The sequence below is a fragment of the Scleropages formosus genome, chromosome 3, assembly GCF_900964775.1.
Source record: "Scleropages formosus chromosome 3, fSclFor1.1, whole genome shotgun sequence".
Lineage (NCBI taxonomy): Eukaryota > Metazoa > Chordata > Actinopteri > Osteoglossiformes > Osteoglossidae > Scleropages > Scleropages formosus.
In genome coordinates this window covers 7,445,225-7,587,606 of record NC_041808.1, presented here as the reverse complement: position 1 = coordinate 7,587,606, position 142,382 = coordinate 7,445,225, and the positions used below count along the sequence as shown (strand labels likewise).

At 40.1% G+C, this 142,382-nt stretch overlaps 7 protein-coding genes across 17 annotated transcripts in view; 4 read left to right on the top strand and 3 right to left on the bottom strand.

Moving 5' to 3' along the window:
- nubpl (nucleotide binding protein-like) overlaps positions 1 to 13,752 on the bottom strand; it is an 18,245-nt gene extending 4,493 nt beyond the window's left edge. Inside the window, exons 1-8 of one of the 3 annotated variants that reach the window (XM_029250585.1) lie at positions 13,518 to 13,752; positions 11,731 to 11,914; positions 9,708 to 9,742; positions 9,348 to 9,438; positions 9,043 to 9,082; positions 8,874 to 8,964; positions 7,666 to 7,759; positions 4,245 to 4,330 (exon numbers count right to left, since the gene is read on the bottom strand). In XM_029250585.1, coding sequence (XP_029106418.1) covers positions 4,245 to 4,330; positions 7,666 to 7,759; positions 8,874 to 8,964; positions 9,043 to 9,082; positions 9,348 to 9,438; positions 9,708 to 9,742; positions 11,731 to 11,914; positions 13,518 to 13,610 — 714 coding nt within the window. In that variant the 5' untranslated portion in view covers positions 13,611 to 13,752. Of the gene's footprint in view, positions 1 to 4,244; positions 4,331 to 7,665; positions 7,760 to 8,873; positions 8,965 to 9,042; positions 9,083 to 9,347; positions 9,439 to 9,707; positions 9,743 to 11,730; positions 11,915 to 13,517 lie in introns of those variants that run through there. The other 2 variants (XM_029250586.1, XM_018734847.2) reach the window with 2 other exon arrangements.
- A 35-nt stretch (positions 13,753 to 13,787) lies between these two features.
- On the top strand, positions 13,788 to 16,904 carry dtd2 (D-aminoacyl-tRNA deacylase 2). The gene is made up of 3 exons (XM_018734848.2): positions 13,788 to 14,048; positions 14,141 to 14,210; positions 15,701 to 16,904. The coding sequence occupies exons 1-3, from the start codon at positions 13,941 to 13,943 to the stop codon at positions 16,024 to 16,026; spliced, it is 504 nt and encodes a 167-aa protein (XP_018590364.1). The 5' UTR covers positions 13,788 to 13,940; the 3' UTR covers positions 16,027 to 16,904.
- Positions 16,905 to 23,546: 6,642 nt separating this feature from the next.
- On the top strand, positions 23,547 to 56,140 carry heatr5a (HEAT repeat containing 5a). The gene is made up of 35 exons (XM_029250677.1): positions 23,547 to 23,750; positions 24,224 to 24,435; positions 25,396 to 25,504; positions 25,983 to 26,132; positions 26,850 to 27,024; positions 27,898 to 28,055; positions 29,370 to 29,619; positions 30,729 to 30,884; positions 31,914 to 32,164; positions 32,272 to 32,383; positions 32,969 to 33,121; positions 33,999 to 34,098; positions 35,448 to 35,557; positions 36,126 to 36,289; positions 37,157 to 37,323; positions 37,777 to 37,882; positions 38,678 to 38,868; positions 40,124 to 40,283; positions 41,360 to 41,549; positions 42,534 to 42,703; positions 44,264 to 44,408; positions 45,584 to 45,763; positions 45,899 to 46,159; positions 46,338 to 46,516; positions 46,870 to 46,938; positions 47,398 to 47,577; positions 48,453 to 48,687; positions 48,778 to 49,017; positions 49,254 to 49,381; positions 49,583 to 49,730; positions 49,955 to 50,227; positions 51,441 to 51,665; positions 52,097 to 52,248; positions 53,345 to 53,558; positions 55,024 to 56,140. The coding sequence occupies exons 1-35, from the start codon at positions 23,625 to 23,627 to the stop codon at positions 55,323 to 55,325; spliced, it is 6,141 nt and encodes a 2,046-aa protein (XP_029106510.1). The 5' UTR covers positions 23,547 to 23,624; the 3' UTR covers positions 55,326 to 56,140.
- Positions 56,141 to 59,493: 3,353 nt separating this feature from the next.
- hectd1 (HECT domain containing 1) lies at positions 59,494 to 94,525 on the top strand. Of its 8 annotated transcripts, none has more exons than XM_029250272.1 (42): positions 59,494 to 59,728; positions 64,221 to 64,516; positions 65,739 to 65,973; positions 66,648 to 66,875; positions 67,106 to 67,390; positions 68,097 to 68,367; positions 69,078 to 69,154; positions 69,875 to 69,973; positions 70,079 to 70,193; positions 70,315 to 70,489; positions 70,583 to 70,721; positions 70,902 to 71,072; positions 71,707 to 71,929; positions 72,165 to 72,428; positions 72,542 to 72,618; positions 73,511 to 73,645; positions 74,477 to 74,623; positions 74,708 to 74,802; positions 74,894 to 74,999; positions 76,224 to 76,358; positions 76,459 to 76,598; positions 76,920 to 77,243; positions 78,435 to 78,601; positions 78,856 to 79,032; positions 81,604 to 82,443; positions 83,141 to 83,335; positions 83,651 to 83,784; positions 84,580 to 84,736; positions 85,111 to 85,333; positions 85,452 to 85,506; positions 85,759 to 85,941; positions 86,298 to 86,511; positions 87,274 to 87,356; positions 87,533 to 87,660; positions 88,434 to 88,635; positions 89,137 to 89,274; positions 89,519 to 90,126; positions 92,165 to 92,243; positions 92,337 to 92,430; positions 92,608 to 92,758; positions 93,249 to 93,393; positions 93,752 to 94,525. In XM_029250272.1, exons 2-42 carry the CDS (start codon positions 64,377 to 64,379, stop codon positions 93,887 to 93,889), a joined length of 7,692 nt encoding a protein of 2,563 aa, XP_029106105.1. In that variant the 5' UTR covers positions 59,494 to 59,728; positions 64,221 to 64,376; the 3' UTR covers positions 93,890 to 94,525. The 8 variants fall into 8 exon arrangements, with proteins under 8 accessions (XP_029106105.1, XP_029106103.1, XP_029106106.1 ...); XM_029250270.1 differs by having other exon boundaries at positions 83,141 to 83,362; XM_029250273.1 differs by having other exon boundaries at positions 72,165 to 72,440; positions 81,745 to 82,443; positions 83,141 to 83,362.
- Positions 94,526 to 94,665: 140 nt separating this feature from the next.
- On the bottom strand, positions 94,666 to 104,998 carry ap4s1 (adaptor related protein complex 4 subunit sigma 1). Of its 2 annotated transcripts, none has more exons than XM_018734774.2 (6): positions 102,135 to 104,998; positions 98,169 to 98,323; positions 97,531 to 97,617; positions 96,365 to 96,433; positions 96,249 to 96,260; positions 94,666 to 94,993 (listed from the first exon to the last, which is right to left on the bottom strand). In XM_018734774.2, exons 2-6 carry the CDS (start codon positions 98,310 to 98,312, stop codon positions 94,865 to 94,867), a joined length of 441 nt encoding a protein of 146 aa, XP_018590290.1. In that variant the 5' UTR covers positions 98,313 to 98,323; positions 102,135 to 104,998; the 3' UTR covers positions 94,666 to 94,864. The 2 variants fall into 2 exon arrangements, with proteins under 2 accessions (XP_018590290.1, XP_018590291.1); XM_018734775.1 differs by lacking the exon at positions 102,135 to 104,998 and adding an exon at positions 101,628 to 101,698.
- Positions 101,356 to 123,346, top strand: strn3 (striatin, calmodulin binding protein 3). Its single transcript, XM_018734773.2, has 16 exons — positions 101,356 to 101,947; positions 112,837 to 112,940; positions 113,071 to 113,144; positions 113,237 to 113,318; positions 114,163 to 114,339; positions 114,564 to 114,705; positions 115,389 to 115,530; positions 116,863 to 116,999; positions 117,171 to 117,346; positions 117,489 to 117,536; positions 117,687 to 117,808; positions 117,996 to 118,163; positions 119,713 to 119,853; positions 120,317 to 120,424; positions 121,640 to 121,726; positions 121,832 to 123,346. Exons 1-16 carry the CDS (start codon positions 101,699 to 101,701, stop codon positions 121,999 to 122,001), a joined length of 2,127 nt encoding a protein of 708 aa, XP_018590289.1. The 5' UTR covers positions 101,356 to 101,698; the 3' UTR covers positions 122,002 to 123,346.
- A 1,000-nt stretch (positions 123,347 to 124,346) lies between these two features.
- On the bottom strand, positions 124,347 to 138,766 carry coch (coagulation factor C homolog, cochlin (Limulus polyphemus)). The gene is made up of 12 exons (XM_018734707.2): positions 138,647 to 138,766; positions 138,149 to 138,197; positions 137,935 to 137,970; positions 137,409 to 137,565; positions 133,737 to 133,870; positions 131,836 to 131,898; positions 131,488 to 131,541; positions 131,010 to 131,157; positions 128,206 to 128,309; positions 127,820 to 128,046; positions 125,825 to 126,335; positions 124,347 to 125,533 (listed from the first exon to the last, which is right to left on the bottom strand). Exons 2-12 carry the CDS (start codon positions 138,180 to 138,182, stop codon positions 125,361 to 125,363), a joined length of 1,641 nt encoding a protein of 546 aa, XP_018590223.2. The 5' UTR covers positions 138,183 to 138,197; positions 138,647 to 138,766; the 3' UTR covers positions 124,347 to 125,360.
- Between the last annotated feature and the right edge of the window lie 3,616 nt (positions 138,767 to 142,382).

Below are 142,382 nucleotides of genomic sequence, written 5' to 3'. Positions count from 1 at the left end.
AATGATGATTTCATTTATTAAGGGAAAAAAGCTGTCCAAACCTACCTGGCCCCATGTGAAAAAGTAATCCCCCCCCCCCCCCGTTAAATTATAAATGAACTGTGATTAACCACATTTTTTGGAAAGCCGAGTTACATTTCACTTGCCACACCCAGGCCCGATTACTGCCAGACCTGTTGAATCAAGAAATCACTTAAACAGCACCTGTCTGACAAAGTGAAGCATGCTAAAAGATCTCAAAAAGCAACACATCATACCGCGATCCAAAGAAATTCAAGAACAGATGAGAAACAAAGTAATTGACATGTATCATCTGGAAAGGGTTACAAAGCCATTTCTAAGGCTTTGGCACTCCAGCGAACCACGGCGAGAGCCATTATCCACAAATGGAGAAAACCTGGAACAGTGGTGAACCTTCCCAGGAGTGGCCGGCCTACCAAAATTACTCCAAGAGCGCAACGCAGGGCGCAAGGCTGGAGGGGGAAGGGACGCACCCAGGACGGGATGCCAGTCCATCGCAAGGCACCCCAAGCAGGACTCGAACCCCAGACCCGCCACAGAGCGGGACCCGGCCAAGCCCGCCGCGGCCCCATGTCAGATAAATGTAATGTTTATGTCTAAGTAAGTAAGGGGAGAATATATTCCCCTCACAATTCAAAAAGTTTGTCACAAGATTAAAATGTTCTGCGTTTTATTAAGTTTGAGAACATTTGGAACTTCAAGCGGAAAAAAGAAAATCCCAAATTCTTTTGTCAAAATGTTGTAATTTACTGCATAAGAAACTTCGTAGCTTTCAAAACACGGCTGATTTAGTGACGGGGCGCAGACTTTCACACGACTATAAGAAGCGTCTCCAGTTAACCTGTTTCTACGCGGCACTCTCTGCTGCAATCCGAGTCCTTCCTCCGTCTGACCCTGCACTCAAAGAATTCCAATATCCAAATTCGGTTACTAAATCAGCCTTAAAAACTCATTTTCTTTTCCCAAAAGCACCTGTGATGTGAAGAGGCTCTGAGCTGAAGTGTAAACTCTTCTCCGTGAAGGAAATCATTGCAGCTCTGTTGAACTGCCTCTATGTTGGACACGCAGGAGGAGAACCTTTGTGAAATCTGTCCAGCTCCTTTTCCACATCCTTCTTCCCATGTCTTGTGTTTTATTATTTCTTTTATGTTTCCACCATATTTGTTTCAAGTTTTCTTCATACTTGTGTCTGTTGGGGAGATATACTATACACATAGACCCAAACTCCAGTTTATGAGAGCCCGATTTACAAGAATGTGCTTTCACAAGCACGTGAAATTTGTACCTTAAATCTGATTTAGCACCCACTGCCTGCAGTTAGAAAAATACTTCATGGGCAAAAAAATCTCTCACTCCAGTATCACACTGCTTCATGATGGGAGGAAACAAAGACTGAGAGCAACATTACAGCCACATCAGCACACTCCTGCAGGACAGAGCAGAAGAAGCAAACAGTATCTGAAATATCATGTAGTCACCACTCTTTTGGCCATTTGCAAATACATGTTTTCTTTTATTATAGCATAGATACTGTTTGCCATTTTCAGGCTGCAAGTACATCGAGATGAGTGATCTTAAATATTTTTTTTTAGAGAGGGACGAACCATCCAGGCATATTCTTGTTTTGAGTCACCCCTCGTCAATTTTTTATTGGAGCTGTTTCCCCAAGAACACTTAGTCAATACTGTATTAATGAGTAACAAAGCAACCTTTTCCATCTTTCAGACAACTCAAGCACTTCAAGTGACGAAATCCTATCACGTATTTTACGGTGGGTAGCTAGAAAAAGAAAATGATGTAAATACATGGTGACCATTATATTGCTTTACCTTAATTATTAATCATCTATGTTTACCAGTACGAAAGAAAGGACATTTCTGGAAAACAAATACACCTCCACTGTAATGGCTAATACTTATGTTAAAAAAAAAAAAAACACTTATTAACTTAGCAGACACTCCAAAGCGATGAATACAATGAATATTGACATTTATTCATTATCTAAATGTAAATTATATAATATTATGTGACACCTTTTGTCCAAGAGCAAGATACACTACAGTACATTACTTGACCTCACAGACAGTTGTACTGCCAGAAATGTTTAGTAAACTAGGGATCCGTAGACAAAATCAGCATGCTAGAGGAGCACATCATGACCCGAACGGTATTAAAACGGGCACAAACTTTTCTAGACTCAAAGTGTTTGGAGGATCTGGCTGTTCTCTTAGCCTTCAACAGCACATCACTCTATGCTGAAAAGGTGCTCATAACTGGCAACTGCACGTGAGGAATGTTAGAACCATTTACGCTCAGCTGTGGGAGAGCAAAATCCCTCCAGAAAACTAGTGCCGGCTAATGACTCTCCTACGTATAGTAACTCTGGAGTGATCGAGGGCCCCAACAATGGGGTGAAATCTAATAGAGAGTCCCAAACCCAGTATAAACACCACTGCTAAAAGTACAAAATCAACTTTCGAAGGACGTTAACGTGTCACTGTGGTCACAAACATGAAATCTCAAAATTCAAATGAACAAAACCAGAGAATCCATAGACCCAGAATTGCTTGTAAATCTTCCTCTAGGGGTCCCTGCGGTTCTAATGTAATATTAAGACACAGAAAACTTCAGTCTGCAAATGCGTTATCAGATGCAAGTGATCAACATTTGCTCGACAGCTAGTAAATCTGTTCAGGCCAACGATATTATTCTCAACTCCAAACCTAAGATTCTCACTGACAGAAACGTTGATATCACTTTACCCTCCGCTGAAGTCTCTCCAATAGCTACGGGGTGGAGGCTGTAGCCAAGTCCTTGTCACTAATTTCAAGATAACGTACATATTTGCGAGGAAATCAACTTTCTTCTTTTGAGTTACGAGTTTTTTTTCTTGTTTTTCATGTATTTACATTCAGGATAACATTCTATGTTTTTGGCAGAGTTTTGCAGCTTTCCTTCTTGGTGACTTCATCATTCACAAAGATGTAGCATGAGATCCATGTGGTAAATCCCTTTTATCGCTCTTGGAATCTAGGGCTCGCTCAGCATGTAGCCGGTCCAACTCATTCTCATTATCACACACTGCATCTTGTTATTTCCCAGGGCATAACTATATAACATCTTTTCATTACTTGTCTGAATCGATCAATATCAGACCACCATCTAATCAGTGCTGATCTCTGCCTGCCACCCACTGACGCCACTCAACGTAAAGTTAGGAAGACGTAAACAAGTTGGCTGCAGTCCAGTTTACGGAGGTGCTCCAAGTCTCAGCGTTCACACTCGAGCAAGCTGTAACGCGGACAAAGTTACCAACAATTGCAATGCTGCTTTAAATGACACCATAAATATGAACAAGATTAATTCATTTAAAATTCCACAAACTAGAGCGCAAGAGGAGATCTAAAAAATAACATGTTTACCAATGTGTGTGGACTAAGCGTGGTTTATTATGATGATAACTATTTCCTGCCCACTCTGGTAATTTTTCTGAATTAAATCATGACAGCACACTTAGAAAAAAATTAGTGTATCCTGCCAAGCCTTGGCTTACTGGGACCCGCTAGGGGAGGCAGACCTGGGGGTGGGTTTTCATCGGTCATCGTGTAGATGTAGTTCCCCTTTCTGTCAGCACACACCAGGACACTGTTTCCACTATCAGCTCATGCAGGAATCTCCTGTTATTTTTCCCCGAGTGTCACAATCTACCAAGCATCTAGTTCAGGCTGTGGTGATTTCCAGTTTAGAATATAGCAAACACTCTCCAGGGTGGTCTTCTGGCCTCAACCACCATACCTTTCCAGTTATACTCCCAATTTCTCTCTCCTGACTTCTCCTTGCTGCCCATATCAAGTTCAGTTTAACAGCCGACACACTGGTCAGGGGAACAGCACCACGTTTCCTCCAAGATGTGACCCTACCCTATACTATAGATTCCTACAGTTTTCCCCATCTATGATTATGTAACTGATCCTTACAAGGGGTCCAAAGTCATAAACATATCTGTCTTCAGCACTGGAGTAATGAACGGACTAAATAGGTTTTAAACTGCTTCCCCTCCCCTCTGCTCCCAACAGAGTCAATGTTTCACATAAAACAAAACCACTTATTTAGTTTACTCATTGCTATGCAAGGAATTAAGGTACATGATCTCTGTCTGAGGACTGAAAGCTGGGGGGGGGGGGGGGGGCAATTAACAATTCATTCCTTTTTTAAGTTCTTACCGGCACATTGACCTTGCGGAACATCTCTGCCCCTCTGCGAGCATCCAGCAGAGCAATATCTTGGGGAGTGGACACTATGACAGCTCCTGGAAAATGAAAAGGAGACAGTTTATGAGGGCTTTTTGGCTCTCTTCCCCCCCCCAAAGTGGTCCCAAACAGACTCACAGAACTGGGAATAGAGAATCGTACTCAGAGACCAAAGAAAATATGTCCTAATGATACTAACATCCTCATCATGCATTAAAATAACACCGTTACCATATCTGGCACATAATATTGATGCCGACATACATCCAAAGCCATATATGACAATTCCTATTAACTACTGTTTTGCTCATTCCTGTTTTTTGTTTGCTTTGATGACCAAGATGCTCAGTGACTATTACACAGCAGGAACAGAAATATGTCATTTTTAAAGTAATTCATAGGAATCCCCATGTACCTTTTTAACTTTTAAAAAGTCTACTACTGTGGTTTTACTTAAAAGGGCTTAACACTAGGATACTGTGGAAATCAGTATGAAAAGTGAATAAAATAATTTATTTAAAAAAATTGCATCATATAAGGAGCCCGAAAACACTAACATTCAATGTATTATCATTACATCTCACTGCTAAAGCAGGTGGCATAGTGGTTAGAGCCATCACCCTACAGTCAAAGGACCCAGGTTCAAATCCAACCTCCTGCTGTAGTACCCTTGCATAAGGTATTTACTCTGAATTAATGCAGTAAAAAAAAAAATAATACCCTGCTGTATTACATGGGGAAATTGCTGTAAGTAGGAGTTGGAGAAACAAATAACAAATCATCAGGCAAATAATAAAAATGAGCAAAATTAACCATGTAAACACCTTTGCAGTTCTTCATAGTTTTGTTATTGAAATAAGATGGTACTTAAATAGCATAAACTTAATAGAAGAACTAACACTAGATTTGCTGCATATCTTCTGTCAGTCTCTGCTATACAAATGTGTAAAACAAAGTGATATTTGAATTACAACATCTCAACATGAAAGTAATACAGAATTCACACTGAAGTCAACACCAAAGCACAATAGTGGGGATGAAGGCTTTGTGGCAAAAACACATCAGTGGTTGCAACATCTCCATCTCAATAATAATTATGTCAACAAGAACACAAACACACTGGCTGAAACCGCTTGTCCCAGCCAGGATCCAGGCGAACCAGAGCCTAACCTGGCAACACAGGGCGCAAGGCTGGAGGTGAAACACCCACGATGGGACACTAGTCCGCCGCAAGGCACTGCAAGCAGGACTCGAACCCCACACCCACCAGAGAGTAGGCACAGTCCAAACCCGCTACGTCACCGCGCCACCAAAAAGAACAAAAAAGCTTAAATAAAGATGCATTATCCTCAGTAAGCAAAGTAAGTACAAACTGATGTCAGCCTCACACATAACATGTCAAATGTATATTATTATGCCATTCCCATGTATCGCCCCTCTCCATTGGCCTCCTGTAGCTGCCTATATCAAGTTCAACGCTAGTTATGGTCTAGAAAATGGCCAAAGGATCTGCACCCCAATATCCGGAGGACCTGATCAATTGTTACACCATGACAAGAGCTTGGTCCTCCCCCACCTCTAGCTGCTGGGTGATCCCACTGCACCTCCCTCGGTTAAAAGATAAATAATCACAAATAAAAGCAGTTTAAAGATTTAATGCCCAGTGAACGTGATGTCATAAAGGCCATCTGAGTGATCGTCTGTTGTTGCTTAATTCAGTTCAAGAAAGTGTGATTGTACTAAACTAATATAACAAATATATTTCATAATTTTAGTTTTTTCCCCCCACAAACATGGCTTTTTTAAAAAAAATAATTCTGATATGTCAAATATATTTGCACTTGAGTGAATTTTTGCAGCGGGGGTGCGGTGGCGCAGTGGGTTGGACCGCAGTCCTGCTCTCCCGTGGGTCTGGGGTTCGAGTCCCGCTTGGGGTGCCTTGCGACGGACTGGCGTCCTGTCCTGGGTGTGTCCCCTCCCCCTCTGGTCTTACGCCCTGTGTTACCGGGTAGGCTCCGGTTCCCCGTGACCCCGTATGGGACAAGCGGTTCTGAAAATTGTGTGTGTGTGTGTGTGTGTGTGTGTGTGTGTGTGTGTGAATTTTTGCAATTTGTAACATAGGTAATTAGTATCGCAATAAAGGGCTTAAACTATCCAAGTGTAAAAAATGTTTATGGAGAAGCCGACTTTACCGCCTCCATTTACTCTTTTAGCTGACACTTTCGTCCAATTTACAATGTTAAGTTACTTACAATTATTTACCAGTTTATACAGCTGGAAAATTTACTGGAGCAATTCAAGGTAAGCACATTACTCAAGGTTACTACAGTTGGAGGAGGGATTCGAACCTGTACCTTTGGGTCCAAAGGCACCAGCTATCAACATCTAGCCATTTAAAGATTAAAATAATAAAAAAAAAAAACCCTTCAGTTAAAGGGAAATTGACTAAAAATTGAATGGCGGTGGGAAGAAGCATTAGAATAGTTACTGAGAAGCTTCTCATGGGATTGGCATTGCACTCAAATCCTTGATATAATCTTCCTTGGGCCAAATGACAAAGCACTGGGGCTCTGGCAAGGATAACCCACTTTACTTCACTTTCTCTGCTCTGCAAAGCCATGTTTTCACATGCAGATCTAAGGCAGGACAACCTGCTCACAGACAAGAGAACATTCTGGGCAGAACCAACAGCCTATTTAAATTACAATAACAGCAAACCTTTTTGTCATTATCATCGTGTCTTTAGCAGAAGCTTCTGTCTGCTGCTAGATGTACGTTATTAACTACCAATCGCTTACCTATTCACAAAGCAACGTAAAATGCTCACTCACACACAGCCACAAACTAAGTATAATTTTTAGTTTTTCACCTGAGGTGTAAACCAGAGCACCTGGAAGAAATCCACGCAGAGATGGGGAAATCTGCAAAGTCAGCATCGACCCGGATTCAAACTTCGCCCATCTGTACCCTGCATGCTGCTATGACCCTAGCCTGATATTAAGTCTTACCAGCCAAATTTCTTGCTGGAAATTTGGTACTGATGGGAAACAGTAACAACTCTAGTGTAACTGTTGTTAATTGTCATAAATAAACAGAAGCAATTAGCTGAAGAAACACAAAAAGAGCAGAGAGACTATTTCGTGTTTGACTGCTGAAAACTTAGACTCAGATAGACATAAATAAGAGAAAAACAATACGAGTTTTATAAAACAAGTCGCAAAAAAACCTGGTGGTGTCCAGTAATAATGAGTTACTCTACTAGGTGGTACCGCGCCAAAGACTCTGGCAACAGGATCCAAGTTTTCTGATGGAAACAGTTATGAAAAGATTCATAAAGGTGCAAAGAATGACGACGAACAGGAAGGTAAAGAATTAACGTGCTGGAATCCCTTACCTGCAATGGGAATGTTCTGAGTGATGGACAGCTGAACATCTCCAGTTCCAGGTGGCATGTCAATGACCAAATAATCCAGGCTACCCCAGTCTACCTGTGAAATGTAGAAAAATTGCATCAAATTATCAGTAATTTGGTCCTCTGCATTGTTTAGTCAAAAAGTTGAGGTAGTCACCAATCCACTAGTATTTTAACAAAAATCAGATTAATTCTTTCTTTAAAATACACCTTTGTAGCTAGATTATCGTAAAACAAAACTGTCGCTCATTCCACAAACTACACCTATCTCAGCTGTGAGTGCAGGGTGAAGATATTGGGAAAGGACACCATCTCACTTTTTTGTTTACAAGAACGGCTGTGTTGTGTTCTCGTACACATCCTTATTTTTGGCACTTTTATTTATTTATTTATTTAGGTTCTGTAACGGACAATAAGGAAAATGCTTAGGAAACTACCAGCAAAATTTAAAAATGCAAACAGAGCTGATCGTAAGTAGCGGGTATGTACTGTATGCATGTTGTTTAGAGAACAAAGGACACATTTTAAGTCACCTTGGACAAAGACATTAGGTAAATGACGAGTAATAACTGCAGCGAAATTTGAAAGCACTGGAGATTTTTGGGCACAGTGAGAAAAACAAAGTTGCGATGGTAGCTACTAGCTGCCATACCGAGTCCTGCAGAACCTGCTCCCCTCCTTATTTTTTATATCACAATTTAGATCATAGCCAAATTCTTCACTCCGTCCCTTGATAAACTGTCAAATATTTCTTCTATTGTGTTTCTATTTCCACTCAGACTTTCCATTTCAATAATGCCTTTATTTTCCTACACTCTTCAAACAGCCTTTAAAAAGCTGCTGGCCTTGTGCCACTGTTGAAACTTGCATGATATTATCAGAATATCTAACACACCAACTAGTCACAACAAAGCGACTTATGAAACTTCATCAATAAGGTCAACTAGTTTAATAACGAGGAAATTTTTAATCGCTTAACATTAATACCTGTGTAAGATTTCAGTCATGAGTGAAGTCATATCTGCGAATGGATTAAAATTTTTACATGGTGAAATAATGGCAATAGCTTCTTTGACATCAGGACATTCCCTTTACAGATGGATATATGAGAAGTAATTGGGTTCAGGTAAAAGTAGATGGCTGTAATTTCACGAGGTTACACGCAACACAACTGATAAAAAAATTCCCACCTGCCTGAGCAGCTTCTCTATGGCAGACATAACCATCAAGCCTCTCCAGACAATAGGCGCTGTCTCCTCCACCAGAAAGCCCATTGACATGCTAGGATAACACAGACAAGAGCAGAAATTAGAACCATCCTTTATCAGTCCACTAACACAACAGATCCCGAATACTTACCATGGTATCCCAAAATTCACTAGTGGTCTCATCAGATTTTCTGAAAAATTAAACATTATGAAAAAAAAATAAGTGACTCATCCATGTCATGATGGTGTGAGCTTTTTTTATTATAATTTGTAAGCAACAGACAAGGTTTTAGGAACAGATCTAGGAGAGCAGTAACACACTTTGCTCGTGACAGTGATTTCTGCAACAAACCAAGGTACCACTGGTGAAGAAAGTCTCGTAATTATTAATTCTATTTTGAAAGCAGGGGGGAGAAAAGAGGGAAGAAAAAAAAAAAAAAAAAAAAACCCACATACTTTCTGTTAATTCAGGGTTCCCCGTTAAATTCATAAGCTTGGGAACTGAGGGTCCATAGACATCAGCATCCAGGAGCCCCACTGCTTTACTCTGTTTTACACACAATGTGGCAGAAAATTACAGTGAAATGCAGTCCATAACAAATTACATGGGAAACATCCAAGTATTTTACTGAAAACAAGAACAAAAATTGTAGCTACTAACGGTTTAAGAAAAGCATTTGAAGTGGTTTGGGATAACCACTTGTCAAAGAAAATTGGATAAATGCTTGGAAAATCTTACATTTTATTAAAACTTACAGCCTTCACAGTTGGTACAGATCATGTACCGAAACATTCCCCAAATAGACATTTTCGTACCGAATCATTAGCTGCAAGTCCAAGCGCCAGGTTTACTGTTGAAAATCAAACAAAAATGTAAACAATTAGAAATATGCAGTAATAAATAAATTTACTAAATAAATATAAACAAACACAAAGTGACCTTTATGGCAGATATACCGAATCACTTGGCCGCAGAAAACCTAATATCGTGCGTCACGTTTATATGTTGATGCCATCAGCCAAATATTCATAAATTTTTCGAAAGATTTATAGACGTTTAGAAGAGCTACGGAACTGCCTGAGAAAAACAAAAATGTCCGGGTCACATCCCGTCACTTCACAAAGTTAGCCAACGATGCAGCGTCGGCAAAATGAAGCCAAGAGTAATTAAAAAAATAAATGGAAATAAAACTGTTCACAACAATTAATTGAACTTGAACGGTTAATACAAGAACACAAATAATGGTTGAGACAAAGTTTGTTGCCAGTTCCGGAACAAAAGTGACAGCGTATGAGTATCTGTGAGCCATTCTGGTTGTCACAGCAGGGCTGCTTCAGTTGGCAGCAACTGTGAAACTTCTCACAAAAGTGGAAATTTATGAAGGAAAGAGCAGGTAGTAAATCTTGAGTAAATCCTTAAAAGTGAGGCATAAAAAAAAAAAAAAAAAAAAAAATTAGAAGGAAATGACTGAAAAGTATAATAGATCAGTTATGATCACCAAATGGCCCAAATTTTACTCTAATCCAGCAAAAAAAAAAAAAAAAAAGAAAAAAAAAATCTGCTGCAAAACTTGCTGCCACCATTCTTTTGTCAAGAATATAAAAAAATACAAATAAATAACTGAAGGGTGCAAAGCTGGTGGACCACTGTCTATTAAAAGAATGACTACATTTTTCTTGATACTCAATATTTAAGTCTCATTGAAATATCACAAGTGTCATATACCATAAAGCAGATATAGCACATAAAATAAATTTGCTTTATTACCATCAGTAGCTTGAAACATTGTTCAAGGTTTTCCTACAAAAGAATTTTTAAAGTACAGTGAAACCCTGGGATAATTCAGATATAATGCAATTGGCTCCTATCCTCTACCTGCAAAAATTTCCTTAGTGCTATAAACATTAGGGGACTGCTGCTAGTGAAATGGTTAGAGCTGCTGCCTTTGGACCCAAAGGTCACAGGTTCAATTCCCATCTCTGGCTGTAGCACCCCTGAGCAAGGTACTTATCCTAAATTGTTCCAGCAAAATTACCCAGCTGTATAAATGGATGGATGGATGGATGGATATAAATAGGTAAATAACTGTACCCAAGTAAATAAGTACCTTAAGATTGTAAGTTGCTTTGGAGAAAAGTTTCAGCAAAATAAAGGTAAATATTATTTTATTAGTTTTATGTTTGTCCTGTACACCTTTTTTTTTGGATTGACTGGTCTATTACCTACACATGTAATAAATAAAAACAAAAAAGAAAAATCCTGTTTTTCCACATGGCAACTGGAAGATTGAAAAATATTTTCTCATTAACCTCGCAACAACGTGACCCTGTATTTTACACAACTGAATTTTTCTGGACCCTACTTATCGCGCTACCGTGAGGCTTCACTGCAACTTCACCGTCCTTTTGTTCTTCAGTACAAAAGTTCACAAATTACTGTTGCATGATTCATTTTCATAAATATTCATCTATAAGCCATCCATATTTATCGAAACTGTAAAAAGGGAAAATGTTGTATGTGCACTATGAGTCAAGGACATTTACATTAATTAATTTAACTGACGCTTTCCTCCAAAGCGACTTACAGTGTTAAACTACTTACAATTATTTACCTATTTATACAGCTGGGTAATTTTAGGATAAGTACCTTGCTCAAGGGTACTGCATCTGGAGATGGGATTTGAACCTATGACCTTTGGATCCAGAGGCAATAACCACTTCTTTGTACTCTGGTGTTCAACTCTGGCTTTAACCCCAAGGCCTTTCTGCGATGTGTCAGAAGATGGTGTGAAAATGCTGAGAAAGCAAGCGGTTCCGCTCTGGCTCGTCCGGGGAATACCTGCCGTGGTGGATTTGCCCACACCGCCCTTCCCCGAGGCGACCACGATGACCTGCTTGACCCCGGCGATGGCCTTCTGCTTGGGCAACCCTCGGGCCATGTGCTGCCGCTGCCTCTCCTTGAGGGACGCATCGCCGTGGCCTGATGACTGCTCGACACAACAGCAGGGGCACAACAAAAAAGTCTGTTTTTGACAAGGAGAGGATGTTATTCACCTGCTTGTGGAGAAAGTTACATTACGTTTACATTCATTCATTTCTCTGACGCGTTTCTTTAAACAACTTAGTGTTAATCTACCTATAATTACTTACCCATTTGTACAGCTGGGTGATTTTTACTGGAGCAATTTAGGGTAAGTACCTTGCTCAAGGGTACTACAGCTGAAAGTGGGAATCGAACCTGCGACCTTTGGGTCCAACATCAGCAGCTCTAACCACTACCTTATCTGCTGTCGCTGTTAATGTTATTGTCAGTAGCGTCATCACCCCAGACGGCCTGATATATTCAACCACCGGGTTTAAGAGAACTTGAGGTTACGAACGGCTACATTTAAAACCCAGTTTAACATGCTTCGGTGTATGGATATTTCTTCACAAGCGCCGAGCCAAAGTTTGGGTTCCGTATGCCTCCCGCCACACGAATGAAGCGAGACCGGAGCCACCAAGCGGTCTTAACTCTCCGTTACGGTTCGGCTCGTGCCGCATTAACTTGTGAGCCTCCATTAGTCCTTGTGTTCTAGTTCCTCCTGCTCAAATTTCAATGATCGTGGTCCCGCTTCGACTGTCCAAACCACAGCTACTCGTTCAGTGAGTGTCAATTCATTTCCATTGTTTTCTTTTATTTCTTGTCTTTACTGTTTCTCTTTTTTTTGCATTAAATAATATAGAAATAATGAGTATCGTATCATATACATACAACACTGTGCAAAAGTTTTAGGCACTTGTGGGGGAAAAAAGCTGGAAAGTGAGAATGCTTCCAACAATAATGCTCTTAATAAACTTCCCACAAAGCTTAGTAACCATCCATCATCAACAACCGCTTGACCTGAGCGGGGTCGCGACGGGCTAGGCGGGGTCCCGCTCTCTGGCAGGTCTGGGGTTCGAGTCCTGCTTGGAGTGCCTTGCGATGGACTGGCATCCCGTCCTGGGTGTGTCCCCTCCCCTCCAGCCTTGCACCCTTTTGCTGGGTTAGGCTCCGGTTCACCACGACCCCGCTTGGAACAAGCAGTTTGAAAGTTTCAGACTCTGTGTGTGTACAAGTTTATTTATTTAATGACATTCAAAACCCTTACTGTACTGTCACTTTTTTTTGCAAAAGGAATGCTTGGAAATCTAAAACATGCTGTTTCCCATTGACAATAAATGCAGAAGACATTAAATAACTGTCTAAAATATTTTTTGGAAACATCTAACAAAATGCCTGAGACTTCTGCAGCAGTACTGTTTCATACTCGTTTTTGAGTGTACAAACAGACAGTACGAAAAACAATTTACTACTAGGCAGGTGCGGTGGGCAGTCAGTCATCGTGTTAAATAGTAATTAATGAAGGTAAACTGCCTTGTTATGCCGCTTTATGACAACTACGTATTGAAATAACTCAACTGTGTCCATTTCGAAATGGATGTGGCGACATTTTTTTTTTTTTTTTTTTAGCACAAACGCCTCTCACTTTGGGGCTTGTTAACAACCGGAAATACGTTTCCTCCTATTTTTCCGCAAGATATTCCGTGAGGTTGAGTACGCGCACCATACGTGAGCGCGCCGTGTCTCCGCAGCGGCTGACTCACCTTGAGACGGGGACGCAACCGGACGCACGGGGACAGGGGCAGCGCGCGCCCACACAGCGCGCTCCGCAGGGGGCCCAGCGCGAGTGCCGCCATGGTGTCCCACCGCCTCTCAGAACGGGCGCGTGCGATTCACTCCGCAGACACCACCACAACAACAACAACAACAACAAGAAACGGCTACACCTAAAGTTTAAATAACTCAGATGCACCTTGTCCACTTTTGATGACGTTGCACTCCGGCAGCGCGCGCTGTGACGCAGCACGCCGGTGCACCACAGCCGAGCTTCCGCCTCTCATTGATGACTGCGCGTTACGCGGTGTAATACACCGTGTCATATATTTGAAAATTGGCAAAAGTGGCAAAGTGAGCGACTTGATGCAAAGTTCGCCTTTATGAAACGGAAGGCGTGAGCAGTTACTGAGATGGCGGAGAAGAGCGAGTGTCTCGCCAGAACGGTAGTCCAGCAGTGTGTGCGCGCGCGACTGCAAGTGAAGCCGCCTGACGAGGAGTGCGAAGCGCAGTGGGTGGAGGTACTCGCCCTGCCCCAGCTACCACCTCCCTCTACAGCCTTTCCTCTCCTTCCCGCTTCAACTCTCACCCCCTCCTTGTGTTTTGTGTGCAGATTGAAAGGGGAATGGTGATACATGTCTGTTTTTTCAAAGGAGCTCAGCCGGACGTTGTCCCAAAACTGGGTAAGTCCCCCCCGCTCAGCCTTAGGGCACAACCGGAAGTACTCCCCCCCCCAAATAACTTTTCTTATAATGCAGTGTTATGTCACGCCACGTGGCTCTATATAACAAATTATTATGTTAAAATTTGTTGAGGAAAAAAATGGAAGAAACGTGTTTCCGGTAACATTATTTAATGTATTGATTTTGTGGGGAAAAATAGGAAGGAACTTATTTCCGGTTGCTCACTATAACAAATTATCATAATGGGATTTATTGCTGAAAAATAGGAAGAGACGTATTTCCGGTTGCTCAGTATAACCTATTGTGTCAGTGAGGACTTGTCTGGTATTGGGGGATTAAGAGAATATTAGTACAGAATATCACTCAAAGATGTAATAGAAATTGGTATGAATGCTGCATTTCTTGTGTTCCTGAGCTCCAAAATTGATATCCAGTGATTTGGGTAGAATATCTCTATCTAAACCCATTAAAATCCATTCTTTCATTATTTCTGATGCTGTATGGTTGTCTAGTTGCACTCATTCATCTCTTTCATACTGATTACATACTCTACACTGAACCAAAAAAAAAAAAAAAATGTGGTATCCAGTAGTCACATAATTAATCCTTTAATACAAGAAAGAGTAATTAGAAGAAATCAGTGAAAACAGTACAAAAGAACTCACACTCACTGGACACATTCATGTGGTTTGGGCAGTCCAAGCAGGAGCCACGATTACTGAGATCGTGGCATGTGGAACTAGCTAACGGAGGCTGAGAATGGACCAGGAGCCAAAATATAAGTGTGAAAAGGACCATGTTGATTGCAATCTTGTGCCACTCAGCTGTCATCAACTAAACACTTATATCTTGGGGAAAGGGGCTGGCTCTAATATATCTACTCATCTAGCTGATGCTTTTCTCCAAAGCAACTTCAAATGTTATAAGCGATTTAGAATTATTTACCAATACAGCTGGGTAATTTTTACTTGTGCAGTTTAGGAGAAATCATATCTCACCTTTTGCTGTTGTACCCTTGAACATGCAACCTTACATTTACATTTATTCATTTAGCAGATGCTTTTCTCGAAAAAGAAAGCGAAGTGCATTTCTGTAGTTGCAGACATGCGATTCTTAAGTAAACTTAGTTTCTTTCCACTTTATTTACCGATGTTCATCGCACGAGTATGTGCATAAAACTCGGAATAGACTAATAAGTCTAAGGTTAGTCAGCTTCAGGTCCAACATTAGCAGCTGTAACCACTGTGCTACCAGCTGCCCCCTAGTACTCAATGGAAGAAGAGACAGGTGTTAACATGTTCAATACATTTACCACGTCATTCACATGGGAATTTTAAAAAGAAAAAAAAAGTTCACATTGAGTTGTTGAGCTTTCAAAATCAAATGCTGTACTGATAAATTTCAGTTCTGTGCCGTTTGGCTTTAATATGTAAACTTTAAATTCAGATCAGGGTAAAGTAAGAGCTGCTTATCTTTCTCCATCCCTACAGTGAACTCCCTCCTCAATGTTAAGCTCTGTGAGGCTGACTCGGGAAAGAGAGTGTCGGTGCTTGAGCTGCCTGGAAGCATACTCATCGTACCCCAGGCCACGCTGGGAGGGAAACTGAAGGGTCGCAGCATGCAATACCATAGTAACATCGGGAAGGAGGATGGACTTCAGCTGTACAGCAACTTTGTGTCACAGTGTGAGAAAGAGCTGACTGCGTCTTCCAAGTGCTCTGAGGCCGGTGTGGTGGTCAAGTGTGGGACCTACGGAAACAGACAAGTGCTGAGCCTTGATACCAATGGACCCTATACGCATATAATAGAGTTTTAACTCTAGAAGATGTTCATGCTGACCACATTTGACATTGTGTACACAGGAAAGTGTTTACACGTTGAATGACCAAAATAATCCCTAATTAGAAAACCACGTATCTTCAACAATGAATGACATAGAAGAGCTTGATAAGATTAGCTATGATTTACTTCTAGCATATCAAGTCTTTTGCAGATTATTTCTAAATGTTTTGGGGGTATTTAATTTAAAATTGAAAGAAAAAAATGGTAAACTTTTGAAAAACGGAGGGCGCTCAATGAATTTTTGGTGATAAGTCAAACGTACACAGGATGTGGTATTAAAAACAAAGGTTTGACTGAAACATCTTGTGGATTTGCCTTGGTACACAAGCACTGCTCCTCAGCTGCAGTGTCTTCACTGAAATCTTTAGGGTGAAACTCTTGAATTGCATCCTTTTGTCCATAAGCCTAGTTCCCATTGGAGTATTCTTACTTCTTTACAAATTTGTTGTTATTCACTCTTTATTATACAGGATTGTGCACAGATTTGTGATCTCTTATCTGAAACCCTTGATTTTAGAAAGGTAATGTGGTGCATATACTGTATATGACATAACACCCCCCAGTGGGGTCTGGGGCAACACCATGTAATCAAACACATTAATATTTCTTCAGCAAAACATGTGAATATTTACTGTAAGTTTGATAAGCACTATTACATTTCATTTATTTTATATAGTAATAGGTGAATGAAATACTGGAATAAATACAAAGTGCAAATATTTATTTGTAAGGAAGATGTTCAAAAACTTCAAACGTGTAGGTTCAAACAAAGCCAGAAATGTTCTTTATGTTTTGTTACTTGAGGATCTTGAAAAAGAGCGTTACCACCGTTTTGGCAACTTATTAAAAAAAAAAAAAAAAAACTTTGCAATCGTGAACCTTTGTTGTCATGATTTACTTGCAATTAACTACTCTTTGTGATATTTTTCACTGTATGGTATTCAATTATACCTTGTTTTACTCCATTATATCCTTTTCCCCTTTTATGTTCTTTGACACCTGGCACAGCCTGCTCTCATTTTCTGCACCGCAAGCACCTCATAGAAGACCTGGGGTGGTCTGAGTTATGGGTAGAAATAAATGAGAGATGGCAAGTATAAAAAGACAGTAAAGAGATGTAAAGGCACAGCTGTCTATGATGAATAATACCAGGTGAAATTCTGCAGAACTATAATAAACCATTTTTAAGATGCTGTGCCTCATTATTGAGACTTCACGGAACCTGGAATTGTCAGGAAAAGATCAATTCCGGCATTCCTGGCTTTCTATTATCTGTGTGTTCTTTCTGAGAGGAGCAAGTGTCCACCGTGTGAGTCCCATAGCTGTGGAATGAGCATTCTCTCTACATCAGATGTGTTCCCACTCACCCTACCTTCTGGGTTCAACTCCTTCCACAAGGACCGTTCAGCCTGTGCTGTCACTCAGCACCCTTCACCCAGCATGTCCTAAGGTGCCCTGCCTAATTAACTTTGACAAAATTTCATTCACATATATAGATTTATACTATAGATATTTATATATTTTGCCTTTTTGCCATATTTGCATATATAGATTATATATACATTTTTACATTTTACTACTTGTTTTATTTTTTTTTAAACTTTTATGTCGGACCGTTGTATAAAAAGCATTTCACTGCACGTCGTACTGTGTATGGTTGTGTATGTGACAAATAAAATTTTAATTTGAAACATATGTTTTGAGCTTATGTTTGTTTTGGTTAATAGGATGATAATATCTCCTGTGAACTGTAGTCCTGGACTTCATTTGATCATGTAACCGCTGTGTTACCTGAGAACTTCCGCAGATGACATGACTCATTGACTCGCTTCACCTCACCGCAACGCTAATAGTCGCGTAACCAAGCAACAGGTAAACAATCACGGAGCACGAGTAAATCGGAATGTGGCGCCACCTAGCGACCCGTCCTGACAGGCTGAGGCACAGAGCTTACTGTTAACGTGCAATTTTCGATTTGACAGTGTGCGAGGACAGTTCGGAACCCTCACATTTCCCAGTATCACCGCAAAATACCAGTTGTTTATGAGATATTGAATGCCTTCAAGTTACTTGGGACAGTTTATTATTGGCTCATCAAAGCTCCAGTGGAACATCTGTGTCGCTTGGGGATGCTTGAAACGTTGTATTTTCGTTCCTCTGTATACGTTAAAAACAAAAAAGTCTAATTTTACAACTCAGTGCAGCGCCACGGAGTGTCGAGTGTTCTATCGATCGATCGATCGATTGGCTCCCCTCACAGCGCACCGCGTTCGATGTCTCTGAGCTCTGCGCTCCGCCCTGTCCTGCCAGGTCCAGTCTGTGCAAACGAAGTTCTGGTCAGTTCCTGTCCGTCAGGCGTTCAGCGCCAGCTGCGCGCTGCTTTGTTGTTTCAGCACTTAAAAAGCATTCACAGTTTTTCCTGCTCAGCTATACAGATCCTCAGACACAGGTAAGAAAGAGAACCTCTGCGGTTGGAAATAGTGATTATAAATGTGAAGGTTCGGCTTATTGGCAAGTCAGAGGGGTCGGTGTGTCAGAGTGTGGGCAGTCGGGCTAGCTGTTAGCCGCGTTAGCTAGGCAGTTTGGTTGCAGCTACCCGTCCGTCGCAGAGTTCGCTGTTACAGAAATAAATGGTTGTGAAGGAGAGACACAAAACCCTTTGATTTTTGATGCCAAGAAGAGTTCATTTTCTGTGTCTGGCTGGTGACCGAGTGTGTCCGTGTGTGTGTGCAGTTCAGCTGCGGTCTCACACACACGGTGTGATACGACGACGTCCCTTCTTGAATCCTTCCTCTTACTTATTATTATTTTATTTAAATTTTATTCTTAGTTTACTCTCTCGAGTCAACATCACTCGAGTCACATTATCTTTTCTTCTTAAATAATAGGTTTTTATGCATTAAGTGCACACACTATATAAAAACTAAGTGTGTCCAGCTGAGGTAATTAATAGTGAATTTGCTCAGCAGGGTTACATTACTGGTTGAGTACCATAATACCACTTACTTTCCTGTGGAAGGAATTATTCTGCAGAACCTGGGTGGTTGTTGTGCTTGGAGTATTTATTATTTTTTATCTGAAGAATGCTTGGAATAATTGTGCTGTGGTTCTCTCTGGTGTCACTGATTTTCTCCAGAGCGGAGGAGTCTTAGACTCAGTTCTTAGTCTCAGTTCAATAGAACTGCTCCCAGCTATTTACAGGTCTTGATCAACCGCTACATCCCAGCTAGACCCCTTCGCTCATCTACTTCTTGCTTGGTGGTCCCGCGCACGGAAGGGAAAGCACGGAGGTTCTTGGTTCTGGCTCCATTGTGGTGGAACGACCTTCCCCTCTCACTCAGAACTGCTGAATCTCTGTCTACGTTCAAGAAGGGTCTGAAAAGTCACTTTTTCCAGACCCATTTTGCCCAAGATCACTCCAGCTCATGTACGGTGTAAATGTTCATGCGCCGTAACTTCATGAGCATCGCCAGATAAAGCCTTATCAGCCACTTCTTCGGCATTGCTCCATATTTGCTTGCTTGTGTATCTTATCATATTTAAAAACAAAAAAAAAAAAAAACAAAAAGAATTGGTAGGAGGGCATCGAGATTTGTCTCTCCTGTGTTTTATGCACCTCCTTGAACGATGAACCTTGATGCAGCAAGTGGAAGGCAACAAACTGGGTTTACTTGAGTCACATGTCTGCAGCTGTGTCTCTTTCTTTTAATGTAATGCATAAATTTTACTTTTGCTGAGATGTACGTCGCTTTGGACAAAAGCGTCTGCGAAATGAATAAATGTAAATGTCTTTAAATGAGGATGTTGTACAGAACACTCTTCTGCTGTGCGTCAGTGTGTGAGGGGCACCATGTATTATCCCAGTAAGACAGATTCTCGGGATCCACTGGCCCGTGATCATCAGCAACCAAGAGCTATGGCAGAGATCAGGACAACAACCAGTAGAAGATGATATCCTGCAAAGACACTGGCGATGGATCGGCCATACTTTGCGAAAGCCAGCTTCAAACACTACAAGAAGAGCCCTCACATGGAACCCCCGAGGCAAGAGGAAGCGAGGCCGGCCAAAAAACACATGGCGACGCCGCCTGGATGCAGAAACCAAGAGGATGGGCCACACCTGGGGAAAACTGGAAAAACTGGCTCAGGACAGAGATGCCTGGAGAGCCCTTGTTGACGGCCTATGCCCCAAGAGGGGTAGTAGGCATTAGTAGTAGTAGTAAACATGGTACTGGTAATGGAACCACACTGTTTTCATGAAACAACAATTTGAGGTCCATCCGGCCGTCAGTCCGTCCATCCGCGGTCCTGGTAATGGAACCACACTGTTCTCATGAAACAGCAGTTTGAGGTATCATTGTTAAAAAAAAAAAAAAAAATTTTTAGTTTTGAAATGGATTTTCTTTTTCAAAAAATCTCAGGTGTGAAGTTGAAAATAACGAGACTTCCGGTCAATAAAAATACATGCACTTCCGTTCGACCTCAGCTTGTAATGCTCTTGTCTGTTGTCTTTATTTTTAGATTCTCCCAATTCTGCTGGCTCATGCTGGATGAAATTACCTTTTATTAGTTATTGAATGTCTGCGCAGGATGAGTAAGCCAGGCATTTTTTTAGTCAATATTCATACATTTTAAATGGATGCCACCCAGAAAGAAATGTGCTTATGTCTCATGCCTCATACCGAAAATTAATTTCCCATATTACATCAGATACTTCATTTTTTTTAATTTTCCTTTTTAACTTTTTTGACATAATTTATTTCTATTTTTTTTTAACTTCATTATATTCACCGGTGTCTGGACAGCACTGGTGTTCACCTCGTTCATCTTCACACCAAGATTTTCCTGCTGCTTGTGATTATTCAGTGTCACTCACATACAGATGATGTCATGCAGGCTGTTGTCCCTGATGATGTTTGGTGTTTTATGGGGTAGAATTGCAATCAGTACCTTGAACCCTAGGTCATGAATCTCTTAAAACACTTCCTTCCATTGTCTAACTTGGGAAGAACCTGCCTCTTTTCCTGACTATAGGCCTGTGGATTGCCTGCTCACTCAATATCAGAAACCGATAAAAAGAAACCTATGGTTTTGACTCAGAAGAGAACTGTTTCTGCAGAACTTTTAGATCTCAAAATTTGCAGCAGCAGCTTCAAAACTGTACATCAAGATGTTGTTGACTAAGGTGTTGATGTAAGGGAATATTTCAGGTGCACTTGCCATGAAATGTTTCTCTGTAGAGCTGCTTGCATTTGGCTCTGTGGGGATGGTTCGGTAGGAAATTCGTCCCTTTCGAGTTTTCTCATCGTTGTCATGCGATCTGAATCGTGACCCAGACCAAGTTGGAGGTATCAGTTACCCCATTAGCATTGTCTGCTCATAGCTGTAGAGCAGCTGATGTTTGTGACTGTGGAAGCAAAGTATTAAATGCCCTATAAGTAGACTGCTGCAGTCTCCGCTAGGATAACTTCAAAATAGATTTGCACCGTGTTAGTGGCACTTGAGCACTGCAGGTCAGGAAATGTCTTCTCAGTTAGTGGTGTTGATTCCTTTGCCTTTAGCACATGCAGTGTTAAAGACTGTTCTTACTCTTACTTATTGTCAGTGTCTAACTAGGCTGTGTCTTTTACGGAAGTTGGCGGTTTTATACAACCTTCAGTCAAAAAGAATCTGTCTTAAAGGGAGGCGGACTTCATATTTAGTTGACGATCAGATGTTCCTTAGTAATAAGAAATAATTTTGGAAAAATAACATTCTTCCTGATATTGACTTCTGTAAATACTCAAAACTGTGATGTTTTACATCCGTGGTCCAAATCAAAATGTCTCCGTCCAAGGTGTTACTGTGTGACGCTTTTTGGGGTCTTTTTTGACCTCACCGGTGCTCGCACAGTTTAACGGGTAATGTAGTGCAAGTTCATGGAGTGGATAGGTGATCGGTGAAGTGGGTTCAAAGGAGATGTGTTTTGAGGCGTGTCTGAATTTTGAGAGGGGCTCAGCAGTTGTGAGGGACAGAGGGAGGTTTGTTTTTCTGACCCACTAACAAATATGCAAAATTTTACAAGGAAGCTTTCCTTGCAGCTGGGATCAGCCCTAACCTGCTAGGAGAACTCCTGATAAACCCCTACAGCAAAGCAGGAGGCTGCAGTGGTTCTTTAGAGGGATCATTCACAGCTCTTGCTTGAGATCATTTTACACTGCTGTACAAAGACTTGAGAGGAGGATGAGATACTTTGGGATATATTTTAATGTGCATATGAAGAGGTAAATTTGTTCCCCATTCATTGGGCACATTTTTTTTTTTAAGTGCAGATTTAAAGCTGACATCTGGCAAACCCATTTTGTGGGGAATGTAAAGGTATTTGGTGGGTGCGGTGGCGCAGCAGGTTTGGACAGGTCCTGCTCTCTGGCAGGTCTGGGGTTCGAGTCCCACTTGGGGTGCCTTGTGACAGACTGGTGTCCCATCCTGGGTGTGTCCCCTCCCCCTCCAGCCTTACGCCCTGTGTTGCCAGGTTAGGCTCTGGTTTGCTGCGACCCTGCTCGGGACAAGCGGTTTCTGTGTGTGTGTGTGTGTGTGTGTGTGTGTGTGTGTGTGTGTGTGTGTGTGTAAAGGTACCTGACGAAATAATGTTGAAAAGTTGCTTCACATGCAGCTGGAGTCACACCACAACAGTGCACCTTGACAGAAATTCCCCAAGTATGTAAAAGTGTATTTGCACTTGAATTCTTTCATGAGAATCATATGGTGTTCAGCGATACGGTGTTTTCTGAGGGTGGTGGAAAACGCCAACACACACACTACAGTGTCTTCCAATAGCTCACCTGGGTTGTGGCCAGAGCCGCCGGAGTCGTTCACTACAAGTCATGTTTGCTTGTTAATGTCCTTTAGTATTTGTCACACATGTACTTGGAACAAGGAGGAGGAGGACCCATCTGACCGCGTATTACTGCACTGCTCACCCACAAAAGCGCATTTTGACGTTAGTCAAGGGCTCTATGCACAGCAGACAAACCATGTTATTCCACCCTACACAGGTCTCCAAAGACTTTGTGCAACTTCCTGCTCTTGCCTTAGATGATTTAAGGGCGAGTGATCCAGAGTTGTTTTTCTGTTTTCACCCAGTTTGCCCCTAGCTGCAGGTGTCTTTTCCTGTGACTTCCACACTGCTGTCACCTTAGGTATTGTTTTAAGTGAAATGTCAGCAATCAGTTGAGCTTCTTTGTCATTGAGGCTTCTGGCAAATGTTCCCCAGCAATCACGCAGTCAAACTCGGTGAGATGTCATCTTTGAAACATGGCAGCCTTTCCTTTGCATTTACTAGATCCAAATTCGCATTTTGACAGCTGAGCCGCATGAGGAGACCCGTAATGCGGTCGTCCGCGGTTATGGTTTGGCTCGTGCCGCACTCTCCAGTTCTCAACGTATTATTTCCTAGTTTCTGTTGAGCTAGTTATTATCTCTGTAATGATGCCCATGTCGATTTGTTCCAGCAGAGGGTGAGGCCATGGCCTCACAGCAGGGGGTCGCACTCTGACAGGCAGCAGCTGACAGACACTGTGCGCACGAGCAGAGATGGAGAAAGCCCACAGCCTGCTCCTGAATGAGGAAGTGTGTGGCCAACTGGGGGAACACCAGAAGGCGCAGTTCATCTTCGAATGGCTGAGTTTTCTGAAGAAGCTGCTGCCAGCGGCTGACCGGGTGAGCACGGGACAGATTTGGGTGGAAGGCTGGGTAGCTATACGAGAGCTGGACGCGAATGAACTCTTCTGAGATAGCGTCTGGAATTCTGAGCAGAGAGCAACAGATGAACAACGACTTTTCCGCCCTCCTCGTACGGATGGGCTGCTTGGGCTTGGCTACAGCTTTGCAGCAGCTGGCCCTTTGGAGCGGTGGGAACCGTGTTGGTCTCAGTAGGTTGTCAATACAGACAAACTGCCAGCGGCGCTCTGCATCTTCCCGCTGCTCTCTGTGGACTTAGTTCCCTGAGCTGGCCAACTTTCAGAACACTAGATCTTTGGGTTTCGCATTGAGGAAGAGTTGGCAAAGCTGCACAGGGAAAAGCTGTTTCTGTTTGAGTTGTTTTTTTTTTTTTTTTCCCCCCCCTCCTTACCCAAATATGTTGCTTTTCTAAATTTAACTTAGAATTTTGAATCTCACATTTTTGCTCTTAGGCGGATATAAAACATAACCAAAAGAGGCTGGTGGAGCAGCTGATGGTGGTTCTCATAGGCTCTCCAGGACCACCAACGCGCCAACTACTTGCCCAGTGCCTCTCCCTACTTTACAGACTGGGAGATCCGTTTTCGGCCAGCCTCGCGGTCGACAAGTGTAATGACATCATCCTCAGCAAGGACGACTCGCCCAGCTTCCTTCCCACCCGGCTGTAAGCATTGTATCCTGTTCTCTCATCACAATACATGTCCCGTCAGCACACAAAACACACCATATCCCAAACGTGCAGTTTACTTTTGAATGTTAATATCTATTGACAGTCTTCAGCTTTGTAGCATTTTAAAAATTCTCAAAATATTTTTAAAATTCATATACTTCTAATTTCTCCCTACTTGAGTAGTGTGAATTATTCTTGGACTTCTTTTTCTCTCTGTATCTGTCACTGCCAGGCACACGGTACCTCCATGAAAGCACAACATCGAAGCCAGTTTGATAGTGGTGAAGACAGGCACACACCTCCTGAAACTGCCATCCTTTAAGCCACCCACTTCTCTTGCCTCTAGAGCAGGGATTCTTAACCTTTTTAACCTTACACCTCACCTCAACTTAATGTTTATACCTCGCATCCTTCCCCAAGTTAGTCAGTGAAGCAATTAAGGCATAAAGTGATATTTTATTTCTCACACACACAAGAAATATAGAAGTAGATAAGTTCTTCAGTACCACCTCACTGAGATAACTGATGCTGCTTTAGAATTTTAACCAATTTTATCCATTGCACTAATTTTTCTGCGGCCACCTGACACATCCCCTATATCCCCATGTCTCCTTGGTACAATATTACCTGCTAGAACTAGAGTGACATTTACCCACCCACAAGCCCGTAGGTGCTCAAAAGAGTTCAACTATGAAAGGTAGCCAAAGGAGGACACTGTACCACAGCGGGGTAGTGTGGGGCACACATGCTACTGGAGTCGTGCGTTAGTGCATTTCGGAATAACAAATATACTGTATCTTTTTTTTTTTTTTTTGGGTCAGGTTTTAAGTTCCGTTGCCAACCTGCAACAGATAGCTAGTGTGGTATGGTGGGAAACAGGCAATTGTCACATTGAGAGTGTGTTTGAATATCGTGATTTCATTGCTGATGGATACATGATTCCATGTTCTGTAGGGCAGCTATTACCTGCCTAGGTGCCATTTATGAGCAACTGGGCCGGTTGCTTGGCAACACCTTTACAGTAGCTGTGGGAAACCTACTAAAAATGATGAAGAATGCTGAGGTGAGTCTCCCTTAAACAATTTAGGAAAAGCACTATGTATATGATGAATTTTTAAAATTGATTTAAATTTAATCACGAATTGCTGTTGCGTCTTCCTGTCCTGCTTCTGAGCCTTTTACTGATTCATTTTGTGCAGAGGGTGTGCACCCATTTTTGTTTTTTTGAAATAAGTTTAAAAGACATCATTAAAGCACAAACTAATTGGAAAAATTCTTTACAGGCAATAAACAAAGCTTATTAAATCACTGCATGCAGTTAAAAATGTTTAAGACAGTTATTGTAAGATTAAACCATACAAGTATGTTTTTAGTGTTTGAAAGTGATTTTTAAGATGTGATGCATCAGTTAAACATTTCATCTGCAAGTGTTTGGATGGGACAGTATGCTATTAGATGAAGAGATGAATGTTCAAAGTAACATTCGGGTTACAACAAATATGGCATTGACTATTTTTATGTTCTTTGATTGTTGTACGCAGTCACAAGGGCGTTATGAGATCATGCTGAGCATTGAGAAGATCCTGCGAGGCCTGGGAGTCAGTGCGGTGCCCTGTCACAGGGACATCTACAAGGCAGCGCGTTTCTGCCTCACAGACCGCTCTATGTCTGTGCGTTGTGCTGCTGCCAGGGTGTGTGGTTTTTTTCATCTCTCTCTTTAGCTAGCCTTCAAGTGTCATTTGCTGTAAATGAATTATACATTGTTACACAAAGTCACACGTAACGATAATGCCTTTCAAAGGTAAGGTATTTCTTTTGCCTTTTTTCAGCATATTTAAGCGTTTGCTTTTTTTTTTTCTAACCCATTAAGGCTGATTTTTATGATTGCGTTTACATTGTGAGTCACATGACTTGTGAGAGACGATTGCGAGCGCAGTCACTGAAGGGAACAGTTCATGCTACGTGAGGGGAGAGAGACGCTTAGTGTCATCAAGGCTCATTTTGAAATTAAATGTCTTTTTGTATGTGTGATTTGATGTCCTATTTTGAAATTTTTAGGGTTCAATTACATGTGTTTATAAGTATTTTATATGGGAGGGAAGCCTGTACTCCACTTCTAACATTTTATTTCCTCTTTGCAAAGACGAGTAAACTGTTGCGGAAGCTTTTTTTGTTTTATAAAGCAGTGACAAAAACATCCAAGGGATTATTAGTGATTTTGGTGTGTATTGCATGTCACTGTTGAACCCTTGCCTAGCCATATAAATGACTCAAATACTGTAGGTGGCCTAAAAGGACATCTTAGCAACGTAATAATAATAAAAATAAGGGTGGTAAACAATGATACGCTGTGTCTTACAATAAGAATGAGTTTGCTGATGTAAGACTGGGTGATGTTTTGCACACAGTGCCTGTTGGAGCTTCAGAGAGAGGCTGTGTTCCTGTGGACCTCAGAGTTGGAGAATGTGGCCACATTGTGCTTCCGTGCTTTTGAAGGCTCCAATTACAACGTGCGCGTGATGGTGTCCAAGTTCCTGGGCACCGTGCTGGCTGCAGCGATCGTGCCCAGACAGGCCACAGGTGGTATGGCAGAACAGTTTAAATTTTATAAATCCGCTGAAATTGTTTAAAAATAACATCAGTCGTCTTAACAGCTTCTGACATTGGGATCTAGGAATACATGCGTATATATTGCATTACTTCATCTTGTGGTAATTGCAGTAAAACAGCTAGTAGTGTAGTGGTTAGAGCTGCTGACTTTGGACCCAAAGGTCGCAGGTCGGAATCTCACCTCCGGCTGTACTACCCTTGAGCAAGGTATTTACCTTAACTTGCTCTGGTAACATTACCCAGCTGTATAAATGGCTAAATAATTGTAAAGTAGCTTAACACTATAAGTGGCTTTGGAGAAAAGCGTCGACTAAATGAATCAATGTAAATGTAAAAGTGTATGCACGTGATTGAACCTGTTTTTAATTAGTTGCCTGCAAAATATAACATGGTACAGACATTCGGTTGTTTTTAACGGAGTTGTTCCTGATTTTTCAGTCTCTGTTTATTTTTAATAGTTTATTCCTGTCATGGGGATGTTCTGTATTAATATTCATCAATATCTTTTTATGTTGACTGTTCATTAGAGCAAAAAGTGTGGTTGTGTGGACATGAATATCAACGTAGTTCTTTCCCATGGTTCTGGAACTGGTCTTTTAGTCACGCATGTCCGAGGAGGGAAGGGCAGCTGCATTTCCTTCTGGTCTGCTCTGAGTGATCAGTCTGAATGAACATCTTTACTAAGTGTTGACCATCACGTGGGCAGCCGTCCCGTCTTCAGCTGTGCGCGTGCTGCAACGGAGCCTCTGCTGTTACTATTGTCTAGTTACTAACTCGATAGGTCACGGGATGGCCTGCGTTACATGGTGTAGGATTGTGTGTGATATGCGTTTTCCTTACCTTCAGCACCCAAGGAGAGCGTCAAGAGAACTTCTTTTGCTGAAGCGATGGAACTGTTGTCAGGGGGCTTCCTGAGAGGGGGGGCCAGCTTCCTGCGGGCCAGCGGGGACATGCTGAAAGGGACGAGTTCTGTCAGCAAAGACATCCGCGTGGGCATCTCACAGGTAGGTGCCCATCACCATTTTAGTCCCTGTTAACTTCTGATGAAGCTTTTATGTAAGAAAAGAAATGTCTATGTATGTGTATGTGATGTATTTTTATTATTATGACTCTTATGCTTGAGGTTTTAGAATGACAAACTGAAACTGCTAAACAACTAGAATTCAGCACATGCAGTGATCTAGGATGTATCAAAGTCTGTAGTTTGGTTTTACAGGAAGTCTGACAGTTGTGCTGTTTACATTGTATTGGCAGTTTTGGTGGTGCTTGTATTCAAAGCAGCTTGAGTAATTTTGATTTACCTTTTAATGGTATGTGCAGTTATACTTTTTTACCATAGGATTTTAATATAAGTGCTTTTCTTCCCTGCTACCACTTCAACCTGTGCCCTCTTTGTGAAAAGGACAAGTTCTTAATCACAATTTCCTGTTTTCATTCTGGTATCTTTGTACAGCTGAGCTGGATCAGGAGCACTTTCAGCTGATTACCTCGGAGTTATATGTAGCTTTAGAGAAAAGCATCTGTGAAACGAGAAAATGTTAATTTCAAGCTAAGATTACGGTCCTCCTTTGGTTTGTTTTATATATTTAGTTAAGTACAACTGGTTAAATGATGATTTTAAAGAAAATTATTGTGAACAGTTGACTCTAAGAAAAGAGATGGACTGTTTCTGTTGAACCTTACTAAAAACACACCGTACTGAAATAGGGCACCTGAATCAAGCTTTGAATGATAGATTTAATAGTCTTGTTCCTTAGGGATAAATGTTACAGGATTAAAATGCTGTCTCTGAATAATGTGCCAAATTTATTTCTCAACTCTTCCCTTGAGATGCGTTGGGATACTTAATATAAATGCAGAACTTGGCTGCACCTACATTTACATTTATTCATTTAGCTGATGCTTTTCTCCAAAGCCACTTGCAATGTTAAGGTTACAGTTATTACAAGCTTACAATTACTTACCCATTTATACAGCTGGGTAATGTTAGTAGAGCAATACTACTAGTACTGCAGCTGAAGGTGGGGATCAAACCTGTGACCTTTGGATCCAAAGGGAGCAACTCTAACCACTACATGACCAGATGTCCTAGCTGTCACCTGATCAGTATCTAAAAACCTCAGAAACTGGAATCCAATTATCTTGGTTTTCACATTTGCTTGGGAGACCTGAGAGTAAAATTAATTAGGATAATAGCAGCAATGTTGAGTAATGGACCTTCAATGAAATCTAGTGTACGTGCACAGGTGAGCACACTGGCATGTGAGGATGTGATGGAACAGCGCTAAAGCCATGTTGTGTCTCATTTTGATTCCTAGGCCTGCGTGGTGCTCGTTTCCTGCCTTGGTAGCGAGTGGCTGGAGGCAAACTTTCCGGCACTTGTGGCGCAGGTCCTGGAGCTGGCGTCGCACCCACGGACCACCCAGACCGCGTCCGACTCGGCTTGCAGTCGCCGCTGCGTGTCTTTCATCCTGCGGGCCACCCTGGGGACAATGCTCGGGCCGAAAGCCCAGGTTGCTGCTGCCAAGGAGCTCTGTTCACTAGTGGGCAAACAGAAAAAGGCCCTGGGTGAGGATCTGGGTTAATGAACCCTTTAGCTACTTAGAAAAATTAGCTACATGATTAGTGTAAAAACCATTTCAGTCACGACTACTGTATTAATCATTGTAAGGCAGACCATTAAAACATTTTGAGTATTACACTAATTTCATTTAAGTAGTATGTATTAATATATTTTTTTAATCCTTCCTCCTTTGTTATTTTTTAATAGCTTTTCTGTCTTTATTAAGGATATTCCTTAATATATTCTTATATCTTTATCAAACTAGTCTTGAATGTTTCATAAGACACTGTTTGTGGAAGTTTGACGTGAGTGAAGTGGAAGTGTTGTGATAGCAAGAATGGTGCAAGATTTCTGATCATTTTCACGCTTACCATAGAAACAGTAGAATAAGACTGATTTTTAATAGCTTATTTGTTGGCTGTTCGAAGAATGTATGTATCTATTAGGCATAATTTAATAGGAAGAGGAAAACAAGAGGTTTATAGTTAATGAACTTTTTGGACAACTTGGGCAGGATGTTCTGCAGTAGCCTGTTATGACAATTTATTCTCACAACACTATTTGCTTTAGTGCTTCCAAATTTACACTCAAATTTTTCTTCTCTAGCTGACAGATTTGTCCAAGGTTTCTTACATTGTTAGTTTTGTAGACTGTGACACACTTTTTTTTTTTTTAAAAAAAAAAAACCCATATATACAGCAGGGTATGCTTACTGCATCAATTCAGAGTAAGTACTTTGCTCAAGAATACAGCATCAGGAGCAGGATTTCAACCATGAACCTTCAGATTGCAAGGTGGCAGCCCAAACCTGGGCTCTGCTCATTCGTTCCGAGTAATTCTCTCGTTAGTTTTTACCCCCCTTCAGTTTTACCTTGTCTCGGATATGTCTTGTAAATTTGAACTGAGGGAGTGTACATAGTGGTTTACTTGGATCAGTACTGAAAACCACTGCTGTAAAACATTGAGTGTTTTCTAGCATCAAACAGTCAGTAGTTCTGTCTTGGCTGAAGACTCTTAACTTGTTGGCTCTCTGTTATACAGTTTAAACTGGTCATACGACCAGTTGTTATACCGTTGCAATGTTAGACTTTGTCGTTTATTCTTTTGCTGTCAGATGCACCTGTGAGTGACTGCAGCATGGAGACGAGGCTGAACGTCGCCGATGTAGCGGCTAGCCAACACACACTGGTGTGTGTCTTGCAGGAGCTCGGCAGCCTGGTGCAGGGCCTTGGCTCTTCTGCAGACTCCCTGCTGCAGGAGCCTAGTGCAGGTGAGCATGGAGGTGAGTCCCACACGTCTGCTCTCTTCAGGTGTGTTTTACGGCCGGTAAACACCTGGAGGTGGAAACACAGGTGATCAATCCACAACACATTTTTCAATAATTATACAAAATAAGCATCTTTGAAAAGTCATAACATTTTTCTAGTTTATTAATTAATAACATTGAACATTTTTCTTTAAATAGTAATGATGTAGATTAATGAATACTGGACGTGTTGTCTCAGGAACGCTGGGTGGTACGGTGGCACAGCGAATAGCGCTGTTGTCTCACAGAGCCTGGGTGGTGTGAGAGAACATGGGTTTGATCCCTACTCAGTCTGTGTGGAGTTTGCATGTTCTCCCCGTGTCTGCGTGGGTTTCCTCTGGGTTCTCCGGTTTCCTCCCACAGTCTAAAGACATGCTGTTCAGGTCCCCCCATAGTGTATGAGAGACAGAGAGAGAGTGTGTTCCACTGACAGATGGATGAATGACCCAGTGTAAGTAGTGTATCTAGCAGTGTAAATCACTGCGGTGAATAAGGTGTGTGGGCTGATCACACTACATAGAGTTCATTGGAAGTCGCTTAGGAGAAAAGCATCTGCTAAATAAATAAATGTAATGATAAACTATTTAATACTTGTATTTTAGAAATTGTTTTGCCTTTTATGTGACATTTGTTTCAAGATACCACTAGTTAAAACATTCAATAATTGGGTCCACTGACCTACGGAGTGGCAGTAAATGCAGAATTAAAGCCAACAGGAAGGAATTTTTATTGGTGAGTCCATAGTGTGTTTTTTACTTACTGAAGACCATGTGGAAGGTGAAAGATCCAGTACTGTAGGCTATGCTGTACTGGTTCACCTGTAAACGCAGTAAGTCACAATGTGTCTGTTCTCGACATCCATTTCAACTGCAAGTAGCTTAGCAAACCGAACACTGTAGTTCACTTTGGAGAAGAGCATCGGCTGTGTGAATGAATAACTAGATGCACTAGATGGTGATGCACCTGATTGCTTCGTGGGACGTGTTGTCTCAGGAGCGCTGGACACGGTGACCTCTGTGCTGCTGCATCCCAGTGCGTCTGTGCGGCTGGCTGCAGCGTGGTGTCTCCGTTGCTTCGCCGTGGCACTACCAGCACACCTGTCCATGTTGGTGGACCGCTGTGGCGAGCGGCTCAACGCACTCAGAGGCAGCTCTGAGGCGGTAGCTGGGTACAGCGCTGCTATCGCCGCCCTGCTGGGTGCTGTGCAGCACTGCCCTCTGGGAGTACCACATGCAAAAGGCAAGGTACGTATGTTTTTGGGATGTAGCGTCATTCGCTAGATGTCCTGCAAGTTCATTTCAGCGTAATAGCACTTCTTTCTTGAAATGTTGAATTTCCCTCTGTCTTCTAGGTTGTCCTTAGCCTTGCAGAGGAGCTGCTCCGCTCAGCCACCCAGAACAGCCGCCTCTCCATCCATCGCACCCAGGGAGGGTGGCTTCTACTCTCTGCGCTCATGACCCTGGGTACATTTCTCAAGCTCCATCTAAAGCCATCTCTCCAGTCAGCGTCTGACTGTTAGGTCCGAGCCGCTTTACTACACTGCTGGTCACACTGCAGCTGTGTAAGGTAGCGGGTATGAGGTCAGTCAGGACTTTGAATTCAAACGATGCCCTAAATACCGTATGTCAAAATTAATTTTAATGACTAAATCCATTCAGGTCCTTTTAAATTATTATTGCAAACAGACTTTAAATGAAGGCTTGAGCATTGATCAAGTACTATAGTCATTAATTTTCCTGGATTTTTTTTTTTTTTCTGTCTGAAATATTCAGCTTGAAGTGGTTATTAACTGAGTAAAACAAAGCCTTAGTCTTTACCATATAAGTCCAAATGTAGATTCATCCAGTAATCACATATTAGGTCAGTAAAATTCGTGTCCGACACATCACAGTGACTGCTCTGGAAAGTGACCAAGCACGAAGCAGTGATGGGCAGACTTGTGCTTCTTTTGTGTGTTTTTTGCCCATATTTGTAAAAAGAACAGACAGTGAAATCAGAGAACGCTGCTGAGAAATGTCTTCTGTGTCTGTGCAAAATGGTGCTCGCAGGTGGGGCTGTGGTAGTACACCATCTGCCCAGGGTATTGCTGCTGTGGAAGTGTGCCTTTCCACTCTCGGTCCAGGAGCTTCACACCGAGCGCAGCCGTGGGGACGCCTTCACTTGGCACGTGGCGCTGGAGGCTAGAGCTGGAGCGCTCTGCGGTCAGTTCTCCTCCTGGCCTTTCTGAACGTGTCTTACACCCTTTGTCTTTACATTTAAAGGGTACAGGACACGTTCCTACTTCTTCCACTCTCTTCCAGTGATCGTAACTGTAAAACAAATGTAGTCATTTCTAATAGTAATTTTATTTTTTAAACATTTTTACCAGTACTAATGGACAGACATTAGAAATGAGATTTTCATAGTTTCATATTTAACCCACCCACATGGTGTAGTTTAAATGAAGTTAATAGAAATATTTTTCCTTCCCCAAGTCATTGATTATTTTTACTTTAAATTTTAATGCAGCTGGAGCGACTTGCAGTGATCGGTCTGCAGAATGAATAAGTGCTTTCATAGACTTATTTGCACACAGACACCTTGTAAGTTAAATAGAAAAGTGTCCTACTGTGTTTGTGGCCCTTTTTTTTTAAATAACAAAAGTAAAATGAAACTTGTGATTCACAGCCAAACCGAAATATAAACTTAATTTGAGGCATGGTCTGCCTGCTAGACTGCTGGTGAGCCAGAAATTCTGATAGTCCTGTACCACTTACAAAAACGGTTGTGGGCACCATTACTTTTTATGAGAATTTTTTTCTGTTTTATTATTTCTTTTTTTCTTTTTTTTTTTTTTTTTTTATTTCTGGAAGTTGCAGATCTCCTCTGCTAGAGATATTTCTCCTACCAGTCAGTGTACATGTAATTATTTTTACATTTTATTTCTTTTCAGGGTATTACCGTGACCATTTGACCTTCTTTGTTTAACGTATCGAACCTTTTTTTCTGAGCCAAAGTGCTTCATTATCATTCGCTGTTAGATGGTGTAGATACTCACTGGATGTGTCATTTGGTCAATATTGACTCTTCTCTACACAGCCATGAAGAGCTTCTTCTTGTACTGCAGAGATCTTGTGAACGAAGAGGTCATAGATCGCTTGCACACACCCTTGGCTTGTGCGGTTGCTCTACTGACTCAGTGAGTGTTGGGATTGGCTGACGGGAAGGGGGGCTCACGTCTTGGTTATATCCTACACTGACAGTATAATTTAATTTTGGGTCTACACCCTGCAGACAGTGACTTCATGTTTGGAATGAAATACAAGATATTTAATAAGAGCAAATGGGAGAATTTTGACAAGGCTCTCATTTCAACATTTAAAAGTAATTTGAATAAAATTTGTCTTAATTTTATTTGTTTTAGACTAGATGGATATCTGAGTCTTCTCTTAGCTGTCTATTCGTTGCTGTCTCAATTCCAAACAGTCTTTGCTTAAGTTTTCGGAGGTTTTGGAAAGCGGGCTTTATGTTGTAGATGCTTTTACTCCAAGCAGTACAATCACTGGTTAAAGTTGCTGTCATGTAAAATTTTTTTGATTGTCATTTGGGCATTTCATGATCTTCCTCAATTATTGATCCTTAAAGACTTACACAAAGTAATATCTTGTTGAACTGATATTCAAAGTTACAGATATATGAATTTGAAATGAAGCCCTCAAAATATTCATGAAAACATTGGCTGGAAAAAGTAGTAGTAAATACTGGTGTTGTGAACTATGGTATATTTGAATTTGTACGCACTTTGATTCTTGATCTCCATTTTCAGTAAATGACTTACAAGAACTTTACCAGTTTATTCTTTAACAAAATGTATGTACTAAGAGTAATAGGAATACACTCATCCCTCCTATAACTAGGTCCCAAGCAACAAAAAAAACTTCTCTAAATACTTTTTTTTTAATCATACAGTGAGCTAATGACTGAGCTTAAGTGTTTTTTATCTCATTGTGCAGTTTACCTCCACAATGAGTATTGCGTTTTGTGGACAGACACTCATTAGCGTTTGGAAAGGTTTTTGTCTGTCACTGGTGTCAGTCTGGCTGTTTTATTGCCAATCCTCCTGTATTAACTTCTACATTAATCATGATTGTATTTGAAGGACAAGTGCACAGATGGTTCAGAATTAGGCTTTCTTCTCCTAGCCATTCCAGCAGATGCTAACTGATTAACAAAACATTCATGTGTTTATTGTAAATTATACTGGGTCTGACAAGTGTGCACTGTGATGATGATTTCTCAGTCCTTCTTTTAATTCTAGCAAACACAACAATTACAAATAATTTTGATGATGCTAAACAGACCCTGTTTTTCATTTGTTATAATTGATCACCAGGCTTCATGATTCTTGGATTTATGCTTCTTTTCCTTTCCTGATCCTGATTTGTCCATTTTTGTTTTACCTTGCTATGGTTCACTGCACCTTTTTTCAGCACTGAACAAATTTGCATCTGTCTAATTCCCCCCCGATGGTTTTCTTCCCAACGTAAGATTCCCTGCTCTCATCAGATCTTATGGTAACCAGATCAAGAATGTGGCCACTACGTTCAGATGGAGGCTGTATGAAGTCCTGACGCTCATACCCCCTAAGACCTATGAAGGTCAGTTCAACAGTGTGTCCTATTGATGGTCCCTTGTGTTTCACCACCACTGTTGCCTGCTAAGATAAATTGACTAACTTCACTTTTTATTGATAGTTGTCCATCTTGATGTGAAGTTTTGCCATATAAGCATCATACAAAGTAGTTTGGGTAATGTTAATCAATGAGTTTTATAAAAGCTGTGCAGGTGCGATTCAATCCAACATATATATATTTACATATGTTGTGGTAGTTGCAAATACTGGCACTATTCTTTATGGAGTGTCAGTAATAGTTTGACTAGGAAATGGGTGTTTAGTTAAAGATGGTGGTTGTTACTGTACACAGATGAACTGCGGTCAGCATTAAATGCTGTGTACGTACACACAGCAATGTGCCTCTTTACTTGGGTTCTTATGGTTCTTATATCAAATTGTGTTTGCTGGATCTTTCATCTTAGTTTTCTCTTTGTAATGTATTTTCAGCAAATTATTATTACATAGATGTACATATACTTTGAAGAGACGTTGTGGAGGCTACCTGTGATAAAACATGAAAATGAGCTTTTTCCCCCCCTCCATATTGTAAGAGAGTTTTGGCACATTGCTGAAGCAGCTGGTGAGTGACTTGACTGTGGTGGAGAACTCTGTGTCCTCTGGGCTGATGCTGTTGCTGCCTTTCTGCCACCCAAACGACATGTCAGTCCTGGGCCCTCCTGTGCAGGACACTGACCATCTCTTCCTTGAAGAGCAGGTATTTAACTGGGGCCGCCTACTCCAGCTTGGGGTACCCAGCTGTTTTTAGACCATAAACCACATCGTGGTTAGAACTGCTGCCTTTGGACCCAAAGGTTGCAGGTTCGGTCCCCACCTCCTGCTGTAGTACCCTTGAGCAAGGTACTTAACCCTAAAAAGTTGCTCCAGTAAAGTTACCCAGCTGTATAATGGGTAAATAATTGTAGAAGGTAGACTAATATTGTAAGTCACTTTAGAGGAAAGCATCAACTAAATTAATAAATGTAAATCTACATAAGGGTAATCTTATAAAATTACCCAGCTGTATGAATGGATAAATTCGTGTAGTACGTCGTAAGTCACTTTGGAGAAAAGCGTCCGCTAAATGAATAAATGTAGATGTGGAAGCATGGAGGGCAGTGCCTGTTTTAGAGGATTGACAGTTTGCAGACACTCAGATAGCGACTCTGCCTTCCAGAGACTGAAATCAATGAGATATTAATGTCTTTTTTTTTTTTTTTTTTTTTAAAACATGACTCCCAAGTTAAAGATACTTTGTCATTAAATACTAGACAGTGATATTTTGTGTGGCAACCCTCAGAAACCAGCAGCATAAAGAACAAAAAAAAAAGTTGGATTAAACTATACATACATATATATTGCACATCCACAGAAATGAGGCAGCCTACTGTGGTTACCCGAAATCTCTTCCTTTTGCGATATAGCGCCTGCTATTTATGGCCAGGGACTTCATCGGCACGTAAATTTAGAAACTGGATGTTCCTGTGCTCTCTTTCTTGCTGTGTAAGAAAAGGTACGTGTTGAAACGGTTATGTTAGTATGTTCAGTATGCATACTCTCACCATGCTTTTGCACCTTGCTCCAGTTGCACCATGGGAGCAGTGTTGGAGTAGGCAGCCTAGAGTGTGACCCGTTCACAATCTGTAAGAAGTCCCTGGATGTCCCAGTGCCGCTCCCAGCGGCCTGCCCTGTCGGCATTGCAGCAGCACAGCTATTCGGGGTCATCTTTCCTCACATTGGCGCTTCTCGTAGGTACGGTTACAGCTTGAAAGGCAAACTTTTACAGCTATCTTTTTACTGTCAATGTGTTTCTTTTTGTACTGGACAAAATTGTTTTCCCATTACAAGGCAAATATCGTGAAGTCCACTGGACTAACACAAAATTATCGGCCTACGCAGGTTTTCTCCGTTAAATGTTCATTGTAAACAGAATGCAGGGTTTTGTTGTTCTGTTGGATGTGCTGTTTACAGCTGGCAAATGAATTTTTAAATGATGCGGCGGTGCTCGTACGTGGTCCTTCTGCTGTAAAGCGTGTCCTGTGGAGCAGATCTGCCTGCACCATGTGTTGTCATAATGTTTTGGTGCCAGTGATCAAGTGCATTAGAGGCTGTGGTGATGTAAAGGATCATTTGCATTAATTTGTGCACATGTGCATGTTGTGCATACCTCCAGTTATAATTCTGTCAATCTGCTCTCTCTGTTAGCATCCAGATTTTGGAGCAGTTTTCAGAGTGTCTCAAACAACTGAAAGGTCCTCGCCAGCAGAGTCCACAAATCCATGTGGTATCAGCCTTTTGCTGTGCATTAAAGGTAAACTCTGGCATTTTGTTCTTCTGCTGCTTTCTTGTTTCTCAATCCCACTTTTAAAGCCTGCACTGGTGACTCAATCTGAAATGATACAGACTTTTGCTTTACTGCAGAGGCTAAATTTAGACTTCAGGTTTATTCTGTCCTCCTCTGTAAGATGGTTGTTCATATTCCAGCAGTGTTCAACTGTGTTAGAAAGGGTATTCGTCTTTAAGACTATAGTCATTTCAACAAGCCAAGAAAAGCACAACAATCACTAATGCTTTCCTTTAAATGTAGAACTACTCCATTTAGTTGTTTTAAACTGAGTAAGATTGCCACAGCAATGTGTGTCCCATATAATTTCTGAAATGAAATTTAAAATCTCAGTAATGCGAGAAAAATCACATAATTCTGTTTAGGTTGCGAGCCATTGAGCACATGGTTACTACAGTAGCAATGTGTTGGAGAGCAGTTCTCCAGACTCTGAGGGCTTGTCTCGTGATTTTAAAGCATTTATGAGCTCTAATATTCATAATGACAACCCAGGCATTCATAGTTCAAAGACTTCAAAAAGATGTGGGATACAGTGTATAATGATATGTTTAAGGACACTTCATCTGTCTTGTCCCATGTTTCCGAAACAGATTATAGTATCCCATATGTGATCTTTTTTTTTTTTTTTAATTAAAAATATATACAGCAGACACAGGTCATAAGGCATTCACACACAACCACTGAACCTGAGAATCGCCAAACTTTACAAATTCTTTGCTTTCCAGGCTGAGTAAGATAACCCTCTCCTCCTTCGCTCTGCAGCATTTGGGGTGCAGTCCCAATGTACTGGTGTCGGAGCACGTGTGCAGGCTGGGCCTGGGACTGCTGCTGCGAGCCCTGGAGAGCAGCGATGACCTGCTGCGTTGCACAGCCGCCGAAGGCCTGGCCCGGTTGGTGCAGGTCGCCAACGATTCTGCCTTCTCGGTTTCCACCATGCAAATCAGCTTTGAGAAGTGGGTATGACTGAAGTGTCTTGTTTGTTCATCACAGTGGACTCTTTCGTATGTCTACAATTTTAGTTTTTTTTTTTTTTTTTTTTTTCCTCCCCTCCTCTCTCTGAGGAAGGATGGGGGAAAGGTTCTACTTGGATGGTGGACAGTGCAATAATCTTTGTGACTGATGTGTATGTATGGAATTAAGACAGAATTTCACAAAATGTTACAGAAGTGAAATGGTACAGTGGTCAAACAGGTACTCGGAGGTAATAAGATTATAAAAAACAAAAACTGGCACCCAGTCAGGGTCCTACAAAATAGCCCTTGGTCCCCATTGCCATGGCCATAGGGCCAGCACAGAGACTGTCCAATAGTCCTTACCACAATCTAGGGAGGTCGCTGCTTTGCTCCCTACTGTCAGGTAAGGGGCTATGAATTACCACGTCTGCTGTTCACTACACGTGTCTCGGCAACCTCCCTTTCCTCATCCTCTTACGCTTCTGTTAACGTGAGGATTACCTGCAGATACGTGTGGTTGGGACATCATCCGGTGTGGATCTTCTGAGCAGGCGTTGGGCACTCTCCAAGGTTCGTGGAGGTTTTTCACTCCCCTGTGGGACACTTTGTTGGTGTTCCCAAGTAGACAACTGGGTCGATCATCAACCTAGATGTAAAAGGACCGTAGGGAGAATTAACCCTCGATTTGTGTTCCACGGCATATCTGTCTACCTGTCCGCTGCAGTCTTCCATGGTTGGGTGCTAGGGTGAAGTATCTTCAGCACATTCTTCTGAGTTGTATTTGAAAAAACGATGCTTTCTTTTTCCCTCAGTCTCTATAAACTTCTGTTTGCAGGGCTGTAACTTTTTACTAATTAGGTTGAGGTTTCCTTGCCTCTTTGCAGTTGACCAAAATTGTCCTCAGCACTTGTTTGTACAGCCAAATGCACAGGAAGTCATGGTCATGAGAGGTAGTGCGTTATCTAAGGTGCAGAGTGGGTTCTTATGCTTTCATTGTGGTGATTCACTGCTCCATGGAATGCCCCTACTTTTCATACTTTGTTTCACCTTCAGTCACTGGCAGGTTAGTGCTTTAAGAGATAATTATACTGTAGAAACATAGGTTTCGTAAAGTCTTTACTAGAAACTAATTGGGAGAATTGATCAAACCATTATTATTGGAGCGTCTTGTGACGTTTTCTACACTGAGCAAAGAATTGAAACAGTTCCATGACTGATTTATGACACTGAAAAGAAGGTTTTGTCTCGACTATAGGTTGAAAACTGCAAGGGATGCAATGTCCAGGATGGGCCATGCCCTGGCCTTGGGCACCCTGTATCGCTACATGGGGGGAATCGGCTCCCCCCAGCACCTCAGTGCCTGTTTGGGGATCCTCTTCACCCTTTCTCAGGACAGCAGCTCACCTGAGGTCCAGGTAATACTCCATGAGTATTCCTTCTGTTCTCATGTCATAGTGTTATGAAAAAGTGTTTCCAGTCTTCTCTATTTTTGTGACTTTATCACATTAAATTCAATCAGATCTTTTTTGTCAGTTATAGTATTATGTCAATGCAGCCTGAGAATGATACCAGTATTTTTTATTTCCTTAAAGAGAAAAAAAAAAAAAAGGTTGCAAGTTCGATCCCCACCTCCAGCTGTAGTACCCTTGTGCAAGGCACTTACCCTAAATTGCTCCAGTAAAATTACCCAGCTGTATAAATGGGTAAATAATTGTAAGTTTGTAACTATAATAATTGTAACCTTAACATTGGAAGTCACTTTGGAGAAAAGTATCAGCTAAATGAATAAATGTAATGGGGGAAAAAAAACTGTTAATTATATCTGAATTAGTATTAGATTAGTCTTAAAAAGATAAAATAATTGATTGTATATGTATTGTACCTCTTTGGTGGAAGTAACTTTATTTGGAAGGCAGCAGGAATCTTCCCTTGCAATTTACACACACACACAGTAATTTCAGCTGTGAGCTAATTTGGTAAAAGCTGTCAGTTTTTATAAGTCTAGAAACTGAAGTCCTCCTGGGATGTAGCAGTTGCTCCAAGAAACTTAGAGTGAACTAGGCTCCAGCATGCCAAAATAATCTTTTTTGAATCTCGTTCAAAGTGTCCAAAAAATATTCAGTCAGTCCGTGGATTATGATTTTTTTTTTTTATTAGCTGATACCTTTATCCATGACAATTTACAGTGGTAGTTTATACCAGGAAGAAAAAAAACTTCTTACAAGTTTGCAAGGTATCATTCAGCTAATGAGATGTACGTCGCTTTGGAGAAAAGTCTCTGCTAAATGAATAAATGTAATGACAGTTTAGGATGAAATATCGTGATGGGACTAACATAAAATGAACTGAGTGCAGAAATAGCTCCAGCACAGAAATAAATGATGTAACCATTAAAAGCATGTGCATTAACGACTGCAAGTGAGTTGAATTCAGAGGTCTGTCTAAAGAGACAATGAATAATCATTCTGTGTGTGTTTTTGTTTTCACACAGATGTGGGCTCTGCACTCTCTCTCTCTGGTTATTGACCTGGCAGGGCCTATGTACCATGCCCATGTAGAGCCTACCTTTACTCTGGTACTGCGGATGCTGTTGACTGTACCGCCTGCCCATGTGGAGGTCCTCCAAAGCTTAGGCCGCTGCCTCAGCGCTCTCATCACCGCACTAGGTCCAGACTTGCAAGGTACCTCGGCGTTCTTGTTCACACCTGCCAACCCCTGGGTCAATCACAGTTAGGCAACAGTGGAAAATAAAATATAATTTGTATTTCATTAAAAAAATACTTAAGTATCAAAATGAAAAAAGAAATCAAATTAGCCATATGTATTAGTTTTATCTTGCAAGAATAGAAGACATTTGTTAGTACAGGCGGTCCTCGACTTGCGTTACGTTCCAATGACCTTGTCGTAAGTAGAATCATAAATCATAAGTCGCAAATTCTCTTATGCTGTATTACATAAGCCGTAATGATTTATAAACAGTTAAATCCTTGAATGTATAATGCTTTGCTGTATTTTGTCAATAATTCCACACATTATGTATTTCTAGTATAGAATAATATTAATAAAAGTACAGTACAGTGTTATTTTCATGCCTCTGTATTTTCACTAACTTCTAAATCTTTTTTCTTTTCTGCATCAGCAGAACACGTTTTTGCTTTCTAGCCATTTTAAATTTAAAGTATGTTGAATGGAATCACAGACAAAACTTTTTTAAAAAAAAAAAAAAATTTTTCTTTTTTTTCTGTAAGTAAAACACAATGGCTGATATAGGATATGCCACTTATAATCTGGAATATGGGTGCCTTGCAGCAGTTTGGCCAGCCCATGTTATTGTACAGCAGAAGTTAGGACCAATGTAAATGCTCAAATAATATAAGAAGGTTTGTGGGACATCTGTTGTCTCCTTACGGGTCATTGTAAGTAGATCTTATTGTACTATCCTGCAAGTGTAAGGATTGCAGGTTTGTTAACAGAACAAATTTAAGTAAAAGAAATAAAACTAATAAAAAGCGAATGCTCTCTTGGTAACTTAGTACTAGTTGATAATGGCAATCTCCAACTGAAAGGAAATGGATCGGGTGAGGCACGTAAAATTTAATCTTTGCCATATGTTTTTCTTTAAATGTTACTGAGATATATTTTTGCGGCCATGGTTCGTGTTGTAGGTGAAGGCCCGCTGCTGTCAGCGCTTCGGACCTCCTGCCTTGTAGGGTGTGCCGTGATGCGGGAGAGCCATGACTGCCTGGTGCAGGCGCAAGCCATCACCAGTCTACAGCAGTTGCACATGTTTGCCCCACGCCATGTCAATGTGGCTAACCTGGTGCCCTGCCTCTGTGTGAGTCCTAATGCTAGTGGCCCCTTCAGCCCCACATAAGCACACACTTCCTTGGAATGCGACAAGCATTTTTATTATTTTTTTTTGTTTTGTTTTGTTTTAATTAAACCATCCTAACGGAGTACTGAAGTAGAGTCTCGGTCATCACCCTATGTAAAGTAAATGGGAGTTATACAGAGCAACATCACAGGTAGGGAAGTAGGGAAAGACTCTTACTGCAACCATTGCAGAGCATCTGAATTTCTACACAAGCTGTTACTTCCAATATTATGAAAAGATTAGCTACCGCATCCAGTGCCCACAGCTCCAGGGTTGTGGGTTTAAAACAGGTGCTTCAGGTTCCTTCAACAGTCCAAAGACATGTTTCAGGTGGATTGGTGACTCTTTTACCTTTAGTGTGTGTGTGTGTGTGTGTGTGTGTGTGTGTGTGTGTGTGTGTGTGTGTGTGTGAGAGAGACAGAGAGAGAAAGAGAAATTACTCTGCTGTATAAATAGATGAATTGCAGTGACTTTAGTCTGTCAGCTAAATTAATGTTAAAATAGATGCATCTGCTGAATAAATGAATGTAGAGAACTTTGCTGGTTGCACTCTACTTATATTAAAAGGGACTAGTCAGCACCCATCTGTGTTTTTCACAAAAATGTATTCCCATCAGTTCAGAGGTGTTCTTTCAGGTGAAAAGAGGAACGTTGATGAACCTCGGTGCAGCAAGTGGTGTAGGGAACAAACTAGGTTTGCTTGAGACTTTCATGTCTGCAGCTATGTCTCCTTCTCTTAATGTAATGCATAAATTGTACTTCTGCTGAGATGTATGTCGCTTTGGACAAAAGCGTCTGCTAAATGAATAAATGTAAATGTAGAAGAAGCAGACTAACTTAGACACCTCACGTGCTTTTAGCCTTTCTGGACAATTCATCAACTTATCCACCTTCTATCCCATCTGTAGCAGTTGGTTTGCAGCTCACTCAGCTGTCAGGCACTGGCCTGAAAACCTGGTACTCGGTGTTATTTGCTGAGTTAATTGGGGTTGGTTTATTTTATTTGGATTGTTTTTTTTCTTTTTTTTTTTTTTTTCCCCCCTCTGCCTCTGCACATTTTCCAGTTTGTTAAGGGTGACTCCACCAGGAGCACAAGGATCCAAAAAGTTCAGCTGTCAGGGTCTATGCAGCACTCAAGCCTCTCCACCCCGAAGAGATCAGTGGATGGGATTCAATGAATTTGGCAGACACTGTTCAAATAAAAAAAAATAATTAAAACACAGCCTGTTGTAGCTGCCTGTAGAAACAGTGTGCAGATAAGTAGTGCACATATAACAACAACAGGGAAATGGGTCCGAAAAGGATGTGTTCGCAGACCTTTAAGTGATAGGAGGGATGCAGTCGTTTTAAAGGGCCAGACACACCAGGGCCAAGACTATAACGTATAGCCTGTTGATTTCAGACTCCAACTCTGGGTGCTTGGTGGTCCCACTCATGAGGAGGAGTACAGCACTCTTGCAGGGTATAGTAGTTAATGAAGGGAAATGGGACTCTCTTAGCAATGTCTCTGTGTGTCTGCAGGTAAACATGTGCAGTTCTTACCTCTCCCTTCGGAAGGCAGCGGTGGCGTGCCTTAGGCAGCTGACCCAGCGGGAGGCAGTAGAGGTATCTGACTATGCGGTGACTGTGGCCAAGGAGCTCCCACGCAGGGACAGTACTGTGCTGGGTGAGTAGACAGGAAGCTTGGCGGCCTTCCACAGTAACTTCCTGTCACATAATGGTCACATGACGGACTCCAGTGATATTAAATGAGGTTCACCCTCAGTCTTCAGGGGAAAATCTGCCAGACTATTATTTACTCTTCTTTGGAGAACTAAATTCAGATTATATCACTTGTTTTTTAGTAAATTATTAAAAATACATAATGTAACAGTTTTATTATGTGTGTGTGTGTGTTTTTTGCATTTTCCACTCAGTTTTGTTAGATTAATCATACTTTTGGTGTTAGTTTGCTCTATATGTCAGTTTTTAGAAAAAATATTTCACATTCTTGAAATTAGCACGTTTTGGTAAATTTTGGTTCCAAGCACTGAATATTCCAGTACCTTTTAGTGTCTGATGCTTTCTAGAATTTTCCGGTGCCTTCTAGAATCTTCCAACGACCGTAAAGGACCAAACTAAAAATTATACTCTAAAGGAACTAGTGCTATTTTTGCAATCGGTAAACTTTAATTAATAATAATGTAACAATCAACGTAACTAAGAACTTGGTAGTGTAGTGGTTAGAGATGCTGCCTTTGGACCTGAAGGTCGCAGGTTAGAATCTCAATTACTGATGTAGTACCCTAACCCTAAATTACTCCAGTAAAATTCCTCAGCTGTATAAATGGGTAAATAACTATAAGTACCTTAACATTGTAAGTTGCTTTGGAGAAATGTATAAATGTAAACATTGAAAAATTTAGTTGCATTGTGATAGTTACTGTATTTTTGTAGTTCTATATTTTCCCTAATGTCAAAACTTAACATTGTCAACAAAACTCAGATGTTCGAGGTTAATTTTTAAAAGGGACATTCTTGCTATCATAACTTGTGTCACAATAAGTTTCTCCCTTTCTTAAATGTTACTGTCAGTCATTTTAAACTGTCCAATGATTTTACCACCATTTGTCATTTCCCTCTGACATTCATGTTTTCATTCTTTTGTTTTCTTCTTTTTCTTTTTTAATATTTGAATTGGTTTTAGGTGTTATTTGTTGATGGTTAGAAATGTGGTACCATACATTTTTAACAGTCATTTCTTCTAATATGTGGGTTCGCATAATGCAATTAGGGAAACAAAGTCATTGTAATAGGTGTGGTGAAGCTTTACTAACTAGGGCTGTGATGTGCGGCCCTCAGATGTCACCATCAAGGAGAGGGGCCTGGAGGGAGCACTCTTCATCCTGCTGGACCAGGAGATGGACCCACAGCTGCGCCAGGACATCCAGGAGATACTGGGTCACATGCTGAGCTCTGTGACGGTAGCCAGGCTTTCACACTGGCTGAAACTATGCAAAGATGTCCTCTCTGTCTCTGCTGGTGGGTGAACAGTTATCTACAGCAGACGCTGAAAGCCTACGAGCTCTTTCTTTAATTCTGTCAGAGTTGAACAAGTCGTCTTGATATTCTGAACTGTCACATGGCAGCTTGTGAAGGCATGCACACTACCCCCAGGTGTTACCGCAGACTTTGCCGCAACTCTCCGAGCGGATGTGAACGAGAGAGAAGATGAGAAGGAACAAGCCGACGACGACTCCATCTTCACCTGCAAGTCAGAGTCCAGCAGCCCTTTCATCAACTTACGATGTTCCACACGCGCATTTGCAGCAGAGTGCGTGTGTCGCATCATCTCCCAGTGCGAAAATGGAGACCCAGCCCATTTCCACATGGCCCTTGCCCAGGAGCGCCGCCTGCAAGACTCTACCACTGAGCAAGGTTACTGCAGTGTTGCTCTATCTATCACAGTTTTGTGGTACTGCGGTGTCCTTTTCCTTAATTAATGTCTCGGATCGTTGCTCAGATGTTCATTATTTCTGGGACTTTTGTACACGTTACAGCTGAAATTCATGAGCAGCGAAATAAATGATTGCTCTCCTCTCCTGGGTCTCAACAGATTTTCTGGTTCTGCACTTGGCTGATCTGATTTGCATGGCTTTCATGGCTGCCACAGACCACAACAGTCAGCTTCGGATGTCTGGTCTCCACACCCTTTTGGTCATCATTCGCAAGTTTGCAGCAGTCCCGGAACCTGAATTCCCAGGCCACGTCATCCTTGAGCAGTACCAGGCTAACGTAAGGACCTCCTCGTCATACCAATGTTCCTGTGATGTATGAACAGCTAAAAGGACTCAGCTGGAGTTTATAGACAGGTACCGTTTAGTTCTGCCTATGACTTTACTTAGCATTCAGCAAAAACATTTGTTTGTTATCGAAAGTGAATGTGCATATGGTTGCATTTTTAATAGTAGTATTTTTGAAAGTGATTATGGTAATATTAGTCATTTCTCCAGTTGAGTGTTCATATGGAGCAACTCTTTGTGGAAAACATAGTAACATAGTCTTGGGTAACTCTCCCATTAATACCACCATCAGTGCAGAGTTTTTGGTTTATACCCCTCACCTGTGGTGAAACTCTCTTCACACAGGTAGGCGCAGCATTGAGACCAGCGTTTAGTGCAGATACACCTCCTGATGTCACAGCCAAGGCCTGTCAGGTTGGTATTTTTGATCTCAAGTGTATGCTGAGGAATCCCAGGTCTTTGGAGAAGAAAAATGAGAAGACATACAGACTTGGAATCAAGAGCTGTTTATAGTACTTCTTCACTAGACGTTATTCTTCTACTCCGATGCATCAAGTCCCGAAAGCTGCATCCACACTAGACATCTGTTGTGATATGATAGAGAAACATGATACTCGTTATATTTATGACGGAAGATCCTGGAAAAAACACATTATTGTTCTTCATTTAGCTGACGACAGCTGGCTTTTGTCCAACTTAAGAGTTAGAGCGCTGTTAAGCGAAGCTGGTGAATACTGGCCCAAATAGACTCATGTGTAATTGCTGAAAGTGTTTCTCCCAGCTGTTAAAACTTTGTTTTTTCTCTGTGAAACGGTTTTTGTGTAAACCGGTATCCAGTACGGTCAGTCGTCAGCTCTACTGTCGTTTGTGTAGGTGTGCAGTGCCTGGATTTCCAGTGGTGTAGTCAGCGACTTAGGAGACCTGCGAAGGGTACACCATCTCCTTACCTCATCCTTGATCAGAGTGCAAGCAGCAAAAGAGGTGCCATGTCAGCAGTACAATGAGAGCACGACCACCATGGAAACACTAGCAGTGTTGAAGGCCTGGGCTGAGGTGAGAGCTCACACTGTACCTTTGGCACTATGTGTGTCTACCATAGCTGCCTGAATGACCTTTTAGAGCTTGCAGACAGCTAAACACACAAACTCATTCCAAACATAGATTAGCTGAATGGTGGATTCATTGCACGTAACCGCTTCAATGTGTTTATATTTACATTTACTCATTTAGCTGATGCTTCTCTCCAAAACGACTTGTAGTGTTAAGGTTGCAATTATTTATCTATTTATACAAGTGGGTAATTCTACTGGAGCAATTTAGGGTAAATATCCTGCTTAAGGGTAGTACAGCCGGCGGTGGGGATCAAACCTGCGACCTTTCTGTCCAAAGGCAGTAGCGCTAACCACAACGCTACCGGCTGTCCCGGATGTGTTGTGTACACTGGGTGACTATATAAACTGAAATGAGGAAATATGCAGATTTATTTATATAGAAAAATTTCAGTACATACACACACTTGCATATATATATGTTTTCTTAAGTAAAATGCATATATGTAATAGCTGTGAATGAGCTGACCAAGCACAGGTAGACAGCCTGCAGTGCTATAGAGTAATGGAGTGAAATTGCCCTGTTGCGTTATAGCTAATGTTAATTGTTCAGATAACGGTGTCCATTTTAAAGGGATTTGTATATATTTGAGAATAAGTGTGTCAGTTTTGGACCTTTCCAATGCAAAAATATGTTAACCATTGAAATGAATGATAATTAAATATTTGATTTTATAAGAATTTGTCTTTTTTGAGGGACGTATTACCTTCGTAAAGCAGAGAAGACTGTAGAGAGAAGCTAAAGACAGAGGATATTACCGGTGCATCCAAGGGAGCCCAGCTGATTTGGCTCACAGTCTGAGTGGTGTCTTGTTTCAGGTCTACATAGCAGCAGAGGGAAGCCCTAAGAGCAAGGACAGGCTTGCCAGGTTCATGGAGCCTCCAGGTCCTAGTACAGTTGAAGAATCTGTGGGAGCAGGTCTTACGGGAGATGGGCTGCTAAAGTTGGTCCAGGCTGACCTGCCCACCCTCAGCCGGTTGTGGCTTGCTGCTCTGCAGGACTACGCCCTTCTCACCCTACCTCAGGAGTATGCTCATTGGCTCCCAGCTGCTGGTGAGAACCCACCTTGGACTGGTTAGCCTGTTGTCTGTGTGGAAAGCCCCATTGGAGTCCGCTGGACCAGTGTGCTGTTGTGTGTTTCAGGTGGTGCATTTTACACCGCTGAAACTGTGGACAGTGCCAGGCCTCACTATTGCAGCGCCTGGGCCCCCATCCTGCATGCCACTGCGCTGTGGCTGAAGAGCACCGGCTTCATTGTGGTGGACGATGGCCCTGCCAACCTGTCTCGCCCTGTTACCCCGACATCAATGGGCCAGTCCACATCATTGGCCAGTATCCAGTCTCCTGAAGATGTGAACACTGATCGCTTGCACCTTATCCTAGGTACAGCCTTTTCTCCCCATGCACTCTCTGGTGAAGCTCTGGAGGGCCACACTGTCTCTGAACTTCCCTTTGGTGCCTAATAATTTTAATAAATTGTATTAGTTAAAAAAAAAAAAAAAACAACTGTAGACATTCGGAGGTCAAAATACCAAAAAAATGAACAAAACTCTTGGCTCTTGTTTGAAGTCTTCTCTCTTTAGCTTGTCATTCTTCATGTTTAAATCTCCTGTCCTCAGGCATCACCATGGAGTTCTTGTGCTCTCCACATTCTGATGCTCAGATGGAAGATATAATCTCATGTCTTCATGCCCTGCAGTCCTTATTGGATGTCCCCTGGCCTAGGTCTAAAATTAGCAATGATCAGGTACTTGTTTCAGTGTTGGCTTTATTTCACCTTAGAATGTAGTCCTCACGTTATCCTGTGATAAATATTTGTTGCTCTTTTCCATGTTGTACTGGTAAATCCTAGGAACTTGGAGTTAAAAATGGCAATTATTTTAATTATGTAAAATGTTGACAGTTGAATCAAATTTCCTCACTGGGAAGCTTCATCTTGTGCTTACAGGCCCTAAGTGTAGAGCTACTGAGTGTGCTGCACAGGCTCATCGTGACGCGGGAGTCTGCCAGCATCCAGCTGGCTGTACTGGAGCTGGTGCATCAGGTGGTGTGTGCGGCACAGGAGCACGTGAAAGAGAAACGACACAGCGCTGAGGGTGAGCGCAGGGTGGGGGTTGATCACAGCTACATGATGTGGAATGACTTTTTATGAAGAAAAAGTTATTCTGCTTAGAAGAAATGAGAAATAAGTCAGAGGTCAAAAATACTGGCTTGAGGACATCTTAACGTTAGTTTGATCCATCTAAGTGAATTATGAAGCAGCTTTACAATAAATGCTGGACAGTAGATGTAACCCTATGTGACGTCTGTCGTATGGCAGTTGACGATGGAGCAGCTGAGAAGGAGACTCTGCCGGAGTTTGGGGAAGGCCGTGACACCGGCGGGCTGGTGCCGGGGAAGTCGCTGGTGTTTGGTGCTTTGCAGCTGTGCCTGTGTATCTTAGTGCGGAAGCTGCCACAGCTCAGCCCAAAGCTGATGGGCAGCGTCCCCGGACACAGCATGCAGCCCCAGCCCCTGAGCCACAGTGACTGCACACTGGTGTCCGCAGCGCTGAGCATCCTGTCCGATCTGCCGTCTGTATGCTCCCCTGAGGGTAGGATCATACGCCCATTGGTAGCCTTGACCACAGCCAACACCTTAGCAATGGAATGCTGAGCTTGTGATAACCTTTTTTTTTTTTTTTTTTTTTTTTTTGTGGTGTCATTCATGTTTATCATTACTGTGTAATACTACAGTCACTGCCCAGCTATTGTCTGGGTTGGGAACCAGTACACTACAAGTAACCACGCGATTGTTTTAGTTAAACATTTGGGAAATGCCAAAATATGGTTATTATAAATTGGTTGAAATAAAATACTCGACATTACAACATAAGTGAAGAAAACCTCAAATATTTGTGGCATGCAGGAGTGCGGCCATGCCCACCTTCTGGATTATCGGTTACAGGTGTGAACGCAATAGGCTGATTAAGGACAGGAGTTATCACTCTGCGAAGCTCAGACTGATGTTGACATGGTTGCTACTGAAAACTCCTGTTTTTTTATTAACATTTTAATAAAACATTCTACAAGTGCCCTCCATACCACCTCGTGCATGATTATTCCTCAAACCCAGCATGCCTGATGTGCTACAAAATTTTTATATAGTGTGTAGTAATTTCTTACCTTTGTCCATGATGCCATATGATGCAGAACATATACAGTATACTTAAATGATAGAACATTACCATAATTGTTTATTTTATGAATAATTTCACAGTATTGTTACCCGCCCCCAACAAAAGTACAGAAAGCTGGAAAGCCTTACCTTCTTCATTTAATATTAGGTATATATTGTATGTTTTACATTTATTTGCAAATAATTTATTGATATTCATTGTACACTTTAAGTAATGCAGATGCATGAGTTGTAGAGTCTCTGCAGGGGCCAGTTTTTTGGGTGGGTTGAACAGATGATGACCATAAACAAATATCAGTGTGGTTGTCAAAGTGAACATTAATGAATGTGGTCCGAAAATACCACGGTCATTAAGGGGCTCAGTTGTTGACCACATGTGGTGTTAAATGGGCAATGATTATATTTCATAACCTGGATCTTAGTCCTTTTGTGTGTCATCAGCTGTAACTGTTGTTTTAGGTAATTTGTGCAATTATATATAAAACTATACAGCATTTAATTAAACAGTAGAAAAGGGAAAAAATTTCATTCTAGGTTCTAAAGATTTGATGTATGATGGCTATTAATTTTTCACAATTTCCCTACATATTTCCCCGTTGTGTACCTTTAGTGTTCATGTCTTTTCTCAGGCAGTATCTCCATCCTGCCCAGTGTGCTGTACCTCGTGATCGGAGTGCTGTGGGAGCTGGTGCGACAGGAACCTGAGGCTCTGCTGTCTGCCCTCTTGTCAGTGGCTCTGCAGGTCCTTCGGGTGCTGTTGTCTTCTCCCATGGCTCATGCGGAGAAAAGTCAGCATGCCTGGGCCCACTTACTGCGCTGTGCCCTCAGCACACTACTGGACTTCTGGGACTCGGGTACCTTCTACTACCTCATTCTTTTATGTCTGACACCCTTGTGTAGGCTCCAGAGACAACTTCCAAGTACATTGCACATACCAAATAATTGTTCTATCTATTATCCCCATGTGCTTTTTTCTAGCATCCTTTAACTTTTCACATTCTACTGCTATCTATGGAAAGGATGGATAGATCATCCCTTTGGATGAAGCACACTTAACATCACTGCTTTCCTTTGTTCATGTTTATTCAAAAACTGTTAATTCAAAATTTTAAAGCTAGTGATAAATTCAGTTTGTTTAAAACGTCACAATTTGTTTAGAGAATTCTCTGATTTTGTTATTTAATCTATTAATATTAATGGTATTGGTCCCAGGACAAAACAAAGTGTAAAGAAACGGTTTACTGTGTGCAAAGTGCTAATCTCTCTTTCCCTTTCACTTTGGCAGAAGAGGTTCATAGTGGTGTGAATGAGGTGAGCCTGCTGACAGCTGTCACCATCTTCCTCCTATCTGCTAGCGCCAAGGTCACCACTGTATCGAGTTTGCAGACACGCTGCATTGCCAAGTTCAAGGGATGTCTGCAATCTAAGGACCCAGTGGTAAATCCTGTACTTCTTCTTCTGGTGCACCTCATGGAACTGCTAATGGGGAAAACGGCAAACTGATATAAGAAAAACAAATTAGGACCTTCACAGCAAAGTTATGTTTAGGACTGCAAAGACATGGAAAACATCTACCTTAGTGAACCCTTTAATATCTTGTAGACAAAACCCATTGTTATATACTGTATGGGCCAAATGTATTTGATGTGCTCATACTTTTCATGTGTTGTAGTGTGATTTCTCTGTTATGTTCTTACTGTAAAGTGATCATAGTACTCCACATTTATGGAGCATATAGGAAACAGATCAGTCTGAAAGATGGGAGTTTTGACACTCTTCTTGAATTCTGAGAGAGATTCAGCAGTTTTGAGTGAGACGGGGAGGTCATTCCACTACATTGGAGCCAGTTCTGAGAACCAGGAAGAGCTGACAGTAGAATCTGTGGGAGGCAATGACAGCTGAGGGGAAAAGGTGTAGATGGAGAAAGAGTAGGGGTCCCAGCTCTGAGCCCTGTGGAACTCCAGTTAAACTCTCTGAACTATGGACAAAACATGAGGAGTCTTAGAGTAAGGCGCCACAAGGGCAATAATTTGATTACCCCTTCAGTACCATCACAATATGTATGTATATTGTGCTTGTTGAGCATTTGTTAAACGTTCAGTACGTAACGGCTGTGAAGGAGCTGAACTAGTGCAGGTAGGCAGCCATACGGTATAATACAGTTAGTAATGAAGGGGAAGCAGCCTTGTTATATTGTGTCAATGTTAAACTATTGAAGTCATTTTAATGTGCACATTTTAATGGGATTTGATGTTTTAGCATAAATTGGTGTTAATTTTGGGGCTCAGGAAAGCATTAAAAATCTTTACCATTGAAAGGAATGGTAATTACATTGTTTGATTTATCTAAGTTTGTCTTACGAAAGGTTTCCAGCAATGAATTATCTTTGTTAGGTGGGGCAAGATTGTAACCCATTGTGGTATGCTTTGTTTCGGATGTGGGTTTTGGGACTTGCATTCAACTTGCTTTTTTTTTTTTTTACTTCAAATTACTGCTGATGGCTAAACCTCCAGATTTCTGTCTGCCTGTCCAGGTGGTGAGTAGAACCTACCAGCTGCTTCAGTCACTTTTCCAGAGTGCTGCAGCGGATGTGTCCGTGCCCTTCGTCCAGGCGCTGGGTGGGACGCTCGTGGAACACCTGCAGGCTGCGGAGAAGAGACAGCCTCGAAGCACAGATGAGGTGCAAGCTGTGCTGGAGGGGGTCAGGGCCTTGGAGGCATTGGTTTCTGCAGCGGAGGAAGAACACCGTGAGTACGAGTCTGTCATCAAAGCAAAGGGCATGCAGTAGTTCTCAATTTAAGTAATTATTTCTGTGAAACAATTAGTAGTATCTCAACTAGGGAAGGGGGGACAGCGTAGTAGCTAGAGCTGCTGCTTCATACTCGAGGGCCCAGGTTTGCATCCCACCTCATGCTGCAGTACCCTTGATCAAGGTACTTGCATTGAGTCTATACAGTATAAATTACCCAGCTGTATAAATGGGTAAATCATCGGTTACTTTGCAAAATAATATGAGCTAAATAAAGGTAATTTTAGAGTGTACACTGCAGTTCCCAAATTTAACCCCTGCACTACTTATGGCAGTCTTGTGTAGCAACTGACTTTAGCTGCTATCTTTAGGGATATTATTATCCATGTGAGATTAAATAACGTGAATGTGTTTACATTATCAGGAAATGAATGTAACTTATTGTGTAGTGGTAAACGTTTTGAAATGTGATTCCCACCCTTATTCATGAATGCGTAGCTATGCAGTGTGGTAGGATCCACTAAAGCTTGAAGATGCAGTGGCTTTTGGGTAGAGAATGCTCCATTGCTGGTCTCTATGCTTTATTTCACATATATGAATGGTTTTGGAGAAGGAATATACACTTATCCCTCGATAAATGGTCCTAATTTGTTTATGAAAACCGATGGGATATTGAAAAACCATATAAAGCATTTACTTTCCCCATTATTTTTTATGGGCTAAAATTCCCATTTGTCCCAACCCTGTTCCAGATTCACTACAGAGTTTCCCTGAATGGTGCTAGATAATATAATAAGGAAAAATTTGTGTAACACATGAAAAATTTTATTTTGTTTTTTACTTTTTTTATTGCTGCCATGGAGTTATATGTCTGTGCAGCTTTTTTAAAGCACCCACTTATACTGGAAGTTTTTTTTTTTTTTTTTTTGTGTGTGTGTGTGTGTGTGTGTGTGTGTGAGAGAGAGAGAGAATAGTTGTAATAAGCGCATCAGACTTTATTTTAAATATAAAGTCAACCTTTGCAATAGATGTAAGAACAATGGGTTTTCTTTTTATTTTATTGTATTTTATGTTTAATGTATATTTTAATGCAAGGAAAAAAATAAATACAATAATCTATAGTTTGTAGATTACATTTATTTTGTAGTTGCTGTCTTTTCCTTCTTGGCCCTCTCATTGCTACTGATGATGATGGTGACCGGACCCCCCGCAAAGCACACATTCTGGGTCTATAGGGTAACGGCAGATTAGTCATGGAAATTTAATTTATGAAGGGTATAGCAAATGTAAATATTGTGTGTGTGTGTGTGTGTGTGTATACGAAATAAAAAATTTCTTTATATATATATAAAGGTGTCAGCAGACTGTGTGTGTGAGTAACATAATGATGCTAAGAAAACCATTAGGTTCATTGTTAAGCTCATCTCTTCCGCCATGTGTATGAAGGCATCTTGTCTTGCTAGGAGCCCAGCTGACTGCCGTCCTGCTGCCCATCCTCATCTCCTTCCTGCTGGATGAGAATGCTCTGAGCTTGGCCTCTTTGCCTGCCCTCACTCTGCACAAGTGTGCTCTGCAGGACTTGATGCGCATCGGTCCCCAGCACTCATCCATCTTCAAGGCCATTATGGCTTCTTCCCCATCGCTGAAGGCACGGTTACAGTCTGCTGTCAAGGTGAACCAGGAAAGCGTGAAGGCCAGAAGTGCACTAGGTCAGCCCCATTGCAAGACCTCCCCCAGCATCCAGCTTAAGACCAACTTCCTGTGATCACGTGGCCTTTGTAGTGGGGCAGAACACCCTTCTACGCATGCAAAACCAATCCTTTTAATTCTACCAGGGATGATAAAGAAACACAAAGCTTCTTGTTTAATTTCCCTTAATGTTGTTAATTTCCCAAATTCATTTTTTTCTTGCATCTATTTTTGTACCGATTTGCATAATATACAGGCACCACGTAGCGTAAGGGTTGGAGTTAAGGACTCAGACTTGTAACCTGAAAGTTCTGGTTCAATCCTTACTCCCTGTTATTACCTTACTGTCTTTAAGCAAGGAACTTAAACTCCCCAGTAAAGGAACCAGCTGTATAAATGATCAAATACTTTGGGTGAAAGTGTCAGCTAAGAAATGAATTAACTGGAAGTTCACTAATAAATGCACATCAGGTAGCACAGTGGTTAAAACTGCTGCTTGTACTCAAAGAGCCCATGTTCAAATCCCACCTCCTGCTGTAGTGCCCTTGATCAAAGTACTTAACATGAAGTTCTTCAGTAAAAATTACTCAACTGCATAAATGAGTAAATCATTAAACGTAGCCTAACAGTATGTGACTGCTGAACTAAATGAATAAACGATACGTGGTAAAGTCAGTAAATTCAAAGACTTGCCATCATGTAATGGCACCACATGGCAGACAGTCTTAGAACTTACTGACCGCACTGTGAAACAATGTAACTTGGACAGGAGAAAAGTGAAAGAAATAAGGTGAGTGCAGTCAGTGTCAGATTGGAAGCATTAAATGAGAAAGTGTTTATACCCTGGGTCCCCGTGTAATGCACATTCAGGTAAAGTTTTTAAAGAAACTGACTTTTTTTTTTTTTTTTTTTTTTTTTTTTTTTATTCTTAATGGTGTTTTCCTCACTTGTCTGTTTTCAAAAAAAGATTTTTGTTGCAGAGCAAACGCCACCTGTGTTTCTGCATCCAGACTTTAGTTTGCAGTAGAAGCTGAGTAGGAGTGAAGCACTGATTTAATTCAACTCACTTCCACTGGAGTCTGGTATTCCTGAGATTCAGTGATCGATTACAGAATGTGGAAAGTTGCACACGTTCATGTGGTAAAACGGTCGGCATTAAATTGGAATTTGTGGAGGTGACATTTTTATTCTATCATTTTACATTAGTTTCAATTTTTATGTTGCCTGAAGTTAATAAAGAAGTTACATTTTACGGCGTATTTTTATTCATTGCTGCTTTATCCGGGACTTTTACAGAAAATAGCCAGTGAATGAACCGAGATGGTTAAACTGTAAGGATACACAACTTGACAAAAAATAAGTTGTTTCCAGATGCTGAGAAGCAATGCATATTTTCTTAATGTTATTGAAAGAAGGTAAAATAAAAGTCCTGTCTAGTGTATTCTAAACTGCTAATATACATGTTATGTTTTCTCTCTCTCACACACACACACACACACACACACAGAGAGACAGACAGACAGACAGAGACACAGAGTGTATATATTGAGTATATGACACACACAACCTTTTCCAAAACATGTATAACACACTGCCTCCTGCTGTCTTCTTGCATTACCTGTAGTAGAATGAAAATTTAAGAGCTGGGAACTTTAACAGCAGAGCACGTGTGTGTGTGTGCGGAAAATCGGCTGAGGCGCCCGATCATGTGCATGGACCTCTAAAACTGCATATACAAATACATTTTTCATTCATTCATTTCCGCAGGAATTTTGGTTTTACAGCCTGAAATTCTCCGAGTGGGTCAGACTCGTCTAAGAAAAGTGTAAAAAAAAAAAAAAAAAGTACGAATCCATCCAAGGTCCGTTGTGTAGCACGTGATCGCGGGGAAACGGCGCCGCGCGCGCGGCCACACACGTAGATGTACAGTATCGCTCGAGTCCTGCGGTCACATGAACGGTGTTAATAAGTGGCGCCTTCATTTCGGGGCAGCAGCGCCGAGAGTCGCGGACAGCCATTTTCTCCCTGTCCTGCCGCTCCTTCGCCGTCCGCCAGGGGGCGCTCGCTGCAGCGCTTCCTCCGGACCACCGTAGCAACCGTTTTTTATTGATTAGCAACGGCAGAAACACGGGGTCTGACAGCGGCGGACTGGCACGGATTAAGGAACTGACAACATTTGACTCAATGAGCTAAATTAGTAAGATGTTATCAGATACATATAAAAAAAGAGAAGAGCAGGTGGTGTAGTGGGTAGCACTCCTGGCCTGCAGCGCAGAAGCTGTTCAGGTGTAGGTTCGAATCCGACTCATTCTGCGTGGGTTTCCTCTTACGGTTCAAAGACAGGCATGGTCAGGTGGACTGGTAAATGACCTGTGGTGTGTGTTCTGTCCCCCCGGGGATTCTAGGACAGGCCCTGATTCAATGCAACCTTGAGCAGGACAAGCAGTAAATGGAAGTGAAAAATCAAGAGCATTTCATGAAAACCTATAACCACAGAATGTTACATTCAGTTGTGGGGGAAGTTTGTAAAACCTTTGAAGCTATATTGACTTCTACATGAATGGTTGAAAAAGTGATCTGATCTTCATTAGCTCTTTGAATGAAAACAATTTTATGTAGCAAACAACCCACATCATTTTACATTTCCAACAAATTCTTTAAACAATCAAGATAATTAATAGAAACGTATATGAACTCTATTTTAGTAACTGCTAGAACTTCTTTTAACAGTAATTAAACCAAATGCTTTCTGTAGCAGTTACAAGGTATTTTGATCCATTGCTCTAGAGAAAGCTGTTTCAGTTCATGTGTATTTTTGGGATGTCTTACTTGAACAGCCTGCTTCAGATTGCACCGCAGTATTTCAACAGGAATGAGCTCAGGACCCTGACTTGATTATTCTAGAATATTGAATTTCTACTTCTGCCACTCTAAATTTACTCCTGTGTTTTGAACAATTCTCGTGTTGCACGACCCAACTTGAGAGACAGATCACAGAAAGATGCCCATTCTGTTGTTGAATTTCCTGATGCTTATTTCCTGATACTTTCCTGAACTTATAATTCATTGGTCCCTCAAAGATTTCAAGCTTTCCAAAGCAGCCCCATGGCATTATGCTCCCACCACCATGCCTTAGAGCTGGCATGAAATTTTGGTGTTTGTATGGAGAGTTTTGTTTTCTCCAGACATAACACTGTGTACATTTACTAAAAAGTTCAAATTTTGTTTTGTCTGCTGACAGACCACTGTCCCAGTAAGTGTTGTAGAACATCCGGGTGACCTTTAACAAACTTGAGATGGGCAGTAATTTTTCTTTTTTTGGAGAGCAGTGGTTTCCTCCCTGGTAACATCCATTCTTATGCAGTGTTTTAATTATGGTAGACTCATGAACACAGATGCTGTCAAGTGCAAGAGATGCTTGTAGATCCTTAGCTGTCAACCTAGAGTTTTTTTTGTCACTTGAGGCTTGTACAGCATACACTGATCTTTGTAAGACACCCGCTCTTAAGAAGAGCAGCAAAGTGCCAATGGTGGCCCAAATATTTAGAAACCCTTTTAGAACCTTTTGTAGTCTTTTGAGCTCCTTAAAGGACCTGTTGGGAGTCACTGAATCATATCAGCCATGTGTGCATCATTCTCAGTTTTCATGTTTCTCCATCTTACACTACCAGTGACTAATTTTGTATGATATCCAGTCAATTCAAGACCTTTTCAATTAAAAAAATAATTACAGTTCAGTGAGTAGCATCTCATCTGCATGTAAAAGTGGAAACTGTTCTTTTTATTTAAATAATTGAAAATATGGCAGGGAAAATAATTTAGTTATAATGTAATTCATACTATTCACTGTATCTAGCAGTTTATTATATTAAAAGAATTTCCCCATTAGCTTCAGCTTGTTGTTGTGGTGGCATCTTGCTAACGCGAATAAACAATTAAAACTGATTCTACGTTCAAAACCCCCCCCCCCCCCGATGACCGACTTGCTTAACATTGAACTCGGTATTGTATTAATTTAATTATTGAAATGCTTCAATAACAACACCCCCCAAAAAAAAAACCCAGATGTACGGACTAGCAACCAACAATCACCCTCCTCGCAGACCGGATTCGGAGTGACCAGGAAAAGGACGCTCGTGCACTTTATGCTGTTGAGGGCTCGCCCCGCCCACCGTCCCTCACGCAGCCCCCTCCCTCCGCGCGCCGGGCGCGTGCGCTCCGTCCCACAGTGCCTCAGTGGCCGGTGCAGCAGAGAGCGGCGCTGCGAGCGGCTAAGCCTCGTGATGCGGACGGTGGGGGCCCGCGGATCAGTTCCCCTCCGCGCTCTCCGTGTCGGCGGAGCTCTTGGCCGCCTCCGCGCTCACCATGACCTTTGCGTTTGTCAACGAAGGGCAATGAAGTAGTGTTTCCAGTTAGCTTATTTCACTCGCGTGTTCTTTTCGTACATGTATTTTCCATCTGTTCGTCCGCCAAGAGACGGTGAGTGTTTCTTCGTCGCATTCGGGCAGCCGGACGCGGGACGCGCCGCTTTCCTGCTCTAGCCGCCCGGTGGGAGGCTTCGGGCCTGCGGCTTGCCTCCAACTCTACCCTCATGGCTTAGGTGAAAATAGCAGGCCTTGTTCAATGTAACGCTGTGCGCACGATCGTTTGAGTACCGGAATTGGTACGCGCAACGATACGGACAGGCCTCGGCGTCCTTAAAAACACTTTTGGGCTGTTTCTCCGACATTTCGAGGTTGTTTTTAGCTAGCAGGCTAGCTAGTAGCTGCTCGTGCGCTACCTCAGAAGTTGAGTACAGCAAAAACCGAGAGGATCGCGCCTCAAAATGGATCATTATCTGTGGCTGCGAGGGGTTTTTACACGACTGTTTACATAATACGTCGAAATAAGTGAAGTAATTTGTGCTGTCATTCCGGCGAGATGCGCACGAACGGAATACTCATACTGTGATAAGTTGGCTAGCTTTAGCATTAGCCGTGGCGACCTTACCGTTACCGCGAGTTAGTTGTGTTTGTGTGGCTGCCGTGTCTTTTGTGCTCTTTGTACACCAGCTCGCTTCACTTTTTCCAGATGCGTTCTTTTATACAACGCTGTGTTTTTACCCCGCTTTGGGCATGGGGTGAACTCGGAACTCAGTTTTCCCGTAGAGCGCGTTGCGTAATGAAGGCTAGCGCTAATACGGGCGACTGACTGGGGCACCGCTGCGTAGTGCGCTGTCCGAGCAGCTTTACACCAGCACTCGGTACTAAAACGCGCCCCGGCCCGGGTAATCGCGAGTGTGGACTGCTGCGAATGTGTGGGTTTCCCGTGGTGTACTACTTGAAGTTATCCCGAAAACTGCACTGTGTTTCCATCCATGTCCTGCTCAATCACGCTGGAGTTTCTGTCCGAAAAGGCAGCGTGTTCACTCTGGATAGTCATTCTCAGATCTTTTTTTTTTTGGAATGACAAGGTATCTAAGGTTAGATTTCTAAAAGAAAGGCCCATTTTAGCAACATTTAAACTAATGTTGACTGTTGGTACTTGGCACTTATTTTAGTTTCAAACTAAAGGATTCCCTGGTGAATCTCGTAAATATACATTATGGACATGCAACATAGCAGCAATGATGGGGACTCGCTCGCTAATAAGTGACACGTGCCGCTGACTGGACGTTTGTGACGCATTTAACTTGACACTTTTTCAAAGGCCAGTGCGGTTTTCCCCTTTTGAACTATTATTACTCCGACTTTGTGGTATCCAACAGTAGATCATTATAGTCTACACTATTCTGTTTAAAAAAAAAAAAAATAGAGAAGTGTACCAACTCATATATGTTCATCATGAAGCTGAAGAGTTAATACAAATCTGTGCTATCAAAAAATTGTTCAAGAAAGTTGTAGTGGGAAGCCCAGTGTGAAAGTTCTCATGAGGTGTAAGGGGGAAAGAAAAATCCTCTTTACTTAATCTTCATGTGTATTGAATAATGAATTGAATTTATACATAGCTTTTAGAATACTTATAATGGACCATTTCTAATGGCAAAATATAAAAGTAACAAAGATTCGGTTTTTATGGTGGGCATAAACAATGCAAATTTCATGTTTTTAGTTTAACATTGGATATGCAGTGTTACATTTGCTTTCAGTCGTGGTATCAGGTGATGCTTTTGCACACAGTGTGAGTTGGTACGCCAGGCTAAATACTTCCCGAAAGTTTGTCTCAGCAAAAAGTTTCTTACTTGGATGTTTGTAAGTCGGGGGTCAGGGTAGCCGTAAAAATTAGGGTCACGAGTAATCTGGTCCAAAAAGCTTTCTTTTGGAATTTGTGAGTGAAGAAATATTGTTTCTAGGCTGCTAGAATTAGTACACTACATACTGATGTGGCTGAAGTGGGTTAATGCTTGGGATAAGCTGTCAACAGTCCAGTAGTCTTCAACACACACAGCGCAATGTAAAAAGACATTTTACAGTGTTGTTGGCAATATATTTTTAAAATTTTATTGTACATATTTTTGTGCTTGATTCCCTGCCTGTGCTGGATTTGGATCAAGATAGTGTGAGTCAAGGTATTTCAGGCTGATTGCATCGTTTTGTTGTAAGCATTTTTATAACTTCTTCTAGGGAACAGAAAGGTTTGGACCCACTTATAACTGTGGCATCAGAACAGAAAACAGTGTATGTTTAGTCCTCATATAACTGGATCTCGCACAACAAAAGACTGCTACAGTTGCTTATGAATATATATATTCCCTTTTTAAATACAACAGGCTTATGATTCATTACAACACCATATATGCACATTATGCAGTAATTTCATGCGGTTTCCACAAAGGGTGGAAGAAAGTTGAAATAAGAATGGCAGTTGCCTTTGCTCGTGTTATTTTAGCCAGAGGTAGGTTTTTAAAATGAACTATTCAGTCCCAGTTCCATGTAGTTTCTGTGTGGTTTTCCAGCTTCCTTGCAGGAAATGAAAGTGATTAATAAAAGAAAGCCCATTGTTTCTAGTGCATAATTTGAACCAACACTTTTTAAAAGATGTCATTGTTGGTAGTGCATTTACTGTGCTGGACTCAAGCTGTCTGCAAACTGGTACAAGGACAGCTCGGTAAAAGTGGTTAACACATTAAAAGTAGTCTTTCAGTCAGATAGGCTTTGTTTTGGTTCTTCCTCTCATCAGTGCATTTGTGTTAATTTTAGTTCAGACACCACACTGACTTTGTATCGCTGCTGTAATAATGTTCCCAAAAACTTAGGTTGAAGTGAGAAAAAAGTACAGCTTGAAAAGGATGAAATTCTGTGCTTCTCATTTGCAGGAGACACGGAAGATTTTAGTAGCAGTGTATTTTTAATTGAAAAGAAATCAGCACTCACTGGTGAAGCACTTTGAAACGAGACCACACAGTTTAAAACCTAGGCCGTCTTGGAATAAAAACATCGACATAGCAAGACAAGGTAAAATGATAAATGAATTAAGACACCACTTTTCTCTATTGTTAGTACCAGGTTTTTTCCAGCAGAGAAAAGTTCTATGGTTGCTTTTTCAACTTGTAACCCACGTTTAAAATATAATAAAAATCCCGGCCCCAAGTAATGTTTTTTGCAAGTGGCTATTTGTAAAGAACAAATGAATATGTAATATTAAAAGACAAGCTACAAATATTTGTAATGCATGCATTCTGTCATTGTCATTCATAAGAAATACCTTTTTTAATTTTAGGTGACATTTTTCATGCAGTAAGCCATTTCCCCCCATAATTAATAGTGGTAGTTTGGTCCCCTCACTGTGTGAATTCAGGTGATGGGTTGACTTTACATAAAGGATTAATCTTGCTGTTTGAATGATGGTTGTACTATTTGTGCAAACTTGCTGACTGGTTACACATTTTCCCTGTTGTACAATTGTATTTGAGATTTATAGTGTACACTCAATAGTTGTATCCATGGACACATTCTAGTCTAAACAGCAAAAATGGCTTTAAAGGTTTAAGACAGGATGATGTGATAAAAACATGATTCTTTTGTTGTACTATACATCTACTTGTATTTTGCTTCAGAATTTTTCCGTTATTGAAACTCGCCAGTCTTATCAGAATTTTGTTGGAACTGAGCCGGCTATCAGTTTTGATTTCTGTGTGCGTTGTGCCTTTCTAATGTTGCCTTGTAAATCGTTAGTTTTATAACTAAAAGGTCCACTACAGTTTTATAAAAGCAAAAACAATAATGTATTCTAATGATAATGTAACAATGTGGAGTGTTACTGTAACATTTTCAACATTCTTAAGCTTACATTTGAAAAACTGGGTAACACTTAACATTTACATCTTTAATAGTCAAAAGCATCTTAAGATATGAAGATTGTAGAAAGTTGAGGTTGTTTAAAAGGTGTTAGAAATTTGATCCTTCATAGTGTATCCAAAGTATGTAGTATTTTTACTGGAGAAGTGAAGGGAAAGGACCTTGCTCTGTGGGTTAACAGCAACTTCATTTATACTTCTTTTCCTGTTTGATTTTTACTCTGATAATATTGTGCTATGTTGAAGGAAGGCTTTTAAGTTTTTGCTCATATGTTCCCTGACTAACTTTTAGTGGCTAGTGGCAGGTCCTTGGTTTAAATAAAAAAAAAAAATCAAGAGAATATTATGGAAGCTTAGATTTAACTTCACAACCTGTTATGAGTTGATGGATGAATCTGTGCCTAAAGGTTGTATCATTTCATTTAAACCTTGGACCATAATCATTTGACTTTTTTGTGTATTGTTTATTCCACTTGTAATTGTTTGGATTGCTTTAAAGGTACAGTTGGCCATAAATACTTTATAAAGTTCTAAACTTCCTGTTGAAGGTCAAAGGTTTTCAACATTTTGGAGGTTTATTTCAGAAAATGGGTCTTATGTTAGCGTTAAAAACTTGTTTATACTGGCCAACCATTTAGATGAAGTGGCTGGTAAGATTTGTTGTTTAACCCTCTCAATGTTTTTCTGTCTCTCCAGGTGAAGTCTACATGAAACTGAAGGAGAGCCAGTGGTTGTAGTGAGGTTTTTTTTTTTTTTTTTTTTTTTTTTTCCCCCCCCCCTTCCCTGCTTCCTGGTGGATGTGCCCCCAGCTGTGATTGGGCATAGGCCAGATTTGGAGCACAGCCGGTCAGCATGGCAGACGTGGACCCGGACACCTTGCTGGAATGGCTCCAAATGGGCCAGGGGGATGAGAGGGACATGCAGCTGATTGCCTTGGAGCAGCTGTGTATGCTGCTGCTCATGTCTGATAACGTGGACCGCTGCTTTGAGACGTGAGTGTGTTGTTCTTCCCCATGGTGCAGATATACACCCTTATTGTCTTGAGCCATATTAGACTACCCAGTTAGCTTCTCTCGTAATCCTGCAGCCTGCTATGTGTACTAATCTCACTGTCCACCACCCACACAAATGAGACCTCAATCCCTCTGGACTCACCATCTCTTAATCAGCATTTAATTATTTCTGAATTCAAAAGATACTTCGGTGTCCTAAGGCTCATAAAGGGAAATGTACTACAGTACCAGCTCAAATAGGTTAACAGCAAATTTATTTGTTTTGATGTCAAGGCTTTAGTGGTTTCATGTAGTATCCATGTGAAAACATTTAGTCCTGTGCCACTGTGTATGTTTTAGTGCAGTTCACAAGTGTAATGTGTGGTTTATAAGTGTAACTTGTCTGAGTGGCATATTTTCCTGCATTCTGTTATAAGGAGGGACCACACCATAGGGTACTGTGGGTACTTTTGAATTATGTAAGCATGTCCATTTGAGGTCAAAGACAAACGGTCATTAAAATGAGGTGTGAGGCTGCCGTTAAGATTTTTGGTACAGCACGTATAAAATCGAGTGCAATGTGAGAGCTTTAATCACTGTGCTACTTGCTGCTCCAGCTCCTTTCATCACAAATTAATTTACATATATGAAAAGCCATTGCAAACTTTTGGGACAGAAGCATTGTAAATGTGCCATTAACATTTACCATGCTTATAAAGACAATAAAATGTCAAGGGTTTTGTGCAATTTACAAAATAAATTTTCTGCTCAAACTTTAGAATTTTGAATTTTTTCTGTGGTAATATAGTGTGGAAAAGCAGCCTTGGCACAAAAAATTCAATAGTTGTGAACATTGTACTGTTCAGAGACATGCTTTTGATTTTTTTTCTCCATTCTGTAAATAATTCAAGGTCTGTTTATAGCTTTTGTGAGATACTTCTGATAAGTTTACACAGTACAAAGGAGCAGCACAACTACAACACTGTCTCAAGCATATTACCACAACATTCAATTGAAGTAATCTGGCATGCTGTGTGTCCTTTAGTCTATGTCCAGTGTTTAAAAAGAAAAAAAGAAGGGGGGGTAAAAATTTGTGTTCTGAGATAAACTCAAATTTCTAACTCACTGGAGTGGAATTACAAGAGAGGTCACTGTACAGAGATAAACCAGGTAGGGTCTACATTTTTACGAGAACTTGATGTCTTTTTAATTGGGTTTTCAGGTGTCCCCCTAGAACATTTCTACCAGCACTGTGCAAGATATTTTTGGATGAGAGTGCCCCAGACAACGTACTGGAGGTGACAGCTCGTGCCATAACCTACTATTTGGATGTTTCTGCCGAATGTACTCGGAGGATAGTGGGCGTGGATGGCGCTATCAAAGCCCTATGCAACCGGCTGGTGGTGGTAGAGCTAAACAACAGAACAAGCAGAGACCTAGCAGAGCAGTGTGTGAAGGTAAATGACTACACTGGACAAGCCCTTACTCATAATGAATGAAAATAAAAATACATTCTGAAACTGTTATTAAATGCTAATTAACCTATACATAAACATTCTGTGTTCGAATTTTTTATTGATCAGCAACACTCATTGACACCAGACAAGAGCTTGAGAAATTTTAAAAACAAGCTAAATTCTAGTAATTCTATAATAAGCTGACCTGGTTTGTAATAGGTTATGCCTTTTGCTCATCTTTTAGTATATGTAGAAATGTGGTGCTAATCAGCTTCAATAAAGGCAACCAAAATGTTATGTAAATTGGCTAGAAATGGAGTGAGGATAAAATTTACAGTATGCAGATTAAACATTTTATGATTTTATAATTTACATCTGTCTTCATTGCCTTCTGGCAGTTATCAGAAGACACAAACGCAGTGAATCCGTGAATTGAGTTCAAGTAAACTTCTGTTTAAAAGTGAAACAATGCAGTAGTTTCACTGTACATTTTGCACATCAGCTTTGACAGTATATTTTTAAGTGAATATTTGTTTAGGTTAATTTTTTTGAAAAATGTATCATGAAAGCATGAATAAATGTGTTTCGGATGTCACATCAATTTTGTTTTGCTTGCTTTCTTTTTCCCTTTGTGAGACATAATTTGTGCCTGATAATATATGTGTGTATCTCAGGTGTTGGAGCTTATCTGCACAAGAGAGTCGGGTGCTGTGTTTGAGGCCGGGGGCCTTAACTGTGTATTGAGCTTCATCCGGGACAGCGGCCATCTGGTACATAAAGACACGCTGCACTCCGCCATGGCTGTGGTGTCCCGCCTCTGTGGCAAGATGGAACCCCAGGACTCCTCCCTGGAGACCTGTGTAGAGTCTCTTTCCAGCCTGCTCAAGCATGAGGATCATCAGGTCAGGAATACTGCTGAACCACTTCAAGGGTTATATCTTGTAATGTTGCCCAGTACTTCTGAACCTAGTCAGTGGTTTATATCACACGGTAATTTCTGCCAGGTCTGCCGTAGTTTGACGGTTTGAAATATGTGCTACATTCCATCAAATTCTATCTTGTTTTGAACATTTTTTTGGTCCACCCCGATTACTATATGTAAAGCAGTCTTGCACTCTTGCCCAATTTGAAGGTATCTGACGGGGCCTTGCGCTGCTTTGCATCTCTGGCGGACCGGTTCACCCGACGAGGGGTGGACCCGGCTCCTCTAGCCAAGCACGGCCTGACCGAGGAACTCTTGTCACGAATGGCAGCCGCTGGTGGCGGCATGGTCTCTGGACCTTCTTCCACTTGCAAACCGGGGAGGGCTTCCACGGGTGCCACGCCATCTGCTGCTGACTCCAAACTGAGCAACCAAGTGTCCACCATTGTTAGCCTGCTTTCCACACTGTGCAGAGGTTCTCCCCTTGTCACCCATGTATGTTTTTACATCACGGTAACATTAATGTTGCTTGAGCTGCCTTCAGTAAATGCTCAGAAGAGTATGGAATATGTGAAATTCTAAACGTTCAGTCTTTGGTGTGAATTTTAGGACGTGTGAAATAAATTTCAAAGAAATGAAGCACACGAGCCATTGCATAGGTCTTTGTCTCTGCAAAAGTGTAATGCTTTTAGAGCTGCTCTCTAGTGTCATGAATTTATGTCACTGGATTTTTATAAAAAAGTTTAAATTTCTGGTGTAAAAGTTTAATAAGGGCTGTTTAAGATTTCAATAAGTCAAAAATTTGTAGGTTATTCCTAAAAGAAACCAGGTTCGAATACCTCACCTTGAGGGAAATACTTACCCTGAATTACTTTGGTAAAGTTGCCCAGCTGTATAAATGTGTACGTGTATATCTGATACTTTTCGGCAGTGCTGTTGTACAGAATACAAAAAAAAAAAACCTGTCATTGACGGTAAATCGCTTTGTAACTGCGACAAAAGCTGTTGTACTGAATTATAAGGTTGTGGCATGAAAAAGGGTTTACACTATTAAGTTGTAAGATTTTTTTCCATTGTATAAGACCTTGATATATGAGAGCTGAGTGTATAAAATGAATATATGTCAAGGTAAATAAGGGACTGCATGGTCTGCATTAAGGCAGTTCCACTAACTTTCTGTGGGCTTTATTTACCCTCAAAGGACTTGTTGCGCTCAGAGCTGCCAGATTCCATGGAGAGTGCGCTGCAGGGCGACGAACGCTGTGTGCTGGACACCATGCGCCTGGTGGACCTGCTACTTGTGCTGCTTTTTGAGGGCCGCAAGGCTCTGCCAAAATCCACTGCTGGATCCACTGGTCGCATCCCAGGCCTCCGGAGGCTGGACAGTTCTGGAGAGCGCTCTCACCGACAGCTTATCGACTGTATCCGCAGCAAGGACACAGATGCACTCATTGATGCCATTGATACAGGAGGTATGTGCTGCACCACCTCCTTTATATTCTGTAAACACAATTAGGACTGGAGGTCTTCTCATAGCTTAATTTGTTTGCAAATCTAAAGTCAGTTTTAATGCAAAGTCGCATTATCCCTTGATTTATTCACTAGTTAGGTGCATAATAAATCTCAGATGTAGCTAGAATAAATACATTAATTCCTTTTATTGCAGTATTTTTATTGACTTTGAACTATGTTAAAATTATATTATCACATTTTATATTTTTAGTCATATTTTTGACTGCATCCTTATTTACATGTGCAGCATTTGTAAGTCATAATCACTGACACTGACAAACACTAGTCACCGGCTGAAAGCGCTATGGAACTGAGTTTCAAGGCAGACCCGCAATTCTGCTTAAGTGCATCTTGCTGATTCTTCTTAGCCAGTGGTGTAAATACAGGCTGCTTTAGCTCTCAACATTTTAGAAAATAGGTAAGTGAACAAAATTCAATTAAAAATTAACTTGAAAATGTTTGTTTTCAAAAAAGAAAAATATTGAGGGATTAAGTGTATAGATTGTACCCTTTTTCTTTGCTTCCAAAGATCTTTCTGCTTTGGCTGTGCTGTGATTAGAGACAGTGCATTTAATCAGTTTATTTGAATTATCTGTAGTAAGACATCAAGTTTTTGTGCTTTTGCCCACGTACTGCTTCCACTGATCTCTCCAACTGTTATCCATTTTAGCCTTTGAAGTGAATTTCATGGATGATGTAGGACAGACCCTTCTAAACTGGGCCTCAGCATTTGGCACACAGGAAATGGTGAGTGTGTATGATATGACTGAAATGAAAGGTTAAAAAAAACACTAGTAGTGTGATTTTCTTAGTAATTGTCTATTGTTTTAATATCACAGATTGTCAATTGAGTTCTTGCATCAACACATTTGTATGTAGTTGAACATTTAAAGTTCCAGAGTTGTTTCCACAGATGCTGGGTTAAGATCTTGGGTACTTAATGTATATCAGCTATAGCAGCATTTAAGAAACAAGGTGAAATTGTCAGCAATACTGCAATAATGTGTGCATGTCGAAATTAATAAATATTTGGGTTTGAGAAGGTGTTCAGTAGGTTTCAACTTTAGTGGTTTAAAAATACACATGTGAAATTGGAACTTTTGACCATGTAGGTTTTTGGCGTTGTTATTCTTACAGAACAAATATATTTTCAAAGCATAGTAAGTGCAAAATGTGGTACTTGGAGTTTTTGATGTCTAGAATTGAACTCCAATCTAGAATATAACTCCAATCGTTTTCCATATTTTTTAATCAATCAGTTGTGGGAATTTGCATCAAGGATGTAAATTTGTGTTCTAAGTCATGTTTTTCGTTTTAAAAAAATCAGTGCAATGCGATCCACTAACATTTTTTTTGGCTGAGCTCCTAAAGCACTTCAATTTTTGCATTTTTGTTCGGTCTGAGCTGGCAGTATTCTACAGTATAGTAATTAAAAATGAAACTTTTGAGCTTTGTTTTTGGTTTCAGGTGGAGTTTCTCTGTGAAAGAGGTGCTGATGTCAACAGGGGCCAAAGATCATCATCTCTGCACTATGCTGCTTGTTTTGGACGACCGCAAGTGGCAAAGGTACTTGTTGCTGTTTCGAATGGAAACCAGTAGTTTAATTGTATATTCACACCTATTTATTCGTAGTACATGTGCTAATATGACATTCATTTAACTTTGCTGTAGACTTTATTACGACATGGAGCCAATCCAGACCTGAGGGATGAGGACGGGAAGACGCCACTAGATAAAGCCAGGGAGCGTGGACACAGTGAAGTTGTGGCAATCCTCCAGTCTCCTGGTGAGTTTGTGTGTTTAACTTTTTTTTTTTTTTTAATGTTGGCACCATTTCTCTATTTACTTTGTTGGGGTGGTGTTGTGACATGACTGAAATAAATGTGAGCTTGTGGGGTATCACACAGGAGACTGGATGTGCCCTGTCAACAAAGGGGATGACAAGAAAAAGAAAGATTTGAACAAAGAGGAAGAAGAGAGCAATGAACCCAAAGGGGACCCAGAAATGGCACCCATCTACCTAAAAAGGCTGCTTCCAGTATTTGCACAGACCTTCCAGCAAACCATGCTGCCCTCAATTAGGTAGAGCCCACATAGACCTACTTTGTCTGACTGCTTCTTTCAGAGTGAAAACTGATGTCTGCCACTATATAACAATGATGTCTCCCCACACAGAAAAGCCAGCCTGGCTCTGATCAGGAAGATGATCCATTATAGTTCTGAGGCACTACTTAAGGAAGTGTGTGACTCTGATGCGGGGCACAATCTTCCCACAGTGTTAGTGGAAATCACTGCCACTGTGCTTGACCAGGAGGTAAAAATACAGTATACCTTCTTTGAAAAGCAAGTGCTGTTTCTTGTTTCATTTCAAGAGGCGAGAGAAGTTCAAGGGACGATTTATTTTTGATCCATTGATTGTATAGAGTAATATTCTGAAAATTTACATGTTTCCGCTTTATTCTTCTTGACTTATTGTGGACTCTTCCTTTACCAGGATGACGATGATGGGCATCTTCTAGCACTGCAGATTATCAGGGATCTTGTTGACAAAGGAGGAGATGTCTTCCTGGACCAGCTGGCTAGGCTAGGTGTTATCAATAAAGTGTCCACTCTCGCTGGTCCAGTCTCTGATGATGAGAATGAGGAGGATATGAAATTAGAGAAGGTGAGCTGGGATTCTTCCTGGGCATATCTATAAATGTCAACACGTTTGCACTGTCCTTTTCATTTATGATGAGTATACAATTGAAGCTAAGGTTGAGACTCAAACATGTTTTTCATGCGTTATAAATGAATCAAACTTTACTAACCCCAGATGGAAATTGATGCTTCTCTCAGCATGCAGTCTACAACATGCATACTAACAGACACATATTCATGCACATGAGAAATCAGATTGAGTTAGAGCTTCTGTTGCAGGAAAGAAACCTTTCTTGAGCATGCTAGAATATAAACTTAATTTAAATAGGATTTATTTCTCTGTAGCCATCAGCTCATACAGGCACACAGTTAACGCATAAGTATTAGCAACTAATGTGCAGCAGTTAACACCAGCAAATTATTTAAGCTTTTTTTAAATACTCAGAATTACAGAATATGCCTTTGTTTGCATCTAATATACTGGTTTTGAGTGCCTCTTCTATATTTTCTTTGTTTAGCATCTTGTAAACTATGTAGAAACATTTAATGGGTATCAGGCTGAACAATTCTGCCTGCCCATAGTATTTATAATATATATAAAGTAATTGAGTGTGGATGATGTATTTAGACATGACCTGTTGCTATTTACTTTTCTCTAGGAGGATGAACCCCAGGAAGATGCCAAAGAGATTCAGCAGGGGAAGCCTTATCATTGGCGAGACTGGTCCATCATCCGGGGCAGAGATTGCCTCTACATTTGGAGTGACGCAGCAGCTCTGGAACTCTCCAATGGAAGCAATGGCTGGTTCCGCTTCATCTTAGATGGCAAGCTGGCCACCATGTACTCCAGCGGGAGTCCAGAAGGGGGATCTGATAGCTCAGGTATGTCACATACATGTTGTTCTAGATGAGGAACAGTTAGTTAACTGTACAGTTAAGCCCTCAATATATTAATCATAACAGAAAAATGTGGTACTGTGCTGTTCTAAAGAACGAATACTTGTTCTCATGGCTGTTTTTACTCTGTTCACCTGCTGTTTAGCAGTATTTGGTTGCTTATTTGTTCAATGAATGTATAACTGCTTATGTGTACTGCTTGGCCTTTGTGCTTCAATAGAGAGCAGGAGTGAATTCCTGGAGAAGCTGCAGCGAGCGCGCAGTCAAGTGAAGCCTGCCACCACCAGTCAGCCCATCCTGTCTGCCGTGGGACCCACAAAGCTGACAGTAGGCAACTGGTCGCTCACATGCCTCAAGGAGGGGGAGATAGCTATTCACAACTCAGATGGCCAGCAAGCCACTATCCTGAAAGAGGACCTTCCTGGATTTGTGTTTGAGTCCAACAGAGGAACCAAGCATTCCTTTACAGCAGAAACTTCCCTTGGTAAGTTTGTAGGTAAGTGCAAATATGGCAGGTCACTGGTGGCACATTTCAGCTACAGCAGCATAGCAGGTATGTCTTTCTAACAGTGTTCTTTGTTCCTTGTTTTGCTTTAGGATCAGAGTTTGTCACTGGCTGGACTGGAAAAAGAGGAAGGAAACTCAAATCAAAATTAGAGAAAACAAAACAAAAGGTTAGTAGTATGGCAGTTATTTTTAGGGTTTGTCTTTAAAACAGAAAAGTTGCTACGTTGTGTTTTTCAGTTTTGCTTATGATATGAAGCACATTTTTGTCTTTATGACCAACTTTTAAAAAAAATCCAGAACAGCTGAGAACTGCAGCATAGCAGTGACAGGTCAAATCTAAAAATTATTCTTTCCCAGATTTGTTTAATATGACTAACAACCAGATTCACCTGTTAAGATTGCTCATTTAATTTCATTGAGGTAGTTAATGTTTAATTAAAAAGGTAATGTTTTGCTGCCATATTAAGATCTGCACTGCTAATTCAGCTGAATGAAAGTGTAGAAACAAATCGGTTAGACTTATAAGACTTATTAGCAAGCTCACTTTGTTGCATAAAAGAGGGTGCAGAAGTGGTTTTATCAATCTTGCCTTCTATGTATGTCATTGCATTGTTGAACAACATGAAAACTACAGCTTGAGCCAGATTTGAATTTATCTGTGACTAACAGATTAGGCTCTGTGAGACACCAGGGTTATTTGCCAGCTACGGTATTAAATAACCATATGAAGAGATCCCCAAGATAAAGTAATTTAAGTAAAATAGATGGAGGAAGTGTACACGTTTTGAGGAGCACACAAATTGCAAGTTTGTCAGGATGTTGAACTACCTTGGAATGTAATGGAGCAATAAGTACATCTTCAAAAGTTTAACAACCGCATACAATGTGTTGAACTGATACTTTTGTGCAAGAAATGCATGGCTTATTTTGCCGAACACATGGTTCTGTCTGAATGACTAGTGGTATATATCAGTTTTTCTAGGATACTGTTTTCACTCAAGGGTTTTTGTTCTTGAGACCAGTTAGTTTCTTAAACTTGTTTCCTCTAACTCCCAACAGGTGAAGACTATGGCCAGAGATTTGTATGATGATCACTTCAAAGCAGTGGAGAGCATGCCCAGAGGGGTTGTAGTGACCCTGAGGAACATCGCCACCCAGTTGGAGTCTGCGTGGGAGCTGCACACTAATGGACAGGTAGCTGTGACTGCTGTGCTCATTTTCTACCAGCGCTGACTTGTAAAACTGAAAAAGCTTGATTCGAATTTTTTTTTATTATTTTTTTGAAAAATACTGGCATCAGCTGTAAAGAGCTTTGCTCCAACACAGAAATGTGAATTTTAAGAACTGCCTCTTGGCATTATTTGGAGTTTTGTGTCCAGGTTTTTTTTTTTTTTTTTTAAAAAAAAACCATTTACACGTATTTAGCTGACACTTTTCCCCAAAGCGACTTTCAGTGTTAAGCTACTTATACCTATTTACCCATTTATACAGTAATTTTTTCTGGAGCATTTTTTTAAGGTAAGTACATTGCTCAGGGTTACTACAGCTGGAGGTAGGATTCAAACCTGTGATATTTGGGTCCAAAGGTTGCAACTGTAAACCACTATGCTATCAGCTACCCAACTATTATGGTAATAGTGTCTTTTTTTTTCTTTTTTTTTTTTCTTTTTTTTTACTGAATACCTTGTCATAACACTGGTAAAATAAATTAACTTCAGATGAAGAAAACTTAACCTTTTGCAAAGAGGACACCTATAATTTGAAATCCCCTGAATCTTGTTGAAGAATCCCTGTTACAGAAACTAGTTACTGGAATACACCTTATGCAGCACGCTTGCTAAAACTGAATACATTTTGGAAGTTAGTGCATCTTAATTGGTCTACATCTTGCAATAACTGACTGCTAGAAAACTGTTGTGGGAAAAATTTGTGTGTGTTCTGTTTGCTTCTTTCATGAAAGCAAGGTATCTCAAATGTTGCAGAAGTTAACACATTATTGGGTGGTTGGTGATTTCTGCACTGCAGTGTATTGAGGGAGAGAGCACCTGGAGAGACTTGATGAAAACTGCCCTGGAAAACTTGATCGTGGTCCTGAAGGATGAAAATACCATCTCACCCTATGAAATGTGTAGCAGTGGCCTCGTACAAGCACTTTTTACCGTCCTCAATAATGTAAGTATTCCACACTTTTCAGTTCCTGTCTGCTGATCATTTAATAGCTCAGTGATTAATTATCTTATTTTCTCTTTTGATAAGAGTGTAGACCTGGATGCAAAACACGACTGTAAACCACTGATGGAGAGAATAAATGTATTTAAAGCAGCATTCAGTGAAAATGAAGATGATGAAAGGTAAAAATCAGAGCTTCCTGAATGTTACAAATAGAGATGGGATTGTGACATTTTACTTTAATGTAAATGCTTTAATTTTCCTCTCACTTAGCCGACCCGCAGTTGCCTTAATCCGAAAGCTGATAGCAGTCCTGGAGTCAATCGAAAGGCTACCTCTTCATTTGTATGATACACCAGGCTCATCATACAACTTGCAGGTATTTCCGCCCTTCTGGAATTGTTGAGGAGAGGGGACTACAGTTTTAACTTCTTAATTTATACATGGGTGTCTAAATACCCCCCATTCCTCACGTAACATGGTAAATGTGGTCCACGATATCGCCCTGTTTTATTGAATGCTGGTTTGGCTTTTTATGAGAGTTGAATTAGTTTTCTTATGGATGAAAACAATGGGTTCCTGGATGAAAAATATATCACCTAAAATTAAATACCAAAGTAAGAGGTATTTTTATGCACGAGACTAAAACTAATGTATTTCATAATATTTGTAACAAATACTATTTTTAGCTTGTCGAGTGTTAAATTTTCTTTGATTCATTATAGAACTGCTTGGCCCGTGCAGGGGCGCAGAGGTCCGGATTCTATCCGTTAAACATTGGTTATGTTATAAAAGCTGTTAATATGAACAACTGAGTTAAGTTAGATGTTTAAACTTTATTTCCCATGAGAGCTCAAAGGATGCAGGTTCAAATCCCACCCCTGCTATAGTAACCTTATCCTGAATTTCTCCATTTAAAAAAATGATGCCGCTGTATAAATGTGTGAATCACAAGTAATTTACCATTAAGATGCTTTGGAGAACAGTGGCTAGCTAGGTGAATTAATAGTAATGATGGTCTTTAGCCATTTCATGTGTGACTTATATACACCTTACATTACATTTATTCATTTAGCTGATGCTTTTCTCCAAAGTGACTTACAATTTTAAGGTACTTAGAATTAATTAGCCAGCTGTATAAAAGGGTAATGTTGCTGGAGCAATTTAGGGTAGGTACCTTGCTCAAGGGTACTACAGTGGGAGATGGGGGTCGAACCACTACGCTACCAACTGTCCACCTTAAATGGTGTGACTAGTTGACTGCTAGTATGATACAAGTATTGAGTACATATTGTGTTTTTTTTTTTTTTTTTATAAGAACTGAATAGACTGAAGGAGACTAAGCATGGCATCCCTGAGAGACGAAAAACCTTTTACGGTTGAGATACCAATTACGTGTCTTTGTTCCCAGAAGTCTTATACAAGTCATTGTATAGAGCACATAATCTGCTGTAGAAGTAAAATAAGCACTCAATGGGTTGCAAGCAGTCGTAGGTTGTACAGGACCTGCTATATGAGGCCCAAGTGTACCATTTTAAGTCCAAGAAAAGCAATAAGTTCTAAGTAGGCCTGGTGTACTCGGTGTTCTGTTTTCCTTTTACAGATTTTGACGAGACGACTGCGGTTCCGTCTTGAGCGGGCCCCAGGCGAGACAGCTCTTATTGATCGGACCGGCCGAATGCTCAAGATGGAGCCACTTGCCACTGTTGAGTCTCTGGAGCAGTACCTCCTCAAGATGGTAAGTCTGGATTTTATGGCCTTGCCTTCTATCTTCCCTTTTTTCCTGTTATGTACTAAATGTATACTTACTGTCCTATCTCTCTCACATCTCCTGCCAGGTGGCCAAGCAATGGTACGACTTCGACAGATCTTCCTTCATTTTCTTCAGAAAGTTGCGAGAAGGCCAGACGTTTACATTCAAACACCAACATGACTTTGATGAGAATGGGATAATTTATTGGATTGGTACTAATGCAAAGTAAGTATACCTATATCCCTACCACTTTTTTATTTGGACATTTATTATACCTCTTTAGCTGCTTAATGCATGGCAGTACATCCTGAAATAAGGATTGTTGTTCTTTAAGAGTATTAGGTGTGCTTTTGTGAGTGAGTGAGAGTGAATGAATGAATGAAACTTTATTAATGTCAGAGCGAAATAGTTGGTTGCAGCAGCATGCAATACAAAGCATATATACACACAGACATCCATTGAAGAAACAGATTATATAAGCTTTGAAGAGACTTGTTTTTCTCGGGTTGGTGCATTTTAAAATTAATTTAACCTTTTCTGCTTTAGGACAGCATATGAATGGGTGAACCCAGCTGCCTATGGTTTGGTAGTTGTGACATCATCAGAAGGACGGAACCTGCCTTATGGCCGACTGGAAGACATCTTGAGCCGGGATAGCTCTGCCCTCAACTGCCACACCAATGATGACAAGAATGCCTGGTTTGCCATTGATTTGGGACTATGGTTCATCCCCTCAGCTTATACTCTTCGTCATGCCCGTGGCTATGGCCGCTCAGCCCTCCGAAACTGGGTGTTCCAAGTGTCCAAGGATGGTCAGAACTGGATGACGTTGTATACACATGTGGATGACTGTAGCCTCAATGAGCCAGGGTATGCCATATAATGCAATTCGGTTTAATTCAGTTTATTTTTATAAAGCGCTCTTCTTGCCAAGGTGACACGAGTGCTAAAAGTTCCAAGGAAATATAAAATACAGAATAGCAGCAATTTGTACTTAAACTATTAGGATAAGCAAGCTAGCAGCTGAGGAGAAAGAGGGGGAAAAAAACTGACTGCAAAGAGGAGGGGAAAATATTGTTCTGGGGGTCCAAGGACCAAGGACATGTTAATGTATTGGCGGTAACTGAATCTTTAAGACAACTGATGCTGGGAACTTGAATAAAAACAATGCAAAATGTCAAAAATGACTCAGCAAAGTTTTATATTATAGTGTTATAGTATAACTGTTATACCTGAAAAAGATAAATTATATGAAGAGGACAGGGCATATGGTGAAATGAAAGTTTTGAGTAACTAATGGTTTTCAGAAGGTGTTCCTTCAGAGCTGATGAGTTGCTCAGGCTAGACTGCAGTCAGTCATTTTTAGTAATTTGCTAAATGTAAATATTTCTACATTAGCTGAGAAGGCAGCGAGTGATGTGGTCTGGTACAGTTCTAGGCCATTTTACATCCCCAGACCCTCTTACCAACCACTGAAATGGAGCATATTTATTTAGCTCTGCTCTTTGTACTGCTAGAGTAATTCTGATTGACCTTTAAAGAATTTGGACTTAAAAACGGAGTACAGTGGGTTACTATTTGTCTCTTGTACACTAGACTTTGTACTGAAATGATGTAAAGGACTTCAGGATTATTTGGAGAATGTCGATTTTTGTCATAAAAACAACGTATTACTTTTATGCTGTGTTATAACCTTTACCTGTATGTTGTTATTGCTTACATAATACTTGCTCTGTGTTTTTCTTTTTTTTATTTTTAAAAAGGAGCCTGGGCCCCAGTTTGTTCGTTAACATTATGGTATGCTGGGGTCTTGAGTTACAAACACAACTAGGACCAGACTTCTACTTGTAACTCCAGAATTGACTAAGTTCATAAACAAGACGAGTTACAAGCTTCTGTTCCCAATTATATTTGAAAGCATTTTAAGTATATACAGTATATACTTCAAACACAGTGTGGTGGAATGAAAGCTTCATACCTGGAGCTTCCCGGGCAAACACATTTCTCGCCAAGTTTGTTGAAGTGAAGTTAAATGAAGCCCTTGCTTTTCTTCCTTTCAAGCTCTACAGCCACCTGGCCCCTGGATCCACCCAAAGAGGAGAAACAGGGTTGGAGGCACATTCGCATCAAGCAAATGGGGAAGAATGCCAGTGGGCAAACTCACTACCTGTCTCTCTCAGGGCTGGAGCTTTATGGGACAGTGACCGGTGTGTGTGAGGACCAGCTAGGTAAGAACCACATCTATGTTCCAAAAGATTAATACTAAGCCAAGTTATTGGATTATGTGGGGAAACTCAACTGTCCAGAACTTCAGTAAACAAGCTATTTTCATTCCAAAATATTGATTTCATATTTTAAAATTTACATTCACTTTTGCAGCGTAAGCCTTTGAATACTATTGAATACACAAGTATTATTCAGAAAAATCATAGAAATGTAATGTTTTTTGTAATAAGTATTGTTACGGTTTCAACATTCACAGGAAAAGCTGTGAAGGAGGCAGAGGCCAATCTGCGTCGACAACGACGCCTCTTCCGTTCGCAAGTGATGAAGTACATAGTTCCAGGTGCCCGCGTTGTGCGTGGTATTGACTGGAAATGGAGGGACCAGGATGGGAACCCACCAGGAGAAGGCACAGTCACTGGGGAGGCTCACAATGGTAAGGATCTTGGATCTCCTCCTTTTGCACTGCATCTGTCTTTATGTGAAACTAACAGTGCTAAGCTTGCATAGGCAACATTTTGCAGCTTCCAGTTAAAATGGCAAAAGCATAGCAAAGATAAATAGAATAGATAAATACATAGTTTGGTCCCTCATTGTTACCTACAAATTCCCTTTTATATACTTAGATATCCTGGTAATCCTCATGATCCATTGCATGTAGTGGATTTAATTCATTATTAGTTCAGGACTCAGTGGTCATCTTAAATGGAGTTTATTCACAGGGATTATCAAAATTGTGACAGACTATCATCTGTAAATCTAAAAACAAAATAATACTAAATAAGTGGTTTATTTAAATTTTGTTCAGTCTAAAGATATGAGAAAATGCTGAATTAAATGGCTTTATTGAAATGTATTTTCCCCATGGCAAAGAAATATATTAGAAATATTACGAATGCAATTATCCAGAAGTTTGTTCATAACTCTTTGCATTAGTCCAAAGTCCCTTTTACCACCAATTCTCAAGTCTTTTGCACTATGTCATAATCAAGTAAAACGTATTAAACAGACCTCTCCTAATTTTATCTGCTGGTTTGGTACTGTAAAAATCTGATAAAGCTATAATTAAATTTATTTGATTATTTTTAACAACTTAAAGCAGCATTGGAAAATAAAACTTACTACAAACACTCTCCACTGGCTAATTCATTGTCTAATTGTGTACAATGTTCATAAGTCTCTGGCCGCTTAAAATATTTATCTAAAGAATGAAAACGTTAATGCAGGTGTACCTTGATTTATTTACGAGTTGAGCTCTGCAAGTTTTGGGTTAAACTGTAATATATTTTAATTTTATTTCCATTTTGATCACTTTGAGCTGTAATAAATTGAAATTATTTTAAAATGGCTGAAAATAAAAATGTCTACACAACCTCCTCCTTTATCCCGAATGCTCCCATAGTCTAGCGTTCCTCATCTTTTTTATTGATCGCCAACTTGTCCAAACACAAGACATGAGCTGTAAACACTGGAGGGGAGTTGAATGAGGTATTGCAGGTGGTACTCCATTAATATTCGTAATGGGATCTTTGTAGGTGTATTCAGTTTAATGTAGTTTGAACTGAGAAATACTTTTTAGGAACAGCTTAATGAAAGTAAATATAAATTCAGTTTTAACTGTAATCTGGCTTGCATCACAAAATATTCCTGCTGTTGAATATTAATTTCTTAACCTATTTTCCTGGACCTAAATCAGTCTGGACAGTTAAGCATTTTTATTTGGGTTTTACTTGAATAATGAGGTTAATGCAGCTTTACTCCGCAGGCTGAGATGAGATCAAAACTGGTCAAAGTTTTCAAACAACATTTTTAAAAATGTAGTTGAATGAAGCCCTTCTAAGGAGGTAGCGTTTAATCAATGGAGTCAGTGATAGAAATGATAGACAGTTGGTAGGGAAAAACAAATTGTGAACATCAAGTGCATTTACATGCTTTGAGGAGTCTACAAAATCTGGCTTCTGAAATACTGGGAAAGACTAAGGAAGCAGAGTTGTCTGAGAGTGAGGGCAGAACTCTGACAGTTGTAGTTCTCTTGGTTGGTCTCACGTTTATGGTAGATCTCAGTAAGGAGAGAGACGTTTAATGCGAAAGACATGGTGAGAGTATCCTGTCAGTATGTATTTTTACATCGATTAATGTGAAATGGTTATATACCGAACATGATTTTACTCGTGGTTTTCCCCCAGTTTTCAGTTCTATGTCTTATTCCAAGTGAAACTAGTACCTATTGATCTGGGATCATTGGAGAAAACCTTTTTCATTCTTCAGTTTTTTTTTTGACTAAACTTGCAAACTTACTTTTTGTGACTATTAGTTTGCTATTTTGAGGTGCTCCCTCTTCCAACTTGTACAGGTAACATTTTCAGACTTGTATTTTGTACGTAGCAATCGGGTCTTTGGGAAGTCACATTTCAATGTGTAAAGGACTTTTTAACCAATTGTCTCCATCAATCAGTTAAGTGCATGTTGATGTCACAATTTGCAAGCACTAAATGGACTCCATTTCAAGTGTATTTTTACATGAGCAAAAAAATCTTCAGTTCTTTTCTGAGTCGCTTTTAGCTTGGCGTTTGCAAAATTCTTCTTGGCTTTTTTTGTCATTTTCAGTAACTCATGTTTCTGTCTCATTGCTTCACCTGGACCAGAGAATTTGTTAGTGTATCAGTATGTTCTTGATTCTTCTTAACTTGGCTCCAATGGGGGGAAAAAAAAAAGTTTTTCTCTGCTTCTATTGTCTGCTATTACAATTCAGAAGCAGCGACTTCTCAATTATGTTATACGTGTGCAACTCGCATTCAAAAAGCCTTCATGCTTATGCTTTACACCAAGTATTCTTTGTTCAGTGTCCGCTAAGCACAAATGAGGTCTGGCGGATTTGCCCCTAGTTCCAAATCGTTCCATCCATTAGGAGCCAAAGCCGTTCTGGTCCAGTGTCAAGTGGAGCTGCTGTCTTGACTTGCTGCTGTCTGCTCTCTGCTGGGTCTCACAAACTCATGTCCCTTTCCAGGCTGGATTGATGTCACCTGGGATGCTGGTGGCTCAAACTCTTACCGTATGGGTGCAGAAGGAAAATTTGACCTCAAGCTTGCTCCAGGGTACGACCCTGAGTCTGCGCCGTCACCCAAACCTGTCTCATCCACTGTTTCAGGCACAGCGCAGTCCTGGAGCAGCCTGGTGAAAAATAACTGTCCGGACAAGGGCGGCTCCTCCTCGGCGGCAGGGGCCAGCTCCTCCAGCCGGAAGGGCAGTAGCAGCTCGGTGTGTAGCGTGGCCAGCAGCGGCGATATCAGTCTGAGCTCCACCAAACTGGAGCGGCGGGCTGAGAGCCTGCTCGAGCAGGGGGGGGGCATCGTGGCTGCTGCTCTGGGGGCCGAGACTCAAGAGCCCATTGTAGTGCTGTCCTCCACTGAGGTCGGCTCTGCCTCCAGCACCAGTACGTTAACCACCGTCACAGGCGGCGAAAGTTCTGAGCGAAAGCCAGGTCCGGACGGAACCTTGCGGCCTTCGGCCGAATCGTCCGCCATTTCCATGGGACTAGTCAGCGTCAGTTCTCCGGATGTTAGCTCGGTCTCCGAATCTTCCAGCAAGGAGGTGGCCTCTCAGCGACCCTTGTGCTCTGCGGCCAGCTCCCGCCTGTCAGTGAGCTCGCTGCTGGCAGCAGGCGCTCCCATGAGTTCCAGTGCCAGCGTGCCCAACCTGTCTTCTCGCGAGGCCAGCCTCATGGAGTCCTTTGTGCGGCGGGCCCCCAACATGTCGCGAACCAACGCCACGAACAACATGAACCTCAGCCGCAGCAGCAGCGATAACAACACCAACACACTGGGCCGCAACGTCATGAGCACTGCCAGTGAGTACCGTGACACAGCGCAGCTGTTCTCGCGCCAGCACCCAGCTAACAAAACCTGAGGCGCCCCAGCCGTGGCTCCGCTTTGTGTCTTGCGCTCCTTTTTTTTTTTCTTTTTTTTTTTTTTTTCCTGTCCATTGGAAATTCTTAACTGTGACCGTGGTACATTTCACCCGCTAGCAAATAGTCTATTGTTGGTATAATCGGATGTCCTTATGCAGTGGTCCGTAATATAAATTGATTTCAGTGCACACAATAATAATGTGCATACTGGAAATATGTTGTGTAGGGCAGAGATTGGCTGTTTTGTATGTGCGCCAGTTGCCCCAACACACAGTAACCCATCTACTTGCTGTAATTCCTCAGTTTCCCCTAATATTTTTCCTTTGAATATACCAAAAAAAATCACTGCAGCTCTTCCTGAACTAAACCAAGCAAGTTTTACCAATACTTTTCCTCATGTGCATTTCATGTGGTTGTAAAGTGTGTTGGGGATTAACTGTAAATTGAGGCTTGTGCTAATTTTGATCAAGACTGTTCCAAATTGTATTGCCTGGTACTCAGAAGGTTCTCATTGAGGCTTGTGAAATGTGGAGGTGAGAGGTGTTGCAGCAAAGCATGTTTTGTTTCGTAAACTGGATTTAAATTAATACTTGCTTTTTTGTTGTGAAACTAATCGCATTTTTGGTTTTGTTTGCAGCTTCTCCTCTCATGGGTGCGCAGAGCTTTCCTAACCTCACAACCACTGGTACCACCTCAACCGTTACAATGTCCACCTCCATAGTAACCAGCAGCAATAATGTAGCCACGGCAACCACAGGTTTGTCCGTCGGCCAATTGCTCAGTAACACTCTGACGACCAGCCTGACCTCCACTTCTAGCGAGAGCGACACAGGTCAGGAGGCTGAGTTTTCACTCTATGGTAGGCTATGCTAGGATTATACCAACTATTTAAACATCCTCCTTCCACCTAACCCCTTCTTTCCCTACCAATTTTTACAGATCATACACTTCAGACTTGCGTACACACACACACACACAGACACACACAAAATTAACATTTCTTAAGCCTAACGTTCCTCTTGTTCTATTAATCTCACCCATTAATTCCCCTCCCCGGTCCTTTTCTCGTCTTCAATTTTTTTTCCCCCAAATAAGTGACTTGTGTGCCCTTGTGTCCTCAAAGCTTTGCCCCTGTGCCATACTGCAGACTTCCTGGACAGCTGTCGTGCCAACACACTGCTAGCTGAGCTGGATGATGAGGAGGACTTGCCTGAACCTGATGATGATGATGATGAAAATGAAGATGACAATCAGGAAGATCAGGAGTATGAGGAAGTTTTGGTACGGTGTAGGGTAAACCTTGGTTTCCATTTTAATAGGTTTAATTTCAACCCCCCTCCTTTTTTAGACATACAGTAAAAACGATTTAGCATAACACGTTAGGGTTTATGCAGTATAGTAATTGCACAAAACTAGCTTTATGTTGTTCAGATAATATATTGCAAAGGTAACAAAGTAACTCAGTGTTCTGTCCTATGTGAACATCTTCAGAAATGTCTCATTTCACCCAGTTGAAATTTCATGTAATTTTAATGTCTGCTTGAACTGCGTGAGTTGGTTTAACATGTGCATTTTCCATAGATACAGAATACATGCACATTTTTGAGTAGTTACTGTGCCTGTATCTGTTATATTTGCATGACTCCAAAGCTCACATTGTTTGACATACTCCATAATAAACCCCAGGAAAGTGAGGATCAGTTTCTTCACACTTTTAGCTTCCAGTTTTTTTAATAATGTCTGAATTAAATTAGCAGTTAAAGATTAAATCAACATTTGGTCTTCCATGCAAGGCTTTATGACTATGTTCATGTTTACATTTAAATTTTGCTCTTACCTCTCTTGTATATAAATACCTGAGTATTATACAAGAAATTTATGCTTAAGTGTGTCAATTTACTGGGTGTTTTTCTTTTTTTTGGTAATTTAACTCCTGAACTATTATTTACTATCATCTGTTAACTATATCACCCAGTTGTAGCTGGGAAAAATTTTAAACACTGGACTTTTGACTTGTATGCAATCGTGAATACCTTTGTACTGAACATGGAAGTGTTGTGTTCTGGTGTGTGGCAGGAGGAAGAAGAGTATGAAACCAAAGGGGGTCGTCGCAGGACCTGGGATGACGACTTTGTGCTGAAGCGCCAGTTCTCTGCTTTAGTCCCTGCATTTGACCCCAGACCAGGCCGGACGAACGTCCAGCAAACTACAGACTTGGAGATCCCACCACCGGGTAAAAAATACATCCAGCCTTCACACAACAGGGTCTCGTACATTTAAAAATTGTCTACAGTGGCTTGAGAGAACTCATTCTTACACGTTAAGCTACTTGATATGTTTTACCAATTTATACAGCAGGATAATTTTTACTGGAACAATTCAGGGTACAACTCTGAATAATTCAGCATTTGGTCAAAGTGCAAGGTCTTGAAACCCAGCCTTTCCAACTGCATGGCCATAGATTCCGCTACCTAACACATTTTAAGTATATTTGGAGAAAGGTGCCAGCTAAATGTAAATGTTTACCCATGTTTTTAAAATTGGATTAAACATAAGAGCTATATAAGGTGCAGGTCAGTGTGTTGATGGTGATGTTTAACTTCATAGGTACTCCTCGCTCTGAAGTTCAGGAGGAGGTAGAATGTGCTCCTTCCCCACGTCTGGCCCTCATCCTGAAGGTGGCTGGGCTGGGAACCACACGAGAGGTGGAGCTGCCGCTCTCCAATTACAAGTCCACAATCTTCTATTACGTGCAGAAACTCCTTCAGCTCTCTTGTAACGGAAGCGTCAAGTCAGATAAACTTCGTCGCATTTGGGAGCCTACATACACGTAAGCCTATCTGAATGATGGGCATGATGTCGACCTGTTATATGGCTTGCGTGTGTGTGTCATGGTAGTGTTCAGTACTTATCCTGTTGTATTTTGATCACAAACTTTGTGTTTTTAGGATAATGTACAGAGAAATGAAGGATGCCGATAAAGAGAAAGGAAGGGGAAAGATGGTAATGATTGTTTATTAATCTTTCATGCTGACCCATTGAATCCTGGCTGTGAATATCTGTGGCTGTGTTAAGTATGTTGATGCTCTCCTTTCGTAAACAGGGACCTCACTAACCTCTATCAAAGTGACTGTAAAATGTTAGATATTTCTGGTAACTGCATGGGCCTATTAGTGGTAATCCTATTGTAATGCATGTCTATTGCGTGACACTTTACAATCAGGAAAGACCAACATTTGGTTCTTCCTGTTGTAGGGTTGCTGGTCTGTAGAGCATGTGGAACAGTACCTTGGCACTGATGAATTACCAAAGAATGACTTGATAACCTACATGCAGAAGAATGCAGACTCATCTTTCCTGCGCCACTGGAAATTAACCGGCACTAATAAAAGTATTAGGAAAAACAGAAATTGTTCTCAGCTCATAGCTGCATACAAGGTATAACATGGCATCAGATGGTATACATGCGTAAAAGCATTTTTCACTTTTCCTTCTATATTTTTTTCTCATTTTGTTCCTTGCTTAACTGTCGCTTGTGTAGTCACCTGTTGGACAGTTGTTCTCATAAATTCAGTGGCCCATGGCTTTAATGCATTTTCATGAATACTGTACATTTTTAATGGTTTTTGAATAATGAAAATGTGTAATTTTAACACTTCTGCTAGATGTGAAGAAATAAGCATAGTTTAATGTGAGCTCAGTTTTATTTAAAAAACGGCAGTGTAACTTAAGTGTTAAAACACCACAGCTGATGTTTGGGGGACAGATGCTGACCTGGTCTTGTGTCCCTGCAGGACTTCTGTGAACACGGCTGCCGGTCGTCGGGCCTCAGTCCCAGTTCCATGGCAGCCATGCACAGCTGCGACATTTTGAGCAGCAGTCACGAGCAGGCCCAGGCCAAGGCTGGTTCGGGCCAGAGCGCCTGCGGGGTGGAGGACGTCCTGCAGCTCCTGCGCATTCTCTTTATCATTGGAGGAGACCCCTACTCCAGCCGGACAGTGCAGGAAGGTGGGCTGTCGCGAGGCCTGCCTCAGTTCTCCACGCGTGCACACACACGCACACTTTCATTGTTTCCTTTCTTTAAGTAGTTTGTGCCTTTGTCAATAAATTAATTTCATATCAAAATATCATAAATTAATCAATTGCCAATACATTGTTGGTAATACGACACATTTCTTTATGCAACTTAATTTGCTGTTTTGGATAATGTACAGCAGTTTTCTACTGTTAGACTAAGTTTGACAAAGTTTAATTGATTTTAATAGCTGATTTATTTTATTTTAATAAGCATGTATTTAATTTTTTATTTTTATTCCTTCTGAATGTACATTTACATATGTAGTTAATATCCTTTTAAATTTTGGAATCTGCTGATCTTATTCTTCAGATATCTTTTTCTGTGCAAGAGGTTTGAAGGTTTATCAAATGTCAGATTTCTTTGTTTCCTTCAGTTAGCGTCATTAAAAAATACTTTTTGATATTTTGTGTAATGCATCATTGACATTTAAGATATTGAACCCATTCAACTGAAAGCTTAAGCGATTTCAAATATATTTAAACAGCTAACTAAAGCTGATCTAAGAGCAGAAAGTGACCGTTTGAGAACTTTGAAATTGGCTATAAGTTAGTACTGTGGTTTTGAAACGATTTGAATTCTTATTTTGTTGCCAGGGGCATGATTGCACTGACTAGTAGTTTGCAAGTCGTCATATTGGTGTCATGCAAGGTGTTCCTCAATGTTCTAAGCTTAAGTCTGTTTTTCTTGTATAGAAGTGGATGATGTCCAGTTCAATGCACCGCCTGAGGAATTCACAAGCAAAAAAATCACTACCAAAATTCTACAGCAGATAGAGGTAACAATTTATCTTGTGATCATTTTTCCCTCTTAAGATGAATGTTGATGTAATGCACTCATTGACATACACCTCACAGAAAAATACACTTTGGAGAAAAGCATCTGCTAAATGAATTTTAAAAAAGTAAATGTAAATATAGATCTGTGCTAATTTTGCTGCCCTATGGTATTCAGGAACCTTTGGCACTGGCCAGCGGTGCGCTCCCTGACTGGTGTGAGCAGCTGACCAGCAAGTGTCCTTTTCTCATCCCCTTTGAGACCCGCCAGCTGTATTTCACCTGCACTGCATTTGGAGCCTCAAGGTCAGACTCTGTCCCACAAAAGTCACTTTAAATAGCTTTAAAATGTGGCTTAGGTAATAAACTACCTTCCTGTATAAATGAGCAGTTATTGGAAAAGTTGCTTGTCTAACATACCCGTTGCCTTAAACAGAGCTAAATAAAGGTTAATAGTAACAGTAGCGGTAATAATAAAGGTATAACATTAAGACAGTTTTAATCAGTCTTGCCAGAAACATTTTTAGAATTCAACAAAATCTACATTAAAGACTGGAAATTTTTTTCTGAAAAATCTCCAGTTTGTCTGAGTGGTTGATTAAAAACTGACAGGACAGGTGGTTGTAACCAAATGACCCTAACAGAAGCATAAATGGATGTATTTCAAATGCTCATATTTCATGGATAGTGCCGTGGTGTTAATCAGCTTCAAGAACTGGCATTATTGTTTAAATTGACAGTATAGTCGCATCTTTCAGCGTGAAAGTTTCACTTGTGAGAGGAACAGCTTATTGCTTAATTAGAGCGTAATGATATTTATCATTGAATGAGAACATGAAAAATATATAGGGATCTTAGCCAGTTTGTGCCATCTCAAATTGTTGGCATATATTTAGTTTAGTTAATGGTTTTACTCATGGACATTTATGTCAGCAGTGGTACAGGATATATGCTCTTCCATACTGACAGGAGTCTGTCCTCAAGGTAACCGTGTCTGTATGCTCCTTATCGGTTGTTCATCATCACGCGAGGTTGTCTTTCCGTGATCTAGTATTGACAGTGAGTCATGCTTTTTGCAGGGCTATTGTGTGGCTTCAAAACCGCCGCGAAGCCACAATGGAGCGCTCGCGTCCTTCTACCACAGTACGAAGGGATGACCCCGGCGAGTTTCGGGTGGGCCGCCTCAAACACGAAAGGGTTAAGGTTCCTCGTGGGGAGAACATGATGGAATGGGCTGAAAGCATCATGCTCATCCATGCAGACAGAAAGTCTGTCCTTGAGGTAAATCTTTTCATTAGCTGTTACTGCAACCAACTGACAAAAGCATTATTTAGTTTTTATCCGAAACGACTCGCAAAGTTTAGTTATGAACATTTTTTAGCAGCATTTTCCCTGCTGTTAGTCATGGTGGCACCATCTTGCATAGAAAAAACTGTTGTGCTAGAATAGTTACCCAAAAATAGCTTCCACTATTAGACATCTTCCAAGCAGTGATGTCAAAATATGCTTTGTTTCCATGGCAATTCAACAATGTGTGAGTAACGCAAGTAATTCTATTTAAAATCATCCTCACGAAAAATGTCACAATTCCTGAGTGCAGAGTAGTGAAGGACAAACCCCGCTTCTTGCTACTGCTGTAGTACCCTTGAACATGGTACTTAGCCTAAATTGTTCCCGTAAAATACCCATCTATACCTAATTATATCTTTGAGCTGAACTGTTTCACGCCAAGTAGCCCGGATGAGAGGTGCCACCATTAACAGTGCGCACCACTTATCTCAGGTGGAGTTCTTGGGAGAGGAAGGGACTGGACTGGGGCCTACACTGGAGTTTTATGCACTGGTGGCAGCAGAGTTCCAGAGGACGTCCCTTGGTATCTGGCTCTGTGATGATGACTTCCCAGATGACGAGTCTCGCCAGGCAAGCTTCAGTTTCCCTTTATCTCATAATAAAGAAACTCCTTATTAGTGCATTGCAGTGTGTTAGTCCAATGCTTTGGATTACACCAAAGTTCAAGATATGGAAGGTCCAGATATATTTTGGCTGTTTGAGCTGTTTAAATGTAATGTTAAAAAAAGAAACAAAAAATTTTTTGGAATGTATCTGGCCTACATGGCACAAAAAATTCTTGGGTCAACACTAAATTGTGTGTGTTGAACTTCAGGTGGACCTGGGAGGGGGCCTTAAACCTCCAGGTTACTATGTGCAGCGTTCCTGTGGACTCTTCCCAGCACCCTTCCCTCAGGACAGTGATGACATGGAACGCCTTAGCAAACTCTTCCACTTTTTGGGCATTTTCTTGGCCAAGTGCATTCAGGATAACCGGCTGGTGGACCTGCCCATCTCCCAGCCTTTCTTCAAGCTGCTGTGCATGGGCGACATCAAAAGCAACATGAGTAAGCTGCTGTACCAGTCGCGAGGAGAGGCTGACCTGCACTTTTCTGAGATCCAGTTAGAAGCCTCCACTGAGGAAGGCCATGACACCTACTCAGTGGGGAGCTTTGATGAGGATTCAAAGTCAGAGTTCATCCTAGACCCTCCGAAGCCCAAGCCTCCAGCGTGGTACCACGGAATCTTGACTTGGGAGGACTTTGAGCTTGTTAATCCTCACCGGGCCAAGTTCCTGAAGGAAATAAAGGAACTAGCTGTGAAGCGCAGACAGATCCTCGGAAACAAGAGTCTGTCGGAGGATGAGAAGAACACTCGTCTTCAGGATCTCATGCTGAAAAACCCCACAGGCTCTGGGCCCCCTCTGAGCATGGAAGACCTGGGGTGAGCACTCATGCTTTGATTTTAGATGTCTGACCTTGAGTATTCCCGAACAAAGCATTTTTATCTCTGATTATTTGAAGATAGAAATTACAAAATGTTCACTTAATGACTTGCATGGTGATTCTGCAGTCTTTGTTAAAACGGATATTTTATTTATTCATACTGTTTAATGCTAATCCTGAACTAATTGAATTGCTACTAGGAGACACTGACAGTAATTTAGAATAGTTTAATGTAGGAGACTTAATAGGTGCTATAAACTGTGTGTCACTGTACAAACTTGTCAATATTTTTGGTCAGAAATTGAGCTTATCCACAAAAAGATCCATTGTCTGTCCAGGCATGAACTTTGGAGTGCCTGGGGCAATAACGGCGTCCTAATAAGAGCTCGTAATTGCAGCTATGAGTCCTCAAAGCATGATTGTTTTGGTTCCTGTGGAGCAGAGGTTCCTAGGTACAATGCAGTGTACAAAATGAGTGTCTTTGCTGCTGCTTGCCTGTAAATTTGGTGAAAACACAAAGGCCTGTTTTCCCAGTAGTACTTGACAGTGTTTTCACTGAAGGCTTCATTCCATCTCAGAAATAATCTATCCTTTTTTCTCCCCAGTCTCCCTTGAAATATTTTGTACAATAACTATGAAAACCCTTTGCATTACATGTTCCGTGAGTTTTTCAGAGGAATTGTAGATTCGTTCTCAAGAAATGCATGTCTCAGTTGAGTGATGATCAGTTGTAATAGTGTTTGAGACTATTGTACTGTTCCCCCCTCTTTTTTTTTTTCTTGTGAAACCAGTTGCGGGACAGATCTTATTTTTAGCCTGAAATTCAGAAGGTTTGTCTCATTCAGTCACAAGTGATTATTCCTTCCCATAAAACAGCCTTGTTTGCCTAAATCTTCTGGATGGTGATGATTTGGCAATCAGTTGTTAAATGCTGTAGGGTTCTCTTATTTAGTCCTTCAAAATGGTAACTTCAATATTGTAACTGAGTTGGCACTAAAGTTTGTTTTGCCCGTTAAGATAGTTAACTGGCTAACCTTGGTAAAGTTAATTTAGTTAAAACTTAGAAAATGTTTCTTCATACAGGAAACACTCGTTTCCAAACACAAAATACTCTCTGTAGACGTGCTTGTGATGCAGACTTTAGCAAGCTAATAGCATTTATTTGTTTCTAACTAGTGTGCTTTAGTCTAATTCATCTGGATGCCATGGTAACTAGGCTTCTGCATACATGATCATTTTCTAACTGCGGTTACAGTTCCTATGTCAGTCTGGAGGTCTGGGGAGATGGGAGCTGATCCCACTCTGTCCAAGGCCCATCAAATTAACCAGTGTAAAAGTTCAAGGGAATTCTGTAATCATTTGTATTTTATTAAACTTGGCACATAAAATAAAGCCAACAAATTTTAACTGTAGCTCACAGGAAAGTTTATAAACAAAATGTTAATTACTGGTGTCTTGGTGCTCTGTACGTCACGGTTCATCTTTGCCATCCTCTTTTTTTAGTTCAATGTACATGTTAGGTTGTATTTTTATGAATGCCAGTTTAGCTTTTTTTTATGCCATTGATTTAGTATCATGTAGTAAAAATTGGTGGGGGGTCTGCAGAGTGCAAGTGTACTTGCATGTACTGAATGCGGTCTCAGCAAAGAATGACAGATGTTTAATATCCTTAGTAAAACTTTAGCATCTTACTAATTCCCCCCTTTTTATTTCCAAAAACACATTTAAGATGTGCTAACACAGATGAGTAGCTTGAGCGTTTTTGAACATATTTATCTTTGGTAGAATTCAATAGAGCTCTTCGACTGTTGTGCTCAGCTACCTTTAGTCGGATAGGATTTAGCGCAGTGGTCATTTTGAGAATAGAACTTTTTTTTCAAACTTTAAGGGGAAAAATTACATTTAGCTGAATTTTGCATTGTCTGGGTTTAAAGAAAGCAAAGGGATAGTTTCCAGCTGGTAGCCATCGTCACCAAATAGTAAAGTTTCGAACCTAAAACTCTTAACTAACCTTTGATCTTTTTCCCCCAATATAGATTAAACTTCCAGTTCTGCCCCTCGTCTAAGGTTCACGGATTTTCTGCAGTGGACCTCAAACCAAATGGAGAAGATGAGGTAGGAGAGTTGCATATGTATTAGCTGTGGAATGAAGCGTACAGGAAATCTGAGGGCATGACGTGCTCAATCTCCATGGTTTCTTCTGTGCAGATGGTGACCTTGGATAATGCTGAGGAATATGTGGAGCTCATGTTTGACTTCTCCATGCACAGTGGCATCCAAAAACAAATGGAAGCCTTCAGAGGTATAATTAGTTTAAATGACTAAGAACAGTGAATTAAATGTTCATTACTGCTAATCCTGTCTGAAATTACTTAAAACAGAAATATAGCATGATATTTAATGTGCTGTGAAAAAGGCTTTTAAAATGGGACCATTAATTGCCTTTAATGAGTTCTGTGTCATATGTCTCCCCTGGTAGACGGCTTCAACCGTGTTTTTCCCATGGAGAAACTTAGCTCTTTCAGTCCCAAAGAGGTGCAGATGATCCTGTGTGGGAACCAGTCCCCATCATGGACTCCAGAGGATGTTATCAACTACACAGAACCTAAGCTGGGCTATACTCGAGACAGGTGAATAAAAGTGGTCATATGCAATTTATTAAATGCAAGTTAATGTAATTAAATTGACTTGTCATTACAGTAGATTCTCTATTACAACTATATATTCAATTAAGGGGAAAAAAGACTGCTGTTTTTGGTATGTTTAGATACTGAAAGTTGGTTAATGATTGTGAATCCTCATGTTTAACTTTTGAACTGTGAGACAAAATCTACAGCTATTTTTATTATTAAAATATTAATGCAGGCTATAGGTACAGGTATAAACAAAGCAGAAAGCATTATTGAAAACTAGAGTAGGCTGAGTCAAGCATTTCAAGTGTGACTGATGAGCGAGTTGTATGAATAATCACATCTACATTAGCTAAGACTTTTTTTTTGCCAGTGAATTGCTAATGCTGCTCTCCTGATGAAGGATCAAGCTTTTGAATCACAACTAGATAACTAATTGCTGTGCTCATTTCATCGTTGTTATGCGATACTGAAACTGTTCTCCCCACAGCCCGGGCTTCCTTCGATTTGTGCGGGTGCTTTGTGGCATGTCCTCGGATGAGAGAAAAGCATTCCTTCAGTTTACTACAGGCTGCTCCACTCTGCCTCCTGGTGGTCTGGCCAATCTGCACCCACGACTCACTATTGTCCGCAAGGTACGAATCACGTATGAATATTCACGGGGGGAGGTCATTAGTCCAAGAGCACCGCATGTGAATTTAGTTTGTATTTTAACCACAGTAATACTGCACAGGACCGTGAACATGTTCTTTGTCATTTAAAAATAAAGGCTTGAATAGTAAGCCTGGTGGTGTAAACAAGAATGTTATATTGCCAGCCTTGCAAACAGTATTTTTTGTGAATAGAAGTCTCTTCTTTCTGTTTGAACATTTAATGGTGAGCTGCTGTGGAATTCAAAATTAGTTGTGGAAAAGACAGTTTTTCAGGATTTTACCTCTTTCCCCAGTTTGCATGTAACATACAAATTAATTTCATGTGGATATCGCTACACAGGTGGATGCAACAGACTCCAGTTATCCATCAGTGAACACCTGCGTACACTACCTGAAATTGCCCGAATACTCCTCTGAGGAGATCATGAGGGAACGCCTGCTTGCTGCCACCATGGAGAAGGGCTTTCACCTCAACTGACTGTTCATCCCACTTGACTGTTTCAAACTGGTGAAGCCTGTAGGGTTTTGTTGCAGGAAAAAAAAGCTGTGTCTTCAAAATCCCATCCACTTCCCCCATATTTTCCTCAAAGCTTTTGGAATACAGTTCCATGTTAATCCTGCTAGCTACAGATGAAGATGTGGAGCAATCCCTTGCCACCTTCATCACCAAGCCATGTCCCAGTGCACTTTGTGCTGCTTCAAGGGCTTGAGAGACTGAAAGCTAGGGCAGTTCCTTTGTTTTCTCCAGCATTATACATTTCTCCTCTGGATGTGAGAGTCTTTGTAAAATCTCACCGTGTTCACTAGGATCTCACACATCACTTCTGTCCACATCCTTCCTCTGGGGCTGGTGGGGAGGTTGTCAAGCACCTGCTTCTGTAGAGCTGTAACTGTAGAGTGTTTGGGCATTTCTCAACAGCTTTTAAGTTCTACTAGTGCCTGCACTGTATTAGATTTTTCCTTTTTATCTTATCAGCATACAATCATGCTCAGCTACATTTTTTTCCCTTTTTTGCTTCCGTTACTGTGTGAGTACATTTTGATTGTTTACTGCCCTGCTATCAAATTCATGAGTGCATTTGTGTAATTTTACAATAAAGCTATAGAGACATAACACTGGTTCTGGGTGCAAGGCACATTTAAAGAAAAAAGACAAAAAGCAAGCTAAGCTTTCCCTTGTATTTCCTTTGTATATTATAAACATTTATTTAACTCCAGTTGCAGTTTGAAGTAAAAATATTTTCAAATGTGTATGCTCCAAAAATAATCATTAAAATGTTTGCAAAGTATAAATGCCTTTATCCCCTGAAAGTCTTTTTTTTGCCTTTTAAATGAGAAAAGGAGACAATGTTGTATTTGAGTTTTAATCATGAAAACATTATATACAATGGAGGTCTCTGTACAAATTGATTTAATTTTTCATACACTGCTGTAGCAGTCTAGCATGTCCGTTCTAGCTCTCAGCCATCTTGTCAAGAACCAGTAATGGTGCCAGAATTCGGCTCTTGTTAGTCTCCACGATGTGTCCGTTCAGAATCATCTCATCCAAGATGACATGCACTTTCTCCAGGTTGAACATGATCTGATGAAACTAGAGTTGAGGCATCCAATATTTTTCATGTTAAATTGAGAATTCTTATAGGTACTATTAAACAACTTGAGGTTATTGTAATATGCAGTTAACACTGTGGATACAAACAAAAATAGTTAAATTGTAATGGATGATATCACTGGTTTGGGAGCAGGACTAAAGCACTCAACTGAACTATGGCTTTAGATGTTTTAGTATAACTCAAATACTCATTCAGATGACAAATTGCTAATGTTTTTCCATGTATCTAAGCACTTGCTGAGTCCAGCATCAGATGTAAAAATGTAACTTTATAAACTCACTTTATTTGCCTGTCACAGAACTGTAAATGAGAAAAAGCCTCTTCACTGTCTTATAAAGAAGTTTCCATTGCATAGTGAGTAATTTGCTTCTGAAAATCTTCTGACAATTCTTTTAAACTTTACAATTCATTTAAATGGGGAAAATGTTTTACTGGACCTCAAAAGGTTCACTTTCCCCCCCCCCAAATGTGCAAAATTGCTCCCTTTTAATCAGGTAGAAAATCACAGAATTGTTCTGGAAACCCTTAAATCTTGGTTTACAACCTTTTAAAAATTGCTTACACAACATTTCTGTGCTTTCCTATTTTATTTTGCTGCTCTTGGGCAGTAAAGTGGTGCAGCAGGTTGCTCAGACTGAGGTTGAGCAGTGGTTTGTTTGCATGTTTTTTTTTCTTCCCCATGTTTCAGATGACTCTACATTGGCTGTGTGTGTGTGTGGCTATACCACGATTTACTGGCGTTCCATCCAGAGTATACCATGTGTCACACCCTGTGTTTCCTGGACAAGCACTGATCCTGTATTAGGACAAGCAATTACTGATCATGAATAAATATCATTCCAGTTTCACTAGCTGCTTGTTGAATGAAGGGTTACGGGAAGTGATATTGCTATGGTTCCTCAATGTACGACAACAGTTGGGGCCAAAAGTCTATTTGCAACTCGAAACAAACTTAGAAACTTAGTTTCTGTAGAAACCTCAGATCAAGTTATAATAAAAGACAATCCCAATGGTTGACCAGTTCATACTGTGACATATGATCACCAGCTTCTGGTCACTTCATGATAATTAGGGACAGTCACAAATCCTGCAGGATTAAGCAAAAGCTCAAGATTTGTGTAGTTGCTCTCAGGCAAAGGTTGCAATTCTAATTTTTCCAAAAAAATGCAGTTAAAGTTTCAGAAGCTGATATGATCAAACCTGTAACATCTTTTTAAAGGATACATCCAGTTCACTCTGTTTTAAAGCAGAGGGGAAAACATAGTTTAGACTTCTTTAAAAGCATGGATGACCAATTAATCCAGTTCTCAGAAACGCAGGAAAAAAAAAAGACGACTCACCACACGGCTGAAGTACTTATCTAGAACCTCCACAAAATTATGCACCAGCTCATAGACCGCTAGTTCATTCTGTGGGGGGGGGGGAAGGCAATTTGGGTCTGAAGTCACCATACTGAGGTTATTTACAGTGCCATCATTGAAATGATCTCCTTGACAGTTATTTGAATTCAAAGTCCACTGTTTCACCAAGACTGCCTTCATTGCACTGTTGGAAGCTCTCCACTCGACTGGAGCTGCTTCCCTCCCCTTGATCCTCATTCTATTCAACCTCTGCAACATTTGACACTGTAAACTGCCAAACCTCTCTTTCAACTCTAGTGCAGCTTAGAATCAAAGGATCAGTACTGAAATGATTTCAGTCTTATCTATCAAACATCCTAACAGGTGCTTTGGCGTGGTTCCCTATCTCCCCTGTCTCTCAGTTGGTGTTCCACAAGGTTCAGTACTTGGCCCCTTACTCTTCTATCTACACCTTTTCCCTTGGTTCTGTCATCACCTCTCACAGGTTCTCCTATCACTGCTACACAGATCATACCCAGCTCTTCTCTTCACCCCAGCAGCTTCAGATGTCTCCTCTCATATTGCAGCTTGCCTTTTGGACATCTATGCCTGGGTGACTGATCATCATCTAAAACTCAACCTCTGTAGACCGAGATCACTTCCCAATTCTCACAATTCACTCACAAAGTGCACGGCCATGTGACCAGGTCTGCCATCCTGACCGAGTTCTGAAGTAGTTATCACATCACACGTAAATCACAATCCCCGCATTGGCTTTCCGTAAGGCTTCAAGTTGATCAGGCTTACGCATCAAGCTTTACATAGTTTGGCACCTCTGTACCTCTCTGAACTTCTATCAGACTATTCAACAGCTTGCAGTCTTATTTTATCAGACTGGAAACCTTCATTATAACTAAATCTTCATGAATGTGTAACCATTTACTCCTGCTCTAAGAAACTTTAAAATCAAACTCAAGACCTACATTATTACATTTGTCTTCAAATACCACACTTGAGCTTTCTTTGTCTTCTCTTTTTGGCTATTATTCTCTCCTTATATTATTTTGTTAAAGCAGACTAATATTGATACACAATTTTACATCCAATAACTAATACATTTTAATTATTTAACCATTACATTAATCACATTTTCAGAAAAGACTCACCTCATTTTCACTTACACCCACCATAACAAAGAGGGATGCATATTGTCGGTATACTAGCTTGTAGTCCTTGTATTCCACAAAGGAGCACTGAAAAGAAATAGGAAAAAACAGCAACAGTTTGTTGAACACTTCTATGTAGTAGAATACATTACAGTCTATCTTTAATTTTGCAGGCATGATAATATTTGTCTGACAGCAGAGTTTCTTCTGATTGATTTGCATGTGTGACCCCTGGCCCTCCTTGCCACAGATGACATTGTGGGGATCTGAACCTAGAGAACCCATATAGGGTGAAAAATAAGATATGACAAGGTGACTATAAAAACTATATACAACATACTTCAATCTTTGAAATGAAAAGCAGTTAGTAACTAGATTTTAAATATTAATAATTGAAGAAATTTAAACTATTGCACTCGTATTCTGCAGGAAACATCTGTCCAGGATGTACATTAGCTCCACACACTGATTTCTCATTCATTACCCATAATGCTCTTCAGTTCACATTATTACATTTGTCTTCAAATACCACACTTGAGCTTTCTTTGTCTTCTTGAAGCCTATAAGCATACTGTATGAGTGTACGGTATATCATGGGCCATTTCTCAAACTCAAGTTCTGTCAACTCTTTTGCCCACCTCTTCTTTCTTCCGTGAAAGGCACCCCTTGATGACATCCACTTCTAGGGAGGCCCTCTTGGCCAGGTCTATGTGTTCATAGTACTTAGACAAGCGTATCTGGCCTTGCTTGTTGACCATCAGCAGAAACTTGATCATTGTCATCCAGCAGATCCCTATGGTAAACAAAAACAAAGTAGAAACCATTACAAAATAACCCTAAACAAAACCAGTTTAATTTAATGTATAAATTTATACAAATTGATCAGAAACAGCAACTTAAATTGCCACAGGTTTATATAAATCATTTATGAATATTACAATTTTACAATAAAGTGCTCTTTTTCTCTCAAATGTGAACTAATGCTTGCCAATCGAATCCTGAGAACTTATTGGGTTGTGTGCACTTAACATTAATTAACTATGATTAGTTGATTGTGGTGGGAGTGTGGTGGCGCAGTGGGTTGGACCGCAGTCCTGCTGTCCGGTGGGTCTGGGGTTCGAGTCCCGCTTGGGGTACCTTGCGATGGACTGGCGTCCCATCCTGGGTGTGTCCCCTCCCCCTCCGGCCTTACGCCCTGTGTTGCCGGGTAGGCTCCGTGACCCCATATGGGACAAGCAGCTCTGAAAATGTGTGTGTAGTTGATTGTGTTTCCAGTTAATTTTTTTAATTAACTGTCATTATGATTTTATTTAATACTTTTAAAAACCAGGGTGAGAGTTGCATTTACCCTGCTATTTGTAGTTTCTTCAGAAACTTAAGTACTTTTCAAAGTAGTTTTTAGCACTGATACTTGTACATTTGTAAAGAAAAAATGTGTTTTCACTCCATTTAATTTCAGTCATCATGTCACTCTCATTACTTTTCTTTTTTACATTTTATGTTTAATTATACTTGATCTGATCAGTTTTAATTCAAATTATTAGTGACACTCACATTGTCAGCTGAAGTCTGTGGATTTTATTTGTCAGAGAAAGCTATCACTCACAGTCATTTCTGCAGTGACCCATTAGCAATATCTCATCACCATCATCTGACTTCTGTTAATTTCACTTGTGATTATCAGCTTTCAGTCCCAGTTTTGTTCCTTTCAAAGAGCCTAACGATAGTTTAGTAGAGACCCATTTTCTGCTGTCTTGATTAGACTGGTGGTGGTGGTGTAATGTTATGGGGACTGTGTTGTCACACAGGTTTTCGGTACCAGGTGAGCATCGTCTGAATGCCACAAAGTATTGAAACATTGTTAGTTCAAGGTGTAACCCTTCATGGACAGTCCAGCCTTTCTCAAATTGATATTTCCAGCAGGATAATGTGTCATGTCACAAATCACACAGGACCTCCAGATGGTTCCACAGACATGACAGTACCTTTAATTTACTTCAATATCCTCAACAGTAAGTCAATAGAACATCTTTGGAATGAGGTGGAATGCAATTTTGGCAGAATGAATGCTCTGCCAAAAAATAAATCAATAAAATAAAATTAAAAAAAAAAAAAAAAAAAAAACTACAGAATCTTTGTGATGCTGTCAAGCCAACATGGCCCAAAACAGTGGTAATCAGAGAAAGACTCTCCAAACCAACAGTGGATAGCATGTAGCATAGAGCAAAGAGTTTTGAAACGTTAGATGCCCCAGAAGGGTACTAAAAACATGAGGCGGCCCGAGAATGAAGATATCTCACTACCTCCACCCCACAGAGCCAGTACTACATTTCTGAAGAGTACCTTGTAGTGTAGTGCCCCTGAGGCCTATCAGAAGGCTATGGACTCAATAAAACGTGGAAGGCGTCATAACATGGGACATGACAGGCAACTAGAAAACATGCTCAGAGGTACTCCAAAGGTTATAAAACAAGATATTATAAATCAGAAGCTTAACTTTAAGGAGACGTTTGGGCACGAGAAAGACATTATTATTACTACTTTTTGCTGACGCTTCTCTCCAAAACAATTTACAATGTTACTTACAGCTATTTATCCATTTTTATAGAACCGGGTAATATTACTGAAGGAATTTAGGGTAAGTATCTTGCTCAAGGGTACTAACATTAACAAACTAGGTTTAATTGAGACTTTCATGTCTGCAGCTGTGTTTCTTTTTCTTAATGTAATGCATAATCATTCAGGTTCCTGGGCACCACCATCTCACAGGACCTGAAGTGGGAGCCCCACATAGACTCCATTGTGAAGAAGGCCCAGCAGAGGTTGTACTTCCTTCGTCAGCTGAGGAAGTTCAACCTGCCACAGGAGCTACTGCTTCAATTCTACTGTGCAGTCATCGAGTCCGTCCTCTGCACCTCTATAACTGTCTGGTTCGGCTCAGCTACGAAGTCAGACATCAGAAGACTGCAGCGGATAGTTCGGACTGCTGGAAGAATCATCGGCACATCCCCCCCAGCTCTCCAAGAACTGCACTCGTCCAAAGTCAGTAAAAGGGCTAGCAAAATCATTCTAGACCCCTCGCATCCAGGCCACTCCCTCTTCGAACCATTGCCATCTGGCCAGCGCTACAGAGCACTGAGCACCAGGACAGCCAGGCATAAGAAAAGTTTCTTTCCTCAGGCCATCTACCTCATGAACACCTAAATCTCTCCCCTAGAGAGTAAACCGTGCAATACATAATGCTATTTTTATTTATATTTATAACTATTTATCACATACACTCCCTTGCATTTGTATCTAGTGACTATTTTTGTATATTGGGTACTTTATATTTTTAAATATCTTTTATCCCTTGCTCACATACTCTATCTTTTCACCTGTCTTGTCACTGTCATTCTGTCTGTGCTGTGGTAGTTCCTGTCACCAAGACAAATTCCTTGTATGTGAGAACATACTTGGCAATAAAGCTCGTTCTGATTCTGATTCTAAATTGTACTTTTGGACAAAGCGTCTGCTAAATGAATAAATGTAAATGTACTACAGCTGGAGGTGGGAATCGTACCTGCAACCTTCGGGTGCAAAACGCAACACGCCTAACCCTGTACTATATCAGCTGCCTCAACTTAATTCCGCACACTGTACAGTACTATATTTACTATATTTAACTGACGCATTTGACCAAGGCGACTCACATGGTAACATTACTATCATTACCGCGCCCATAACATAAGAACGATTCGGAAAACGATCTTCTTCACTGAAGGGAACGTTCACGTAACGGGCACGTTGTCTGGAGCGAAGAACTCAATAGCGCAGCTGCTCGCCGGTGGGAGAGCGCGCGCTCGCACGAGCGGGACAGAATCAGAGAACGCTGTCCCATCATGCACCGCGTGCCCCCTCTGTCTCACCCACAGCGCGAGGAGACTCACATCCAGTGAAAGAACTAATGGCGGCCGGGAACTCCGCACTGCTCTGACACGGAATCCACACAGCGCACTACTACGGCCGAGGCTGCGGGTTTCCTCCAGGGCCCTTTTTTCCCCTCTCCCCCCCCCGAAAAATTAAAAAAAGAAAAAAAAAAACCTCACAGCGCTTACCCGAACTGCGTAAAGGGGAAACTGTCCGAAAACAGGGTTCGACGACGGCTGCTCGGGTTTCTCTTTTTAAAATGGATGAACACCCCGGAGGAGTAGGAATGGCCGCTCCGAGACCGCAGCAAACGCCTCAGCTGAGCAATAACAACAACGCAAATCCTCCGACGGGAGCGGGAGGTGGCGGAGTGATGGTGCCACAGCAGGACGATGTGCCCCGACCTCAGCAGTACACTATCCCGGGCATCCTGCACTACATCCAGCACGAGTGGGCCCGCTTCGAGATGGAGAGGGCGCACTGGGAAGTGGAGCGGGCCGAATTACAGGTACTCGCTGCCGCGTCGCCTCTCCTCCTCGTCTCGCTCAGGTGCACAAACGGGGACGTCGTTGCCGAGCGCGCGGCAGCCACCAGCAACGCCCCTCGTGTCGTGAGAGGCGCGATTTGAAACAAAAATAATAATGGTTCGCAACAAGACGAGCTGGTGGTCGAAGAGCAGAGCAGCCCGCTCTTACCTTAAGTTAAGGGCCCGGCTAGATGTACGTTCTTGTCGGCGCCACGACCTCGTCGCTATCGCTGTTATGTTTTGCCTGGGCAGGCGGAGAGAAAGAACAACAATGTGGCTAAGCGAGCGCTAGCTAATCTCACGAGCCGCCATTTTGGTTCGGCCAACATGGCGGCGGCCTGTGTCTCCGCGGCGCTCCGGGAAAGAGAGCTTCCACTCTCCTGGAAGCGTGACCAAGGGCGTCTTGCGAATAAGCGATTGCCGGCTGCTCGGAAGTGCTCCCCGCGCTTTGTAACTGTCACTCCCGACGGAAATACACTCCCGATTGCACACACGCGAACTTAAAGTCATGCAACTGAAATATTCTGCTCGTCCACTTTCCCCCCAACTTCACCCGTCCCGCTTATTTACTTCTGTCGTAATATCAGGCACCTCGATGTGACACTTTTCCCTGAGCGCACCCGCCGGGCCTCATCGATGTTACTGAAATTCTGTCAAGTCATAATTCGTGTGTGTGTGAGGTCGACGATGCGTGTGAAATCGCGTTGCTATACAAGTCGTGTCCTTCAAACAACTCGATCACATTCGGTGTGTATTATCACATCATATATATAATATATATCCATATAACAGGCTGGATGTGCTGCACGCGACCGGTCGATCGCGATCTCCATGATGTTTCGCAGCTCAGTCCCTGTGCCTCGGCTGCCGAAGCGTTTTTGCGAGATCAGGTTTTTTTGTCACCTTCTAATCACGTGTTTAAAAATAGACATTTTGCTTCCTTTAGCACTGCAGATGAGGCAAAAAAGGTTCTCCCAAAATAAATGACTGATTTTTCATGAATGAGTTGACAAGTCATCTTCAGAGTACTGCTTTTGGTGTTCTGTTGTTCATATCTGAAAGGTAGATCCACAGTTAATGTTTACACACTGACGCTGTTTACAGCTGTTACCCATGTTGCTTCACACATTGTGCTATGTTGCATTATTGAGTATACTGATATTATAGTTTAAAATGTCACAAGTATATACTCCCATAGTCTAGATGTATACTATGTTCGTGCACTTCGGAGACATCCATGATCGAAAATTTATAAATGTGCTACCAAACCTTTTTAAACCTAATTACCTCTCAAGCTGATCTGTGTGTCTTGCTTGACATTTCATCTTTGTATGGGCTCTGACCAGCCAAGTATTACCTGATTGCTTAGAGTTGTGTGATCAGACGGTCAGTACACCTCGTGCAAATTTTCAGCCCTTTGTGTGTCTATTCATCATGTTCTGTTGGGCTCATAGTTTGTGTGCAGCCCCCATAATGTTGGCACAAGGATTACCCGGTGTGTTGTTGTATGTTGGGAATGTGTTTGTTTTATTTCTTGAGTCGGGAAACATTTGGTTACTGGGGGAGCTTTCCTACTTGCAAATGAGTGCCTTGTGATGAAAGGGTGCATTTAACTAAGATTTTGTTAAGGATTTAAATTTCTGTGTTGGAAATATACTGCTGATTTTACAGTTTAACGTTTGTCTTGTTTTTAAACCAACAGATTTCAGATATCCAGCATTAATTTTTTAAGGTCAACGTGAAACTATATAGCTGTTAACTGAGTTGGAGTGGTTTGTTAGTTGTCGTCAGCCAATAAACAAGCAATTTCATTGTTGCAATATCTGACATTTGTTAGCTTTTACCTTAGGCATATATCTTTCCTGCTCCTAACTCCTTTGTTTGCTTACTCCGTAATAAAATCTTTAGTGCTATCAGCTTTGAGGATTTTCTTGTAGTCTCAGGTTGTGCTTTCTAAAAAGTCTAGATGTTCCGAGTGCTTCTTACCAATTGTAACTGTGCTGTTTTGTTCCAAGATTTCCTCACTATGTTGGATTTTTGTCTTTAATTTTTCCCAATGCCTACATTTTAGAGCGTTAAATTGCTGTGGAAATAGAATTCACTTATCCCCAGTTTTTCAGTCTCCCAATATCACATTCTGGTCTCAGAATATTAATACCAACTACCCAATGCTCAATTTTAGTTTATTACGATCTGTGACATTGGTTCTGTGCTCAGGATGTCCTTTACATTCTAATAAACTGAGATCACATTTGAAACTTGTGCCAAGCATGTGTGTGGGAGAGGCTGAGACCCAGTGCATTCTAGGATCTGTGTACCCATGCTCTCAGTTGCATTCTGACTCTTCATCTTTACCACTCCAAACACACTATCACTAAGTAATAATTTCATAAATTAAAAGGAAACATTTTCTCTGCACTGAACCCTCCATGTTCATCCTTCATAAAGATGAAGTTCCTGCAGACAGCTTGCCATTACCCTTTAAACCCAGTAAACCTTAGGAAATAGCAACTATGAAATAACCAGTCCAATTTATGAATTCATTTGAAAAGTAGTAAAAGGAAAAAATTCAAATATAATGAACTAAAAAGAAAATTAATTTTATTTTTGTATACACACTTATGTTTGCTGCTACAACCATTTGTCCAATTTAAACAATGGACATGGAGGCACAGCTGATAGCGCTGTTGTTTCACAGCTCCCGAGCAGTCACATTGTGTAGAGTTCTCCCTGTGTTCACGTGGGTTTCCACCGGGTACTCCCGTTTCCTTCCACAGTCTAAAGGCATGCATTTTGATGTCATCACAGTGGCAGCCAGTCTGGTTTCTTCACAGGGATTAATAAATTAATTATATTGTTTTTGTCATATTGCTGCTGCTGTTCATTATAATTTATTGTATTGCCTAATATAAGGAAAATGTGTGTCAGGATTATTGGGGGAACTTAGGAAGGAGCTGTGACTGGGTTGCAAGTAATCGTGTTGCAAGTAATTAGTAATTACGGGGACAGCTGGTTACGTAGTGGTTAAAACTACTGCCCCTGGATCCAAAGGTCACGGCTTCGATCGCCATCTCTGGCTGTAGTACCCCTGAGTAATGTACTTACCTTAAAATTGCTCCAGTAAAACTACCCAGCTGTATAAATGGGTAAATAACTGTAATAGCTTGTAATAACTATAACCTCAACAGTGTAAGTTGCTTTGGAGTAAAGTGTCAGCTAAATAACTAAATGTAGTCGTCATTCTAATTATTTACTAGGTATTTGTGAATATGACTTTCATGAATGTTACGTATCTCAGGTACACATGGAATTTCTGGAAGTATGATCAGGTGCCTGCGTATGTTTAGTTTAGACATTGCAGTGTTTCAATTGTCACAGCAGACTGGTATTTGTTTTATTCCAGCCACATAAAAATAGACCTGTTTATGTAATCAGCCATACATGGTGCAATCAGTACGTTCTGATACTGTCTGCCCTGTTTCACAACTGTTATACTATTACGTGTAACATGTATGCAGTCATGGGACAGCTGCAGCATTACATTTATTCATTTAGAGATGCTTTTCTCTAAAGCCATGTATGTTTCATAGAAAATACAATGTGTGTGTTTTACCAATGTACATCACACAAGTATACCACATATTTGTGTGTATATGCACAGACTAAGTCTTTGTGAAATTAACCGTTAATAAATTTCAAGATTCTTATCAACATTTTTTCCATATATTTATTTTAAATGGTATTTTCTTTTTTTTGGAAGTGATTTTTCATTCATTTTAAATTAGTTTTCAATGTAGCTTCAAGTTAATAAATGTTTGATTATAGTAAATATTTGAAGCTTATGGAACATACCGTGTGAGTAAATAAAAGCATATCTCTATTACACTTCTTTTGATTGTATAGATAATAAATGGAAAGTGGCCTGGTGAGTGTTGCGCATATTCTTTAGAGTTAATAAGATAAAAATGAAAGGTCTGTGATAGATGGGTACCTCATCAACAGTACCCTGCCTCTCACTCTGTGAATTGAGGATACACTCTAGAACATAGCAGCCCTGCAAAGGACAAGTGGTTGATTTTAAATTTAAAAAAAAAAAAAAAAAAAAAAAAAAAAAAAAAAAAAAAAGGGGGGGGGGGGGGGGGACAAAAACTGAAAGTATTACACAAATTTTTAATTTATTATAGTTTTATCTGAGGTTATTGACAGAACCTGCCCCATGAATAAATCAGGAAATGTATGTATTATTAAGCTTTCATTGATATGATGTAGTGGTTGGATTTATGAACACACTTCCAGGCCCAGTTTGTTTTCTTAAGTTGAGGACCCTGTATGTATGTAAGTAAAAACAAATGTTTACAGTGCTTTTGTATTTATCTGGAATAAGTGTATTCTGTTTATGCACATTTTAAATTTTATTTTTTCTAGTGACTCTTGCGAAGGGGGTGCAGTGGCGCAGTGGGTTGGACCACGGTCCTGCTTTCCGGTGGGTCTGGGGTTCGAATCCCACTTGGGGTGCCTTGCGGCGGACTGGCGTCCCGTCCTGGGTGTGTCCCCTTCCCCCTCTGGCCTTACGCCCTGTGTTGCCGGGTAGGCTCCGGTTCCCCGTGACCCCGTATGGGACAAGCGGCTCTGAAAATGTGTGTGTGTGTGTGTAGTGACTCTTGCTGCATGTGTCAATTGTTTTTAGCCTAATTAAAAACAGTGGTAATCTTTCCACCTTGAATTAAGTAGACCTGCAATGTTCAGTTCTCTTCTGTTATTTGACCTTTTTTATTTATCAAAACCCAAATAAAAACATCTTACAATGCCTATAGATGTTGCTTGATTAAAATATACAAATGAAGATTTTTTTTTTCCCCCTCATATAGGCTTTGCTTATGTTGCAGTGTGTTCTGAACTCTAGTCAGTGATAAAGCCATGGATTTCACTGATGGCAGAAATGGGTAATAACTAGGAAGCTGTTTATTCATACCATTTTTAGCAATGCTTACCATTATTGCTTGTATTCTATTTTATGCTGTATGCAATTTTTTTATGTTCAGAATTTGTAACTGCATTACCTTTATTGATCTGTTCACTGCATCACAAGACTGAACTAATTAAACCAAAGCCCCTTGCAGAGAACAGTGTGGTTTTTAAATTATGGAGTACGATGTAAAGGGGGAAAGTAAATGCAGTCGTGTCTTTTAATTGAAAATACTTTGCCAAGTTCTCTTCAGTGATGTTATTATGTCAAGTGCATACAATCAGTTCCTGCAAACTGAACATGTCTTCTCTTAATTTTGAAACTGATGAAATAAGGGAAGCACTTCTTAATAAGCAAAGTTCTGGTAGTTTTTATCACTGTCAGCTAAGTGGATTGTAGTGTTCCTGGAAAAAATCAGTTTAGTTGTGAAATCACTGTGATTGCTCAGCAGCTTGTACCATGACGGTTAGCAATTCTGGCCACACCAGCCATACTGCTGTCACTCTTGAAACAAAGTACTTCCCCTGCACTGGTCAAGTGCAATATCCAGAAAAGTTTCAGTCATGTTTTCGCACCCTTAAAAGGACTGCTGGCTATGATTGAAACAATTCTTTAAAAGGCAGGTTTTTATCTGAGATTTGAATGGTAACGATACTAGTATGTCTCATAGGGCATGGGTGGTGCGAGAGGACACAGGCTTGATCCCATATAATTTGTACCCTGTAATTTGCTTAACGATCTATGAACTTGCATAAGAAACCCTTTATGAGAAGAGGAATTTCACTTCAGAATTTGACCTCTGGTGAGACACAAGGCAAGCAGCCTCCTCATCCTCCCAAGCTGGACTTGGCTTCTCTTGCTCATGTCTTATAGTCGTATGTCTGCTTTTAAGCATTGCAGCCTCCCAGCCTATTGCAAAAGAGACCCACATTTACGCAGATATACACACAAAGGGCATCTTAGTCATCGATTCTCAACAAGTAAACACAGTTTACTTGTCTTTTCACTGTGGCGGAAATGTGGAACCATATGATGAAACCTCTGTGAGCCTGGTGAGAACATGAAACTCCACAGGCTTAACCAGGAGCTGTGAGAGACAAGCAAGTTCCACTGCGTTACTGGACTGGCCTTGGACAGCCTTACCGATCACTTTGAAAGTTGAAGTCATAGAACACCTAAATTCTCCTGAAAGGCATTATCACTTGGAATGCCTTTGTGTGATTTGATTTACAATTTATTTATCACAAATCATAATATATACAAATAGCACAGCAAAGTGTGGTTAGGCATCATAAGAGTGATTGTAGTACATCCATTCCTCACATAATGGGGATAATTTCTTCTGGGAAATTACCCCGTTAATGAGGTAACTGCCCACAAAAGGTGCCAAATACTGCACGATGTTACACAGTGTGAAGAATCAGCAGTGGGTAGGAGGTAGTGGAGATAAATATTTTTGTTTTTATGAATTTTCAAGTAGCTTTAACTTTAATGTTCAAAGATAATAAAATTTCTGCAGTGAGCTAACAATCTGTCCAACAATCTGGAGCATATTTGCTCTTAATAGAACTAAGGACTAAGGGATTTTTTCCTAATACATTTTTAGTTTATTAGAACTTTAAGGCTTTTTTGTTATGGAATTTAATTTTATCAAGGTTTTATTGATTGTGACATAGCGGTTGGATTTTTTAACAAATCATGTTGCAAACAGGCTTCTAGTCTCAGTGTTATGTAAATAATCTTTTAGCAGTTATTATTCTTGCTTACATCTCTTGTTTTGAAAACTCTGCGGTTTGTTTGTTTTAAAAAAAAAAAAAAAAAAAAAAAGAAAAAAATTCCCTGGAGACAAGGTGTGACCAGAGCATTTTTTTTGCTCTGTTGTTAAATTAAAGAAAATGAAAAAAGGCTCCACCAACTTCATCATTATACTTATGTGTTTTTAATTGTTACACTGGAAAAAATATCTTCTTCAGAGCAAACTGTCCAGCTCCATTGAACAATACTACTAAATTTACATGTTTGGAAATAAACTTTTTACATAAAGTTAAACTTTTACTTATTCCATGTATGTGGACAGAAACTAAAAAAAAAAAAAAAAAATCACTGAGTATAGAGCCCAACTGCATTATTAATAGGTTGCTGAAGGGGAAACTGTGCCTCCTTGTGTGATTTGCAAGATGTTTGTATTGAGTGATGTTAGAGCTCGGTTGGTCTTGTGTTGGCAGCCACAAGTGTGCTCTTCAGGCATGGTGAGTGCAGGGTATGTGATGAGTTCAGGTGACATATTTACAGGCAGCTTGTACCCATTGATGGGTTCAGCTGCTTTTTTCTGTCTGTGGGACCTGACAGGTTTCCACTTGGGTTAGGTAACATCTAGGGCCACTCAACTCAGTTTGGTGGTCAAAATGCCCCATAGCTACGAAAAAACCTGCTCTTGTGTCTACCTTTTATATTACGTTTATTCATTTAGCAGATGCTTCTTTCCAAAGCGACTTACATCTCTCAGAGAACAGTACAAAGTGTGTTACTTCAACAGAAGAAGAGATTTGAATAGACATGAGATTCTCGAGTACAGCCAGTTTGTCACATTCCACCGTATGAACCATTTTTGCCTTTTGTCTCTCTTTTGGTGGAATTGTCCAAGTAAAGCTAAGACTCTGTGTGTGTGTGTGTGTGTGTGTGTGTGTGTGTGTGTGTGTGTGTGTGTGGTTTTTTCTTTTTTTTTTTTTTTTTTTTTTTAAAGTACATGCTAGGGCCTTCTTATTTCTAATTTATCAGAAGTTTTATGCCAAAAATCATACTATAAAACATTGCATATGTGAAAATGACTGCAGTGTAAATTTGATTTTGTTTAAATTTTATGCTTTAATTTTAACTGCAATTACACAAAAGTTCCCTGTCCTGTGATTTGAACCAACAATGTACTGGTAAGAAAAATAAGTGTTTGCGTTGAAAAATTTGCCTGTCATCTTGCTAAAATAACAGTACCCAGAATACAAGCTAATGCTGCAGTCATTTAATCCATTTCATGTTACTGAGTGACAAAATAACATGTCTCAAGATGTTATTGTTTTTATTTTATCCAAACTTGGGAGAATTTGTTCCACTCGTCCTTGTATAAGAACTCTATCTCTGGTTATCCTGGGTGAAACATCTTGAACTATATAAAGCGATTGAACTTTCCACTCTGATCTGTAACTATTCTCAGTGGATGAACACAGAAACAGCTGTGTGTACAAGCTTAAAATGCTGGGAGTGTCGCTTCATGCTTATATGAAATGCTGCATTGTGTTCTTGGGCACGTCCAAATTTTCATTGACTGTGGTCTTTTATTTATTTCAGTTTTGGTTTCATTTTGAGCCCAAAAGCAAGTAAAAAGGAAAAGTGTTCTCTGTCCAGTACTGTTCATCGATTTGAGAGGACACAATATCGTATTTGCCAAATTCAAAAGCCAAAATGAAAGAACTTGTGATAAGTTTGGTGAAAAATGTGAAGTATTTAAATGTTTGACCATGTCGAGAGATGCAAGTTGTGACGTGACCCTACAAAGTGCTGTAGAACCTGTTTGTGTTAATTACATAATAGACCTCAAGGAAGTGCTGCATCCTGCCATTGACTGAATTTTTTTTCCACACGTGTACATTCCTTAAACAACTGACAAATAGTGTCAAAAATTAATCTTGTGCAGCTTTCCACATAATCGTGAACATTGTTATGAAACTTGGAATATTCACAACACACCAATTTCATTCACATCAAATTTTAGTAGTAGTGACACTATATGAAACTCAATAGGTTATTTACTCTTATATTAGTCATTTAGTTGATACTTTTGTCTAAGGTGACTTACAATGAGTAGATTTGTTTAGGGCTGTCACTATCGATTATTTTGGTAATCGGACAATTCTTTTGGTGAGTAATCGAGTCTTACTATTGATTATTTTGGTAATCGAGTAATCAGACAATTTTGGCGAGTATTCGAGTAATTGTTTTTTAGTCACAATAAAAATAGAATCAAGTGAACAATAACATATCATGCTGCATTTCAAAATTGAAAAATAAAGCCATGGTTAATTTTTGTAAGGGTTATAATTTCTTGATTTGTGTGATTAGTAGCCATCAAACATGCTAACCCAAATGGGAGTTTGAGTTATGAAATCACGATGAAAAGTAATGTGAACATTTTGAAACATGGATATAGTCACGCCTTAACTTCACATTTCGCCAGAGTTTATCATCATCTACATTCCATTAAATTGTGCTCTCTGACGGGTGTTTAAGTGGTGAAACTCTTTATAAAGCAAACATATCATACATATATCATGTTTGGTCTTGTGTTTAAAACGACGTGCAAATTAACAGTATTCAAAATGATTAAAGCTAGTAGTGAACTTACCGTGCTGGCGGAGCATCTGTTACGCCTGGACGTCACCTTTTTAGCTAGGGCTGTCACGATTACTCGATTAATTTCGAGTACCCGGTTTAAAAAAATCCTTGAGTACAATTTGCCGTGTCGAGTACTTGGCAAAATGCGGAAAGGCAGCGGTGCACAGACGAGGATCCGTGCAAAAAAAACGACAAAAAATGTCAATGGTGTCTGTACTAAAACCAACTTAAATACAATAATGGCACATCTGCGATGCTACAGCCCATTTGTTTAGTAAGCTGCTTACACTGATTTAGTCATTTTTGCAGTTGGATAGTTTTGACTGGAGCAATTCCTTGCACAGTAGTATTACAGTCAGCTGTGGGTTGGAAACCTGGATCTTTCAGTTGCTAGGTGGTGACTCTAACCACTACACCCCCTTCTGCCTCTTACTGCCTTCCATAGTTAGCAACTGAGAGTATTAGCTGGTACATTGTGCATGGTTTTGCACATGAGTTAACCCAGAGTTTGAGGTATAAAATGTAATTTTAAACTGTGTCTGTTTTCTTAAACTTTGCTGTAATTGTTTCCAGCGTTATATGTAAACCCCCGGATGGTCCTTAATGCGTTGAGAGAAGGGTGTTGGCCTTGCCATTCAGCTCTCAGTAAGGACAGTTACTGTCTCATAGACCTCAGGTCACGTCATGATCTGCACAATAGGTAGTGAAATTTGGAGAAGTCGCACAGTTCTTACTGCTCACAAATTGCACGTGTTTGAATAGCCTGTTAAGAGGCACATGTGCAGCAACCACCTAGTTCCATTTGTTTCCTGATGCTCAACTCTGATTGGATAGACATCACCATTGGAGAAGAATATGAACATGTCAACGCTTTAAATGTCACATAGACTGAATCTGTGTCCTTTTTTTGCTGCTCTTGTTTCTGACAGATTTTTGGAGAGGGAAATGGTCACAAAAGTACTAATCTGAAGGTTTCTGAGATCTGTTTCTTAATTTACTGTTGAGCTGTGTTGGGTAAAGAATTCAAATTGTATTCATTTCTTATATCACCTCAACAATAATGTTTCCATATCTGATCCGCTTTGTATCTCTTCAGTTCCAGTTCTGTTAATTCATGGTTATGCACTGATGCGCATCAGATGTGTGTCTATCAGACTTGTTCCACTGTTGTTAGCTTACTGTCATGTCCAGCGTTTATAATGCCATTTCTACAGCAGGGAGCTCTGCCATCGGTTTACAGGCCAAATAAAGCGGTTGTCAAAGAGACCCTGGCACCAGCTGTGGGAAAGTAAAAATAGCCCTTCTGCCAGGCTGTAATTGGAATCAGGTTACACAGCTGCTTTCTCTCATACTCCAGTGTCAAACAGAAAGGGGGGTATGGCTTTTAATGAGGTGAAAAGGATGCAGCAACTGGGCCTCCCACTTGTATTTTTGTTCAATTTCAAAGTTAGAAAATTAAGGATTAACCTGTAACAGTAAAGCTTTTCAGTAAATTTTTATTTTATTTTTTCCCTTTCAGGCACGAATAGCATTCCTACAAGGAGAAAGAAAAGGTCAAGAAAATTTAAAGAATGATTTAGTTAGAAGAATAAAAATGTTAGAATATGCTTTAAAACAAGAAAGGTGAGTTTTGACAGCTTTCACATATGACATCCATTTTATTCCAGCCTCTTAATTTGGATCTGCTATAAAACAAATGATTGAGTAATTTGGTGCAGGTTTAAGTTAAACATGTTTTTATATTTTCTTTTAGAGCAAAGTACCATAAATTAAAATACGGAACAGAATTAAATCAAGGTGAAGTAAAGATGCCCAGCTTTGATACAGGTGGGAACATGCTTGAGTTCTTTTTATAAATAGTTTTATGTAATTTAAGATAGTTTGATGCACTCACACTAGTTTATTCTACTTGTATTCAGAAGAATCCAAAGATTCAGAGGTCCCTGCTGTACATCAGTATGGTCAGTTAACGTGGAAACAGGGCCGACAGCTGCTCAGGCAGTGAGTATACTTAATCCTCTCTGTAACCGTGTACACACCATTTTCCTTTCACCGCTTAATCCAGTTAAACAAGTGTCACTTTACACAGAGGTATTGCTTCTCACCCAGTTTTGATTTTTAGACATATGATTTCATTAAAATACTAGATATAATTTTATTGTATTATAGAGAAGCGGCTTGGTGGCACTGCTGATAGTGCCAGCGCCTCACACCTACTGAGCTCTGGAGTTGGACTTGGGTTCAAATCCAGTTCAGCATTTGTGAATTTTCTCCCACAGTCCAGTCATATTTTTCAGGTAGATTGATAACTCTAAATTGCCCTGTGTGTGTGCGTATGTCTGATCGCCTTGTAATGGACTGGTGTCCCTTCCAGGGGCTACCCTCCCTCACACCTTAATGCTTGTGGGGTAGCCTCCAGACAACCACTACTTTACATTAGACAAGTGGTTATTGCTGAGGAATAGATATATTGTAGTGAGTGTAATTTCATTATATTTTGGAGTTTTTTTGATTTTAGTGTAAGAGTACTGGTGCACTTGTCAAAATGCATGATAAAATATGCAGTGTAGAAAAGGTGGAATGACATTTTGATGATTAAAAAGGCTGAGCTTTTTCCCTTCAAATATGTTTTTATTGCTTAAAAAATGCATTAATATTTAATTTGTTATATTTAGGCAGATAATTTGGCAATAGTTTAACCTGCTGCTAAGCATGCCAAAGATAACATTATTTTGAATAATTCTAATTTGTGACACAAAGTATTCTCCAGACATTATTATAATATGCTTGGTAAAATGAAAATAGGTCCATTGTGAATGTTTGCATCTGGTCTTTCCTCTGGTAGGTATCTTCAAGAAGTAGGTTACACAGACACAATATTAGATGTGAGGTCTCAGAGAGTCCGGTCATTACTGGGACTGTCTGGATCGGAGCAAAATGGATCAGTTGAGACAAAGAACCTGGAGCAGATTCTTAATGGAGGAGAGTCTCCTGCCAAACAAAAGGGACAAGCTATGAAAAGGTAAGAGTAGTAAGAGCTGTTAAAACCCAGATGGGTAACAGTCTTCACAGTCTTTGTTGAAACAATTTTGATGCTTTTTTTTTTTTTTGTTTGTTTTTTAAATAATGAAGCCTACTGTCTCTATTTTATTGGAGATATTTCAGATGAGCTGAGTAACACGGTCTTTAATAAATTGTTGTTGAGCTCCACTGAATGCCTAGAATATCCTCTTTTTTTTTTTTCAGAAATCCAGGAGATGTGCTGGAAACATTCAATTTTTTAGAAAATGCTGATGACAGTGATGAAGATGAGGATGAGGAAGGTGACCTGGTAGATGACATCTCAGACAGGAGAGAAAAGCACAGAATAAACAAGCATAAAATTAAGGTAAGCCTATCTGGCAATATATGTTTTTTCAATGTATAACATTGCAGAAATGTTTTTGGTATACGATATGAAGTTTCACCTATAGTTAGCTAGGTTTCTGTTGAAATCTTTAATTAAATCCTCAAAAATAAGCATTCATATTAGTTTTGTTACCTTACAGAAAATTCAGTTAAATATAAGTACTGGTGCACAAATTGGTGCTTCCATATTGCTCCCTGCAGTGAGTATGCTGTATTTACAAAGAAGAAGCTTGATTAAACTACAAAATACAAATATTTTTTATTGTTCTCTAAAATGCCTTTTTAAATAAACAGCAGGAAATATTAAGGAAATGTTAAATCCTGGTTTAAAACACTCAACAGATTTGGCAAGTTTTGTTTCATTGTACTGGTTGTGATACTGTGTATATTTCAGTGTTTTATATATATTTGCTGGCACATTTTAGGCGGATGTTTGATTTCGGTAAGATTGGTCATGAAATTGATTTGCCCTCAGTTGTTCTCATCAGATTGCATGTCTGTGGTGGTTTTGTAGTTTGGCCCCCACTTACATCTTGTTTGAGAGGCTTTTGCCTTAAAACAAGCTGAAAACAAACTGAATTTCTTTTTAGTTAGGTTTTATATTCCAGTTGTAAGTCATTATTCACAGTGATTTGTTTTAACAAAGACTTCATGTCTCTCTAGATTGGTAATGAGGGCCTGGCGTCTGACCTTCCAGATGACCCTGACACGGAAGAAGCGTTGAAGGAGTTTGACTTCTTGGTTAATACAGAGGATGGGGAGGGTGCTGGGGAGGCTAGGAGTTCAGGAGATGGGACCGAGTGGGGTAAGGCATTGGATGCTGCTCACATACATACAAACAGTATATTTCAGAAGTATTTGCGAGTGACACCTGTTGTTGTTTTCTGGGAATTTAAAGGTGAAATGACAATGTCAGTGAGATTGAAGTGCAGAATCTATGTCTTAAAGTGTGAATATTCTGACTTTTGTGGACTTCTTGCATTAAAAGCTGAGACTCACAGCTGTTTCCTATCAGGCAGGTGTGGTTGTGACAGTCATTAGCATGTAATCTGATATTTTCCTTTGGAATCTGTTGTGGCTGTCTGACAACATGAGGATCATACATGTCATTTCAAGTTATGCTGGTAATCACAATGCAGGACAATCAGAATGAATAGATCAGAGATATTGAAGGAACATTAGGTGTCTGGAAACAAAAATGATGCATAATTAAGAAATAAAATAAACGTGGTCTCTTCAGCCATGTCGAACAATGTGGTAAACCAAAGAAAGATTCTGTAGTCAACTGAACAATGAAGCCTTTCAGTTGTGAAGTATGGACAACGAGGAGTGCCAGGTTAAAAGCAAATTAGTAATTATTAAAACAAATGGAAAAGAGAAAAAGAATAATGAATTGATAAAACAATATGGAAAATAAATATATTGATAAATATGTGTAAAAATTAAGTGTAAATTTAAACATCGCTTTTTGTATTTTCTTTTTGCCTTTCATTTATTTGTATTACCATCTTGCTTATCATATTAGCATGTTGCTTTGCCTTCTGTCGCTTTGTGTTTTGCGTTGCCTTTTGCTTTTTGCTACCTATTTTACCACTTGTTTGTGGGTAAAAACCACACTTTCATTGGTCATTAACTGAACATTTTTTGATTTCAGTGGTTAATAACTAACATTTGGACCCCACCTCCATGGTGCTCCCCATCCATAATTGATAAAATAAGCACTTTCATTGTTCATTAACTGAACATTTTGCTCCACCCTGTCACACTTCTTGTTCTCCATACCATAATATTGGGACAACACTTATGAGCAAAATTCAGCTTGTTAGCAGTAATGAATCAAATGTTGGGTGAGACTGAAGATGCCTTGGTGATTTCTGTAACATGCCAACAAAACCTTATGTACCCGTGAAATTATGCAGTCTTGGCTTAATTCAGGCTAAATCAAAAATATGAATGTTAAAATTGTCCTGTTTTTCTACCAGGCAAATATTTGGTTTTTTCTGAAATAGTTTAGTGAGTAATGTGCATCGATAGGATCAAGACCTGACAGCTGTTTTGTTTCCTGTGTCACTGAGATCTCCCTTTTGGCATGGCATATTGTTCAGTATGCCTCCCTCTGGGCCTTGTCTGTTTTTAGCTGAACCCTTGCCATTCCCTACTGGTGGGGGCAAGTCCTTCATTATGGGCTCTGACGATGTACTGGAAAGTGTCCTCGGCCTGGGGGACTTGGCAGATTTGACAGTGTCCAACGATGAGGCTGAATACAGCTATGATGTAAGTACTCTGACATGCTTAGTGCTTTTTTTTGTCCCGAGTGCCGTTATGTGACATGAACAACACAGGTCATGACAACCAGGTGTCTCTTCAAAGATGGAGCAGTCAGAACTTACTCAGTTATGGAATGTGTTGGGTTGTCCTCACTTCCCAGTTGCTGTGTATTTTTAGCTGCCAGCCAATAAGGATGCCTTTAGGAAAACATGGAATCCTAAGTATACCTTGCGAAGCCACTTTGATGGTGTGCGTGGCCTGGCTTTTCACCCCGTGGAGCCAGTCCTGGTGACTGTCTCAGAAGACCACACTCTTAAGTTGTGGAACTTACAGAAGACTGTTCCCGCTAAAAAGCAAGTATCCATCATGAGTTCTTTCACTTAATTTTTTGGATGATGCAGTTTATTGTCTTCTCTCTTCCATTTTTCAGGCAACTTGTCATCTAAAAGACAGTTCCTGATTAACAAGGTTTTTTGTTGCTCTTCTTGTTTGTAGAAGTGCCTCTTTTGATGTGGAGCCCATTTATACCTTCAGAGCTCATATGTAAGTGTTCAAGCAAATTTTCTCTCTGTCAGGAAGGTTACGGATTTTTGTTCATGCTACCCGAGGGCTGATACTGAAGTGCTATTCTTTTGAATAGGGTGGAATGTATTCTTTAACCTTGCTTAAGTGTCTCGTCTTCTCTCTTCACAGTGGACCTGTTCTATCCCTGGCAGTCAGTTCCAGTGGTGAGCACTGCTTCAGTGGGGGGCTTGACTCCACAATACAGTGGTGGAATATTCCGAGCTCCAGTGTCGATCCCTATGACACCTATGGTAAGACTTTCTACTTCTTCATGCAGTAAGATGCACACTGTAATGAAAGTGGTGTTATTTGACTCATTTCACATGGAGAATTCTCCGGTGTCAGATAACTAGTGTCATTCAAAAGTTTCCTTCTGAATGATACCAGTCACGCTCTTCATACTTCTGTTCTGTACCTGCCCACCACCTACTCTCCCAGATCCCAGTGTGTTACGTGGTACGTTGCGGGGACACACAGATGCAGTGTGGGGGCTAGCCTTCAGTGGGATGAAGAATCGACTGCTGTCCTGCTCTGCTGACGGGACTGTGCGACTTTGGAATCCATCAGAGAAGTCACCTTGCATTACCACTTACAACTTAGACAAGGGTGAGATTTTAAAAAGCTTCTCTTTCTTTTCTACCATCACCAGTTGAATATATCAAGTGGTGTCAATTTAATGTACATCTGTGAGCTGCTTCACTTGTTGTTTTTTGACAAAATGTACATTGAAAAGAAACATCTAGGCAGATGTATCATTTACCTCGAGCAGTAAGTGAATGAGTAAAAACAGAAGAATTGCTCACCTTATAATATTTACATGTCAGTTTGACTGCCAGTTAAATTCAGTTCTGTTCAGTTTATTTTCATAGAGTGTTCTTTTCACCAGAGTCACAAAGAGCACTGGTTGCTGTAAATAATGTAGTATTACAGGTATAACAATAAAGTAAGCCACTGAGCTCTGTAGGAGAGGGAAATAAAAAAACTTCTAATCTATAAAGAAAAGGAGGCAGAAGAAACTCTGGGGGGTCCAAGTACCAGTGGCTGCCTTTTTTAAGAATTGTGGTGGTAATGTGGTGATGTAGGACCTGTGTGGATATGTCTAAAACTGAAAACAGAAATCACTGGGAGTAAACTCTTTCCAGTTTAAAGCTGTAATGCAGCTGTTGAAGCACCAATCACATTCTCATTTGCAGATCTGTGTGTAGTTTGTACATCAGGTATGTACTGTACAGTGATGTCACATGCAAGAATGTAATTCTATAATCTCATAGCTAATTTTCAAAGTTTATGAATTCTGGTTTGTTATGAAAACCACTTGATTGTTTTCAGGAAAGTACAGATGTGCTTTACTACTGCTGCCTTCTGTGTAGTCTTGCATTAAAGAGATGACAATATTGTATTACATTATTATTATTGTTGTTGTTGTTGTTGTTGTTGTCCATCCATCAATTCATTATCAGTTACTGCTTGGCCAGTAGAGGGTTGCAGGGGTCTGGAGCCTAACCTTGATGCTTAGGGCGTGACGCAAGATGCACCCTGGACAGAAGATCAGTCCGTCACAGGGCAATCAGACACAACATAGACGCACAAAGGGCAACTCAGAGTGATGGGTTGAGCTATGATGTGTCTTTAGACTGAGAGAAAACTATGATGCATAGAACAAGTCAAATTCAAACCCATAGCCCAGAGGTTGTGAGTAACTGGCACTACCCACTGTGTCACTGTGCTCCCTTAATAATAATTAATCTGTTAAATATTAAATTCTTTAACAGAGCATAATAATAAAATAATAATAGTATAATTGATGATTATGATTATTATTATGTGAAACATGAAAAGTATAATACTATAAATATCAGCAGGTGGGCTGTAATAGTATTAAATACAGTAATTAAATTGCTTCCTGACGGTACTCAATTGAATGGTTAATTCATGCTGTTACATAAGGTTCATCTTCTTAAACATTAATTAATATGATCATGACTCCATTCAGCTACCAGTCACTTTTTTAAAAAAAAAAAAGAAAAACAGTAATTAGCCAAATAGTTGTATTTTCTGTAACTTGTTCAAAAAGAATTTATATGTTACACCAGCAGTGAAATAAATGAATTAAAGTTGTTGGAGAAGAAGGTGAAACACTTTTTTTCCCCTGCAGAGTATGGTGTCCCCACTTCAGTGGATTTTAACGGTTGTGATCCGGCCCACATGGTTGCCTCCTTCAACACGGGCAACACTGTCATCTATGACCTGGAGACCTCACAGCCTATTGTCGTATTTAATGCCCAGGGGGAGAGCAGTAAGTCTTGTTTTGTTTCATGTTATAGTCTAAACCTTTTCTGGCATTACGTCACTGAAGATCGCTTTCCTTACAACTTTGAGTTTTTGTTCGTTATTGTTAAAATTAATAGCATCAGCATCATGTATTTAAAATCATCTGTCATTGTCAGTCAGTACTGGGTGTTGTCATGTATCCTATGTATAGCGTACGAAGCTGCAGCTGTAGGATTGTTTGAGGTGGAAGTTTTCCATTTGTTTCTCACTGGGCTCATTGTGGATATATGTTGGGGAAAATGACTACACTGATATATCAGAAAGCATTTCTGGAGTAGGGGAAATTGTGCTCTTTGCAAAATGGGAATTGCTGCTCACGTGTAGTTATTGGTATTAAATTTCTCTACTATAACATTCTGTAAGCCTAAGTAAGGTCATCTAATGCATGATGTTTTCAACTTCTGTCATGTATGGTGAATGCTTCCCAGATTTCCCTTCAGCAAATCACATCAACAAGGTTGTGAGTCACCCAACCCTGCCTGTTACCATCACAGCTCATGAGGACAGACACATCAAGTTCTTTGATAATAAAGCAGGTGGGTGCAAATGAATGTTGTTGTACGAGCATTTAATTTTTTTTGCATTACAAGGGGAAGTCATTTAATCCATGTTTTTAAGACACAGTTGTAATCCAAACATTTTCTGCAGTCAGTGCTGGACTAGTTTCCATTTGTGAGCACATAAGCCTGAATGAGCTATATACTGAAATGGTTCTCTTCATTCATCTTATCTGTGCTTCTCAGGCTGTTTATTACAAAACACATAGAATTGCATTTGCTTGAGGATGATGAGTTTTACTTGCCCATCCTACCCATCATTGTATGACAACCAGGAATCCATTTAACTCTTTGAAGTTGTGATTTAAAAAGCTGTGTCTTTGGGTTTTCAGACTAAAACTCTACGTGCAAGAGATTACAAGTATGGCATGTGGTGCCAGCTTGAATTGAACTGACTCAAATTCCACTTTCATATCCTGGCGATGTCTAAGCAGACTGCTTCCTGAAGAAGATATGAATGCATCAGTGTACACATCCTTATTGTTGGAGAGGCAATCTAGAGAGACTGTAGCTCCCTTTCGGTGTATATTCCTATTGTTCTCATTGTGTTGTCATCACATTGGTGGAATTTCTGCAATATTGTCCTGAAACCAGCAAAAACACTGGGTTTTTGGAAATACTTGTAGAATTTTCAGGAAGATGAACCAGCCTCAGATGTGGTGTCACTTAAAAGCATCACAGAGCTGTAGGAGGAACAATTAAAAATTTGTCATCTAGGGAAAAATGAAGTGCTGGGTCTCTGGGGGTACATGGCACTGTAACTGTTCACTTATGTCTTACTTGCGTGAAGATGGGATGGGTGTACACCGTGTGTGATACTGTGTTGGTTCCGCAGACCAGTGCAGTCTGTTAAGAGAAATGACACAGAATAAACAAAGTATATGCAGACTGTTGTGGAATTTCCACATGGACATACAACTAAATAGTTTTATTAACATATTTTTGTTTCATACAAGCAATTGCTATAATTTCTTGCTATACGTCCATATATTGGGCAAAAGCTATCACACATAGAAATATAGTTGAGAATTTTCAGTATTCAAGTTTACTGTTTGTATTTTTATATTAAAGAATTTTCTAAAATCAAACATTTTGACTTTAATTACCTCCTTTCTGGTTTCAGGTTCTTTCCTTGTACCAAAAGTTGTTTGGTTGGCTAATTTGTGCTTTGTTCCCTTTAATTTGTATTTGTAGGAAAGCTCATCCATGCTATGGTGGCACACCTGGATGCTGTCACCAGCCTGGCCGTGGACCCCAATGGGATATATCTCATGTCAGGAAGTAAGTGAAAGGCATCTTTGCCGGTGCACTTTGCCTCATGTAAGAATGCATTGTGGGTGATTTTGCCTCTTTTCCCTTCATCCTTTTTGTTTTCCTTATTCAAAGGCCATGACTGCTCAATTCGCCTTTGGAACTTGGACACAAAGACCTGTGTGCAAGAAATTACTGCACACCGCAAGAAGTCTGACGAGTCCATCTACGACGTTGCCTTCCACCCGTCAAAGGCATATATAGCGAGCGCTGGAGCCGATGCTTTGGCCAAAGTTTTCGTGTAACAGTCTTGTGCCTGATCTAGGTAGGGCATAGGAAGGGTACACTGCCTTGTGTAACAACAGTACTTCTTGAACACTACATGGGAGCTGCAACCTCCCAAAACCAATGGTCTGCACGGTGGAAAGATACCAGGAAAAGGATGTTCTCAGTGGGGGGTAGAAACAATTTCACTTATAACTAATTACTCTAACTCTATTTACTGTAAGTTAAAGCAGGATATGCCAGTATTTGTAGTCTTTGACTGGACCTCTAAAAATTTATTCTTGTAGGTGTATTTCAGTTACTGTTCTAACATGCACAGCAGTGTGCTACCCTGTAACTGGGAATGGGGGGTGAGTCTATTGTGAAAAGTGACGTCTCGCTCACTCGGCCACTTGGGCCTCAATAGTCCACAAGTTACCCTCTCGGTTTTCATGTAGTGCAAAACAGTTTAAATAAAACATTAAAGTAAATAATAAATTGCAGACTTTACTATTAGTTTCCTTATGTTTTTGTGTAAAATATATATATATATATATAAATATATATAATTTTTATAAATCTTTTTATATAAATGAAGCCTGTGCTAACAGCGCTAAACATTGTTTAAAGAAAAAATAAGGGGAGTGTCATTCCCATGTGAACCCTCCGGCATATGTAAGTCTTGATTGCTCCCGTTTTCCTACACTCACACTTTACCTGTCACTGACGCAGCTGGTCAAGTCCTGAGTGCTAACTTACAGATTTTAAAAACCGTAAAGTTACAAGATCACAGATTTTAGGAGGAACAAAAGAAGCGGGGTTCATGGCTTACTGTGAGCTCTTTTTAAAAAATAAAATGCAGCATCCTATCACTATGTGATATTTTTGTACATCTTATTGTATTTACAAGTTTATTTATCATGGGTTAGACATCTTAATGCCATTTGCTTGTTATTTATTTCACTTACTGTTAGTCTTACTTTGTTTTTCTAATAGGCAGCAAGCCTAAAGATATCTGTAAAATTTGGCTTTTTCAAGGTTATTGAAACAAACTGAAAGCAAAAAAAAATCAGTGTTGATTCAAAAATGTTTGTAAACGCTAATTAAACAAACTAATGTGGTCTGATTTTGTTCCTCAGAACTTTTAAATCAATGCTTAGTAGCATGGGTAAGAAGGGAGGTTTTCTTTTTCCCATCTGTTAGTTTTTATTTTAAAGGACTGTAAGAAGCATTGATTATTAAGCACGGTTCAGAATTTGTTTTGGTTCACTTTTATTTTTGAAATTATTTTAAAACATAATTCAATTACTGGTGTAACTAAAGACTTTTTTGTTTCTGTAATGCATGATGAGTACAATAAAGGTATTTTTTCTAGTCTTCCACAAATAATTTTGATCATTTTGCAGGTTTTTGATGAGTTTTATAAAGTTCATGTTTTACAAAATATTAAACAGCAAATTTTTAAGATTGTACCACTTCGCAAAATAAAGCTGTTACAGCAACATGTATATAAAATGTCTATAATAAATATTAAATGGTGTACATGTACATGCCTGAGATTAATTTAGCATATATGCCCAATAGGAGTAGTTTTTTAACCCTTTGTCCCAGGTTTTACTTTAAATGACCTACTGCCTTAGAAACATCTCTTATTGAGTATAAAGGATCTAGAGAAATCCCTTTGATGAAATTTTTCTTTAGATTTGGAAAAATTATGTTAAATGCAAATAATTCATCAATCCATTGTCAGTGACCACTTGTCCAGTGGAGACATGGAGTGGAAATGTGAAGTGATGGGGAGGATACGCCCCGGACAGGATGCCAGTCCATTAGAGGGCAGTAATATAAATAATGTATTAAATTAATTTTTATATAGCACACTTACCAACCTGAATGTATAAGATCATTTAACGTATGAGCTGATGCATGTGGTCAACAATGCAAAAACTGTGGAAAAGATAATACTGTTCAGGTGGATTGCACTATTGCAAAAGTGACTTCAGTTATGAATACCATTCTGGTCTGAGTTTGGACTGTAAGTTAGGGACCTAGTGTAAACGTGAAAACAATAACTTATGCTGTGGTCTTAAGTTATTGCCGTGGTCACCTTGCGAGATCTGACATTGATTTGTTATTGCGTACTGCAGCCAGTCAAACCACTTTGATTCCTTACTTGCCTTGCTAACCACCCAAATGGTCACCACTGGTTGAGGTCGACCTGATGACACATTCATCATTATCACCTTCATTCCTGTCAATAGCACGTGCGCACACACACACTCTCTACCCAGCTTCCAATCGAGGCTATGGTAATACTTCACCTGGACTACTGCAATGACCACTAAACAAAATACATTTAAAGGCACCAGTAACATCTAGTCAAATAAAAATAAAACATTCTTTATTGGAAGTACTGTAATAAGTTACAATGTAAAGAAATACATTTCCTTATATTTTTTTATTAGTGAAGGATGACTATGCATGCAAATGTGACGTCTACATGTACACAGTTACAAACTCTGAAAGATGTATTATCTGTAATATGTAAGAAAGGTAGCATAAATCAGCAGAGAACAGGTCTGATCCACGTGCTTTTCCAGTTAAAAAAAAATCTGTAAAAGGCTTTGCATATAAGAATCACTATATACCGAAACAAGGGCTGCAGCAAAACAAGCTGAGGTTTAACAGAGAGCTCTTTAGGTTTTAACAGTGCATAACTTATTTAATTTTTAAAGAGCAAAGCATTTTTAAAGCTGTCGGAACCAGCCCTGTGTAAAGCACCCCATCGCAAATCTCAAACGCTCTTTGCGGCACTGTCTTGTTACACTCATTCCAGATCAATATTTCTCTACGTATGTTATTGTGGGGGAAAAAAAATGAAACGGACACATCGAACAAAAATATGTTGGTCGTGTAAACATCTTGTAGGCATCTTCTCAAATGCGCAAAGAATGAAATTTCTTGAATTTTGTTTAACTTTTGCGATTTTAACTTTGCTTCATTTATACACTTCGACCACCAAAATACAGTATGCGTCCAGCAATTAGCTAAAGTTCAGAAGGGGCAAAGAAGTTCATCAAGGTTACATGTTAAAGTATTTTCTCACACAAATACTGTCTAGAGAGGAGCAATAATAGGGTGTGTCATTATCTGATTCACAATGATATAGATGAAGAAAAAAATGAAACCACTGAACTTCACGGTGTAAAAAACTTGCCTTGAAATTTTTTCGAATAGCTCACATTTGAAAGACGCATTTATTGTGTGCTTGTAAGTCCTTTTTTAATAAAAGCAGTAATGTTGGGTATCGGTAATGTGGAAATTTAAACTTTTTTTTTTTTTTGCTGTGGTTGTTTTAAGGACCACTTTCTAGGGGGCAGATTGCTCAAAGCGGCGCCTCCTAATTTCTGTCGGTGAAGTCGCTGCAGATTCTTTTGGCAATGTTCTGGTGGAACTGCTTCAGACCTGTGAACTCCCGTGTGAAGAAGGTGTGACTCTCTTTGGGCTCTGATGCCATGGCCTTCAGGTCATCCAGAGGAGCCCAAGCCACGCCAACTGAGATCACTGTGATCCCTACAATGGAAAGAGGGAGAATCCACTGGTGATGTGTTCACTTTTCCAAATACATTTAATGGAACTCATTCATTTATTTCACGGGACACAGTTAGGGGAAAGGGCTGAGTGTGTGTTTATTTCAAAGGACAGACTGCTTTTAAGGACAGTAGTTCACTTAAGCTGGTAAAGTATGATTTTCAAGTTCAAAATCTTGTACCCTAAACAGATCTAATTCATGTTTGGTGTTGAAATTAAAAGTCAGATTGTGAACTTTCGAATAGGGCTGTGGTCTGTTTTCTATGTACTTACCTTCCTTCTGGGCAGCAAGTGCCGGGCCTCTTACATCATCATAGGACTGACCGTCCGTGATGATAATTAAGAAGTTTTTGCCAGATGTAGCCTTTTTGAAGAGATTGGAGACCGCATAGGTGATGGCTTCCCCAGTGGCAGTTCCCCCGCTCATGTATCGGATAGCTTGTATGGCCATTAGGGCTCTGTCCTTGTCCGTGTGTTCGTTGAAGTCAAACTCCATCTTCTGGTCGTAGGTGAATTGGACAGCCCCCACCCTGGACCCGGTGTCAGAGATCTCGAAGTTGCGGGCCACGCTGGCAATGAATTCCAGCACTAGCCGGAAGTTATTGTCACCAACGCTGCTCGAGCCGTCGATGAGGAATGCCAGGTTAACGGAGTTATAGCAAGTTTTGCTGCACAGCATCTGGTCAGCGGAACAAAGCCGTTGGGCCAGCGGCTTCACGTACTTGGTGGTGCCAAACCAGCTCGGCATGCTGAAGGAAAAGAAACCGTTGTCCTTGCAAACAGCCTGGAGCCAAGGGAGTGTACACATAAACACGGAAAAACCAAAGTAAGGTCTCACCGTATATATGCAGTTATAGCCTGTAATTCCAGGTAAACAGTGGAGTTTGATGTAACTGATGGCAAATCCATGAAACACCACATAAAATCATGTTGATGCTGAGAATAGTGGTCCCATGCATTTCTTACCTCAGATTTTATAAACACTTGCTCCCGGACTTATTTAATTGAGACTAAAAGTTGGACTTAGAGGGACTTGCCCTCAATTTCATATGGAGCTACCCGTGTAATGTATTCTGGCAAAAACGGTAGTACGGGAATAGCTGGTGGTACTTTGAAAATCGCCAGTCTGCATGTGTACCTCTCCATCTGCTGGGGATTTTCCGGGTTATTCCGGGATATACTCCGGAGCACCATGACCCTGACCACACAAGCAGTCAATGAAAATGAATGGATGGATGGATGGATGGATGGATGGATGGATGGATTTTGCTACAAGCATCATGCCCATATTTGGGACAACTTAAGTGGATTTTTTATGAAATTAAAGTAATGCAATGGCAGTGGCTCTCCCATGATGCATTACTGCTCAAGATCACTGTTCAAAGTTTATTGGTATTTACTTCTATTGTTTTACTGTAAAGATTTGCTTAGTTATGTTTCAAGTTTGTAGTTTTGTCTATGTACATGTGTGGTAATATCATACAATGATCATGTCACATTTGATAGGAATTCAACATGAAAATGCCTTTACATTGATACAAAAGAGGGACTCACAATACTAATTGTAGTTAATCCTATAGGAATTACCCTGTTGTATAAATTGGGAAATAACTGTAAGTTGATCTTGAGAAAAGCATCAGCTAAATTAATAACTATAAGTGTCTTAGTGTTATAACCATACGAGGAAATTGTGTTGTTTGTTTATTCATTCCTGCACAGTTCTACGTATTGTGGAAAAAATAAAAATATTTCTCTAAAAAGTTTATGTTGGCAAAATGTGTCAGGGAGCAACTGTGTATAAAAATACGTCTTATCATGTTGGTTATCATTGTCATTTTTGGATAATATACTGAACTGTTATTTCAGTGAAAGTGTAATTAGTGTAATTATCCATATTAATCTTTTCATGTATTGCATCTGCAGCAGTATGAAAACTGGTTACGTAGGATAGTTATTGTCAGCTGACAGTTGCATTTAAACCCTCCACACCAGTAGCTGAACACTATTATGGAACTCAAAGTCACAGTCAATATACGGCAAATATAAAACATGATCTGAGATATGGGACTTAAAAAAACTGAGCTTAATATATCATTATTACAGATGCATAATCATTACAAAGTTCTAAACAGTTCCTATGTCAAAAGCAGAATAAAACAGCAAGGCAAGATAAGATAAGTTCAGAATCATGATTTTTCATTTCTCAAAGTTGTTCTTATTCTATCTTAGAAGTTTTTTCTATGAGTTTCCCCTTCCTTTCCCACTCACCTTCTGGGCAAAATCTTTGTCTTGTACCATACTGAGCTCCTCAGGGCCTGGCTTTGCCACTGACACAAAGAAAACGTTGATACCTGACTCCCGGGCACGTGTTGCAGCTTCCTCAAGGTTGTCAGAAGGCCAACCATCCACAAGAACCAAAATGACACGAGGGACACCCCGTCTGACACCATGCTCTGCACTGAAGAAGTTCTCCACGGTGTACATCATAGCCTTGCCTACATGGGCCAAAATTTTCTCAGATTGATGTTGGTTAGAGTCCCAACTGGGACAGTCCTCACTACTAGGTCCTTGAAACATGCATTTAAGATGTATTTAGTTTTACTGATAACAGCAAAGACTGAGCATTTCTTGTGTAAACATGAAGGAAGGATGACCTGTGTTTGTGTTTCCTCCTCTGAATGAAATCTCTTTGATGGCAAAATTCACATCCTTGGGTTGGGTGAAATTTTTCAAGAAGAATTCAATTACTGGTGTTTCACTGAAGACAAATAAACGATATTTAGTGATATTCATCAAATCATTCATGCTGACACAGACAAAGAGATTTTGAAAGTCATGCTTTCTTCTGACATCTTTTGTTGACTTACTCTCCCCTTTGCTATCTTAGCATGTAATTCAGTTAAATCTGGAATATTTTGTGAGACTTGAGATTTTCTGTGTAAATGATCATGTTCTGCAATAAATCTAAATAATTGAGGATCAAATGAATCGTCTGTTCATGGTCCGGTCTTTTACAGGTGGTCCCCGACTTATGATGGGGTTACACTTCACGAAACCCATCGTAAGTCGAAAAAATTGTAAGTCGAAAATGCATTTAATACACCTAACCTACAGAACATCATAGCCTAGCATACATGCGATGGCCATTACGGGCTTGCCGCCTTCATGCTGGACAATTATCTTGAGTTTCTCCTCAAGAGTAATTGCCCTTCTCTTCTTCTTCCCACCAGTAGCAGGAGACACAGGTGGGCATTTCTATGACATTATGGATGCATGAAACACAACGGAGATACGGGGGGGAGTATCTGTTAGCGATTGCATAGCAGACTGGGAGATGCGGATCTCCCAAGAGAGTATCGCGCTGCATATCACTTGCCCGGGAAAAAAAAATCAAAATTCTAAATTCGAAGTACGTTTTCTACTGAATGTCTATTGCTAGGTCACCATCGTAAAGTCGAAAAATCGTACGTCAAACCATCTTATATCGGGGAGCATCTGTAGTTGCAAAGAGCAACAAACTACCTTGCCTTCTGGTTTGTCCTGGCTAGAGCATTAACTGCCTCTACAATATCAAGCCCATTCTCCATTATGCCCTTATTCTAACTTGTGTGTTTCTATTCATGGCTGGTCCCCATTGACTGCTATGCGAAGTAACTGGTTTTCCCCACTGCACAGATGAGAAGGAAAAGACCATCTTTCCCCAACCAGAGGCAAATGTCTTTGGCTCAGCTGGCACATATTTCTGGACAATCTCAAAGTGAAAAGTTTACCTCTGCAAGGTACAAACTTTAAAATGACATTTCTGAACATGTTACTGCACAGCTACTGTTTGTACGTTCAATTTAACAGATTGAAACAATAAAACTGGTATGTGTGTAAGTTTGGGCAACGGTCTAGATCAGACCTCAAAACTTAATTGACTTCTTCAGCTTAACTTAAACCACACACATTATCCGAACCGCTTATCCCATACGGGGTCGTGGGGAGCCAGAGCCTAACCCAGCAACACAGGGCGTAAGGCTGGAGGGGGAGGGGACACACCCAGGATGGGATGCCAGTCCATCACAAGGCATCCCAAGTGGGATTTGAACCCCAGACCCACTGGAGAGCAGGACCCAGTCCAGCCCATTGTGCCACTGCGCCACCGCGCCACCACGCGCCCCCCACTAACTTAAACCAGGTGAAGAGAATTCCAAATATAATCCCTTAACCTCCAAGAATATTGTGTCTGCTGTCTACAAGTATGAACTTCTCTAAACAGTTATCTCAGGATTTAAAAATAAACATAAGTGGAATTTACAAAGCAGGGCTATAAAAAGATACCTCCGTTCTTCTCAAAACCTCTTCAGTGGATTTTCCACTTTCAGAAACAACAGTACGAAAATCAAAACAAACTGCCTGTCAGGACACTCCTTGGAAAACTTGACAGAAGTGGCTCACAAAGTGGACAGATATGCCAAGCACAACCCAGACAACACCGCAAAGAACGGGCAAAAATGTTGAACTGACACCAGAGTAGTGATCGACAGGTTGAGAGTACAGCATTTCACTCACACAAATGCGAACAGAAACCTTTTCTATGAGCTCATCGCAAAAATTAATACCAGAAGTACACAAAACACCATGCAGATGAGCCAGAAACTTTTTGAAACTTTTTCTGCTGTGGATAGTAGAAGCAAAAACTGAACTTTTCAACCACACTCACAAGAGAAACCTTTGGAGAAAAGCAGGTGGAGCATTTGAAGAAAAGGACATCATCCGCAACCATTCACCACACAAGGGTGGATCGATTACACTTTGAACTTATGTGGCAGCCGGTGACACAAGATGAAATTCTGCTGGCGGAAGGAAGAATGGATTCAACTAAATAAATTGAAAAGAAGTTGTCTTTGGCAAGACAACAGTTGAAAAGTACCACAGTATGAACCATGGAGTACTTAGAGAAACAAAAGCTTATGGTTTGGAATGGCCTTCACAGTCCTCACACTTCAAGGACTAGAGCTCAGACACAGAGTCCATCCAAGAAGACCTAAGAATATTTCCTATCCAGAAGGGTTACACAAGGAAATGCGGAAAAAAGTAAAAAAGAAAGTAAAGAATAGAGGGACCCTTGAGATAAGGGATCTTAATTTAAGTCTTGACCCAAAGCAAAATGAGGACTGGCTGTAAGAAAGAGAGGGAAGGTGTGATTTCTGCTACTATGAATATGCTGACCTGCTAATATGAAATATTGAGTGAGAGGGTACCCAAACTTTTGCACATGCCACATTCATCAGTTAATTAAATGGCTTAAAATATGCAGGACTATGTCATATGTAAATTTGTACAGTAGAGTTTGTATTCTGCACAAAGTTGAGTTTGATAAGTTTTTTCTCTTTGAGATTAAGCGAAATATGTAATTTTACCAGGAGTTCTTAAGTATTTGCATGGAAATGTCATGTTCAGGATGTGGTAGAACCTGGCTTGCACCACTCCTATATGTGGTCCCTCTGGCCCAGTCCGCATCATCAGCACCAGCTTGCTGGCAAAGTTCTTTTGAAGGTTGAAGCGACGATGTCCAATATTGTAGCTGCCATCCAGCAACATGGCAATATCCACCTGGCAATCTAATAAAAATATTCAACTGTTCAGTAAGCTGTTCATAGTACTTAATTCAGTTTTTATATTCATTTCATGTCCTGCTCCAGTAAGTGTATGATACCAGTAAAAAAATCTGCCAAAAAAATGTATTTTAAATGCATTTTAACTTTTGAGTTATTATCAGTTTCAGAGAATTTTACTTTTTGGTGTTCAAAGCTAATGTAAAGTTAATGTCATTTCAAAACTGTGAAACTGGAAAATTCTGTTGACCTTTCAGTCAGATTTACAGGTGAAATTAAAAACATGACTGCCATTAATGAAAAATGCTTTTATATATGATGAACTACAAAGTGTACCTTTATTTCCATTAGAAGGTGGTTTCTTCATGTTCTTCTTTACGGTTTTCTTTGCTGTAGGAGCCCAAAAAAGTGTATACCTTAGAAGTAACATCTTACTGTGTTTTATAGATTCTTACAATAGTATTGCAACAGCTTTGTCATCATAATTACTGCTGTACAACTGAAATCCTGTAACATGTTTCTTCAAAAGTAAAGAATTACAGACTCTTAATGAGGAAGACCTTGCAACAGTGGGGAATTTAACTGTAGGTGCATAAGAGTAAAGCAAAAACCTGATGACAAATAGCCATAGTAAAAAACTATACCAAAATTCCCACACTGTTTGACAATAAGACAAACTTGTACCTTGATTTGATTTGGGCATGGAAGTAGTATGACCTGACACCTCCATGGGCTGACTTACTGAACCTTAGGGACATAACACAGAAAGCATAGTTTCAAAATGACAACAAATTTTGAAATTGAAATAAACCAGAAAGAATGAGAGAACACATGAAAATTTTGCTGGTAATCCTAACATTTGAAATCAACAGCTTTGGCCAGTGACTTGTGAAAGCCTTTTGGTAAACTCCAAGCCAACAACCAATATTGCAGTCTATAAGTTCTAACATTATATTAGTTCTATTATTTGCAAAAAATATGGCACCAGCAAAGATCAATGCTTCCTGCTAAAAATGGATGACTGGGCAAAGAGCAAACCTGTCAGTGAGATAAAACCCAACCCTAAAGGAACTGCAGGCCTTTATGGCAGTAAATGGCCATATTACGGCCATTTCATTTATTCTCCCTAAGTTTAAGGGTGAGGAAACGGAAGCCATTCCTCAGAAGAAAGAACATTCAAACTAATATAAATTTTGCAAGAAGATATATTGCCAAAAAAACCATATGGGGTATAAGTTAATTGTCTTAATTCCAAAAGATATGTTTGATGTAAAACCTACACAGCTCATCACCCAAAGACTACAGTGAAGAATGTCAAGAATGGTGGTAGCAGCATCATGCTATGGGGATGCTTTTGTTCAGTGGGAAGAGGGTCTCTATTTAGGACAGAGGAAAAACCAAATAGCTCCAAATATCAAAATAAAGCACACGGTCACTTTAACCAACTAATGACTTAAAAACAAAGGCTAATGTCCTAGAATGACCCAGTTACACTGCAGACAGAGTTCATTCTTCTAAAACTAACTGTCCATTTTTTTAACAGTAAAATATTGTCAATTACAAGATCTTATACATGATCTTACCCTTGATTTCAGCCTGTACCACAAGAGAAGCTGAAATTTCAATAACTGTGTGTAGATTTTTGATATTCACTGTATATTAGACATCTGAAACTACTGCACTGCAATCCCTTCATTCCTCATCAGAATGATTAACATAGTCTTCCATTATTGACTTCAACTCTGGACCTTCTATTTTAGATTACCTGTGAAACTGTATATATGTCATTAGATTACCTGTCTACATTTAATTGCTTGTCAGTTATTAATTATGATGGCGCTGATATTGAATAAATTTGCTTGTGATTATGCGTTTAATTTTATACTTGTACAGATGCTCCTCAACTCACGATGTTTGACCTCCGATTTTTCGACTTTACGATGGTGCCCTAGTGATAGACATTCAGTAGAAACCGTACTTCAGATATGGAATTTAGAATTTTTCCTGGGTAAGCGATATGCGGACTGATACTCTCTCGCAATGCTGGACAGCGGCAGTGATCCATATCTCCCAGTCTGCCACGTGGTTGTTAGCGTATACAACCGATACTCTACAGTATTCTATGTCGCCAGTGTTTTTTTAGATATAGGTCTTGTGTCTACGTCATCTTTTGTGCATCCATAATGTCATAGAAACGCCCATCTGTGTCTCCTGGTACTTTTGGGGAGAAAAAAGAGGAGGACAATTACTCTTGAGGAGAAACTTAAGCTAATTGCCCAGCATGATGGTGATAAGCCCGTAATGGCCATTGCATGTATGTTAGGCTTTGATGTTCGGTAGATTAGGTGTATTAAATGCATTTTTGACTTAACGATATTTTCGACTTACGATGGGTTTCACAGAATGTAACCCCATCGTAAGTCAGGGACCATCTGTATATACCTTTTCACTTCATTCATTAGCAATTTGTTGTATGGTGTGTGTTGTGTTTGTAAAGTTGCAAATTTTTTCAGCTAACTTGCAGCGCTTGCTACTTGGTCTATATTTAATACAAAGAAAGAAAAATTGGAAATAGCTTCACCTACTGTACACAGAGAATGATGAGGTCCACTTGGACAGGTTCTGAGATCTGATCCCATTTGAGTAGGAACCGACGTAATTTTCTTGGCCTGGTACTTTCAGGACTCTCAACTGGCCACCTGATGCAGTAATCACCCCCCTTTAAAAACAAGAGAGACAAAAACAGTTGTGTGGAAAAAAATGTGTAAAATTTGAACAATCTGGCTTGGTGCATGAATGGTCTCTGAAATGTGATTTGATATTTACTTAATAATAGGTAGACAATCTGACACAACAAAGACAACACATATCAGACTGTCAAAATCATTATTTAGATTTAGATTAAGAACAGCTCAAATTTTATAAGCATTCATGCAAAAATCCTGATAAATCTAAATGTTTCATCACCTTTTCTCGCAACTGTACAAAAAAGGACTGAGTTACTTTCCGAGACAGTCGTCCAGTCACCCAGTATCCTGTTATTTGCTTGTCTGGTACCTGATTTTAGTACTACTTATAATTAATTGGTACAGATTTCCATTTATAAGGTCTGTGACATCAAGTTCTGACTGGTGCCATTTGGACTGGCATGACAATTGGATTGAATCTGAAACCACACTTTTTTGTGCCAAACAGCTCTGTGAGAGAGACTTTGAGACGCACTGCATTATGGGAACTGTGTACCCACACTCTCAGTTGCATTCTGGCACATTACGACCTCACTACTGCACTCTTATGTTTACGTCTTGTGGTTTGCACAATTCACTTTTGTTAAATGCTTATCATTGTTAGGGTCATGTTGGTCTGAAGCCTATCTTGGAATCACCAAGCAAAGGATGGATTGGCAGTCTTTTTGTGGGAGAAACACACGCAGACATGGGGAGAACATACTGGCTCCACACAGATTGACCTGGACCAAACCTAATGTCTAGAAAGCCCAGGCACTATAAGGCAGCAGTAATATCTGCTGCCCCACCATGCCTGATTTGTGCCATTGTTTTCTAATTTTCTAGTTATTGACATATGACTTCATCAAACAGGTTCATGCACACTATCACAGTGAGTTGACTTTATGAAATGATTATTCTTTAAATTGCATTTAATACACACACACACACACACACACACACACACACACACACACACACACACACACACACCATCTGAAACCGCTTGTCCCATGCGGGATCGCAGGGAGTCGGAGCCTAACCCGGCAGCACAGGGTGCAAGGCCGGAGGGGGAGGAGACACACCCAGGACAAGACGCCAGTCCTGGGCAAGGCACCCCAAGCTGGACTTGAACCCCAGACCCACTGAAGAATGGGACCCGATCAAATCCACTGCACCACCACGGCCCCCCGTATTAAATATATAACATTCTTATAAATTGTTTTTCCTACTATTGTAATGTGCTACATGACTTTTTCCTTATGATTTTAGGTGTCATTTAGGCTGGGCTTTGGGCTTGAAACAAAATGTAATTTTTCCCCATAATAAATAATGGAATAAGTACTGTACAGTAATTTCATTTTCCACTTCTTTGATATTCAGCCTATTTTGAGGAACAAAGCATACTTACTTTTTAACTGTTACTAATTGCATAGATTTTAATAGTTATGCTTGTTTATATAGCATACATAACATTTGCTCAAATGTATGTGTTCATTATATATTGCTAAACATGCTCCAATTCTTGACATAGCTAAAACTCGAGATTTTGCAGTAAATATTATTACACATAAATGTGCATCCCTTGAATCTTCCAATAACCATAGTAAGTCAAAAGGTCAAAAGCAAAAAAAAAAAAAAAAATCACGTGTGTAGAGATCCTTATACAAGGTCACTAGATATCAGTTTTGTATAACGGAGATTGTTTCCATATTTTCAAACCAAATTGTTTATATCGTGGCATTACAGGTTATTTTGGGATTTGAGTATATAAAGCCAAATAATGCAGATAATATGTTCACCACATGAACCTTATTGACTATGCTGTCACAAGCTTGCACTCACAGTAAATAATAATTGTACAAATAATAATAATATCCATCAATCATTATTCATTCATTAATCATTATTATTAGCCACCTGTCCAGTGCAAGGTCATGGAGGTCCAGAGGGTATCCTGACATAGTGCATGACAGTAACCAGTTACAAGTTTGTGTTACAAGAATGTGTAGAAGAACTTTTATGACGAGTTTCATTTAAATCTCTTACTTCAACTTAGGTGGCCTCTATTTGCATTTATGAGCACTTAATTTTTTGTATGCCTCCTGCCAGCTGAACAGCATGAAATATTTACATTTACATTTATTCATTTAGCAGATGCTTTTCTCCAAAGAGATGTATAATGATTATTAAAAAGTATTTAGCTGACACCTTTACCGAAAACATTTACATTTACATTTATTCATTTATCAGACGCTTTTGTCCAAAGCGACGTACATCTCAGCAGAAGTACATATAACACTATGCGAGGTACACTGCAGTAAACTCCCTACTCCCAATGTACACAAAACCAGTATACTCATATATCATCACAATGTCAGTCTCATCAAGTCATCATCAAAAATAAAAATAAATACCTAAAAATAATTTCAGTTGAATCAAAGAAATCGGAAATAGCAAAGTGAAACTGCTTACAAGTAATTACCCATTTATACAGATGGATAATTTTACTGGAGCAGTTGTTTTATTGGAAGGCCGTAACGCGAACGCTATCTGCTATGCCATGAGTTATAAACTTGAAGCATTTTACTCAATTATGATATCAGTAGCATTATTAACACGAGTACCCTTCAACTGGCATAAATAAAGCATTATTCTAAGAGGGCCTCGAACAGCACGGTGTCTGTGTGCTTCGGGTCTTTCGTAAGGTCACAAGTAACCAAGAACCTCACCCAGAGGACAAACAGTGGCGCCTTTATTCTCTACGCCACCTCACTACATTTTTCCGCAGTAGTTTGCGCTCCTCTGAGCGAAAGCGTTTACCCTTCGGAGAAATTCCACCTTTTATTTTCTCGGGAGAACTTTTTTCACTGTTCACCTGATTTCACTGAACACAACAATGACTAATTTCTAGAGAAGTTAAGAAGTGTTCTTGTCAGTTCATTTGAATAATCATCTATTTAAAATTATTAGAAACGAATTAAATTTGTTGTTAAAGTAAACTTAATTATTAAAATTATTGAAAATTTTTAATGATTAAAAATCGTAAAATGTGAAGAACTCCATATTTACTTTACTTTTCACTGCTGGTTTAACTTCAGCGCTATATAATTACATAGTGTACTTGCTGCAGTATATTTACATCACATTTATTCTTTTAGCTGATGCTTTTCTACAAAGCGACTTATAACGTGAAGATACTTACAATTATTTACCTATTTATACGGCTTGGTAATTTTTACTAGAGTAAATTAGGGTATCAGGGTAAGTACCTTGCTCAAGAGTACTACAGCTGGAGGAAAACTTGCAACTTTTGGGTCCAAAGGTAGCAGCTCCAACTACTACACTACCAGGTATCACTTTTAAACTAAATTTAAACCTTGCCAAGTCATCTGAACAGTGAAATAGTCTCTAATAGGACAATCGTGCAGTCTAACGCTAATAAGAATAATATCAAAGTTAATAAAGATTATAGGTACAGTGCAGCGCTGGCACATTTTACCCCTGGAAAGTGCTCAGAATATGTGTCACCTGTGCACAGCTGCTCCGCAGATGCTGGACACCGCTGCGTAAACGGCTGAACCAAACACTGGGAGCTGCCAGACTACGCAGTTCGGAGGACACACCACCAGGGAGCGGTCTTCTGTCAGGTCAGAAGCGCGGGTTGTGCAGCTGATGGGAGTTGGAACTGAAAGACACATTACATGAGACACCTTTACTCAAGTGGCAAGTGGATTGAAAAAAGCTATTTTATCAATGCCATATTATATGTAAATATGTCTTTTGGGGAAAAAAAAAAAACATTTTAAGTAGTTTAGCACTGTAAAAATTCAATGTATGACACTGAGCACCTCCCTTAAAATAAAATTTATTCCTTCTAGATTAATTTCAGCGTGCTTTGCCATTTCAGAGTGAAATTTTTGCACCGGTGTCTCAAGTAAAGCAATCACTTTTGTTGATAGCTGTAGACAAATTTTAGAGTTAAAATATGTCATAATAAAATAAACAGCAGGTCAATGAATAATCAAAACATAAAGGTATGATACTGAGTACTGACCACTTGTTTCCAAGGCGAATGTCAGAGACAAAAGTCCTGTTAAAGGAAATATCATCATGTCACTGAAGCCAAACCTTTAAGTATCGTGAGTGGATATTGCATACATAACACCCAAAATTAATTTTTACATTTTAATTTATTTTTTTAAATTTCAGGATTACTGTTTAATTTAATTTCTGCAGTAATTAAGCATTATATTCTCACAAATGCCCACCTAGTAAATGTGTGACAGCCAACATAACTGACATGATAAAAATTCAGACCTACAGAGAAAAAAAAAAAGAAAATAATGAATTCACAAAATGCATTTTGAAAAATATCTATTCTTGAATTATCCAAATATATGAGCAAAACATTTTATAGATCCTGCTACCAATTATAAACCAAAATTACATTTAATTTCATTTATAAAACTAAAAACAAATGAACAAATCAGTAAAAATTATGCTGATATAGCACTCATTTGTTGAGCAACACAATTAACAAAACAGTTTACATTTCTATTGACTTTTAAAAATGGCTAAGGACATGCACAGGAATAGCACTGCTAAAATTACTGTACAAGTCTCTGAGACACCTGCAGCACAGATTTCAGAAATTCCCAGAGAAGAATGTTGCCCCTCTTTACTGTTATAAAACACTGAAATTACAAAGAAATTATCTGTGTTTAATATTCCTTAATACCATAATAAAAAGACACCGTTGAGCTTACAGATGCAGGTGAAAAGCAATTCCTCTAGGTGTGAGCTGCTAAGTCTTGCTTCGGCTGAAAAGAACAGGAATGTATAAAAAGATTGGGAATGCGCAAGTCCTAGCTTAAGAGCGAGACGTGTTCCCGGGTTCTCTTCTGGTTCTCTGGGTATGCGCGGTCCCTTAAATGGTTGGCTCGTCCTGACCTGTGCCAGGTCTTGATGACATCAACAGAGGCGGGCTCTAACCTGTGCAGTTCTGCCATCTGCAGAAACAGACCTGGTTACTCCAATCTGGTACCAGGGTAATCAATACTAGGCAAATTCAAAACAGGTCTGTCTGGATTTATCGAAGCCTGAAATCTTGTACTTGTGTTTGCAATTTTTAACTGAGGGAAGTGAATGTTTTCTGCACTGTGCTGTTGCAGTGATTTAAATTATAGATGATAAGAGGTGAAGTCTTTTCAAGTGGAAGATCATGAATTTATTATTGTGGGAAATTAACAAATTCCAGGCACCTGGCAGTTTGGATATCGAACACTATGGCAGAACCTAAAGTGTCAATCTGTAGGTGACAGGAACCCTTGGGAAAAAGCCCCTGAGTGGCTTAGGTATCAGTTGTTTTATAAGTTGTGCCATGTTGAAAGATGGAATCATTTTTCATTTGTAGTGGTTAAGACAAAAATGGGGAAATTACTTATTACTAAAGAAAAAAGATATGGTGAACAAGATCAATAATTTGGATGCCAAGACTTCCATCTCAAAGTCACCTGCAGAACACAACAGACTTCCGTAAGGACTTACTTTGACTCCTGTAGGATACAGGAACAGGACAGAAGTGTTTGAGAAACTATTGCTGGTGGCCTATACCACGCCTGCGGTGACAAGCACAGAATCGGAATCAGAAACAGAATTCGATTTATTTGGCCACACATACAGGGAATTTGGCTTTGGTTCCCAATGGCTTATAAGGTGGAATAGAAAAAAAAAAAAAAAAACCACAACATACATATACATAGTTATTTAGCTAACTAACTGCAGATTAACAATGGTATGCATGAAGAAAAAACAGAAAAGTACTACATTTTCTCTGCAAACCTTAACTATCAAACTTATTCTTTGGTTTATATATCTGTAATTGCCACTGCCTCCTCAATCTGTACAGAGGACTTATTTGGAAACTCTTAACACATTATTCCAGTACATCATCTAAGTGTAGTTGTGTTCATCATGGGCATCATCCAAGCCATGAAAATGATCTGTTTTAAATCCTCATGTCGTCATTATGAACATTTTCATTTACATTTATACATCTTTTAAAGGTTTTTCTGTGAAGCGATGTACGTCTCAGAGAAAAATACACAAGTGCATCATATCATCTGAATATATAATGTAGAGCTACTAACAAACTAACAATTGCATAAATAGTGCAACTGTACTCTACTCTGTACCTTCTTAGCTAATCTCTCTAAGTGATCCATATTTCCTTTGGTTCTCCAGCTGCAAAAGTGACAACTGTGAATTTTTATCATATCAATCTAACCTCCCACAGGGCCACGTGGATTCTGAATCCAATTTAGAAATCCATAATTTTGATTTTTTTCCCTTTCATACTGATTTGAAGAGGTCACATTGGGATCTTGCTCTGTCTCACTCCAAGGGCATCATCTAATCACCCACGGGAAAGTAAATTAGCTGAAGAAAGAGCAAAAGAAAAGAAGTCACCCTGGGGTTTGCAGTCTCGTTGCTATGGACACGCATGAGAGTTGGCTGCTTGCGCCTCAAATCTCTGTTAAATGGAGAGCTTTTAAAGACTGTGACATAGTGGGTGAATTTATGAACAATTTGAGTTATGAACTGAGATACATTTCCAATTGTTGGACTGCTGAGGTACAAGAGTACATTTAATTTTCATGTATAAATTCAGACAGGATTGACAACTTCTGTGTGGGTGTATTTTCTCCCTGGGCTCAGTATATGTTGTTCTTCAGCATTGTTACTTCATGTTTAAAAGCTTTCCTGATGGAGAAGGTTCTGATGTGGCACCACACTGCAAGTAAGATCAAGCTTTTCTTGCTGGATTACTACAGTGATTTCAGGATGAGGCTCATGATGGGAGCAGTAACATCTGAGAATCATGATCTGGAAAAAAGGGATAATTATAGACTGTACTATGTTTGTGGTCTCATTTTTCATCGGCCCTCCATATACTTGGTAAGTCAACAGAAGTGCATCGTAGAGGTCCATGCACAAAGTCAGGTCAACTACTCATTAGATAGATAAATCTCTGAGATAAAACTCTACTGAACAATTGATAGTAGTTCAGAATGTTACAGAAGACATTTTGTTAGTGAAAGTGAGGGTGACACTTTCAGAAAAAAGGCAAGACTACCAAATAGAATAACAGAATAAGAAAGCTTAGAACATATGCTACATGTTCTAAAAAAATCTTGATCGCAGTGAAACTGGTTTTCTGTAGTAACATCATGTACCATTAGAAAAAATGCCCATTGAGTTATGTTTTATTGCAGTTACATTTACACGTATTCATTTAGCGGACGCTTTTCTCCAAAGCGTCGTACATCTCATAGAAAATACAATGTGTGCTTTATGTTAGGAGAAAGATGCAGATGCGTGATTCTTAAATGCAGTTAGTTTGTTTCTTTTCACCATATGAACCAATGTTCATGACATGGGTAGCTGCATAACACTCTATCGGAAAATGTACTATATTCTTTTTTGATTTTCTTTAAATTTTTAAACCAGTTTATTAAATGATTTTCAATTACATGATTTTCCACGGAAACACAACTAGATTCTAGGTCGAAATACTGAAATAAATAAAACCCAAAAACACAATTTTTATAATGTGCACTTCCTATGTCCACACTTTTCGCAGAATTCATAGCTGGAAAGTACTATAACTAAAAAGTTAATGTTAAACAAGCAAATGGGCAGAAAAATGCACTGCACACAATGATGAAAACTGCTTAAGGAGAAGGGCTTGGGGGACTTGTATGTGGCACTCACCAAACTGACAGTAGAGAATTAAACTGGCAGTTTACCTTAACATGTAGGGACTGTATGGAGTTAACACTGTCAGTTATACCTTACAAGCAACATAAGCCTGTGACTGACTACTTAGAGAAGTTACACAGCCTGTAGCCTTGAGCAGACCTAGTGAGGTCTCAGATGCTTGGCAACTAGAATCAGCTTGGCAGGAGAAGGGCATACCATGGTAAGGCTGACATCCTTTGATGTAGTGGATGACTGTCAGTGTGTTGATGCTGATGAGACCAAAGAGCAAGATTAGGAACCTGTCCACCTGGCAAAGACAAAACCTTTTTATATGGGGATTGGGGGTGCCTGCTGCCAAGCTGCTGAAGTAATACCTTGGTACAAAATAATTAAGCCTTAAGCCTCAGGACACAGGCCAGGGGAGATTAGAGGAAAACAGAACATCCCCTCTGTGTCGCTGGAATTGATTTCATTGATTTAACAGGACTCTTTTCTAGAAATCTTCTTGCACACAAAGAGAAAGCTGAAACTATGCAAGATAGACAAAATATTAGTGGTTTACATGGGTATTTTTCAAAAAATGTGTCAGGGTAAATTGAAAGTAGGCTAAAAATATGAATTTAATCTTTCGGACGTGAAAATTTGTAAAGGTAGGTGCTGTGGAGTCAAATTTGACTCTTAGTGAGCACCTGTGTTGTTTTCTTGGTAAAGGATGGTACACAAGTGGTTCACTGTTGCACT

Coding starts and splice junctions, on each gene's coding strand:
- dtd2 (XM_018734848.2), top strand. CDS start 13,941: ATGGCGGAGAAGAGCGAGTGTCTCGCCAGAACGGTAGTCCAGCAGTGT. Junction 14,049..14,140: donor GCGAAGCGCAGTGGGTGGAG/GTACTCGCCCTG, acceptor TTTTGTGTGCAG/ATTGAAAGGGGAATGGTGAT. Junction 14,211..15,700: donor GGACGTTGTCCCAAAACTGG/GTAAGTCCCCCC, acceptor CCATCCCTACAG/TGAACTCCCTCCTCAATGTT.
- heatr5a (XM_029250677.1), top strand. CDS start 23,625: ATGGAGAAAGCCCACAGCCTGCTCCTGAATGAGGAAGTGTGTGGCCAA. Junction 23,751..24,223: donor TGCTGCCAGCGGCTGACCGG/GTGAGCACGGGA, acceptor TTTTGCTCTTAG/GCGGATATAAAACATAACCA. Junction 46,517..46,869: donor TTGAGCAGTACCAGGCTAAC/GTAAGGACCTCC, acceptor CTCTTCACACAG/GTAGGCGCAGCATTGAGACC.
- hectd1 (XM_029250268.1), top strand. CDS start 64,377: ATGGCAGACGTGGACCCGGACACCTTGCTGGAATGGCTCCAAATGGGC. Junction 92,759..93,248: donor CTGGGCTATACTCGAGACAG/GTGAATAAAAGT, acceptor TTCTCCCCACAG/CCCGGGCTTCCTTCGATTTG. Junction 93,394..93,751: donor GACTCACTATTGTCCGCAAG/GTACGAATCACG, acceptor ATCGCTACACAG/GTGGATGCAACAGACTCCAG.
- ap4s1 (XM_018734774.2), bottom strand. CDS start 98,312: ATGACAATGATCAAGTTTCTGCTGATGGTCAACAAGCAAGGCCAGATA. Junction 97,618..98,168: donor TTTCACGGAAGAAAGAAGAG/GTGGGCAAAAGA, acceptor ATTTCTTTTCAG/TGCTCCTTTGTGGAATACAA. Junction 96,434..97,530: donor TGGGTGTAAGTGAAAATGAG/GTGAGTCTTTTC, acceptor CCCCCCCCACAG/AATGAACTAGCGGTCTATGA.
- strn3 (XM_018734773.2), top strand. CDS start 101,699: ATGGATGAACACCCCGGAGGAGTAGGAATGGCCGCTCCGAGACCGCAG. Junction 112,941..113,070: donor TATGCTTTAAAACAAGAAAG/GTGAGTTTTGAC, acceptor ATTTTCTTTTAG/AGCAAAGTACCATAAATTAA. Junction 119,854..120,316: donor TAATGCCCAGGGGGAGAGCA/GTAAGTCTTGTT, acceptor AATGCTTCCCAG/ATTTCCCTTCAGCAAATCAC.
- coch (XM_018734707.2), bottom strand. CDS start 138,182: ATGTCAGTTATGTTGGCTGTCACACATTTACTAG. Junction 133,871..137,408: donor TGCGGAGCAGCTGTGCACAG/GTGACACATATT, acceptor TTGTTTTTAAAG/GGGGGTGATTACTGCATCAG. Junction 128,047..128,205: donor AGGAGGAAACACAAACACAG/GTCATCCTTCCT, acceptor TGGCCCATGTAG/GCAAGGCTATGATGTACACC.